Source organism: Dermacentor silvarum, chromosome 5 (genome assembly GCF_013339745.2).
Source record: "Dermacentor silvarum isolate Dsil-2018 chromosome 5, BIME_Dsil_1.4, whole genome shotgun sequence".
Taxonomy (NCBI): Eukaryota; Metazoa; Arthropoda; class Arachnida; order Ixodida; family Ixodidae; genus Dermacentor; species Dermacentor silvarum.
This window is the reverse complement of record NC_051158.1, coordinates 46842623-46970769: the sequence shown is the minus strand read 5'-3', so window position 1 is coordinate 46970769 and position 128147 is coordinate 46842623. Positions and strand designations below refer to the sequence as shown.

The 128147-nt window shown below is 46.9% G+C and overlaps 5 protein-coding genes across 9 annotated transcripts in view; 3 read left to right on the top strand and 2 right to left on the bottom strand.

The window, feature by feature from the left end:
* The window catches only part of LOC119454108 (forkhead box protein K2), a 29839-nt gene extending 5706 nt beyond the window's left edge, over positions 1 to 24133 (top strand). Inside the window, exons 2-3 of the mRNA XM_049667920.1 lie at positions 19105 to 19294; positions 22656 to 24133. Of these exons, the coding sequence (XP_049523877.1) occupies positions 19105 to 19294; positions 22656 to 23639 (1174 nt within the window). The 3' untranslated portion in view covers positions 23640 to 24133. The remainder of the gene's footprint in view (positions 1 to 19104; positions 19295 to 22655) is intronic.
* A 21059-nt stretch (positions 24134 to 45192) lies between these two features.
* LOC119453368 (WD repeat domain phosphoinositide-interacting protein 2-like) lies at positions 45193 to 73945 on the top strand. 5 transcript variants are annotated; one of them, XM_037715406.2, is made up of 12 exons: positions 45193 to 45430; positions 50911 to 50993; positions 51641 to 51864; positions 53753 to 53890; positions 54323 to 54415; positions 54495 to 54565; positions 54917 to 55195; positions 56350 to 56457; positions 59583 to 59704; positions 61808 to 61861; positions 66563 to 66690; positions 73108 to 73945. In XM_037715406.2, exons 1-11 carry the CDS (start codon positions 45294 to 45296, stop codon positions 66658 to 66660), a joined length of 1407 nt encoding a protein of 468 aa, XP_037571334.1. In that variant the 5' UTR covers positions 45193 to 45293; the 3' UTR covers positions 66661 to 66690; positions 73108 to 73945. The 5 variants fall into 5 exon arrangements, with proteins under 5 accessions (XP_037571334.1, XP_037571333.1, XP_037571335.1 ...); XM_037715405.2 differs by having other exon boundaries at positions 53735 to 53890; XM_037715407.2 differs by lacking the exon at positions 61808 to 61861 and having other exon boundaries at positions 53735 to 53890.
* Positions 73946 to 77151: 3206 nt separating this feature from the next.
* Positions 77152 to 100229, top strand: LOC119453366 (nuclear protein localization protein 4 homolog). Its single transcript, XM_037715404.2, has 13 exons — positions 77152 to 77355; positions 77533 to 77613; positions 77756 to 77868; positions 78765 to 78950; positions 80374 to 80422; positions 80563 to 80651; positions 81259 to 81562; positions 82874 to 83032; positions 86588 to 86714; positions 87546 to 87706; positions 93074 to 93382; positions 95890 to 95995; positions 99651 to 100229. The coding sequence occupies exons 1-13, from the start codon at positions 77353 to 77355 to the stop codon at positions 99764 to 99766; spliced, it is 1803 nt and encodes a 600-aa protein (XP_037571332.1). The 5' UTR covers positions 77152 to 77352; the 3' UTR covers positions 99767 to 100229.
* Positions 100230 to 107903: 7674 nt separating this feature from the next.
* On the bottom strand, positions 107904 to 113839 carry LOC119453365 (uncharacterized). Its single transcript, XM_037715403.2, has 2 exons — positions 113486 to 113839; positions 107904 to 108272 (listed from the first exon to the last, which is right to left on the bottom strand). The coding sequence occupies exons 1-2, from the start codon at positions 113837 to 113839 to the stop codon at positions 107904 to 107906; spliced, it is 723 nt and encodes a 240-aa protein (XP_037571331.1).
* On the bottom strand, positions 113836 to 115799 carry LOC119453364 (uncharacterized). Its single transcript, XM_037715402.2, has one exon. It carries the CDS (start codon positions 114739 to 114741, stop codon positions 113836 to 113838), a length of 906 nt encoding a protein of 301 aa, XP_037571330.1. The 5' UTR covers positions 114742 to 115799.
* Between the last annotated feature and the right edge of the window lie 12348 nt (positions 115800 to 128147).

The following is a 128147-nucleotide window of genomic DNA, read 5'->3' as shown; positions in this document are numbered from 1 at the left end:
TCCCCTGGATCAGCTATGACTACGTGACTTTTTGTACCATCTCCGGGAACGCCGTCTGATTTTCCGTTTCATGAGCAGTAAATGCTTTCGCATTAAACCAGAAAGCCACGAGGCTAGCAAGACTTACACATGGCCGTGAGGGTCAGTGACTCGTAGCCGCGGTGAGGTCCAGATCGCCCGCCAAGCTTCCAACACGACCTATGTGCGCCAGCGATAAAAAAAATAAAAACGTCAAACCTGCATACTATCGACAATCGCTATCTTTTCTGAGGGGTACTGCACACTCAGTATCCAAGAAGGGCAATTTGAATAGTCGCACAAGGCAAAACAGAAGTGCTGCACAAAAGAGATAACCTGCCTCGCAGGACAGCCTAACCGTCTATCAATTATGTATTACGTGGAATAATGAAATACGAAACGATGCTCCGGATAACGGACTTCTGACATGAGGTTATTTATTGATGACACCGGATGGTGGTAGAGTAGTGCTCAGTGAACAGCCTTTTTTTACATGAAATTGTCTTTAAAATGAGTCCGAGTTGCTAAAACCACATGGGAGATGGGAACAAGTTATAGCGTTATCGCTAATATCTTACAAACGTAATATCTACACTCCGTACTTTCGTATCGTTGTGTAGAACAAATTACTCGATGATGCATGTGACGACTGCGCAGCTGGCGCCATGTTTGGCCACGCATGACGCAACCGCGACCTGAATTGGCCTCTCAATCAGTGGTATTAGTATCACAGCTCGCTTTACGTTTTGTCGATCCGGGCGGAAGTGCTAGTGTTGAGATTTCTCATTTCAGCGATGACTACCAAACTCTACCCTGTGCTCGTCAGAATTTATGAAGTGTGGAAATGTCAAATTTCTTGCATAAATTTAACGCTAGCTCGGTTACGACACCGCCACGTCGACACGCAGATTTCAGAAATGAAGTGATCAGACTCGGGTATCTTCACAAAGGGATGCCTGTTGGTACCCACCACATTTGACCATGGCTGGTCGACTACACCTACAGAGCGAGCACGAGTGCAAGATTCGACCATGAGACCCCAACTTACTGTAAGATATGGTAAGCATGCAAGGAATCTAATGCGTAAATGTCACGCGCTTTACGGTCACATTGTTATGCAGAGCAACGTACTATTACTCGATCATGCATCTGTAGGTGCCTAGATGGCGCCTTTGTCGTCGTACGCAGACACAAACGGAGCTAAAATGAGCCTCGCGTGGGGCATTCAGAGAGCACAGCTTGGTCGTACTCTTTTTTATGGGAGCAGAATGATCGTACTTGAGATGCTCACTGTGCCATAGTAGGGATAAGTTAAACTAGACACTGGTTTCTCAGCAGGATTGTAAGGCCTGCGAGTGTGCAGTTTGTTGCAGAAATTCCCCAATGAGCAGCTATGCCTCGTGCCTTCGACACGTACGATATGGCGTGAAGAGTCTCGCGCAGCAAGGCAGTCTTGCTTCTCGAGTCTTCTCCAAGCCCCTTGAATACGGCTGAACGTGCCACTACAAACAACGAATGTGGATCGAGAGATGCAGGACGGTCTTGGGCTCTACCTGGGGCTTACTTCTTCATCCAAGTGTCCAGACCCCTCTGAGGAACAAGTGCGTCACTATGAATAAAGAACTAAGTTGAAAACAAATGTAAGAAACGCGTACACTGGAGAGGAGTACAAAAGAGGGTGCTCTACTTGTTTGTTGTGTATGCGTCTTACGCTGTTTTCTCTTACTGACTGTGTATACGAACTCGCCTACGACTTATACTTGTCGCAGTACGTAAAGAAAGGAGCATGGTTGAACAATTAGTCCGCGAGGATAAGTAACATAACCATAGTTTAACCATATGGATAAGTAACCAGTAACAATAAGTTGGGCTCATAAGGTTGTTTAAAGCGTGAATAATGTAACTTGTGTATTCTCTTACGTCATTTTGTACTCAAATCGGCTGCACCACCCACGATGCTTATTACTACCATGCTGCGGCTGCGTTCCTGATGCAGCCTACTCGATTGCTTATTAAAATTCAATTGCCAAGTGCTACAACTACGGATTTATTGCTTGCTACTCCTTGCTACAATCTCTATACTCTTAGTACAACAAATGGAACCATCTTACGCACAGTTGCGTTCAATGTTGCTCGAATGGTATTACAGGAGTGCTTTCTACCATAGTTCGCCTTCAGCGAAGTGTTTAACGCATGACGCAACGCGTCCTTGTAAGACAAGCAACTACGTGTGATTCATTTTTTTTCATGCGCTGAGTACAGTAGGACGCGTGTGACACGAGCGATGGTGTGACCAAGACCACGCACGACGACAATACATGAGTCGCTTATTGTACGCCGGTGAAGAATATCACAAGCAGTTGTGTCGCGACATGAGTCACATCCAAGCTCAGGTACGATATCAGGTACCATCTCAAAGAACTTTCGTCACATAGGAAGGGTGAGGGAGGCTGGCGCCCTCCTGGTGTTAGCAGCGTTACATACGATCTGCAGAACACAAAGGGCATTCTTACGATCGGCAATCATATGTTTCATTTCTGCGTTGTAGCCTTAAAAAGTTTATGTCGCGCACATTGTTTTGCTTTTTTAAGGCTGCTGTTCTTATGCGACGTGAAAGGTACTCTACTGTCTAAAGCGATCCTTGGCTCGAGTGCATACATCTGTGACCTAAAGGGTAAAAAATTGGGCAGTTGGCCGATGGGAGCCCTGTTAAAATTATACCCTTGAAAACAACATGTATTATAATAAAGAGATGACCAACGAGGCCTGACAAGGAAGTGCAGCAAAGTGCCAGGTACGTAGGAAACAATGCTTCGCATTGAAAACAACCTCACTTCGCCTGATTTCGTACCCATGTCTTCCTCGCAGAAAAAGCGCAATCAATACAGTGACAGCATTCCCGCTACTCATCAACTTGTCTCTAATGGTCACGAGGCTTCAATGATTCAGAAATGCATGGAAGGGAAAAACACTGGGGTGTGCTCGAAAACCGGAAAATGTCATGATAATGATAATATGTGGTTTTTGTGGCGCAAGGACCATGCGTGGCCAAAAAGCGCCATGACTGATTAGGTTGTGTTAAGCGCTGATTGGTGAGTTGCGATGATGGGAGGTACATGGCTCTAAAGTGGCCTAATATCAATCGCTGTCGTAGATGCGTAAACAGATATATACTACAAAATTATGACAGTGATACGTGGAGTGGTCTATGGTATAGTACGAATGACAAGTGATCATGAGGATAAAATGCGAGAAAATGGAAAGAGTACGTATGCCACCTTAAGGCATTGAGCCCAAAGGCTGAGAGGCAGGTGCTTTCATTTAATGCAGGTACCACAGCAGAAACGTCTGTTAAGAGGCCGTGCTACGGGTTTGCGGGGGCTATAACATGAAATTATGTACATCTTTTAAAAATTCGAACAAGGATTGATATTTAAAGAGATGTTCTTTACCAATGATCATTAGAGGACGAAGTCGAATCGCCTGCTGTGACACCGCCTCTAGAATTTCTTGAGCGATGAGTGGACGTGTCGCTATGCTGCGCTAATAGTACCGCAAGAACCGCTCTATACCGACTGTACACCGACTCTAGACCGACTCATCGCTCTGCACGTAATTGCGCATGCAAAGAGCAGCAGTTTTCAATGGTTAACCTAACCTAACCTCGAACATCAAGTGACGCGCCTGTGCATGGTCGCTCGATGAAAACATGAAAACACACGTGCCTGAGCAGCGAGAGTAGCGAGGTATGCGAGGGCTTTCCGTTTCCTGAAGTTGCCGCGTGGCGTGTCGTGGCGTGTCAGTCGCGTCCGCCCGTATACACGCTTCCGCCAGGATCCATGACGTCGTGCGTATATAGAGTGCATCTTACCGCAAAACAACGATGTGTGTCGCATCGCTGTGTGGCTCTTGTGGTTGATTCTGCTTATATACTGATATGCTAGTCATTGCCTAGTTTTAGATATAGTGCATCCAGTGGCTTTGCGTACGTAATAACCCGAACGGCAGCCTTTGCGTTTTACGTAAATCCGGCGGTTCGCGTCGCCTTACTTGGAGTGTACTAAATGTAAAACTTGCTACGTATGTAATGAGTGCTCGGAAAATACGTACCTTGCTCGCTTGGTTTGCCAGGGGATCCCAGGTGCCCAGGCTACCGGAGGCCAAAGAGCAAAGGTGATGCTTGGAAACTCGTGGAACCGGCGCGGCAGCAGCTCCTCAAGGGCACGGCAGTGAAAGGATCTGGGGTGAAAGAAGCAAGAGTGACGTCTTCCGGAATGCACGGCACAAAGGAGGACTGAAAAGCGACGGTCTGGCGGGCACACCTCTTCTTCTTCTTCTTGCTCGTGCCACGCGACGGCACCCCGCTGCGCGAGACTTTGCACCTTGTTCTTGTTTCGTAGATATGGCACTGACCCACCACAGAGAACCAGGCGCATCTGAAGTTTTCTTTTTGACTGAAGAGCACCAGCAGAACCGGACTTTACCTGACTTGGCTTCTTTGCGGGATTCCTCTTCCTGTCGTCAAAAGGAAGCAGCGGCAGACGTTAGCGTAAACGAAAAGCAATTAAATTGCAACTTAGGAGTAAGAACCGGGCAGTCGTATATTTCGTGTCCGCGTCCGTCACCAAAAACCTTGAAGGACGCTTACGCTTCCACTTTAAGAGTGGAACGCAACAGTCTTGCGCTGGCAGATTCCAATTTGAGCTGTCAAATTACCTCTTGTCATCAGCGCAGCCAACTTTCTGCCGTCCACGACTGTGCTTCCCTTCCCTTCGCACCGATTTCGTAACTCTAGTGGTCCACCGGTTATCTGCCCCACGCCTTACATTGCCTATCCAGCTCCATTTCGTTTTACAAGGCAGCTGTCTATGGCGAGGATCCCGGGATTTCTTCGTGGCATAACGTTGCCAGAAAACAATGGCGGCAGGTGCGGGTGGCAGTGCCGGGCAGAGCAATGGCTCATACCCCCGTAAGTGGCGAGGCTAGAAGCAGCGACTTATCACAAGCAAAAAGGGGGTTGTGGTTGATTTTCCGCGTAACAGAATTAAGCTGTTTCGCATATTCAAATGACAATCCCACGCTACCATGTCTAGGTTGTGCGCATATAAATTTTCTGCCGCAAATACACTTTCAGAGCTTGAATTAGTTCAGTCACGCTTATGTGCCACGCGGAGAGTCTGAGTGGTTGTGGTTAGGGAGAATTTTATCTGATGGACAATGCCCCCGACGCCGACACCGACGCCGGATTTGCTGCCACGCGGGGCCCTTAGCGTTATCGCGTTAAAATGTGGAAATCTTAAGGTGATCACTTTAAGGGTCCCGTGTTGCAGAAAAGGACCCAGTGTCGTCTCGCACTGCCGGGATCGGCTTTGAGAACCATGGGTGATCCCAGCGGCAGTGCAAAGGAGGAGCAGGGGCTCGTACCCCCGTAAGGCAGAGGCTTCAAGCACTCAGCAAAGTGGCGCGAAAAGTGCAGACAATATTTGGAATCACGCATACAGAACAGCATTCCTTTCAATAAAGAGCACAGCACAAGCATCCGAGCCATATAACTGACGAAAAGGCGCTCGCAAAAATGCTAAGCAAGTAGGGCTCCCCACACATATTTCCCGGTGTTGATAGGTACTAAGCTTCTCATGGATAGCATGACACGAGGGCCAAAGGTATGGACAGGAGGAGATCGTGGCAGTGACCAGGCAAGAGGTAGACAACGAATAATGCTTTTAATTCGTAACGAGGTGGAAGCATGATGACTAAAAAGGCGCTGAATGCCAGAGGCGCCTAGACTTAGAGTATACGAGTATGATCCCTGCGGGAGCCATATATAGTAACTACAGAGGCGCCGGCCTTTTATATCAACCGGAGGAGTCGAGAGAGAGAGATTGTGGTTGTGAAGAGTCGGAGGTTGCAGCTGTGCATGTCCGGGCGCAAGAAGAGTGCCAGCAAGGGAGATAGCACTGCACAGGGCTGCGCTTTCCGACATGCCCACAGCTCGGTGTACTGCGTTCACAAGAATGCGCGGTGCGTTCAGAACAACGAACAGCGCATTCAAAACAACGCACAGCGCGTTCATAACCGCTTCTCCGCCGGGGTTTCAGTGTACTGCGATGGACAAGAGTTTGCGGCCACTGTCCAGAGGCAGTGGCTCGCTCGACCTTGATGTGGTATGGTGGTCTAGCCCTTAGCGTTGGCTGCGGTAGCAACATTGTCCTCCTGGAAACTGAGAACTGCACCACCGGCAAGGTGACACAGCACTGATTTGCAGACACCACTATGTAAGCCCACCTTCACATTTCCTCGGACAGATGTGAGCACTGAAAAGCGGTTCTCTCCTCGTTCTTGGTTTTCAGTTGTAGTCCCGTTGCCTATGCTGCAAGCCATCATCATCAGCCTATATTTATGTCTACTGCAGGACGTAGGCCTCTCCCTGCGATCTCCAATTACCCCGGTAATGCGCTAGATGATTCCAACTTGCGCATACAAATTTCCTAAATTCATCACCCCACCTAGTTTTCTGCCGTCCTGGACTGCGCTTTCCTTCTCTTGGTATCCATTATATAACTCTAATGGTCCACCGGCTAGCCACCTTACGCATTGCATGGCCTACCCAGCTCCATTTCTTTCTCATAATGTCAATTATGTGGCTGTTGCCTGGATTTCCGCGAAATAAGGAAACAATGCTGTGCCGCTTGCGCTTGGGTGTTGCATTCACCAATGCTTAAGGCCGTTTCACATGGTGCGATTTTGCAGTGAGATTTTCGCATCGGAAGTGCGATTTCCGTCGCATGCGACGAAAATCGCAGTCGTAGGGCCAATTCTGTGATTTTCGGCTGCCACCAACCGGTTGGTCGCAGCGTCGCAACGTCGCAGCAATCGCTGCGATTTTCCGTCGAAATTGCTTCGAGAGCTATTTCGCGGTCTGTTTTGGAAAATGGCGGCGGTCGCTCAACGCAACGTTTATAGATACTTTTTTGTCTATAAACATTGGCTCAACAAGCCTCGAACAGGGCAACTAATTGAGTGGAGCCTTGGATTGCGCAATCGGTACGTAACATCAGCGTCGACACGCGAACAGTGCAGATAAAAACTCGTAGGTCAGATTCGGTTCTGTGATTTCTATGCGTTTGTTGACACGCTACGTTGCTAATCTGGCGACGCTGTTCTTTAGGTTGGCTTCGGGTGCTGATAGTACGTACTTTTGCGTGATTTTCCGTTATTCACACGCGCTGCGAGCTGGTAAATACTACGAGGTGTCCCTCACGGGAAGGCATGGCCTTCGGATGTCGTCTAAATTTTCTGGTTCTGGAGACAACTCGCGATATACGAAAACGCCAGTTTTATCGCGGTATGCGTTTACGGACGGAACAACATGAAGAATATGCAACTACGGACAAATGATATGGTCAATAGGTCACGTTATACGCGACCATTTAGTTGCAGTCGGTTGGTTTGGGCTTTCATGCGCATTTTCCCCAATGAATTATCTCATTTCAAGGTTCTGTACCTCTGCGAGACGCGACTGCTTATCAAGCTCGCAAAGCGAAGGTGCAAACTATATATTGTAATGAATGTTCTACAATAGCATATTTAACGCTTTGACTGGGAATAAACAGTATTGCCAATTTGTTTTCGAAGCAATATTTAAAGTTTTTTTTTTTTTCATTTTTCTGTTGTATAATTTTTTACCTGAAAAAAAAAAAAACACAATAAACCTTCAGTGTGTTGCAGACTTTGTATCCTTACTGCATCTGTATTAACCCTCACATTAAAAGGTAATTGCACATTTCGCTTACTTCAGTGCATCGAATTACTTTTGTTTATGCTGGTTGTAACATATCGCAGTACTCTAAGAAACTACTTCACCATAAACATCCTTGCCTTTTCTTGCTTCTCTGTTTCTACTTCCTGTAAAACACATGCAATAATGCAAAAAGCAGGCAAACACCTTGTTTTTATAAGCAGTAGATAACTCATTAAACAAAATCAGATGAAAGTTGTGCAGTGATGTCAGCCGGTTGCATTCCTTTGTGTGAATAATAGTATCTTTGCAAGTGTGGGTGGGTCTTGTATGTCCACAGCTCATAAAGTGTGCAGACTCATCACGAGGCATAGGTATTGCCCATCAAGACGGAGGCAAAGTTGCTAATGAGTCTACACTTACATGTATTACTGCATAAACTAGAATAACCATATCCCATCATTACTCAGTCGAGCTTGCTCAGAGTCATATTCACCAAAATTCTACTTATCCGCGCTTGCTCCGACTCGTATTCACCAAAATTATACTCGGCCGACCTTGATCTGAGTAATATTCACAAAGATTCTACTCAGGCAAGCTTGCACCGAGTCATATTCACCAAATATCTACTTAGCGAAGCTTGCTCTGACTTGTATTCATCAAAATTCTGCTCAGGCGAGCTTGCACCGAGTCATATTCACCAAAAATCTACTTGCCGAGCTTGCTTTGACTCATATTCACCAAAATTATACTCAGATGAGCTTGCTCTGACTTACATTCATCAAAATTCTACTCAGGTGAGCTTGCACGAATCATATTCACCAAAAATCCACTCGCCAAGCTTGCTTTGACTCATATTCACTTTATACTCAGATGAGCTTGCCCTGACTACCACATGACAATATTCACTAAAAGTTTACTCAACCGAGCTTGCTCTTACTCGTATTCACCAAAATTCCACTCAGGCAGGCTCAAACGAACTCAGACTCATGGTTAGTTCGAAGTCTTAGTGAGCCGACGTTTGAGTGAGTTCACCGTGCTATGTATACATTACATTATGTGACCTGTGCGGTGAATAAGCAAACATTGCCTATGAGTACGTGTTGAATCGGGTGAAATAAGGACAACTGTACACACTGCAGTTAGTTTTCTAGAGTTTAACTGACCGTTGCGTGAAAGCTTCGCCTCATGTCGATTCAAGCAAGTGCATTGGATCTGCATCATAATTTTTGCCAATCCTGCTGGCTGTCCTGGCCATTACTGGGTGGCCACATTTTGTACATTTCAATACAAAGTTGAATAAATGACTGTGGTGCAATATATTAAAAAAAGATGCTTGCACCACTGCACATATAACAATCAGAACATGACACGAACACATGCACATAATATACACACAAATGATAAATACATAAACAGATGGAATCAGTTAGCCATTACCTATTGAAAAAAAAGAAAAAGCACAGGCCAATGCTCCCCTGGCACTACGTATAACCATTCCCCTTGCCAGGTACATGGGCTATAGGAGAAACACGTGCAACCTAGCAGTTACCTCGAGGTAGCAGCTATGGACGCTTTTGCATTCGCAGCTGGCCACTCAACCACTCAAGTGTGTTCAGTGTGCACTTGTACTTAGGCACACTTTTTATTGTCTATATCTCAAAAATTTAAACTGGCTCCTCAAAAGTTTGAGAATGTTTGGATTCTGAGGCTTGCAAAGGTAAATATTTTTATTCCATTCTCGTTCAAGGTTAAGGCTCATACAAAAGCTGAGAGATTGTCAGTGCCCCTCACTTTCTCTCAGAACATAAGTAGTTTGTTATTGAGATTCTAGCAGCTTTTCAACAGCAAGAAAAGGAATCAGCTTCCCCTGTTTTCAGCAGTGGGTTAACGCAGGCAATTCAGGGAGGCATAAAGTTTTGCTAATATAATCGGTTCGGCAATAGCAGACTAGATTGTTCCTTGACGCTTTCCTTGCACTTTCTTATTTTGGTCAAATAACCTAGTTTGAAATGGCTCCAATTAGCATGCTCTAACATTGGTCTAATATAGGTTAAGTACATGACAAGCTTAACAGACTGGGATGCTGGCTTTCATTTCCAGGAAAGGAACCATAGTACCTGCTCCAGTTGCATATGTTTTGGTCATCTGGGGTTTTCAGCCTCACTTTTAAGATAATGTGCTCAAGCAGGTAGAAGCATACGTATGCTATTAGCGGATAGTTTCGATAGCTTCTTACTTTACACTTGCCACTATGAATACAAAATTTTAGCCTTCGATTTGTTATTAAACAAACAAACGTACTCCTAACAAGGTATTTTAATGTTAGCCGTGGGGTTATGCGGCTGCGCTACGTACTGCAGCATATTAACTTAAGCTTCTTGATACAGATTCACAGCACACAAACAGCGCAAGAAACAGGACGAGAAAATAGACGACGCCCATGTCTGTCAGAATGATATAGCACTTGTGTGAATATAGCACTTGTGTGAATAATTACAGCACACGCGCCGAGACGGACGAACCAGGCTATCGCTAAGATTAACGTTCACAACACAAATTCCATTGCACGTTCACACACAGATCATTTGCGGCTTCCTTCAGGGGCAGACGTGAGCTTCTGGGTTAGTTCTTGCTGCTAAGTTTGATGCAAGAATATTGCTAGGAGCAGGAACCGGGGGGCTTATGCGCAATCACGAGCAATACCCCCCCCCCCCCCCCCCCCCCCCCACACACACACACCCACATCCGTTTTTCAGAAGCTGACGTTAAGCACGGGTAGCGCGAGGATCTCTGCGTTGACATGACGACTTCGCTGCAGCCGAATTCCGAATACTGCATATGCGATGACAACAGCTATAGGGGCTTGTTGATAGGTCCTCTTATAATTTGTTTAACCGCAGGAAGAACGACACAGGCATAAAACACACGAGACAGCACACAGCGCTGAACGACCACCTGCGAACGGCTGTTTACGTCCGCCATTTCTCCTCGTATTGAACTTCACCAACCGCTGTTGCGCACTCAAAAACAAATTAAACTTTGAAAAGTTTTTAAATTACAAAACGCACGTATTATATGGTCCTAATAAAGAGAGGTCAATTATATCATAACGCGCACGTCTTTTTCATTACAATAAAGGAATTATGTGGTGTGTGCGACAAAACCTGGCAGCAAGCAACTCTGGGCGTCGCACCAGTCGCACTGTTTGAAATCGCAGTCATGAGCCCTCAAAAAATTGCAATGCGACCCGTGCGATCGCACCGATTTTTTTCGCTCCAGTTGCAGCATGTGAAACGGCCTTCACGCACCTTTTATTTGTACGTTGTTCGGGCCCGATACTCCGTTTCATGCATCAGGTGCAACGCTGCATGCGGAGGCTACAGATACTTTTTGCAGTGGCTGCGTTCGCACTTGGAAATAGTTCGATGTTTTTTTTACTGATTTTTCTCAAAATGTTCATTGTCAAGCTCAGAATTCTGAATGGAAAAAGAATTTATCCTTAGAAACAAGCAAACCATGTACTCATACGGCTGCTAAGCTGCTAACATGCTATTTTAGATCAATTTGCTTTTCGTTGTTTTATTGCGATAGTAATTATATGGACACTCAAATCAGATTTCTGCCGTCGCTGTCGCCATGAGGTTCCGTATGACGTCAACCAGGGGCGGATCCAGGTTTTTTCTGAGGGGGGGGGGGGGGGGGGGGTCAGCTTCTGTCATGATGATGATGATGATAGTAGCCTTTCTTATTTATCGAAATTCACCGTTTCTGCTCACGACAAACCCGCGTTTTATACGGCTAGAGCAACAACTGTAGCCCGCCGTGGTGGCTCAGTGGCTGAGCACGAGATCGCGGGATCGAATCCTGGCCGCGGCGGGGGCATTTCGATGGAGGCGAAATGCAAAAACGCCCGTGTGCTTGCGTTGTAGTGCACGTTAAAAGACCCCAGGTGGTCAAAATTAATCCGGAGTCTTCCACTATGGTGTGCCTCATAATCAGAACTGGTTTTGGCACCTGAAAACCCAGAAAGAGGAAGACCTGTAGCGAAGCCACGTATCGGTTTCTCCGAGCTTGTAGGAAAAGGACGTTACCCAATACAGCCATGTGCTTGGCGGCTGTGCCTGATAATACAGGGTGTTCAAAATTAAGCTTTATGGTTTTCTTAAAATTAGGCACTGGGAGGCACGCGAAGACCACCTGTACAAATTAGTTATGTGGCCAGGGGGGCATAAAGTGAGATGATAATTATCGCTGTGAGCAGCCCAATTAACTAAAATTGAACAATTATTTTTGTCGACTGCAGTAAGTGGGTATGTTTGTATTGAAAACTTAGAGGCAGTCGTGTTTCTACACAGTATCAGTCGGAAGAATTCTTCTAGCGCGTCCGTGCTCCGAGATATCCGACTCCATTGTCGTACTGCGCAGAGTTATCGAGTCGACGCGAGAGCGGTTTATGCTTTGTGTTGCTATGGAAGGGAGGCATTTTGAACATTTTTAGGGCATTCACATCTTGATGGGTGAAGTGTTGTCATGAGATTTGTGCATGATAACACCAAACTTAACGCAGCAGTATGAAATATTCGTTAGCATAGCTCAAGAGGTTTCTGCTGTTGATGGTGCAGTTGTTGCTCTTTATTTCAATAAAACTTACAATACTTGGAAATCAGCAGTCACTTTATTTGCGTAGCCCAGGCAAGGACCATGCATGCCCGGTCTTCTAGTCACCATTACGCACGAGCACTGCCCTCCGGCTTCTCCGCTCGCGCCATTATCTCGGCATGGCAGCTGCCGCCATCTTTACAGGCTGCGCGGTCGCGTGTTACGACAGCGGTTACGGGTTCTTCGATTTTTGTTCATTTCACCAGCCGTGAGGGGAAGGGGGACAGTTATTATCTTTGCCAATGCCTCCGCCCCGTTGTCAGACTAAACGCCGCACGCAACAGCCGCGCCACATCAGGGAGCAGCTTTGCGCCGATCCTCACTCTCTTGAAAGTTGCATGCGTAATCGTGCGAACGACCATTAAAATTTGGAGTTGGATATCTCGGAGCACAGACATGCTAGAAGAATTCTTCCAAGTGAAACTGTGTAGAAACACGACTGCCTCTAACTTTTGAATGCAAACATACACACTTACTGCAGTCAATAAAAAGTTAATTATTCAATTTTAGTTAATTCGGCTGCTGACAGCGATAATTATCATCTCACTTTGTGTCCACCTGGCCACATAACTTATTTGCGCAGATGGTCTTCACGTGCCTCCCAGTGCCTAATTTTAAGAAAACCATAAAGCTTAATTTTGAACACCCGGCATATCTAGCCTGTATTGTTTCTTAAAATAAAATTTGGGATGATCTGTTGCAGGTTCGTTATAAATGCGCAAGCACGCGTCCGTTCTTGCAGTTCTGTTGGGACACCTTGATTTCCTTAAGATTCTTTGTGTTCGGCTCCCATCTGCTCCCGTTTCTCAAACCACGCGACGCCATCCTAGGCCCGCGCGCTGGCGTTGGCAGCTGACGTCACGCTCCCCCACTTCGCAGACGCGGCTCGAGGCTTCGCCCCGCTCCGCGAGAACGCCCACTCAGGTAAATGGATCCGGAAGGTTTTAGCCTCCCATGCTTAATGTACGACAATAAAACTGCGAAGTTACAATGAAAAACTTGTAGCGTACGAACGGTACTGTGCTCGTGCTGGATATTGTCAACGCGTAACTGTGATCACAATGAGTGCTACAGTTTAAAAAAAGTTGCCTATGCGTAGTTCTTAGTTTAGCTGTTAGTTGTTATTATTTATATATGAACACTTCAGCGAGAGATCTCTTTCATTAAGTAGGTTGGTCGCGGAACCGATGACAGCCGATGAGGCAACCGATGACACCTCGAGGGGAACTACGTTAATCAGGCGCGAAGGCGCTTGCGCGCACATCGGCGTGCTTGGCAAAAGGGACGTCCCCTCGTTCATTCGACACCACCTACGGGACGAGTAAGGCACGGCCGGCGCCAGGAGGTCCAAGGTGTTCATGAGAAAAAATAACTATGGCAACTTCGCGACACCACACCCCTGCGGAATACAACTAAGCTTGTGAGCGAGCTAGCTTTACTTTTACATGACTCCTACCACTGGTACTCGCGAAAAATACTTTTGAAGAATGCTGGTGGCCATATTTTTTTGCGACAGGGCCATCCCCCTGTCAGCGAGGGGGCGATGCAGAAATCTGAGGGGGGGGGGGGGGGGGTCAGGACATCCGGACATCCCCCCTGGATCCGCGCCTGACGTCAACGGCCGTATGCTGTATGTGCGCGTATAGGGAAGGGAGGCGACGTTTAGCTGCGGCACCAAGTGCCTATTTATATCAGAGGCTCCGGCAACAGTAACCAACGCCGCACGCATTTTGAGCGAACGCGGGCAAAACGCCGACGGCGTCGACAATAGTTCTGCGTGTTGCCGGTGCTGCTGCATGTCCAAGTTTATACAGCTGATAAAGCTAATATCATTACTCCGTATAGCTCTCTACAAATTTGCTATCGCAATTGATGCTTCGCCTTTCAGGTGAAACTGCGACAACTTTTGTTTCATAAAACGCCGGAAGCGTTCTCCGGAAGCTGGCTTCCGGAACCAGAAGCGGAACCGGAAGTGGAACCGGAAGCGGAAGTCGGCTTCCGGTTATACTATACGTATACATATATATGTATATATGGGTATACATACATATACTGACACACAACGCCATCTATTGAGTAATTCATAAAACTAGACGTGGCTACCTACTACGACGGGGACGAACGGGTGCCGCTATAAGGAGCTTCGCCCCTAAAACTAGACGTGGCTACCTACTACGACGGGGACGAACGGGTGCCGCTATAAGGAGCTTCGCCCCTAAAACGTTGCGAGGCGAGAAAGTGGTAAAGACTTCCAACGCTGTTCGACGAGTTTCCCGTTCTGATCTCGTCGAAACCCACCGAGCCGCCCCCAGAGGCACCGGCAACAGCCACCAACGCCGCGCGCGTTCGGTGCGAACGCGGGCAAAACGCCGACGGCGTCGACAACAGTTCTGCGCGTTGCTGGTGTTGCTGCATGTCCAAGTTTATACAGCTGATAAAACTAGTATCCTTACTCCGTATAGCTCTCTACTAATTTGCTATCGCAATTGATGCTTCGCATTTCGGGTGAAACTGCGACATTTTTTCTATTACCGGACGTGACCATCGAAGAGTGAGTCCTTATCAGCTTCGCTGTAAAATTCGACTTGTTTGCAATTAATATACTCAGGGACAACTTATGTTGGCACTGAAGCGAAGGTTAGAGGGGGCGTAGACCGCGGAGCTTCTGCACAACCGTGCTACTCCGCCAAGTAGTGCGGCAGCTAGCAGCTGCTTTCGGTGCCAGTTTCTGTTTTGTTTGCATGCTGTGTACGCCCGTTTCCCGTCTTCACAACCTCCGAAAGAGCCCTGTATGTTTAATAAAATTTCACGAAATATTGATTTTACCGTTGAAAATGCCATATCAAGATCTCGTATGTTTGTGACGACTGCGTTCTGAACAAAAGATTTTTTTTATCAGGTATGTCTACAAACGCGCCCCTCAGCTCGGTTGTCCGTAAGCCTGCACCCTGTTTACTGTACAGAACAGGCACTTAGAAAATGTGGGATCCGAGAAATACAAAAATAAATGTGAGGAATTCTTTTTCAAAGAGCACACAATAACAATAGTGTATCATGTACAGCTTCTGATACCATTGTTGACATAATAAAATCAACCATCCCTTCCCCTGTCGAGAAAATGGGGGTAAGCGAAGCTTGTGGCAAGACGACACTGTCGCAGGCGTTCCGCTTCATTTTCCCTAAACTCGGGGTCGGCGGCTCTTCGCTGACGTTTCGCCTGGGCTTCGGAAGCCCTCACGTTAGAATCGGACGACAGCCTTCCCTTACCCCCCCCCCCCCCCCCCCCATTCTCTCGACAGGGGGTTGGTGATTTTGTCTCTCTGGGTCCCACGTGTGACAAGGGAAGTTCAAGGGCGCGTTACAGGTCCTCAAGCCCACAGGGGTATGTGGCATATGAGCTTGGACCCTTTCTGAACCATCACCAGGATCGGCCCACTTTTCAGCGTGACACCACCACCACCGACACTTGTGAGCCTATAAAGCTTCGCTTAATAAATCAAGTAGAATTTACTTGATCTAGGGAAATGTGGAAATTATTAATGAATATAGGGAACTCTTTCTTGGCGCGTAAGGAGACTGCGCTTCGGTTCCATAGCTTTCCCTGCACTGCCAAGAAAAGTTGTCCCCGAGTATAGGCGGAAACTTGGGGAACGACATTATTTGGTATTATGTATGTATGTATGTATGTATGTATGTATGTATGTATGTATGTATGTATGTATGTATGTATGTATGTATGTATGTATGTATGTATGTATGTATGTATGTATGTATGTATGTATGTATGTATGTATGTATGTATGTATGTATGTATGAAAAGTGTAAAAAGTGAAAAGCGTTGAAAAGAAAAGTGTACAATCATTGCATTGTACCGGTGCTAACATATGGGGCAGAAACTTGGAGAGAGAGAGTAAACTTTAATGGGGAAAGGCAAAAAAAAAGAAGGAAAATGTGGGTGGAGCCCCTAGTCCAGGGCCCCACTGGCTTGAGCGGCTCGCTGGGCTTGGTCCAGGAGAGCCAGCTGACTGTCCTGTTCCTCGTCCGCAAGCCATGCCTCCCACTGCCTTAGAAAGTGTTGTTTAGTAAATTTGTGTGTGTTCGCTTGTGGAGGTCTTCTCGCGCATATGAGTGTGATGTGTGGCAATGTAGGCTTTTCGCCACACCACGGACATTTGTCTGCGTACGCTTCGCCATGTATTTGTCTTAGCTTGTGTAGATTAGGATAAGTGTTCGTTTGGAGTCGGCGCCAGTCCGTCGCTTGCCGTCTGGTCAATTTTGGATGGGGCCTGCCGAACTCCCGTCTTTCCTCTCTTTGTTGTTCCAAGATATCTCTCGCAGTCGTTGGAAAGTTCCTACGTGGCTGGTCCGCCGCTCGGATATTTAGTACTCGAGCTAATCGGTCCACCCTCGTATTTCCCTCCATGCCTTCGTGTGCCGGGCACCACGTGAGGCTGTGAAAATTACATAGCTTATTGCCTATGATCCTAATCACCGCCCGGGGTACCGCCCCTGACAGGAAGAGGCGACACGCCGAGAAACTTGGAGGTTAACAAAAAAGCTCGCGATCAAGTTAAGGTCCGCACAAAGAGCGATGGAACGAAAAATGTGACGCGTAACGTTAAGAGGCAGGAAGAGAGCGGTTTGTATCAGAGAGCAAACGGGGATAGCCGCGGTATTCTAGTAGACATTAAGAGGCAAAAATGAAGCTGAGCAGGCCATGTAATGCGTAGTATGGATAACCGGTGGACCATTAGAGTTACAGAATGAATACCGAGAGAAAGGAAGCGCAGTCTAGGACGGCAGAAAACTAGGTGGTGTGATGAAGTTAGGACATTTGCAGGCGCAAGTTGGAATACGCTAGCGCAAGACAGGGGTAATTGGAGATCGCAGGGAGAGGCCTTCGTCCTGCAGTGGACATAAATATAGGCTGATGATGATGATGATGTATGTTTGTATGTATGTACCCGGGGAGTGTTGTGACCCGGGGAGATCTGACCCGGGGAGTGTTGTGTTCCGTGCGTTGGGGGCACCTCAAAGATCCCCTGGTTGTCAAAATTAATCCGGAGCCCCCACTACAGCATGCCTGATAATCAAATCGTGGTTTTGTCCCCTAAAACCCCAGGATTCAATAACAGGGAGTGTTAGCCGAGAATGTGGAGCTGGGAGTAGCCGCCGCCATAGCTGAATTGGTAGCGCGTCGCACGAGTAATGCCGAAGTTGTGGGTTCGGCTCCTACCGGTGGCAAGTTGCTTTTTTTTTAGATGCGAAGCAGCTTATGGTCGGGGCTATGCCACTCCCCAGCTCCCTCCATCCATCCATCCGCCGTGCGGCGTCCACACCCCTACTGCGCATGAGCATCATCCTCCTCTCGTCTCCTTGTCTCCTCTCCTCTCGGCATTCCTCCTCTCCGACGCTCCTCTCCGGATTGCGCAACGAATGGCAACACCTGCGGCTCCACGCGCGATAATGCGAAGCAGCTTAGGTTAGAGGCGCGACGGTTGGCGCCCCAGAGGCACCGGCAACAGTCACCAACGCCGCGCGCGTTCGGTGCGAACGCGGGCAAAACGCCGACGGCGTCGACAACTGTTCTGCGCGTTGCTGGTGCTGCTGCATGTCTAAGTTTATACAGCTGATAAAACTACCTTGAGTCGACCCCATGGCTGCTTCGCATACTACTCAGGGTTTCCCTACGGGAAGATGGTGTAATTTTTCGTCTGCTTTCTTTTTACCTTTAGCTTATCATACTCTACTTATAAATTAAAACAATTAAATCCCCCTATGTTTTCCTTCGCTTCATTATTTGTTGGCTTCATATCATGTTCAGAGAAATGTTAGATTCCAGGGGGTGGTGTACTGTATGTGTTGCTACCCACCTAGTTGCATATAATCAAACTGCCACCTAACACATGGTGGCTGCTGTACCCAAAAAGATCATTGCTGCTGCTATTATATACACTATTTGTACAACCTCCGTCGCTGCTCGCGCAAATCTGACACTTTTTTCCCTCAATATTTAAATCACATTGCGGTTGGGCATAATATGCAGAGCTAAAGATAATCTGCTTCGAAGATCGTTCTCATATATATATATGCTGAAACCTATGTCGTCGAATATTTTCTATGCGTACCGAAAAGAAGGTCATGTGATGTCGACATTGGGACCCATGGTTGGGACCGACTTACGCTTATTAAAAAAAAAACTATTCTTAACAAAATTTGCGTATTGACACACATACACGCACTTTTGTCTTTGAAAAACTCAAGTGACAATGACTATAGTCGGGTACAACTTAAGAAGACAGGAGAGGCCCCGCCCAGGTGGCCGAAGTGCAGCAGCCGATTGCCTCCGCGACAAAAACAATAGTCCCGCTGACGCGATTCGGCCCAGCTCGAAGCGCGGGCTACCATTGTCTCCGTCGGTGGGGTCACCAGCCGTCCGGCTCATGACGTCAGTCTAGAGTGCGCGCCCATTGGTGGAGGCTCGTGTGCATCCACCTTTGATGGGCAAATGCCACTGCCTTCTAAAGTTGTACCCGACTATGCATTTGTACAGCCTAATTGGCAGCTGTCCAGCGAGCAGACACCTATGTTTGACCATTCTGTGTCCCTGACATGTGTTTTTTTCGGCACGTGACCTTCCCACTCGGCTGACGTCATAAGCCTCTCTTGCTCTAACGCATGCGCAGGTGCGCGGCGGCTGTGGCGGCCGAAGAGCCCGACTACAAGAACCAGGGCTCGAGCAAGCCTCCGTACTCGTACGCGACGCTCATTTGCATGGCCATGAAGGCCAACAAGAACAAGATGACGCTCAGCGCCATCTACAAGTGGATACGCGAGAACTTCCTGTACTACCGGAACGCAGACCCCAGCTGGCAGGTAAGTGCCGGAGAGGGCTGATTATGAAATCTAAGACGAGGGAGCACGGACAATGACGAGGCAAAATTGCGCGAAACTGGAACTGAACTACATAAAAGTAAACTGCTAAACAAAGGATGGTGACGGAAAAAACAAATGATTCCTGCACTTAAAGGGACACTAAAGAGAAACAGGAAGTTCAGCTGGAATAAAAGAGGGACCTTCAGGAATGCATGCAGTTTTTCTTGGGTGCAAAAATATGAGTTATTAGCGGAGAAATTCGTAAACAAAGACCAAATATCTCTTCCTCAATTTCTCTCACCCCAGATTTGGCGCTGAAGCAGTGTCGTCACAGATTTCATTGCTCTCAGCGAATCAGAATGCGCCGTGATACGTCACCGCTTGCGTAAACGACCGAGGCGCTGGATGCATCATGGCTGCATGCGTGGTCGCTTCGTTTGCGTTCGCCGCGATGGATACCGTTGCTGCCGCTGAAGCTTGCAACGAAGAGCTTGCCAGGGAAGCAGGACTGCATTTCAGCGATATTCAGTGAAACGGAGCGCGAAATGATCCTCCGTGCTCGAGCGGTAGGTGTTTCCGTGTGCGATGGCGGTGAGCCGCCGGCCGCGCCGGCGGAAAGCAGAGCTTCGTTTTCGTCGACGGAAGGCGAAGCGTGCTGTCCGCCAGGCGACAATGTTCCCGACAGAACAAGCGTAGAAAGTTGCGCACGTACTCGGTATGGTTATTTCGCGGCTTTATTTAATGACATTCAGCACTCACCGAGCCGCCAGTTTGCTGCTGCAGGGGCACCGGTAGGGGGTTTGATGAAGGCCGCATTGAGGGAACAGCTGCTCGAGAAAGGACTGGCCTCTGGGGCACGCCAAGGTATACTTTCCGAGGGCAAGATTTTACACATAATCCGAGGGCGAGAAATGCAGAGAGCACACCATCGGTTTCTCTGGCTCTTTTGCCGTTTTATCATCGGCAGAGCACTGAGCCATTGCGAACGCCTGGGAGCCGGGGCTCTCCGCGCGACACCACATGAAAGCACACAATCGAGTCAACACTGCCGCTGCCTTGAGCCATTTACATAGCCCTCAACACTACACACACGAGGCATTTTCTGGCTGTTTCCCGCGAAGTCAACGTTTTTCGAGCCACGCAACACGCAACCAAACACCGTAGAGCGGAACAGGCGCGCGCGACGATGCCATAGAATAAAGACCAACTGACGATGCATTGACCAAAAACGAAACTACGAAACTATCACGGCCGCATGTATCGCCATGCCATTTTTTCTTATTTATTTAATTTCGTGCTAAACTTGTACTTCCTCGCTTGAAATGGTTTAAAAAGTTGGCAAATGCTGTTTATGTACGTTTACGGTGTATTTCATTTTGCGTTTTATTAACAGCGAACTAACCGCTCATTTCTCTTCTTTCCTTCCCTCCTCTCTCTCCCTGTCATCTTTGTGTTCCCTCTTCCTATTCCCCCGGTGTAGGGTAGCCAACCGGACGTTATCCTGGTTAACCTCCCTGCCTTCTGCCTTTCTCTTATTTCCTCCCTTAACAGCGATAAATCGCTCTTGACCAATCGCGACCGGCCTGCATTTGTAATCTCCGACGTCACGAACGTGTAGTGCGGGAATTTCGAAGGAGCGTCATCACCTATCCTTCAGTTGTTCGCTATTTTCTCGCTTATTAAACATCTGTTTGCAGTAAGAATGGTATGGCTGTGATGGTGAAAGGATAATCTACCATTTAATCTCAACTTCCGGTTTCTCTTTAGTGTCCCTTTAAGAAAAGTTTGCACCCTTTTGGGGCTTATCACCAAAGAATATTGGTTATCTATCTTGCGTGTCTTTCCATACTTTAACACAGTCCTCCCAGTGCCCGCAGGTCACGAATTGCATGCGTGTCATAAGGGTGACATATAGACTTATTGACAGAAAAGTCGCGAGTGCAGAGTTTTCAACAAAGGAAACGCGAGCAAGCCAGATGACTATTATCGTTTGGGGACAAGATAAACCCCAAAGAGTGTAAACTTCTTTTGGAGTGTAGCTGAGCTACTGCTTATATGTGTTTCTTTTTATTGTTATTATACTGATAAGCTCCCGTCATCACAATCACCAGGCTATTAACCTTGTCTTAGCTGTGCCAGACGAACACATCATACATGCCTGTAAAATACTCTTTTTTTTTCCCCACTTCAACTTTCTACCACACTCGACCACATACACCGTTCCCTTTAGAACCATGCTCGGGCACCTCCATAGTGCAGCCTCCAGCTATCAACTCTTCGCCATAACATGGCCTGCTGAAACCGACTTCTTCATTTCTACTAGAACATCGTCTGCCCTCGTTTTCGCTCTAATCCATAATATCATAAGTCCTGATGCACGGTTCAGCACAGTCGCTGCAAGGCTATAGATGTCGGCGATGTCGGCGCCAGACAGGTAAACGCATATATATATATATATATATATATATATATATATATATATATATATATATATATTGATGATTTCAACGTGACAGTGCTATGTTTAGTCCGTGAGTTACTTCGGTCATCGAACAAATGTTCGGTTCAGTCCCACCAAGTACAGACGTAACACGGATTTATCGAACCCACATATAACGAATTATTGTGTATATCGAACAACTGTAAAATCTCCTTGAAAATCTCATGCAAATGTATAGGGCTAGTGCAGGCGTATATAGAACGCCCGTTCACCAGCACATTCGATATATCGAACGCGGCGCCACGCCGAAGACTTCAAAGCGCACTTCTTTGTGCATTTGAGGTCTACTGGCACCTGGAGGTGGAGAAGAGAATGTGCGGTCAGTTGAGCCCCGTCGAGCAGTTCGGCTAGCCCGCGTGCTACTTCGAACGTCAACTTTCTTCTTTCCGATTTTCGTGGCGTCGTCGCGTGGGTTGAGTGCTTATTCGTGAGTTCATTTTCCGCAAGTGATGGCCTCTGCAAGTGTAAAGAAAAGAATCAACTTGGACTTTGCAATGAGGTTGAAAGTGATCCAGCAATTTTTTGCAGGTAAATAAAGTGTGCTTGCTTTTTTTAGTTGCGTGCAGCAACTTAGCGGTCCTCCGACGCACCAATCGGTTAGCCACCGTTTGCCTCAGGGCGTGATATGTTATATATCAAATTACCTATATATCGAACTTCCTTGTGATCCCCTTCAGATTCCATATATTCGGGTTCGACTGTAGTGACAAGGTTCGGCTAAACCAAAAATCAACCTGCAGTGCTTCGTTTTGTTACGTAGGTTTAATTTGTCGATGCTTGCATTTATAATGCATCGTATACTATGCGCCGCGATTGTTGCTAAAAAAAAGCACTCGCTCGTTTGTCCCGAACACTGCGCAGAACTCCATCCGCCACAACCTGTCTCTCAACAAGTGCTTCATCAAGGTTCCGCGAAGCAAAGACGAACCGGGCAAGGGCGGCTTCTGGAGGCTGGACCCCGTCTACGCCGACTCCCTGGTCGACGGCGTCTTCAAGAAGCGACGACCCGCACAGAGACACCCCGGAGCGCCTGGCACCGCCACAGCGCCGGCGACGGGGGGTGGCAGCAGCGGCAGCAGCTCCAAGCGGAACCGGAGGGACCGCGGAGGCGGAGCCAAGAACAAGCAGGCGACGTCGACGCAAGCCCTGAGCGTCGTGTCAGCGCTCCAAGCGCACAACGGGCCTGCCGTCATCGTGGAACGCATCGATCCGGCCGCCGTCGTGGTCATGGACTCGACGGGCGTCGCGGGCGCGACCACGTCTACCTCGCAGCACCACCTGGACGACGTGTGCGGCGACCTGGGCGACTCGCTCAAGAACGACCTGTCCTGGATCCTCAGCGAGAGCGACCTGGACTTGGAGCAGCAGCTGGACCGGTACCGAAGCTCCGAGGACGCCGCCGCCGCGGCTGCCCTGCAACTGGAGGAAGACCTCTTCGGAAGCAGTGGAGGAGTCACCGATGGCGGAGTCACCGTCAACGGCTCCGTGCCGTCCGCGTCCAGTCCCGACTGGTGGACGTGCTTCGGTCCGGGCAGCGGCGGTGCCGAGTCGGCGTCGCTGTGTCTTCCGGTGGCGGCGGCGGCGACTCCAGCGGCCGGCTGCTCTTCGTCGAGCGCGGTGCAGACGTTCGAGCTGCTGTACGGCGGCGCGGGCGCCGAGACCGACGACGCCTGCGTCGTCGACCACCACGTGACTGTTCCGGGCGAGCTGGTCTTCTGCGACCCGACGTCGTCGGTGACCGTCGCCCAGCAGCAGCAGCCGTGGGCGGACTGCAAGGCGGCGCTCGAGGCGGCAGCGCTCGAGCTGGAGACGTACGCCGAGATGGACGTGGTGCCCGGATACTAGTCGGTGTATCTCGCCTTAAGTGTGTATCAGGCGATTGTGCGCGACTCTCTATGCCGCAGTGGTGGGTGTGCTTGCGTTGCTGTGTGGATCCTGTAGCAACGTCTTTGTAACTGATGTTTATGACTGCCGATATGTGTGTTTCTGTGAAAACAGCGCGCAAGACATTCAAGTACCAGTGGTGTACTACGTCGGAAGCGCGACGGTTACGACCTCAGTGAGAAGGAGCCGCGGAGCGTGAAATTGATTGTCCCACACGTGTTGTGTCGTGTCGCTGTCGTCTGTTTTGTTCGGAGAGCGCACAGGTGGACAGCGGTGACTGCTGCTCCCTCTTTTCAACAGCCAAACATGTCCCAGCACTTCTTGTCGGGTTCAATCCCCCTTGTTGTTCGCTTTCTTTCCGTGTTCGTGTAAGGCCGGCTTGTGGAAAGAAACAAGGCCGTATAGTTGTGTGATATCCGAGAGCATGAGACAAAGACAAGCTTAGTTACACTCAACGAAAGGACCTGTGTCCTCATTTTCACTCCTATTCGAACTCGCGCAGTGCAGAATGCCAGCAAGCCTAATTATTCGCAGGAGTGCTTCTTGTTGGGCTAGTTGGTGAGAGATAGCTATTATAGGAGGGGCACAAGTTAACACATACACAGACGAAGTACACAGGACAAGCGCCATCACCAACTGCTTTATTAGGCCTTCGAGATTCGCCTCTTCACTGCACGGTATAATCTGAAGACATACACAGAACCGCAAGGCAACAGATGAAAACAAGAAGGAAACAGATATTGGCTTACTAGGTTGAGCGCCTCAAGTTCTAACAAGGCACCTTCTGACCGGTACAAGGCCACAGACGGGTCACTGAAACATCTATCTCCGTTTTTCCTAATGTGGTACATTTCTAAAATGTTTCCTCGCGATCGCGTTCTTTCGTTTCCCAATAATCTTCTACGTTCGAGAAGCATGGCTTACATTTGCAGGAACCACAATGCATGGGCAAACTGGTAGGGGCAATCCTCCTGTCTACTTCATCTGTGTGTGCGTTAATTTTCGTCCCTCTTCTAAAACCCGAATGAATTCGTGCCACAGCATTCAATGTAATATGGGCTCGTACGACTTCCAGAAACTCGCACGTGGTCCTTCGATTCCTTCAAACACTGGCACAGCACTCGCCTGTAATCTGGTCTATATTGTAACCTTCGTGACAGCACTGTATAATTTCCATGAAGAGCTGGCAGATATACAATGTTTTTTTTTTTTAGCATATTTAAACTCCACCACTCGATTCAGGTTCCCCACAATATGTATATACTGACTGCCCTCGCGCAACTGAAAACTAAACTCCCGGCAACGAATTATATCTTGTCACCCCTTTTTTTAACGCACTGGGCAATCGTGCGATCGCTATTTGCTGATTGACAGATTATGCAGGACGTTAAGTTCAGGTAACTCTCTGAAGCGTGACACTGTTCTTGACTTCTTTCCATAAGCCGGTCCTAGTCTTCCGTGTGGATGGTTTAGTTGAAAAAAGAGTACATTTTTGTTTTCAGCCTCCTTAAGTGTAAGCTCGCTTCAGGTTAAGCAGTAGCTGCTGCGCGGCAATTTATTTATCGATCTTTCCATGTTGTCCACAACTTATCAACTAACCTCCGCGTTTAGAGTTGCTTGATTCCACACAACATGGTTGGTGTATGTGTATCTAATGTGCATGTAATTACGGTGTAGCTGAATCATCGTGTTTCATTCTTGTGTGTTTGAGCGTCCCAGCACTTGTGCAATCCTCGCAGTCAGAGAACATGCGATGTGCGCGTCATTCTGCATCTGTTAGCTTAGCAATTTCAACAGCGTTTACCGAATGGCCACAGCCTCCTGGAATAGGTCGCCGCATTCCATCCCGTTATCTGACAGAATCAAACATGCAATGCCGTTTCGTGTGGATTGAATGCGCGTCCTACAGTATGATACCACATCTATAGCTCGTGCTTTGCTTACCGCTTCACGAAACTAAGCCTCCGAGAGAAAAAAAAATAAAGGCAGGCCCACTATAATAAGCCAAACTTCACCTCAACAAACGATGGCTGCTATCTTTCAGCAGGGGGCTGCTCCAAACAAGTTCTGGAAAACATTTTTTTTTTCAATGCAGCTAGGCAGCGTTGCCGATATGTCAGATGTAATGGAGGAAATATCACAATTCCTGGAATCAATGAGCAGCCCGGTAGCGCAGAAACGTTCTGCTATCTTTGTGTACTTAGGATACAATATCAGTGGGCGGAATGATTGAGACTCCGCCCTCGCCTTACATGTCCTGTATGATCCTTCGACTTCCATGTCTATTGCTCACACTACCCGTCGTCTGACGCATGCGCGCGTACAGTGGTCCCACAGTATATGAACTGCCAAACCTGCTCCGCTACAGGTAGATGGCGCTCCACGTCCAGCCACGTACCTCGTGGCAGGCCTTCGAGTTACATGACGTGACGTCACCTGCAGGAAGTCCCCGCCGTGCCACCATCCCAACTCCATATACCTTTGCAAAGAAGAGGGGGAAGCGATCCCACTTTGAATGTGCTGGCTCTGGGTCTTCCTACAGATGACGTCACATGAGGTATCACGTGACGCGCCGTGAATGCTGTTTGGGGCAGCGTCCGCCGTGCGTCGTCGCTGCACAGGTTATTGCGTCACGTCCGGTGGCGGCTCCTCTCCGGAGACCGAAGTCCCGGCGACTGCTGCATTTAACTGCATCAGAACACGAGTTGCATCTATATTAGCTGTGCACAGTGTACAGTGCGGGCACCTGTCCTTCGCCGGTGCGATCGATATATAGATGGCATGCGCACAACCATGGCGATTCATTCTCTAGAGCGGCGTCATGCTTAAACCGTTTCTCTTCTAATGGCTCACAAGAGGACGTAACTGAATGTCGTAGAAGTTAGATATTGCTATCGATAGCTATAGTTACAGCGACACGTAAGAACTCGGGATTCCCGAGTATGCGCCCTGCGCTTGCGCAATGGCGACGAATGTCTGCCTGTCGCGGCACCGGGACCCAATATTTATACAAAGCGAATTCGACATTTCATGAATTGTCCATAGAGGCCTTTGTAGACAGCAGCTTCGCTAATCGGGAGATCGCGAGAGGCAGCGCGTGGGTGACGCGTGGGCGCGATTCACAGCAGCTGCGGCAGACAGACCTCCGCTCATGCAACGCTTTGTTTCCATATATGGTATAGTTGGACGCGCTCGCCGCATGCCATCGGCGACATCTCATAGCGGTCGTCACCCGTCTTGCGCGGCACTACGCGTTTCTTGTCACGCTTTCCCCATACTTTCCTCCTCCGCTTTGCTCCTCGTGCTCTCTTCGCTATCGCCGTTGTTCGCTCCGCGTTCGCTCTTTCATTCTTCGCTTTGCTCGTTCACTCGGTTGTGCCGAGGGACAACGCCAATGCTCAATGCAGGAACGGGCAAATAAGAGCGGCGCTCTAAAAAAAACGTGAACTAAGTTAATGCACCAACCGGATCAAATTCATATTCGTAATATATGCCAATACTGGGTCGTGCAGATTTGCCCGCTTATTGCTTTGCGACCGAACAAAACACGTCTCCCGCGAGACCGCTTTCTGCCTACGTTGTCGCAGTGATCGCAGAAGCGACCAGTTTGTATACACAACATAGCTTGGCAAACCCAACTTCTGCCCCTAGTGCAATGTCTGTACATATTATGCATATTATGTAACTAATTACGTCTACAAATAACGTGTACCACGGGAATAGCATGTGTCGGAATAGGAGTTGTACATTGGAGTGCGCATACATTTGTAGGGCATTTAACGTAACGTACATTTAATATATACAGTGTATACACGCATAAGTGATTGCATACTGCTTTACCTCGTCGTACAGCTGTCCCCGTTCTTCGAATGTGCTAAGCGCAAGTTTCTATAGGTTGCTGTAAGTTTGCTTCGTTTTCTTCGAAGGAGGCTCAGTTCGGACCAACTGTATACATGGTGCTGCTTATCTCAACCGCCTTTTCAGGAGAACTGCCGACTCGCTCGTGTTCAAAATTCATGCACGTTAGGCATATGGTGTTGGGCTTCGTTTACTTCCACATTTGGGTGTCATACAAAGTAATATTTTTAGACTCCTAAAGGTAAGTGTGTTAGCCACGGAACAAACCAAAAGCGCCCTTCAGCACGAAAAGCACCAGAAAAATTGGCGCTATTTTACACTCTTAAGAATGTTTTTGGTTTGTCCCATGACTAGCACCCTTATCCTTAAGAATGCCAAAAATGTTTACGCTGCATATGCTTATTTTGTCCAGGATGCTGGCCAACAAAAAAGAAATATTTTTTTTCTCGGTCAAAAGAACGCTGGCGCCACCTGCCGCCAGGAGGACAGAACTCCTCCGCACTCCGTAATTTCTGCTGTGAGCGTTCCGCGCTCGTAGCAACAGATAGCGCCACCACTGCGTCTAGTTCTACATTTTACAAGTCACAAGTCACAGCTGTCTGTGCCGAACTTCTCGACGCCGATCTTCTCGTAAGCTAGAAGCCAGGTGAATGAAGTTCAACGGTGCTAGCAGCTGTAACGGTGTTATTAAGATCGCATTTGAGGGTCCGGATCGCTCAGTGTAACTATTTGCAATGTCACTTACCTAGTTTTTAAGAAAGAAATGCGAAATTGTATTCTTTTACGCCCCTGTGATGTTCGCATCCGGTCTCCCCCTCAGCGACTTGAATCTTGAAGGCCATGCTTTGCCCCTCATCAAGCGACCGAAACGACCTCGTGACGTCATAGCCGCCGTGTTTTGGCCTAAATGAAGGCAACATTACATTTTTTTCTTCGTGAAAGCCAGGTGAGGAACAGTGCGGAGTGTTATATTGAAAGATCCGGACCATAAAATCCAATCTTGCTGCGAAATTTGAGCAAGAAAACAGCGGTAAGCGCAAAATATTTTTACGTATATTTTGTTATGATGTGGAGGGTAAAACGTGCGCCTTCGTACTTGGTCAACCAATCAATCGTGTTGTCAAGCTGTTGAAATTTGTGAAAATCTTGACGATACGCTTATATTGAGAAAAAATGCCATGTACTCAATTCCCGTGCATTCTAGACGACATAGGAGAGTGCTACAGCAAGGCTTCATAATATTAGAGAGATCTTAACCGCCACACTGGACACACGTCGACGGTAGTAGCAGCAGCGCTGGTGTCGCCATCTCGTGGGGCTTTCTTCAACTGCAAAGCATTAGAAACGTTCGTGTGCCGCGTAATTGTTCTCAAAGAAAGAAAGAAAGAAGAAAGAAAGAAAGAAAGAAAGAAAGAAAGAAAGAAAGAAAGAAAGAAAGAAAGAAAGAAAGAAAGAAAGAAAGAAAGTCAATTCCGAAAAACAGCAAGACAAGAAACGCAAGCATCTCTTGTCTACTGCTTGTCAGGCTCTCAAGCGAAAGTATCTCTCCTTGCCCCCGTGAGAGCTCGAACGATAGCGACACTCGGAGGAAACAAAGCTTATCGGACATACGATCACCGTTCCAGGGCGCGATAAGACAGTCGCTGACCGCGCATCTTGACCAGCGGCTCACTGATAGGCGACGTTAACCGCAACCAACACGCGTGTATAGGGTGACAGATAAATACGTATGTGTACACGCGATAAGTCGAGCGCATATGTCAACGCACAGTTTATTTTCGTTTCCTCAGTTCGGACCGGTGGGTTTGACGACAAGGAATTCACGTTCCATCGCCTATGACGTGCGCGATCATTGCATAAGACAGATTCCATTCGCACTAAGCTCTCTAAAACATGACCACCCTCTAACGGGTGGGGTTTTGAACATCACCAAGTATGTTTCATCCAGGTGTACGGAAAGGTATACTGAATAAGCGTAGTTCATTTTTATTTAATTCTTTCATGAGTTGATGATTGAGGAGAACCCATACTTGGGGCGTCGTGTCATGACAGATCTGAGCTGGCACGGTGTCAAAATGGCGTCATGCCACTAACTGCCCAGTGTACGTCTTCTAAGCCGTCATTGCTTGCAATGCTTTCGTTTACTATACTCTTTATTAATGAAAGGAAAGGTTGGCACTATTACTGGTGCCGGCTACTAATTTTTGCAGGGCAAACAAAACAAAAACACAAAGAATGGACACGCACTGGCGAAACTCAAATAGTACTAACATTTGCAAAGGTCTACCCACAGAAAAAAGTAAAATGGCACTAACAGACGTACACAGTTCCGTAAACGATTGAAGGTGCATGCACAAAAGAGTCTGAAAACATGCGCATAAGGTCAATTCATATCTACACAACAACGTCGTCATAGACCACCTGTTCAACTTGAACAACACGTACGCCGTATGAGCTGTCTCCAATCAACTATAGGACAGGGACATATTTACAGAACATAAGACAATAAGGAAGACCGATGAAGACAGAAACAAAAGCCAGCTGCTTGCTTCCAAGTTACTCAACAGTGCCAAAAGAGAAGTTCGAATCGTCAATACGGCATTGCACTCAGGCTGGGAAAGGACGGTCGACCCCAAGCATAGGCGACAACAACACGCCGCGTCGGGTGCTTTGAAAAAGGTGGCATTCGGATAGCACGCCGCATGTAAGCGCTAAAGCGTTGGGAAGCCTTGCTGGAGTCTCCCTAATCGCGCCGATTAGGAAAAAAGCAGACGTGGACGACGAAATATTCAGATATAGGAAGACAATTCTCCCTGCACGAATTCGCGATTGCTTTGTTTTAATCTTTTTTTTTTTTCAGATTTACCATTCAGAGAATTGCAGCTTAATTGAAGAAGAGCGATCTCATAGCGGAGTCGCTTGCGCATGCGCAGTCCTCCGACCGATCGTGGGTGCACGTCACTTCCTAAGTCCCAAGTTTATAGCGCATAAACATTCGAATTCTTCTGACGACGCGCCTTAATGGAAGTTTAAGTAATGACTTTAAACTGGCTTTTTAATACTGTAGATTCTTGATTCGTGCTGCCAGCGTAATATAAATGGAACACACGGAGAAAACACAGGCACCACGAAAGCTCGACCACCCCTCGCGTTTGCTGTGTCTTGCTCTCCGTTTTGTGTCCCGTTTACATTGCGCTCGTAGCATAAATCAAGGACGGCCCTTTGATTCTTCTTGTAAGCCTGGCTGCAACTGATGAACAGATGCTTCATTTACTACCTCGTACGCTTTAGGAATTAAGGCTTGCAAACTCCCTTGATTGGGAAGTCATTGACGAAGCTGTATTTGTTCCGTACGCATTATAGCGCTTTTGGTCGTTTTATGTTGGTCTTAATTGCCAAAAACCCTAGCATCTTGTTTTGTTGTTATCCTTGGGTGGTTATTCTGGACATTGACAAACGCCGACATATTGTCGAATTCGCCATCTTGACAGCTCTGATTGGCCCAGAAGGCTGCTACGGCTTCTCTGATTGGCTCAAGACACCGCCATTGCCAAATTTGATAATACGGCGGGAATTTGACAACGTCCAGATTAGTAGCATCGGGCAAATAATGTGCGACTAATTTATTCTTCGCGCATGTATCATACACGGAGTTTATGCTGGAGTGCGTATATATAATACATACAGTTGTATACACTTATTACTGAAACAATGTTACCAAATACACCGGCATTTCAAAACCGAAAAAAAAAAGGAACCTCGAACTTCTTCCATCGTATGTATTGAAACCTTATACTCTTGTCCGTGTTGGCTTTACTGGAAACGTGGAAATAAACGATGCTCTTGCAGAGTCAAGTGAATATGTCCATGTGCTTTACTTCCGGGATCCTTTTGGCGGAATTGAAGGAAAAGGAGCATGTGCCGCAGCGGCGTATTTCTTTGCCATCACTCTTAAAAAGGTGATTGTCCTTAGTACTTGCGGTTGTCACTCTACTTACTACCTTTGTATAATTGCTGTTGGTAACGGCGTAGTTTGTAACGTTACTGACTAAACAAGGTGCTCATTTTTACTGATGAGTTTCAGCTACCAATTCTGAACGCAGTTACCACCGTATATGCACAGTTTGAAACTTAAGACGCGTATATATCGGACCAGCTCTGGTGTACTCGAGAGCTGGTCTGATAGATGTGTTATAGGCTAGAATATTTGTATCTGGTGGTGCTAACTGCGTTCAGAATTGGTAGCTGAAACCCATTATACTCGTATAACAGTGGCAAGCTTCTTTAGCCAGTCATCTTACTTAACTCTACCGTTAACCAACTGCAGTTGTATCAAGGTAGTAAATAGGGATACTGCTGGGTAGTAAGGACAACAACCCTCTATTTTTAATAGTGTAAGCTTTCATATTTCGCGCGTTCTTGTTGTGTTGCATCCCTGAATACGCGACGCGTACTTCTGAAATATCTTATGCGAAACAGCCAAGTAATCCGCCTACACGTGATATCAAAATGAATCTTCCGCGAAATGCAAACTTAGTGCGAGATTCGAGCGTTAACGAACCATATAGCGGTTGGGCCGGGAAAAAAATCAAGCTTGCCATGGCCCCACCATTTGCGCGACCATCTACAGTTCAGCTTAATGCGAAACGTTCAGATATTCGTGCTTGATCGCAGCTCGAACGCCCGTTTTATAAAAATTGTGATTCTGGCACGCGAAACGCTCCGTCACATAATTCACTTCAAACGTCTGTAACCGCCGTGACAACCAAGTTGGTGACAACCACTCTGCCATCGACAAGCGTGCGCGCTGCCCCCGTCATGTCAGTAAGTACGCCACACCATATATACTGTCACGATGCATGACCTCCGAAAAGAGACAGCGCTATAGGGTTGGCACCTCTCTAGTGGACGAAGTGGAACGGGGTCGTGGCAAGAGGGACGGGCAGGAGCCACCAGATGTACCTTCAACAATGTTGCACAAATGTTTTTAGTCCTACCAGGTCGCGATTGACAACAAGAAAAGCGCAGTAGTTGCCTGGTTAACACGGTTACCAATACAGATAGATGTTTACTGTAAACTGTTTAAGACCTACAACAGAACTAGAACCACGACAAAAAGGAAACCGCCTTAATGTTTATGACAGTGCAACAGAAAATAAACAAAAAAGAATGTGCAACCGACCGGTCAGGCTTGTTATAAGAAGAAAATGGGGTTTATTGTCCATTGTGTCACACAAGAAAAAAAATCAAAAGTCAGGACATTTGGCCGTCCTGAGTTGGTCAAGTCGGGCCTGTCGCGTTAAATACGGGCCGTATTTCCTAGAGATTGCTCCGTCATATGGCACCATACAGCACGAGTTACTATGGACGATCTGAAGTATTATGGTGGTGGCGTGTAGCAGAGGTAGAACACCGGGCTTCTAATCTGAAGGTCGTAAGTTCGAATCCTCCTCCAGTCCACTACACTTTCAGGCATGAAGTGGCACCTGACACCGGCCAAAAAAAAAATATATCGCTCAGACTTAGTGGGGCTATACTAGTACAGGTGCAACCAAATACGAAGGCTCACTAAGCTTCAACAAAGTCACTCCCTCACCAGAACAGGAATTAGCCTCCCTAGTGCAGTATTCGGCCACCACCTTCCTCATGACTCCTACAATTTACCCATGGCCCTCAGTCCCCAGCGGCTGCGGAGCACCTGACCAAGGAGGCGGTCAGACCTGCGACGCGGCAGAGGGTGCTAAGAATCTCTGGGTTCGGACAGGCCGCCACTGGAAACTGAACCTGGAAACGTTCAACAAGCGCACCCTATCGAGTGAGGCTAGCTTAGCAGGACTATTTGAGGAATTATCAGGCATTGCCTGGGATATTATTGGCTTTAGTGAGGTTAGAAGAACTGGTGAGGCTTACACAGTGCTTACTAACCACCACGTCCTCTGCTACAGAGGTCTTCCAAAATCCAGGGTATGAGATCTACTTCATAAGGACTAGAAATAGAAAAGGAGGTATAGAATGAAGGTAGTACAAGCCTACGCCCCAACCTCTCGTAACGATGATGAAGAAATAGAACAGCTTTATGAAGATGTTTAATTATGGATGATAAAGGTGAAAACTCAGTATACTGTAGTCATGGGCGACTTAAATGCAAAAGTGGGGAAAAGGCAGGCTGGTGAGCAAGCAATTGGTATCTACGGCATCGATTCTGGGAACACTAGAGGAGAGATGTTGGTAGAATTCGCGGAAAGGAATAGGCTCCGAATAATGAATACCTTCTTCAAGAAGCGCATCAACAGGAAGTGTACCTGGAAAAGCCATAATGGAGAAACAAGGAATGGAACAGATCTCATACTCTCTGCCGATCCTAGCATAGTGCAGGATGTAGAAGTGTTAGAAAGGGTAAAGTGCAGTGACCATAGGTTAGTGAGGTCTAGGATTTCTCTCAATTTGAAAAGAGAAAGAATAAAATTGGTCAAGAAGAAACAGGCTAACCTAGACGCAGTAAGGGTAAAAGCAGACCAATTCAGTCTGGTGCTCGCAAACAAATATGCAGCCTTAGAACAGGAGGATGAAGATAACATAGAGGTAATGAATGAAACTATAACTAGGCTGATCTCAGAAGCAGCAATTGAAGTGGGAGATAAGGCACCAAGGCAACCAGTAGGTAAGCTCTCCCAAGTAACAAAGGACCTAATAAAGAAGCGACAAAGCATGAAAATGGCAAACTGAAGAGATCAGATAGAATTCGCTGAACTGTCAAAACTGATCAACAAGAAGAAAGTAAGGGCCATTCGAAATTATAGCGAGGAAAACATTTAGGGAGCAGTAAAATATGGACGCAGCATGAAATCAGTGAGAAGAAAACTTGGCATAGGACAAGGCAAGATGTATGCACTGAAAGATAATCAGGGTAATATCATTAACAATTTCAATGACATAGTATAAGCAGCAGAAGAATTCTATACTGACCCAGAGCAGCCAAGCTACTTTCTTTCGAAGAAGTGATAAACAGGTTACAGAGGCGCCTTCTATAACTAGCGATTAAGTTAGAAGGGCCTTGCAAGATATGACCAGGGGAAAAGCTGCTGGAGAAGATAGAGTAACAGTCGATTGAATCAAATATGGAGGAGATATCATGCTTGAAAAGCTTGCAGCCCTTTATACGTAATGCCTCGCGACTTCATGAGTACCAGAAAGCTGGAAGAACGCCAACATTAGTTGCAATATTTGACCGAGGTGTCACGCAAGAAACTGTACAAAGACCTCGTTGATGTGTTATTTCCTGCGCCATTGTAGTGTGAATCATACTGTGCAGGCCCAGGAAAAGATGTTTTGAAACGAGTTAAAAGAATGCTCGTCGCGCCAGGGGCTAAAACCGTTTCCTTTTTTTTTTAAGCTGCACACAGGAGCGTTACCCGTTAAAACATGGTTAGAAGATGGTGTTTATTTGTTCCGTGGGGTACTCATTGTTTATTAGGCAAAAACCAGAGACAATTGAACATATGTTTTCAGATTGCTGGAGTGGGTTGTTCTTCTGGGACATCTTACAGAGAACTCTGAAAAAAGAGTTGCCATCAAATCCGCGTGGAATCCGTTATCTCATGGTTGAAAACGACGATGGCGTGCCTTTTGATCTTGTCATGCTCCTGGGCCTGCAAAGCATTTGGCGAACTCATACGGCTGCACACAATGCAAATATTGATGTTATAGACCCGTTCGCGAACCTTCTTGCGAATCTGCCCCATTTCGTCGAAGTGCAGAAGGTGCACACGTATGCACCGGAGTGGGTTCCAAGATTAGAAGTTTTGTTGCACATGCCGAAATACTGATTACATGTATAGTCAGCAAACAGCTGACGGGTCACCGATATATGATCTTGTAATTCTGTTCCTCTGAGCTCGTAAGCTCTGTGACATGCGAGGCAATAAAGAAGGAAATTAAAAAATAAAAGCGCTCATGGCCCAATGGTTAGAACACTCGGCTGCTGTGCTCGACGGCAGAATTTCGATTCCCACATTGGTCACAAATCACTTCAGTTTTCTTAAAGCGAGCCGAGACAGCTGGAATCTACCCGCCAGCAAAGTGCCAAGAATATGCCAAAGAAAATGCTTCGCATTAAAAGGCTATATATGCTCCTGATGTCACAGGTATCGACGACGGCTAGATGGGGATTGGACACTTTGCAAAAATGTTACTGTGCATGCACAGCGTTGCAGCATAGCTGCCAAGCAGGGAGACCATCCATGCCGGTGAACACAAACTCGAAACAGCTAGGTGACGCAGGAAGGCCCTTGGACAGGCGCGAAAATTCCACGCCGGTCACCGGCCGTCATTGATGGTTTGTCCTGCCCAAAGTGTGGCCGACCGCACTCCGCAGACCTTTCCCTAATTTCTCGCTCACCCAGATGCACAAAGCGACAGGGTCCTTGCGCGTGTCGTGTTGTGTTGTTCGTAGAGCGAAAGTGACATTACACAATCCGAAGCCAATAGGTATGGCTGGGGGGGGGGGGGGGGGGGGGGCTTTCGCCTCCATTGCTCCCTCCCTTCACCGCCCTTGGGATCGCCAGCACCGTCTGCAGTGCTCATACCGCAGCTTTGCTAGTGTCACAGGTCCTCTTTGCTGCCAGGTCGTCTGGACCATGCGCAACGTTCAAGCTCGGTCGACAATCGTTCCATTGTTCCGTGGAAGAAGAAAAGCTGCAGAAGGGCACTGACCTCATCGCTCATCGCCTCACAGTATATGTGTGTGCTGCAAATGCAACGCGCCGCAGCGTCTGGAACGGGCTAGACCGGTGCGAATGACTCAACAACAAACATCCATTGCGCGTTTTCTAGGAAGTCCAGGAGCGTTACCCCCCTGACTTTCTTGCCTTTTTTGCTGACACATGCTCAACCGTAGCCACCTGGAGGCCATTGTGAATAGCTCTTGCGTGTTGCTTGTTTTTCTCAGCTCCTTTTATGTATTGGATCGTTTTTGAAACTCGCATTGTCCTTTGGTATAGTGACCTTCTTTTCATAAAGCTAATACGAAGGACATGTCGTCTTTTTTTATTCATACAAGCATTTCGAAAAATCTTGAGCGGTCCGTTGACGCTCGCAAAAAAAAAAAAAAAATGTCGCGTACGTGTGGGCACTAGGGCACAGAAATGGTGTAACCAAATGCATGAGTTACATTCATTCACGCTTTAGAAAGCCTACATGCTTAACTTACGATGCAGCTAGTGGAGGTCGTATACGGTGTTATATTGCGACCTTATTCGCTCGTAGTTGGCCCGCCGTGGCGAAAGGCGGTGTGTGCGAATCGGCATCCCTCTGCCTGGCTGTCTGAAGTCTTCTCTCCACGTCATTTATGGACCTTGCGTGTCGAACGCGGGGGCTCCATAGCCGAACAAGCCGTAAAACTTCTGCAAATTTTTTTTTTACGCTTGTAGGATGAGCAACTGGTTTCAGTTTAATGGATTATACCGATTATTTCCTAGGAATACTCGATTGTGGCACGAAAAACATTTCGTGAAAAAAGGGGACCGATTAGAGAAGACAGCGAAGCGCCACTCTTCTCTACTCTGTCCCTTTTTCGCGAAACGCGTTTCGCTCCACAATCAAGTATTCCTAGGAAAACTAAGCACCAACTTGCCCAAGAAGAAGTTCTTTTGGAATACCTATTATGGCGGAGGTAAGTTCTCTCAAAGGCGACCGCTCGTGCTCGGATCGACAAACCGTTTACTACCGAGCTATACGCCCCCTCAGAAAGCAAGAGCGAGAGGCTAAATTTAGCTCCAATTTCGTCTTGCGTAGCGCGACAGCGCCGCCATCTGTGCGCGTGGCACATAATTGATCGAGTAATATATTTTTTTTTCTCTACACAACGATACCAAATTAAGACGCGTGGATAGTACGGTTGCAAATATATATATATATATATATATATATATATATATATATATATATATATATATATATATATATATATATATATGAGCGATAATGGCATAACGCGTTTTCGTTGCATGTGGTTTTAGCCAATGACCCCCTCCGTGACCGATTTTAAAAAGACGTTTTACATAAAGAAAGAAGGCGCCATGTTGCTCTTAGGCGTAAGAGACTATACAACATGTCTTAAATCTCTTGAAATTAAACTTGAAAGAATGCGATAGATTTAAAAAAAAACAAATCCTTGGAAAAAAAAGAATTCTTTTTTTTTTCTTTCGGAAAGCATCAAGAGAGACAGAAAGGCAAAGGAAAGGCAGGGAGGGAGGAAAGAATCATTTATCAGTTTAACTAGTCTAGAGGTTCTTTTTGGTGAGTCTTTAGCGAAAGATTCGCAATGCAGATTAGTGCGGCTGTAACGCAGCCAACCGCGAAGTAGTCATCTTTTTTTGGATGAAATGTGCAGCTATGGTTGCAAAAGACAGTCGCCTAATTTAGGAGTGTAATTATATTCTCAATTACTTAGATTCATAATTACTAATTGCAGAATTAGTCTTAATGAATTAGTCGATTTCTCAAGTATTATAATTAGATGAAAAGTGCCAATGAGAAAGTTGCAGGGCAAGATGAAAACACTTTTCGACACGCTTCATCTAATTATAATATTTGAGAAGTTCACTGATTCATTAAGACTAATTCTGCAATTAGGCGGAATTAATCCGAGTATCTCCAAGCGACTGCTAAAAACATTACCTTGGTTCTGTCCAGCAGATACGTGGCAGTTGCACATTTTTAAATCTTGGTGCATGATATTCGGGACACCCTGTACTTCCTCTACTCTGTTCACTAATTTACCCCACCAAACCCCTTTCCCCCACCCACCCAGCCCTGCGTGGTGCCGCGCCAGCAGAACTCTCTTCTCCCTACTTTTTTTTTTCTTCTATAAAGCACAAATGAAAAGAAAAGGCTGTGAGAAAATAGGTGATGTCTTTCCTTTTCCGTCTATCAGCAAGCCAAACTGTCAAAGCAGAAGCGTCAAGTTCACGGTTTCCCGTGAGCTTATGGGTTGACCCTTTACGGCAAAAGGTGAGCACATAAAACGAACATAAAAGTACGTAAGAAACGGCACTGCGCATAATAGGGAAGTCTCGCCCGAAAGCACGTCCCCGCGTACCTTTGTTCAAACGGGTCGGCGAATGGCAACAACAACATAAGGGAATCCGACTCCGAGCGCCTTGAATTTGCGTGCGTGCGTGCGCGTGTGTGTGTGAGGGGGGGGGGGGGTGCCTCTGTGTATGCCTGGTTGTGCTTTGCGCCACCAGGTGGTGTAGTGCTGCACTCTCCCGGGAAGAGGGACATTCCCGGGAATGGGAAAAAATAAATTACCGGGGGAAAATCTGTGCCATAGCACAAAGGGCAGTGCCTTGCTATTCGAGGGCTCGAGCTGATTGCCTGAGGGCAAAAGAAAAAAAAAACATACCGGGGCAAATATTCGCAACGAGATGAGGCATGTGTATGCTGCAGCAAAGATCCGGAGACCACTCATCACATCCTAATGGAATGCGAAGGCATTCTCCCATCGGGACCCGTAGGAGACGAACACCTTCCAGAAGCGCTTGGATTTAAAGTGAACGGAAGCGTCAACCGGTCAGCAGTCGAGATAAGCAGGATACGTTCCGAGTATTGGTGGGGGAAAAAAAAAAAAAGCAGGGAAGAGATTGATACGACCGGATCCGTTACAGGCATAGGTTGCTGTATAAGGTAGATAGTCGAAGTTTTGAAGAGAAAAAATAATTAAGGAAATTTATGGGAAAATGCTAGATCGAAAAGTATATTTAGCATACCTGATTAACTAAAGCAGGCTAGGTGACTTTTGTCACCGCCCCGTTTCAAGGGGGGTTCTCACCTCCGCACCCCCGGTGACCCGCCCAAGCCTGCTAAAATTCCATTTTTTGTGTGTGTGTGGTGTGTGTGTGTGTGTGTGTGTGTGTGGTGTGTGTGTGCGTGCGTGCGTGCTGCGTGCGTGCGTGCGTGCGTGCGTGCGTGCGTGCGTGCGTGCGTGTGTGTGTGTTGTTGCGGTGTTGCGTGTGCGTGTGCGTGTGTTAGCGTGTGTGTGTGTGTGTGTTGTGTGTGTGTGTGTGTTTGTGTGTGTGTGTGTGTGTGTGTGTGTGTGTGTGTGTGTGGTGTGTGTGGTGTGTGCGTGTGTGTGTGTGTGTGTGTGTGTGTGTGTGTGTGTGTGTGTGTGTGTGTGTGTGTGTGTGTGTGTGTGTGTGTGTGTGTGTGTGTGTGTGTGTGTGTGTGTGTGTGTGTGTGTGTGTGTGTGTGTGTGTGTGTGTGTGTGTGTGTGTGTTGTTCAAGATAATCCCTGAGTGTGCAGTGCGACTGAAGGCCACAGGAACCAAGCATTGTTCGGAATATAGGATGTACGGTCAGCCGCACTTCATGGGGCTCGGGAAGGATTAGGAAAGAAAAGGCGAAGCAATTTCAACGTGAATTTCACGCATGACTATGTACCGCAGTAGTTGTCGTCCAAGGCAAGGGGCACTGCCTCCCCTCTGTCCTTGTCTGGAAGCAACAACCCCGCAAATCCTGTTCGCGTTTGTCTTTGCACGTGTTCGTGGCTGCGTGCATGGTGAGGTAGAACGCTGTGGAAGGTGTCGGGTTCGATTGGTACAAGGAGTCAATCAGGTTTGGCGCTGGGAGAGAGTCACTGCGCTTGGGAAAGAAGCCTGCTTCGCTGCGCCGTCAAAAAAGGAAAAAAGATACGGATCTTACACTGGTCGACTCAGACCGCTCGGGCAGTCGTCTTGAGAGTTTCAGTATGGCCGCGAAGATGTCAGTTACAACGGACGTCTTCGAAAGTCTTCGTGGCTGCGCCTGGATAATCGTGGACACGGCGTCCGTTAGGGGCTTCATCAGGCACGAGGATCCTTCTAGCCTGCGCAGGCCAATGCACTTGGGCATAATAGAGGACTACCTCACAGGACCACAGGAAGGTCGCCACGTTACGGAGTTGTTGTCGACGTGCAAGTGCGTACACCGAACAGCGTTTCTCTCTCTCTCTCTCTCTATTTTGGTTTTATTTTACTTCTACTAGACATTTTTGGTGTAACTATGCTTGATCCGGCTTCTCATCTTATTACTCATTCTAGTTCAGTGAGCGTATGTTCATGTATTTATTCGGCTATCTTTCAGTGAGCCGTCTTTTCATGCATCTATAGTTATTCAGTTTTTCTTATATATATTCTTACGGCTAGGACTCTGGAATAGAGCCCGCCCGTTCTAAAGGCCGAAGTCACACACAGCACATCCTCATTTTTCTGTCCTTCGAGAAAGTTCATTCTGTCGTAATCACGTTTTCGTGCTCGCCATGTTTTTGTTCTTGAGGTCGCGATTACATCATTGGCTTGGACGTGGTGTCGCAGTGTTAACCGGAGTTCCCGGCGTAACTGCAGCGCAAAGCACTGAAGTGCGCGGGGTCAGCCGAAGTATACGAACACAAGCGATGCGCTTGTTTCTTCCGCTGACAACGCAGCCATTTTCTTACCACTCTTCGCCTCGTGACGTGCCTACATCATGCTACGTCACGAACTTCGACCAACTCGCCAGAATCGCTATCCTGATGTCGCCTGAATCCTGAATCGCCAGATCCTGATCCATCCAGAGATCTTCCAGTTGTCCGAGGCATTCAAACGAAAGGCTTAATGAAAGGCGACTGCCGAATATTTAAGGCAATGCCGTTTTTTTTTTTTTCTTTGTTTTGGTTTTTTTCTTCTTTTTTTTTTCTCTCCACGAACAATGATTGGGAATGAACTTGGGTCTGATGCATGGCATCCGCCACAACACCGTATCAAAGGGCATTCTCATATATCTATCGATGATTTTTTTTTTTTTTTTTTGTATTCTTAGTGCGTGCTATCTGGTTCAACGGTTACTGTGTCTATGGCGTGCTTGGTGTAAGCTCATGGAAATTACTCTTGAGCATTACTCACACCTCATGAACATTACTCTTTGGGCCAGTAAAGTGCTTCTAAGATTCGGCACTTTGTTAGCACTAAGGGGCCCAGAATAAAAGCAGCGGGAACGGAACGAATAACGAGCTTGATGACACAAGTCATCAACCCGTTTTAAAGAAGCGGAAATGAAATCTCTACATGCGATGACTAGGGCGACGAGCAGTACGTGAAGAAGACAACAGCGTAGTATGAATATATATATATATATATATATATATATATATATATATATATATATATAAGGATGAGAAGCACAACTTCGCGGTCGTCTTCGGTTTATATGCCCAACAGCGTCGTTCGGGGCTACAATCTTTTCATTTAAGTACTCGCCCCCCCCCCCCCCCCCCCCCCCCCCAAAAAAAAAAAAAAAAAAAAAAAAAAAGAGGCGACGAGATAGAGCAGGGGGCTAAAAAGATTACTCGTTGGTTCCAGGGATATTCACCGCTCATTCGCACCCCTCAGGATTGTCAGTGTTTGGGTCGTTGACACGTTCCCCATGCCGAGTGCCATGGTGTCAGGAATTGAGTGGCGTAAGAAAAGGAATGCGGTGCGTGTGCTACTAAATGGTAGACGAACACGCAAGCCATTTTGTGGCGTTCTGATCAAACAAAGGCGTTGCAAGATAAGAAGAATGTTTTGTCAAAAAAGGAAAAACGAATGGGCGAGGCAGGGAGTGCTACTACGTCGTAGTGTACGTAGTACCACTCCCTACGTAGTGCAGACAAAGAAAAGAGAAAAAAAAATGTAGAAGGATAGAAAACAATATATGTATATACAGGGTGTTTCACTTATCTTGGGCAAAACTTTTAAAATATGCTATGTAGGTGGACAGAACCAAGGTAATGTTGCTTGCCGTCGCTTTGAGATACTCAGATTAATTTGTTGCATTCCGCCCAATTAGATAATTGGTCTGAATTAATTAATCAACGTCTCAAATATTATAATTAGATGAAGAGTGTCAATGAGAAAATTGTAGGGCAACACGAAAAACTCCCGATGCAGCTTTCTTTTGCTCAATACGTGCTACATAAAAGCGTTGTTTAGAGCGGGAAAGAAGCCCGCGAATGCACGCGAAATTGCCGCGCGACTGGCCGCTCGAGACAATTTGTTGATACTGAGGTCCGTGACCAGAATGGTCAGAGCTGTCTAGTAAATTCTATGAAGTCTTCCGCTCTTTCACACAGCTCTTTCAATATATGGAGAAGTCTTTGTAGTACAATAGGTTAACTGTCGAAGCGCAATCTGAAGTGCAATAAACTACGATTAATTAGCATACACTTTCGGTACTCAGGGCTATACATCGTATGCGCATGCCTAGCGCATCTCACGTGACTTATGACTGGTTCGGTTGTTCACTGTCTTTCTAATTCAGGTTTGCGCGTACGTGAACTTTGTGAGATACTAAATGTCCTGCAAAAAAAAAAAAAAAAAAGATTGAGCACATTTGGGTAGCTATAGCCAATCGGATGGTTCTGTCCCGATCTGCACCAGAGCGACCATTTAGCGGAGAGTTTCCTTTCTAAAATAAGTTACATATAAAATATTCGTTTGATAGAAAAGGTTATCAGGCACTAATGCGACTCGAGGAGCGGTTCGAAAAGCATCAGAGTACAAGGGAAAATTGAACCCGTCGCATTTTCGGTATGCAAGATGCAATCGGAACTACTGCGTATCATTAGCAGTTTCATTGCAGTTCTAAAATATTGAATGAATGATTCTTTCGAAAGTACAGTCAAACCCGGATATAACGAATTATCGTGTACAGTCGAAGCCGGATATATCGAACCCGAAGGGAATCGCGAAACAGTTCCATGTATAAAATTAAAATTTTATACAAAGCGTTTCAAGAGAATTTTACAGCTTTTCGCTATGCAGTCGAACCCGCATATATAGATCCCGAATATGACGAATTATCTTGTATAACGAACAGCTGTAAAATCTTTTTGAAAAGTTTTGTATAACATTTTTATTTTATATATCGAATTACTCATATATCGAACTATTTCGTGATCCCCTTCAAGTTCGATATATCCTGGTTCGACTGTAATTAGCAACTTTCTTTGTCACCATAAAGCTCCCTAGTACTTCTGTGTGCAGTATACAGAATTATTTTTTAAAATATATGGCCACTCAAACTGCACTGCGTATTTAATCATCTCATCGTCCATCGTGTCCATTGATGGACAAAGGCAATTTCTCAGCGATCTCCAATTATTTCGGTTTTGCGCCATCTGAACCCATTTTTTGCCTGCGAATTATTTCTCTGCCGTCCTCCTCAGCGCTTTCCTACTCTTGGTTTCTATTCTGTAACACTAAAAAGGCCACCGGTTATCCATCCTACGCATTACATGGCCTGCCCCGCAGCTCCATTTTTGGTCTCTTAATGTCAACCATAGAAAACCGGCTATCCCCGTTTGCTCTCTGATCCACACTGCTGTCTTCCAGTCTCTTAATTTACGTTACGCTTTACATTTTTTTTTTCGTTCCATCGCTATGTGCGCCGCACTTTTTTGTAGTTCGCGGCATCTTACAGGTTTGTAAAAAGAAAGAGAAAAAAAAAAAAAAAAACTTCCATGTAGCACGTATCGAGCAACAAAAAGCTGGATCGGTAATTTTTCAGGATGATCTACAATTTTCTGGTCGACTATTTAGTACTGAATATAGAATATTTGGACAGTTTATTAATTAGTAATAACTAATTATGCAATTAGGCGAAGTACAAAGAAAAAGAAAAAGCCTCCAAGTGATAGCAAACAAAATTCCCTTGGTTCTGTCCAACTACGTGTCACTTTGCATATTTTTAAATTCTGGCACAAGTTTCGTACGCCGGACACATATGGCACGGCCGCGCTGCATATGGTATGAGTAGGCGGGGACGAAAAGCTCGTCGGGCCCCAGCCTCCCTTTCCAGGAAAATAAAAACTCGAAGAGCCGACTAGAAGGGGATGCTATGCAGAACGCTCGCAAGCCACACACAATGACCGTGTTGCTTGAAAGCTTGACGAGTCCCATACAGCCACCGCCCATTCTTTCCCTCTTTCGTTTGGTGCTTTTCGACCTTTGACAAGCTTGGTCCTCCGCTGTCGCTTTTCTCAGAACGCGCAGCGCCCCTTCTAACCTTCTCTCCCACGCCGATCCCCTTCGTCCATGGAGGACGTTCACAATGCGGCTTCGATCACAGACAGCACTGACTGCTTACGTTGTTTTCACAGCAGTCACTAATTCCCCATACCAATCGCTACCGATAAGCCTGTGTATTAAGAGTGGACGCCATGTGTTGAATGATAAACCACAATCGCGAACTGTGGACGCCCAGCTGTACGTTAAAAAAAGTAAGGATCTAAACAGGCGTGACATCTCGCTTCATCGTCATATTACTTGACACGAGGTTACGAATCTGACATCCTGGCGTTTTGTCACGCATGTGTCGCCCACAGTAGGCAGGGTGGCGTTCTTTCTTGTCATATTAAAACAATTTTTAATCGAGACGATGCTGCTTCCATCTGTGCAGAAAGCACAAAGGAAGCTAGTGTTTAGCGTGGCCTCGGAGATTAAAACGGCGCCGTTGCCATCTCAAAGGCCAGGCGCCTACATTTTTTCGCCGACGAGTGTCGCTACCATCGGAACGACTGACGTTCAACGCGATCAGTGACATCAGCGCCGCGCGAGCCAATGAGCGGCTGCGTCTCGGACTGGCGTTTTGTATCGTAGCCATTAGCCATCAGCCATACACAACTCTCAGCTGACGGAGGCTACTGTGGTGGTGCTTGCTGCACAGCGCGCACCTTTGTTGTGGGGGGACGATGTTTGTGCGTCCATGCAAAGTTTAGCCACTAACCTCAACATTATCGGCAAGGGAGTGAAGCACGGCGTCGGCGGACTCATGAATCTAGCCGCGGAAGGGGGTGAACACACCCCATACATCGCGTACGTGAATTTCAACCAAGACGGCACGTAAGTTTTTTGGGCGTCTCTTTTCGTCTTGTTTTCTTCTCGGCTCGCCTGGCCTTCCGCGACTTGTGCAACCGCTGGCGGTGACAAGACGTGCGTGACTTATTGCTGCTTTTTGGTGGCCTAGTCGCTTCTTCCGTTCACGCGAAGATTTGCCAAGCCTGCTACGACCCGTCTTCGCGTCTCCGTATTTGGACTCCTTCCCGCGACCGACGAGCCGCGCTCCGTGTAGCTTGCGCGTCCGCCACCCAAAAGATGTTTTCGCTCGGCGCTTTGCTTTTGCGGTTCGCGCCCCCCTCCTTGTCGAAAGCTCGGATGAGTGGAGGCAAACACTGCTGCGGGATCGATTAACTCCGCTGCGCGTTATCAGCAAAGCAAGTCACCCCCCCCCCCCTCCCTTTTTTTTTTTTTTTTTATTTAATGTTGACTGCCAAGGGAGAGCGTTGTAACGTTTTGCAGCGCGCATTTTCCATAGCCGCGCACTCTCGCTCGGCATTGTGAATCGTTGGGGCTCGCTTTGGCTTGTCGCCCCGCGCTTTCCCTTCCCCCGCAACTTCCATCCGTTGCTTGCAACAACCCGAACAGCTGAATCGCTCGGGCGAAGGGCAATCCCAGCCGCAGGCATTGGCCAAGGTAACTAGGACAGCGCCAGCAGAGCGGTCGGTCCTTTTTTCTCTCGTCCAAGTCTCCGGTCGTCTCAGTTGCACCTGCGCCCAAGGTCTCGGTGCGGTTCGCACCAGCCAGAAAGCAGTTCCCTCCCCGCTCCCTTCCACCGCCGTCGGAAGCCCTTAGCCTTGAAACGAGCCAGCCAGCACTGCTCGATAGCCTGGCGTTATTAATCTGTCATATGTCAGCGCCCTTGCGCGATTTGCGGGCTGATGTAAGAGACGGCACGCGACTTTTTTTTTTTTTTTTCCACGTATTGTTTGTTTTGTTTCTTTCCGCTGCGCGCAGACGCGTCGTCGCAAGTCCGTTTCCCGTTCCGATGCGTCAGCGACGGTCAGCTGTTATCGCACTCTCTCCTGTACCCAACTCCGCGAACGCGCCCTTTCTGCTGCTGCTGCTTTGTGCGACGTGTGGTTTGTTGTGTGTGCGCTCGCGCACTTGCCCACCGAAAAAACAAAAAAACCTGCAGCTCTGTATATCGCGTGACTTAACGCGTCAGTTTCGTAAAAAAGCGAGAGCCTTACGACGGAGCTCGCTCGAAGTTGCATTGCCTGCTTGTCCTTCGTGCAAAAGTTTGCAAGAGCCGTTCTCCCTCTATAAGCCATTGGCTAAGCTTCTGGCACCAGAAGGGGCTTCGTTTCGCACTGCGTCTTTGGTCGCGTCATCGTCAGACGACGACGGAGCGAAGCTGTTCCGTTGAAGCACTGGTTGAAGTCCTTGACTGAAAGAAAGGCACGGCGCGCTGTCAGCGGGTGACTGTTCTCACGAGAAAACGGCCCGGGCGCCGCATTTTCTCTCCCGTTCCTGACGGCGGTCCATTGTCAGCGATTTTCGACTGCACGAGAACCTTGCAAGAGGCGTACGCCCCGGTTACGTAATTCGGTTTCGCAAACCCCCCTGTACACACAAAGCATGTGCCTACCTTTCTGTCTACTAGTAACGAGTGGTTGATTGTTTAAATATGGTAAGTTACAGTGCGTTCAGCGGTAATTTCGTTTATTGTCTTGCGCAGTCTGCTGACACCTGAACAGTGGTCATCAGTGGGGGGGAGGGCCTGGGAGTAAAATCACAGGATAGTGTAAATAGAACTTTTTACATACACAGAAACAGTGATAGGTTAGTTATCCATATAGTTAATTTGTGCAGCGATTTTCTCAAGGAAGTTTGTCACCGGGCCCCACACTCTGGCAATGTTGTTCTTTTCACTGCCACCTGTTGTCGTGCCTTCCCAGGGACAAGTGGCCAGCTGGTCTGACTGGATTATTGCTCAATTCACGGCTTGTAACCAGTTTAAACCATTCATAGAATGTCGGTACAAGCCGGGGATGAAGCAATAAAGCAGTTCAACTGGTCCTTTTTTTCCTCCCAGGTTAGCACACAAGAATGCTGCTTGCCAAAGTCAATAAACTGCGTTTGGGACTTGCGTGCAGCTGTGGAGAGGCTGCAACTGAAGTTGAGCTTTAACTAAAGTTGGCATGCCCCTTTTAACTAGGCTACTGAAGTAGTATTAATCACAGTAATTGGCAAAAGGCTTCATTAGTGCCAAAAGCAACATGCAAACACACACCGGGTTGGCATGTTGCTTTAACGCAAATCGTCATTCACTAGACCACCAAGTGCTATTAAACCTCAATGTTAATGAGTCGTGATCATTAACATCCATATTTTCCCCAAATCTAGCACCATTTTCTTGCATTACCCCCACCGCATTCTCCGCTATCACTAGATAAAACCTGCTTACAGCAGCCATGTTTTTCACTCAAATTCCGCAAAAAGATAAGATTTCTCTGATCAGCATCATTCAGACAAACATCATAGCTCGCCTGTTTTGTCCCAACCTTTAGATGGCAAGAGGCAGCGGAACCTGTTCACATCGAACTTGCTTGTCTGCTGGTGAGATGTTCGTATGATGGTTTTATCTAGACGAAGCAGGCAATCAAATATTTCAATTGCTTTATTGGGCAATTTTCAGTGCGAACAAGGCATAGGCGAGTGCAAAATTGTTTCATTAGAAATGTCAGAATAAAAATGCTGGGTGCCCATTGTACTTATGTCGGTGTCTGTTTCTACTTTTACACTGAAACTGACGGCAGTACTTATGGTGTAATATGGTGCAAGACAATGCACACGCGGTAAGAACAGGATATTGTGCAAGCAGGCCGATGCGTTAATGACAGCGCAAGGGTGCATGAGCATTCTGTCAAGAATAAAAGAACTGCACATTTGCTTATGCACTACGGTTCCTGCACTTGAGGCAAGTACATCCACATACTCTGTGAAGGCAAAGATGCCTTGGCATACGAATTAATGGAGGCATTGATCAATAAGACGCATTTGGTATCAGCGATACATCTATGGCTCTGCACAGCACTTCAATTCCTCGACTGTTTGTTAGAACAAGTATGCACTTTTACAATTTCATTTCCTTAGACTGACTGCAGTGCTGAAATGTGCTTGCACACTGCAGTCAGGCCACGGAAATGCCTTATGTTTGTGCACACTCTCATTTTTCCTATAAAAAGCGAACTTGTCTGCTCTAAAAGCTTACTTGCAAGTGACGCTGTGTCCTGTCCTGTTATTCCTTCATACTGTTTCACATCCTATTGCACCTCATTAACAAATAGTAGCAGCATTGCTACAGTGTCTTTTAAATGTTATACTCAGCCACTTATCGAACAAAGGGTGTGTAAGAGTCCAGTTGTTCCAGTGAAGGCGTTTGCACTCTGCATTTAATTGCAGCAGCCCACACGGCTTGTCACCGACAAACTTTCAGCTGCGCTTTCAACTGCAGCTTATGGCAGGCCACTGCTGTGTCGAAATATTGAATCTGAACACCGACACATGTCGTGCATATAGAGTCCAACCTTGTGCCCAAGTGAGTCAACATATGCCATGTCCATCTCCCATCAGCTGTGTCCCGTGCTATCTGGAGGTCGCTGTTTTTGAAGCTATCCATTCCTTCCACAGCATCCTTGGTGTTAAGATTTTGCCCGCAAGAAACATCTTGCCAACTCTTCCTAGGCTGGCTTCACTTGCTTTTGCCATCCGGCTGAATCTTTCAGTTCTTGAAATTGGAATTGGGCAAGCTCAACTGCCCTAGAGAGCTAACAGCTACTCCTCGTTTTGGTGTACAAAGGCTGTGAAATCTTGAAAAGGAAAAAAAAAAAAAATGTAGCATGTATGCAACACACAAGATGAATAACACAAGCTAGCTTGATGAAATCAGCACAGTATGTGCTGATGTCTGAAATGTTTGTCTGTTGAATATAATATGAATGACACATTAAATGCCTAATTGATCAGGAGAAGACCTTTAAAAGCTATTGACAAAACGACTGGAAAGGTTAAGCCACATTGCCCTATTACAGATGTTCTAAAGTATGCCCATCAGTGATGATACTTTGGCTCTTACTGATGCACGCCTAGCACGTCACTGTACTGTAAGAAAAATTCAAACAAGTTGGCAGCTGTTCACTTTGCTGATTTTGATGCGAGAGACAGAACCTTCACTGCCTTTTTGCAAGTGTTGCTTTCCTGCAGTGCCTGTTCGAAAAAAGAAAACTAAGAATGGGGGGGCCTGTTATGGAAGATCTATAAATGTCTAGCACTGGGCGCACAACTGGTCATTGTCAGCCTTCTTTGAGTCGTTGCTTGAATGCCTTGCTAGGCTAGTTAGTGCATATTTTGTAAAGGAATTTGCTTTGCTAAATACTGCTACACACAGGCAAATGAACAAGATTTGCTCATGCTGTACATATGTCTGTGTAGCAAATTGTCGCAAAGGCTATCTGCAGGACAAAGATCTCTCCCACTGATTTCCACTTACCCCTGTCAGTCAAGCCCTCATTATGCCTGCAAGTTTCCTCATCTTGTCAGCTCCTAGCAGTGTAAGGAACTGGGCTAGTTATCTGCGACAGTCTGCAGTGGACTGACACCGAAGGGCGTCAGTTTTGCCCTTCTTCATCCTTGTCTGCATGTGCTGTATTCTTCGTTCTGCTGTCGTTATCCTGGCGGCCATAGTAGATACGTAGTAGTGGAGCTCAGGGAACCAGGATGTACCAGGCTGAACCACCATCATTGGCACTCTGTTACAAGTCCAGAGTACACACAGTTTGTTTGTCCCTAATGCTCCCAGTTTTGTTTGTTATAAATGCTTCGTAATGTAATTACATAAGCTTGCTAATGCTGTTGACGTACTAAGATGTGAACAGTGCTTTATAATGGTGAAAATGGCTGCTCACTATTGAAACATTTTTGATATTCGATTCCCTTGTGGCACAATTCGATTTAGTCTCCATGTACTATTTGCACGCCCCTGTAAAATATACTAAAAATAGTATTCAGAGATTTCTGGTTGGTCAGTGGAGTACGGCACGCTACTGATGCAGGATGCTGGTAGTTGAAGCTCCTTTGTCATACCGTTAATGCTGTGTGGTACTGCTGGTGATCAGTTGCAACCTGTGCTCCTACCAACCATTGGCATGGCTTGAACGGGGCGGCACGAGTTGCAAGTGCTGTTGAGGCATTGCAGTCTTTGTGCCTTTGTTTTCTATTTCTATTGTCATGCATTTATATTCAGGCGCACTCGTTGTAATATGCGTGTTCTGTTGAATACAAATGCTGTGGGCCGGCTTATGCAAGTTGCTATAAGAAACTGGCCTCATGCATTCGAAGGTTTCTGCAAGGTTTACAATTCAAGAAAAGGGTAAATGTTATGTGCAATCATTCTTGTGTCTTATCTCGCTTGTCTAAAAACAACTTTGAGGTTTTGTTTGGTTTGACCGGCAACTTAAAGGGAACCTACTTGTTCTTTCAAGGTCACTCTCGGTTGGGACACAGTCCGGGTACAAGTTTTTTTCTCTGGCAAATGTGGACAAGCTCGACCAGATATACGAAAATGGTGAGTGCTTGTTCTTTTTACTTTCTGCATGTACCAAGAAGAAATGGGAGTCCTTCTGCCTTTAATTAAATCAAGTACATATTGCCACAGCTCTGGCCTTGCCACCTGTATCCATGATGAGTATTACATAATGGGGGAGCAAAGGATGTTATAAAGTGAGATTAGTCGCAGGAGTGTCAAACAAATTACAGGCACATGAAAGTTAATTAATCTAGTGCATGATGCTAACATGAAATAGCTGACAATACTGTCGGCTAGTCTATTCATCCATCACCTGTGGCAACAGGCAAGAAGGCTGAATAATTAGATTTCCAGCTTGGTAATGAACATTTTAAATAGGTGAGTGCACATCTTAAGGCAGGTAAAGCGCACATGAAACACTGAACAGCAAAAAGAACGAGGACATACAGAGCACTCTGTATGCACTCTGCATGTCCTTGTTCTTTTTGCTGTTCAGTGTTTTATTTGACCTTTACCTGCCTTAAGATGTTGCCCTACCAACCAGCCCGGATACAGACCCTAGTTCAGTAAGGCCAGATGTTTGTCTTCGGCTGGCGCCACTGATGCAACGGTGCCTTCTGAAGGAATCTATACTTCATTCCGACAAGGGCGTCAACTGTTTCTGCCGGCACGCGCGCTCTACGCAGACGAGGAAGGCATGGCCCTGGTCGAGCGGCTCTTTCTGTCCAGCTTGGTGTCTCTCGTCAGTACCGGGTCTCTGCGCAAGCTCAAGATGTGCCACTTCAAGAAGGAGTCGGAGATCTGCAACTACTCCTACAGCAACAGCATCCTGGCCGTGCGGCTCAACCGGGCGCGCCTCGTCGTGTGCCTCGAGGAGAGCCTCTACATACACAACATTCGGGACATGAAGGTATGTGCGCACGTGTCTGCACATTAGTTTAATTTTGACATCTTAAAATGTGGCAGCAGTGACGTATTTCTGGCTTCTACAATCACTTTCGGTGCCTGCAGTATGCGAAGGCATGGCCTCCTAGATTTGTTTCCGTTGCTCTGATGGGGAGCCATTGCTGAGGGGCACAGTGGGGACGTCGTCTAATGGGGATTGTTAACCCCCTTTATTGTCCAGTACTTTAATTTTTCAGTAGTACCGCTGCTGTTAGCCAGATGTCGCCAGAGCTACACCTTGACTCTTAATGTGTGTAGTTGTCTGCTACTTTGCTATTGCTATCAACGATTCACCTTTGGGGCGAAGCCGACTTTTTTCATTATTGTCCCTGCTTAAACTGCATAAACAAAGAGGGCACTAGGACACAAAAACATTACAGTATAGTTATGAGGTGGGAACCAAGAGAATACAAGCTGACTCTTCATGATGCTGCTTCTTGCTGCTTTGAATCAATGTTGTGTCCCTAGTCCTCAGCTTCTGTCGCATGTAGGCACACCCAGATGCATTTTTTTCGTGGCACATGCTCCATTTGGCACATGCTAGCACCAATTTATCCTGCTGTGCAGCTAGTCTGCTCGCATTGCATCCTTAGTTGTCTTCATGCACTTACAGCGTGCCATGCATAAGGGGATGTTCATAAAGTTCATATTATTAGTACCATAAATTCATAACATATGTAGACGACAGGCACCACAATGAGCACGCATCTCTCTAGCATTAGATCAATGTAAAAATTGTTTCATAAAGTACCACCACTGAACACTGCTAGGGCATCAAAAAAAAAAAAAAATTGCAGCGTCCATCTTGAAGGTTAGTTTCTGCGTTTCAAGACAGTGCCAGCGATTCATGCCAAGCTGATGGCATTGTATGGTGACCGTCACCGTACATCCCTAACTATTTTGTAATCATTGATAATGACGTTTCAAAGTGAAAATTGGGCACTCCGACGCAGTTTCAGTTGCTGATTGATATTGAGCACGCCACCACACGCTGCGCTTCGTCGTGCAATAATGGCTGCGAAACTCCTCTTACTGTAAAAAAAATTATAGGATTGGTTAAACTTATCTCTTGCATCACGTCCATAAAGAGTCCTTGCAAATCAAGCACTCTGTGAAAACACTAACTGTTAAAAGTGGCTCCCTAGTAGCAACTGACTCTTGTGCTCAGTGGCCTCTGGATTTTGCTCATCCACGTTCACTGACACGTCCTGCATGTCGCTGCCGCTCTGGCAGTCTCCACCGCCAGCCTGCAACAGCGCATGCGTCCTTGTTCTGCAACGCACGGGCTTACCACTAAGCATACATTGTGCCAGTGAGGATGCTCGAAGATGCTGCAGCGCTGAGCATGCCGAGATTCAAGTTGTTCCCCGTGTAAAGCTGCAATAACTGTCGCGAAACTTATTGTGTAACTTGAGGTGCATTACACAGCATTAGATGGAAAAGGCCTCCCGCATCCCAAGCAGCACTCCATAGCCGTGAGCTCTCGGCTGACTTGCCTGTCCAGGGCCACACTACTCGTTTGCAATGAGTGTGCACTTCTCATTCTCTTCCCAATAGTGGTCGTCAGCGAATGCACGCCTCCGTTGGCACAACTGAACAATGCATGTGCAGTATGTCTAGCAAAATGCCCTGCTTCCGATCCCAGGCAAAACAAGCGGCATGGCTTGCTCAATGTTGCTGGCTTCGCTGTTACGTGCCATCTTGGAGATCATCCCCCCTTCTCCCAGGATGTTTGCCCAGCCAGCAACTAACCGCTGCACCATTTTAACCTGCGGCATTTCTGTGTGGTGGAGGTGTCGTTCATGTCGCCGTGGATTTTCTTCCTTGCAAATCAGGACGGGAAATGGTCGCAGGTCCTGCACACGATCCGGGAGACGCCGCCCAACACAAAAGGCCTGTGCGCCCTGTCGCCCTCGAGTGACAACTGCTACCTGGCCTACCCGGGCTCGGACAACTTCGGCGAGGTCCAGATCTTCGACGCACTCAACCTGGTTGGTTCTTCGTTATTGTTCAACTCCAATCTTCTGGTTGTGGCTGCACACAATGGTTCAACACGAACCTGAGCCATGTTCAAGCGAGGAATACTGCATAATTGAGTGTAAACTTCATTTTCGCGTGGCTGTTGTGTAGTTTTGCTCCTGAAAAATCTGTTCTGTGGTCATTTTTTCAACTGTAGCTTGGTGATAAGCAGCGTGCGACGTGCATTTCTACCAACTTTTATTTGTGACAGCAGTAACTTAGCCATTGCCCCACAATGCGTAATGTTTATTTCCATGTCATGGCCCATACATTTGATAAATAATTTCAACATGCACATCTTTAACTTACTTTTCACGCTATCCAGCTTTTGTGGTCCACTCTGCATAAACTGTTACATTGCAGTTCACTGCCATGAGCAATACCAACCCGTGCTTTCTTTTCAGCAAGCGAAGGTGATGATCCCAGCCCACAACAGCGCACTGGCCGCCCTCGCGTTCAACTCTACGGGAACGCTGATTGCAACAGCTTCCACGAAGGTTTGTGTGCACCGTCATTTCAAATCAATCATTGTCTTAGAGAGCCAAATCTAAATAAGAAATTGTCCGACTCTTTCAGGGCACGGTCATAAGAGTATTCTGTGTCGCTGATGGACAGAAGCTGTACGAATTCAGGAGAGGCATGAAGCGGTGAGTTGCTTGCGACTTCTCAGTAGCGAGAAATTTGTGCACCAGCGCGCAGTGGTGTGCTCTGGTGTGTATATATATCGACACTGACTTTTTAAAATAACACGGTAGTTGCAAGTGCAGTTGTTGGCTTGTCAATTTATTCTAATTCTTAATTGCGGGTGCCTTACACGGCGTCACAAGTTAAGAATCTGCTGATGCTGTCCACAGTTTCAGCTACCCGTTAGCTTTTAAACAGTACTGAGTTTATGGACAAGCTACTCTTTCCCGTTTGGGTCAGTGGTAACTTGAGATATCCGGGTGAGAGCCCTTCATCGTGCATTGCGGAGCTGACAAATGTTGGACGATGTGCAGGTGCGCCGACATCTATTCACTGGCGTTCAGTGCCGACTCTCTATTCCTGTGTGCGTCGAGCAACTTTGAGACGGTGCACATTTTCAAGCTCGAGGACCCGAAGGAGGCCAACAAGGTGGCCGAAGAGCCTGGCACCTGGATGGGTTACCTGGGCAAGGCCCTCATGCAGAGCGCCTCGTACCTGCCCACGCAGGTGACCGACGTGTTCAACCAGGGCCGGTCGTTCGCCACGGTCCACCTTCCCTTCAGCGGAGTGCGCACGGTGTGCTGCCTCAGCACGTAAGCATCTGTGCCCTTGCTCCCCCGTTAAAGAGCCCCTAAACTGCACGACATATTGTTTTACATATTTTAAACGTTACGTCATGTGCAGTATACAGCGACGCCCACCTTTCGTGTATGTGGGCAGCACTGTGCGTTGCAGGGACGCCACAAATTAAAAAAGAAACCATGCTCCTCTCCCAGCGTTTCCCTGTCCGAGGGGGGGCAGGTTGACGTGCATCTCCTTTCATAGCGCGGCCGTGGCTGAGCACGTACGCAGACCGCGTGCCCTGCATGAGAGGTAATCTGCCGTGCGTGCAAAGAGTGGGCGGGCTGAGATTGCGTGGCATCATGTGCATTGTCTTCCCGTGTGTTAGTACTCGAGGCTGCGTAATCTCGAATTTCGGAGACTCGTTGAAGCGAGAGGCAGACAAAGCATTTGCTACCAGCTGTCGGCAAATTTCATGGTAGCGTCATTGCAGTGCGGGCGACGCTATCAGCCTCACATGGGGTGTGGATGTGAAAGCGTTGCTGACTTTGCTTAATTCATATCGCAGTTGTGGAGATATTGTCGACACAGTCGACACAGCATGAAACCATATATGTTGTCGCCGACTCTCGAATTCAACAATTTTTTTCTCAATCGAGTGTGCTTTTTTAGATTGCCCGATTCGGAAAGTCTCGCGGCCCCTTCCGGGTAAAAGGAAACATTGATTGGCGGCTGTACTTTGCATAAAAGTTTGAATTTCAGATAACGAAACAAATTGCCTATTTCACTGACTTTGTTATATCGAGGATTAACAAGTTATTTTGATAATTCATATCGTATTGAACATGAGAAAATTTTAAACTGCATTGTTTTCAAACCAAACAAATATTAAAATGTGGTATTTGACTGGCATTCCAAGTTTTTGAATATTCACACACCCCTAATAATAAACTCATTTTAGAAATTCATCTTTATTGGGAAACTTCGAACGAAGACTTCTCTAATCGAATATGCATCAAATACATTCAAACCTCCGACACAAATACTTGTTACATGTGATTTTCAATGAGGATGTACTTCTGTTTGGCTGATGTCGGTAATAAAGTTTTAACCTCTCATATAGGTGTTTGTTATGCCGAGGTTCAACTGTATTGAATGCAAAAGCTTTGTTTGGCTTTGCTTGCAGAATTCAGAAAATACCCAGGGTACTGGTGGCTACCAAGGACGGCTACTTGTACGTCTACAACTTGGATCCCGTCGAGGGTGGCGACTGTACCCTGTACAAACAGCACAGGTAGTCTACAACTGACCGCTACCTTATTCGTTGGGAGTACCTAAAGCTTCATCTGTTACACTCCTTCATTGTTGATGTTAGCGCTATAGAAAATGATTAAAACACTGCATGGTTAGGATTGGCCAGCGTTCATAGCATTCTTTGAAGACTCGCAATATTTAATGTGCCATACCCCGTCTAACTCGTTTATAACGAACTTGATAATTCTGCAATAAGTGGTCATTATATCAGTAGTTCGTTATATATGGACTTGCCCTTAAGAACATTTAAAAAATTACCCAGCCTGAAGCTGGCGTCAGCAGTTACATTTCGGCAGCACTTTGGTCCTAAAACCAGGTTTTCAATGTCATTCCTATTCCCACACCTAGCTCCAAACTTCCATTAAAAACGTCCATCTAAAGAACGAAATGCGGCGTCGTGTAGCTCGTATGAAACTGCACCCGGTTCCATCACTTGTCACTCCGAAATTGCAAGTGCAGCCGGCTTTTTTAATTCGGGAGCTTGTCCTACATTTTACTGCCAGCGGGACATCGCCGTATTCTGCACACGTCAGCGAAGCGTTCTAGTTGGCCGGAAGCGTAAACTTTGAAAACTACTGGTCGCATGCCACCATTCTGCAAAGGTCTCGTTATTACTGCTGCACGTCAGCCATACAGCCATAAAAATGTTATTTATGATACTTCGGGTGAAAATGAATGTGATGTTCGAAAGGTGAAACGTCGCTGCAAGACATTATCAGCATTCGGCAATGCACAATCGCAGCGACGCCGAACCGCAATCTCCTGATAACGGCATGGTATCCGCCGACCGTTTGCAACATTGCGTGGCGGCAGTGCATGGTGCAGCGTTCTCGCTGCCTCGGGCCGCGTATGGCCACGTCAACAGGAACGCTTGAGCGGCCGTTGTTCCCATGATGGAAAGACAGATGGTCTGTGCAAATCGTTGAAACAAAATCGTTGAATTTACCGTCATGGCCGTTTGGTCTCTGCAATGCGCCTGCCACTTCCGAGCACCTGATGGACAATATCCTTCGTGTACTAAAGTGGAACGTCTGCTTATGCTATCTGGATGACATCATCATATTTTCTTCTAATTTTTTTGGACTCATCTCGCCTGTCTCCACTAGGTTGTGACGTGCCTCCAGACTGCTGGCCTCCAGCTGAACAAGTGTCGTTTTGCTGCCCGTAAATTGACTATCTTGGGCCCTGACCCCGCAAAACTCCATGCTGTCGCCGACTTCCTGAAACTGGCGTCACTGAAACACCCTTCAGTTTCATCGGGCTCTGTTCCTACTTCCGTAGCTTTGTGTGCAATTTTGCCACCATCATTGCACATCTGATGCGGCTTCTAAGCCCTGGCATCAACATCTCCAGTTGGTTCCCTGAATGTGATGTCTGCCACTCTCCGCCACCTGTTAGCCTGGGGGATCGTCAGTACGATCCCCCAGGCTCCTACGGAAGTACTTAACAGATGCCAGCGATGCCGGCATCGGTGCAATACTCGCTCAATGTAAACCTGGCTATGCAGAATATGTTGTCTACGCGAGTCACACACTCACAAAGGCAGAGACCAAGTATTCTGTCACTGCAAAAGAGTGTCTGGCCATACTGTGGGTTATCCAACTTCCAACCCTACCTCTATGGCTGTCCTTTCTACCTCATCACGGACCATCACGCTATGGGCTGGTTGTCATTCCTCAAGGATCCTTCTGGAATTGTATGCCCTGCTTTCGTTTTAAATAAAAATGAGTCTTGAAGAATATTTTTTCAAGCTACCACACAAAACCTTGCTTGAAGTCCTTGAAGTTAATGTCAAACGTCCTTGAAAAATCCTTGGAATATTTTGTCGTTCCAAGACTGCCCTGAATCTTGTTGCTTCTGTGCAGTGTTTAAGAGCACTTTTTTCCGCATTGAGAGTGGTCTCAAATACTAACCTTTTCCAGTAAAAGCATAGTTTTAAAGATAAATTTGGCATCGGTTTGCTGGGAACCACGTGCATTTATTGAAAATGCTGAACTGTTCTGTCTAGCCAACTTACGTACACTGCAGTGAAGGCTAGGGTGTTGTCAGCCAATTGGTAGTGGGAACAGATTGCGAATTTTGGAATTAGGCAAGACTGTTCACAGGAAGTTTAGTGTCGCAGGATTTGTTGCAGTACTGTTCGATACGTAGCAGGCAACACTACGAAGACTAGACTTCTCACCGCTTGCATTTGCAACCATGAAATAGTGCATCCAATAAATATGTAGGTGCGAGTCATGCAATGTTGAATTAGCTCTCTAATGAAGTGTTTACTACCTAGGTGTGTTGGACGCGAACTTATTCTTCGCCAAATGAGCAGAGGGACACGTTTCTGCAACCTGCGGACACAGCACACCGATCACGCTCTCAACGAGAATAGTTGTATACTGGAAGCACGAAGTTGCACAAACACTAAATTTGACACAGTTGCAATACAGATTGCATTGACGTCGTTCTGGGTGCCATCTTGGGGGTACTAGCATGTCAAGAACAAATCCGCATTTCGATGGAGGCGAAATGCGAAAACGCCCGTGTGCTTACATTGTACTGCACGAAAGAACCCCAGGTGGTCAAAATTAATCCGCAGCCCTCCACTACGGCGTGCCTCATATTCAGAACTGGTTTTGGCACGTAAAACCCCAAAAAGAACAAATCGATAAGTGATAATCCAGTTAAAAACGGTCCTTGTCGGAAACCAAAACGATGTGCGCGTGTTAGCATGGTGCACTGACTTCATCGTGGCCACCATGTTCGGGTACTAGCACGGTGAGACGCTGCTTCGAGACGATCACGTGAAAGCTATGTGTACAAAGTAGTTATTCTGTGGAAAGCATCGCAAATGTAAAATAACTGCCCTCAAAATGCACAGAGTGAGACTTATATGACCACACTACTTTGGTAGATTTCGCAGCATTGCCGTCTGTGTACCAAACACATTATAGAGTATGCCACAAGGCAGTCGGATGCAGTGCTGCTAGTTCATTAGGAAGGTTATTCAGGTGTGCCACTCTCATCTGTCTGTAGTAGATAGAACCCAACATGTTGCTGTTCTTTCGTAGCCCAAGTTAGAGGGCTGCTGTAATGGAATGCATGTCTGGCTTGTAGGCTGGATGGTCGCGAAGCCACGACAGCACCACCGTCGCAGTCTGGCGATGCGACCCCGGACCAAGCAACCGCGCAGGGAGCGTCTCAACCAACTCCGGCTGCACGCAAGCCGGACTCGCAGGGTAAAAGACACAGCATTGTGTTTGTCCTGGTCTTTCAGTCTCTCTTTCAATCGACAAATGTATCGCGTTGGTATGGTGTGGTGTAAGAAGCGGGTAGAAGAAACGTCCTTGGTGCCAAGCAGAGGAGTGGCTGATGCGTTTTGCATGAGCACAAACTAAATCTGCTGCTTGCATGCAGGTCAACTCGTCTTGCTCATGTGGTCACTACTGCATTGAACTGAAGTTGAGCAACGTTTAAGGAACGTCTGCAACTTGGCCAGCAAGTTAATAACGTGCAGCGTGTCTGTGAATGCACTTGATGTACAAAAACAAGGTATTGCTTCAAAAACTGAGAACCGATGCCCTGAATGCGAGAAATACTTTGCCAGGGTATGTGTCAGTAGCAGAGCTTTATTTGCATTTGCTTCAATAGCGGTAGCAACAGGCTTTCAGTTCCAGAAAAATATTAGTACTGTGCACAGGAATAAGACCATAAAGGAGTTTGCGTAATGCAGTTGGAAAAGATTTTGCATACTTTACTGATTTTTAACAAATTTTCTCTTCAGTATTTTTTGTGTGCCTCTTATGAAGCAAGATGCTGTGAAAAGAATGGCTTATACTGACAGTTAGTTTGGCAACAGTCTGAGTATAGTTGATGCACTAATTAAACATTAATTGAATTCAATTTTACGGGGTTAAGCATATTATTTTCTGTGCACCTTGATCTTTCATGCTTTTTGATTTCTATTGTTTGTGTTGCTCGGTGGAGGGCACTTTCCAAGTGTTGACCATTAGTTGTGAGCTTTGCGTGTGTGCGTTGAGTGTGATGGTTCCTTATTCTGTGTGGCTCGGTGGTGGGGTTTTTCTCGTCTGTCGGTTCAGTTGGCTGTTGGGTTTATGTGCATGTCCAAGTTAACTAGGCAGGGGCAAGAGGTTGAATAACGTAATGTAAATCTCGAGAAATGTTACTGCACACTACACATGCAAGTTCATATATCTAGTTAAGAAAGCTGAGTTTAGCTATTGCAGTTTGTCTTTTGGTTTCATTGAAGGTACTGCTTCAGTAAATCTTCAAACGCTTGCCATAAGCACTATGCGTGTATCAGGCTTGGAAATTAAGTTGTTTCCCAATCAAGTGATGTCTGCTTGTCCTTAAAACGGTTTTATAGAACTGTTACCAACCAATACACGAGGACAGCCTGCAGTTCAGTGCCTTTTTTGCTTTAGTTGATCAAACTGCATAGTTGACCTCTGTAATTGTTGTTCACTCTATTGCAAAATTTTAATGTTTGGTTGCCTGTGCCACTAGCACTTTAGCTGACAGGTGATCATATTTATGTCGCCAGTGAATTACACAATTTATGGCATTTGATTGGATTCAACTGGTGTGCTGTCCTATCTCTCAATGTATGATTATCAAGGTAATCAATGTTGAGCACGAGAAATTCTCAGTGCACAGGTTCCAGTTCACATGGTTCTGAGACTGCTAGATGTTGCTCTCCCTAAATTTTAAGTATCTACAATTCCCTACAAGGGCTGTCATGTGACTAAGTAATCATGTCAGCTATTTACTGGACAATTTGTCAGCCGTTACGATTGAGTTTAGTCTTGATTTACAAGAAAGGCACTCGAGAGTGTATCTAATGAGGCAAGGAAGTTACTGAGGTAGCTATCACTGGGATAATTAAGCCAAGCCATAAGGACCCAAATTGTTTGGAAACTAAATGAAAACCAACTGTTCTCAATGCATTAGAGCTATTCTTTTGAAAACAAGTATCTATTTCTCCGTTCATTGTGACATGCTGATAAGACAATTCTTTGCCCGTTTGAAAACACTAGCATAAGAGGACTTGTTGCTGCAGCTAAGCCTCTTCTATTCTTTGTTTGTGTTCCTTTTGGATGTATGCTCCGTGATAAAGAATGATGGATGGGCACACACATGGAGTGACGATATGGTGGGGAAAGAGAAAAAAAAGAGGGCGACGGGAAGGGTGTGTTGGATGACGGGGTGCGCAGTCTGGAAGCAGTGCTGTGTGCCTTCTGCTGCTGTTTGTGTCTTCGTTGCGAGAACGGCGTGCCCTAATCGCCAGGCCCCATGTGTGTGTGTGTGTCTCTGGCGCGCAGGGTTGTCGAGCTACGCCGCTGTAGTGCGAGGTTATCAGGACCATACTCCGGCAGGTCTGTAGGCTTTCCCCTCCTTTTTACTGCTGCTGTGCTCTGCCGCTGGCTACCCTGCCCTAATCCTGGTTTGGCTCGTCTTGCCTTGGCTTGGTCTGTGGGGTTGCTAGCATTGCTTGCTGCTTGCTTGCTGCTTGCTTGCTCAGGCTTGCCTCTGTTCCTGCACCCATTCCCCTGCTGCTTCACTTTCTAGGCACCTTCTTTCTTTCAGCATCTCACCATTGCCTCCCCTGCCTTACGTTCCTTTTTCGTACAGGTTTCAGTTTATGGTCTTAATCTTTATTTTCTTCTGTGCCTAGTTTCCTTCATTTGAGGTCTATTAGATGCAAGCATTTCCCTTTGCGTGTGCCCCTGGCTTCCTTGCGTGCTGCATTTAGGAGTTTACTTTGTTTAATAGACTTGGCTAAAGTACCCGAGCCAGATGTGTCATGAACAAGGTGGTTGAAGATGACCTTCACAATGAGTCGGAAATTAGCTGAAAGTGACTAAAAACAATGTTAGAGGAACTTTTTGCCAAACATGCCAATCCTTGTAGGCCATGCCTCATAAATTAGTCAAAGAACAGCTTTCTGGCCTGTTAATTGTTCAGCCAGCTGAGTTTTGCATGTGAGCAAGATAATTCATTTGCTTGCAAGGTCACCGAATATGACTATTTACAAAGTTGATATGTTTGTACTTCCATAAAGTTTTCCTACTTTAAGCTGCTTTTTTTTTTTTTCACTCTTGAAACATTATTTGCTAGTCATTTAGCTTGTTAGCTTGACTCTGCTTGTCATCCTAGACAGACGTTCTAGACCCACGGCTCTCGTTCTGCACGTTCGGGGTGTCTTGCACTCCCATCTGACTTTCTTGCACGTTAGAGGAACTAGGGCACCACTTTTCTTCTTGTCTCTCCGTAGATGTTTTCACTTCACGTTAGACTACGTCAAGAACCTGCACTGTACACCGTAGCAGTGCTGGTGGAGCTTAGATCGCACTGAAGGTTTCATGTTTTGGCCTGCCAAACAATTTCCATCGTCATTCTCTCGCAGAGAGCCAAGGTTCTTGAGGGGGATGTAATTTATGTGCTGGCACGCTTCTCGGTCTGCAAGAGAATTGCGTCGAGCAGGAGCAATGAGGCAGGAGAACATTGGAAGGGCCCAGAGCATGCCGCAATCCTGCTGCAAAGTTGGGCTGAGGACGAGCTTCAGCAGCATATCCTCCCATGTGCACACCTGTGTATGGAAATGCATGTGCACTTTCACCACTATTAGAGTCATGGCACCTGTTCTCAGCACTTTGTAGTGGGGAAACCTGTGCTGCATCATTGACTTTTTTTTCTTACTGCACCATGAGTACCACCGCGATATGTACCCCATTCACTGTGTAACTCATTAGGACCGAGGTAAAGGTGAACTCTTGGCCAAGCAGAGCATTGGTTTTGGGTTGCACATAGATAGTCTGGATCACATCTTGCTTTGGTACATGTGTGCAATTTCTAAAGCAGGCTCAACTAGTTCTTGGTACTTTGACAAGATTCCTGTCAAATGACACATTACAGCCACTGCAACATTTGCAGATGGTCCTGCGTTTGCTCGGCACAGAATGTGTCGCATCAGGCCTTAGTGTTCTGAAATTGCACACTTGTAACATTGTAACTTCATGCCACTGTAGGTTCTCATTACCATTTGGCATCATCGAGTTTTCCACAGTAATGTGCATCAGGCTTCCCAATTTTACTGCAGTCAAAGTGCTTCCTTGCACTCTTTTGGCACATGGCAGTCCCTGCTTGCTGCTAAGCTAAGGCTGTTTAAATGAACGAACGAGAACTGAGCACTTGGTGAGCTTCCTTTTAAGAGACTTCTGTTCTCATCAGCACCTTAAAGAAAAGCGCTGAAGCTATGATTAGAGAAAAAAAAATCCCAAGCATTGAAAAGATGGTTGTGAAAGATGGCAGCTGCATCCTTCCTAATTTTTTCATGCTTGTCAGAGATGCTCTAACCACCAAGCCAAAATTTGTACAACCCTGCATACCTATCCAAACAAGACAATACTCGCAGGAAGGAGACAGTGCTTGAACAAGGTATGCTTCTGGCTGGAGCTAACAGTTGAAACATTGGCTCCAGCCCAAAACATCCCTTGTTTGATTGCTGTTTATCCCTGCATACCTGCTTGTTGGCTGTGTCACTTGCCTGCATGTCAGTTTATGACAATGCAGTAATGCGCTTAGGGCTCACCATTTTTTTTTTTGCCTTTTATTGTGTGCACAAAATGCTCGCTTGCGCAAGTTTTGTTGGCCACCCTCTGCTTGCCTATGAGCTGCCTTTCCCCCCAGAACATGCCCTGCGCCACCCTCCCTCTCCCCCTTTCCTTGTCTCTCTCCCCCTGCCGGGAAAGTGGCCCTGCCCTCGTTAACAGCAGCACAGCAAGCTTGGCCCCAGGGTGACGGCAGAGATTCCGAGGCCTTCCCTCCTCCTCCGTGGAACCTTCTGCCTTCCCCAGGGGGCGACACCAGGTGGCGCCTCTCTCCTGGCAGCGTCTTTGCGGCGGATGCGGCAGCGCCTAACACAGCAGCGTGTCAAATTTTGTTAAATTGAAAGCAAAAAAAATTTCTGAAGCATGCAAGACACTGAGCAACTTGTCCTTGTAGGTAAAAAAAGGGACTTTGGGGTTAAAATAGTTGTTTCTTAAATCACCATTTAGGGTGCAAGTTTCGCACTTCTCTTCGATAGGTATATTAGAGGTGCTAAAAGGGAGTTGTGTGTCATTATTTAGGGCGCAGGGTTCCCACACCTTTGTTCGGCATATAGACCTTTTACAGCATCAAATCCATGGGCACCGCCATATTTGCTCACTTGACATCGCCCGCCATTGAGCACCTTCTGACCGGTGTTTGCTCACTTGTTTACATTGGCCACGGCGGCCACAGGCACAACTTGGACAGCTGCTGTTTTGGCCACCACGGTGAGCAGCGAGTGGGTTGGCAACACTTTGGTCAAAACTGCAGAGGCAGTGCAAACCTTTCATTTATCCGTTCTGCCTGTACTGCAACATTAATAGATGTGCAAGCTTACTGGCTGAAGGCAACAAATACAGCAGCTTGCGTTTGTGACCTGCTCTGACCACCGTGGTTGGTTCTCGCCATGTAAATCTCGTCGCCAGTGCTGATCAGATAACTTGGGAAGGGTTTTATTACTTATAGTAGTACAGATTAAAATGTGTGTGGGTACTTGTGGACAAAAAATATTTCAAGTGGCCGAGCGATCGCTCGCCTGCTGTTTGATTCCCGGCGTAAAAAGAAAACTCTCGTTGCCTGTCTGTTCTTCCACGTTTGACATCATTGCTAAGGAAAGTGAAGTTTCAGGAGTATGTCTGTCACCCTGGTGTGGGAAGGACAAAGTGCAGACTTTCATGCTTATCGAAGTTCAAAATTTCGAGATATGGTGTGCCAGCGATGGCGATAACGTTGCGTTGTTGCTGGCAGTTATTCCTGACAATCATTTGCCAGTCATTGCCGGCATTTGGCTATCCAGAGCTGGGGGTAGAGCTTGTTGCGCTCACCTTGTGGAAAGGTGTGCATGACGAATGGTCATGATCACAGGCACTCCTTATGCAGCTGAAGCAGATGAAGCTCGCACACAGTATCATTGCACACACTCGTGTGTGCCTCAGTTCTTGCACTTCACAGCAGAGCACATCTTCCCTCTGCTCTTCCACATTTTAAACAGTTTAATTTTGCTGGAGCAGTAGGTGGTAGCTGATGTCTGCTTACTCTTGATTCAGAAGGCGTTCGATGGCTCTGGGTCTGTGGCGGCCCTTAGTGCGCGGTGCGCACACTGCTCACTGTAAAAGGTCTATACAGTCGGGATAATAGGGAGTCTCATGTTTTAGTTCATAAACTTGTACGTAGGGTTCCCAAGATGGGACAGGCACTAAGCAGATGTGAAGATAAATATGCTTGAGCAGATTCATTCTTATAGACTAATTAATAGTAAAATTTTTAGAGATGCCTTTCTGAGTGCTTTAGCATTAAAGCAGCATGGACGAGTAGCAATCAGCCTAGCAGGATGGCAGTAAAATTTGTTTACTTCAACACAAGATAAATATAGTAATTATTACTAGGTTACGCAGAGCACTGGATAAGTGGCCATGGAATTCCTTAGAATGTGGTTGTGATCCCCGACTGCCATGGCTGCATTACAAGGGAACAAATACAAAAATGATTGTGCACTTAGATTTAGGTGCATGAAAAAAAACTACAGCTCTCTGCAAATCTTCGTGCCACTGCAGCAAAATATGTGATCTCCAAGTTTCCATATTCAAACAAGGTACTTTACTCGTTGAAATACCAAGTAGATGGCTTTGTTTGCCTGTATTAGCAGGAATGCACTGTTGCTAGTCCTGGGGTAGTAGTTGTGGATTGAAAACTGTTGCGGCCGTGTCCTGATGGAGGCGGCATTCAAAAATGTGTATGTACAGATAGATATTTCTGTGCATTCTGAAAAGGAAACTAGGTGTTTAGTATTCAAGAGTCTTTAGGCTATAACATTAGAAAATGCATCGTGATGCATCCGTCGTTTTGCAAGACGCGTTTGGGGCATAGACATAGTTGGGACAGTTGCTCAGAGCCTTGCAGGCATTAGCACATGTGCGACTACTGCATAGCAGTTGCATAACCTCTTGTGGTACCTGTGACTTTTTCCTTTTAAACATTGAGCACAGATGCTGCTGGAATGGTGTCTTTGTCGCCTCCGACCAACACCGCGTTGCGCCTCACCGATGACTCGGAGTTTCCGCCAGTGTCGCAGAAGTGCGATTGAGGTGCCCTCTGCTGCTCCCCTTGCGCCAAGGTGCGTTTCATGGTGGCTCCGAGTTCAGTTCTTAGTAGCGAAGGTGATTTGAAGTAAACTTTACCGTACTTGGCGCCATTAACTTTTTTTTTAATGGGACTGAACTGTGCTAACTAAAAAACCCTCAAAATACATGCACGAGGAGATATGCAGAGCAGTAGAATAGTGTGCTCCTGGAGCGAATATGGCAGGCCTAATTGGAAAAGAAATCAAATGAAAGCTTGCGACTGCATTATGCAGTAACTGCTGCAGTATGTTTGCAAAATTGTCAGTCACCCAACGGGTGTATTCTTCAGGCAGGCAATTTTGACTTGATAGTCGGGTTCGAATCTGTGCATCAGTTGCCAAAGTGCAAAGAAAAAGGATTGTTTCAAAGGTAACATTTGTTGGGCTTAGTAGTTATTGATAAGATTCTGTAGAGGCCACACTCCTTGGAAATTTTGTCACATTTCCCTTAAGTAGACAATATATTTAGCTGCGTGTGTGTCATGAGAGAAACATATACAAGGTCTGTTAGAAAAGTATCCGACCTTATTTTTTCTTCCGAACACCTGATGGACATGCAACAAGCGCGCTTGCATCAGCCGACCTTGAAACATCGTGCGCATGCGCGAATTTTTTCCCGCGTGCCGATAGCGTTAGTTGCTGGGACGCAGCGTTTAAGTGAGGTCGTGCACAGTGTTCTCGGCGGTTTTTTTATTGCAAGGAAAATGACGGAGTGACTGGAGCAGCGCTACTGCATCAAATTTTGCCAGAAACTGGGCGACAGCCAAGTGGAAACCATTCAGAAGATTCAGACTGCTTTCGGTGATGATGCTATGAGCAGCACACGGATTGAGGAGTGGTCCAACCGGTTTAAAGACGGCCGCACATTGGTGGAGAGCGAGCCACGCTCCAGGTCTGCCATCAACATGCCGAAATGACCAGGTCATTGCCGAAGTGAACGCTGTGGTGATGCAGGACCGTCGTCTGACTGTCCGAGAAATTGCGGAAAAGGTGGGCATCAGCACTTTTTCTGCACATTCCATTATGACCGAAGATTTGGCCATGAAGAGAGTTGCAGTGAAATTCGTGCCGAAGCTGCTCACGGTGTTGAAGTCTCACAGGACATGCTGGATTCCACAAACAGTGACCCCGACTTCATGAACACCATTATCACTGATGACGAGTCTTGGGTCTACGGGTACGACCCGGAAACCAAATCCCAGTCACAGTGGAAGCATTCCACACCAAGACCAAAGAAGGCGGCCCGCCGAGTGCGCAGCAATGTCAGTGATGCTGACTGCTTTCTTTGACTCCCGCGGTGTGGTACACCATGAGTACGCACCACAGGGTCAAACAATTACCGAAGAGTACTACAGGGATGTCCTCTGTCGCCTACGTGATGCTGTGCAGCGCAAGAGACCCGAGTTGTGGTCAACAGGAAATTGGCGCATCCATCACGACAGTGCTCCTGCACATTCCTCGCTATTGATTCAGACTTTTTTGGCGAAAAACCAGACTCCTGTAGTTCAACAGGCTCCTTACTCTCCTGATATGGCCCCCTGCGACTTCTGGCTGTTTCCCAAAATTAAGAGGCCATTCAAAGGAGCACGATTTCAGACAAAAGAGGACATTATGGCTGAAACGACAGCTGAGCTAAACTCCATTCCGAAAAAGGCCTTCTTGGAATGCTTCCAACAATGGCAGCACTGCTGGGAGAAGTGTGTGGAGTCCCAAGGAGACCACTTTGAGGGTGATTAGGTTTCCAACACTCCAGTTATGCCAGTTTTTTTCTTCTGCTAAAGGTCGGATACTTTTCTAACAGACCTCGTATGTTCATATGCAGCAACGTAAAGAACCTTTTTTTTCAGTCTTAATATTGCAGTTGTCATTGCTGATGGTGTGCCTGATGGAAGCACATCCTTCAGTAATTAGGTCGTCCTCAAATCTAGGCAGAAATAGCATTTGCCTCAATCACTCTGCTTGTAAAGGGATAGAAGAAAAATTGCCTGCTCACCAGTACAGAAGTAATACGATAAGAAAGCAGCTGCCGTGCACTTCATTGACAAAACATTGCGGGCAATGGTCAGAAAAAAGGTAGCTCGCTGCAAAAATGCATGCATGAAGTTGGCATAGGGGGGAGGGCAGTCGATGGAATACACATGAAATGCAGTATGAACATGTTGAAGTTAGCACAGAGTGCAGGCAATTACACATGGACTGTTGGTACCACGATAGGCCATGCAGGGAACAAGTGGTCAGGGTAGTTGTGCAGTAGCAAGCTGCACTAACACACTCAAGGAAAATGCAATGAGATGAGCTGCAAAGGGTTATCGATAGGAGTTTGCGAGTAGCAAATTTTCACTTGTGTACTAGTCTGTTGCCAATAAAAGCAACAAGGAAACCAGAGAGTAGCTTCTATCTAGTAACGCTAAATGTCATGCCAGTCGGTGCAGCAATTGCGAGACGCTTCTTGAGTGGCAATTTGGAAACTTTATACTTTATTCTGTGGTAAGCATTACTGCAGACTAGGCACAAAGACGGGACATGTGCATAGATTGCGCTAATTTCTCATTTGTGACTAACGGACTACTTTATATATACTATTATCTGCTTGGCGAAGCGTCCTCAAACCATTTCGAACTTGCAGGGGTTGGCACTGCCCCCTGGTCAGTGGGTTTAGGGAATGACTTCAAATTAAGGTCTTTTTGGTGAAGCCAGAGACAAGCTTGTCGGTTAGCTTTCTAACCTGTTAGTAACGTTGGCACTAACCATTTGGTGCCAGCTTCAAAACTTTCGTCCAAGCAATTGTTTGCTCTAGCAACACCTAATCTGGTGTTCCCCATCCTGTCGATGGTTTCATGCAATCCCTTGCATGCACGCAAAACATGCCCAGCTGAAGTGTCCTGCATGTAAAGCTGTCATTCCTGCTTCTACCGCTGAACTTGCTGTCTATTCCAGCCACTTCCAGCACATAACTGCAGCATGCTCGCACTGATTCTTTTCTTTCTTTGATGTCGCATTGACTATGTATACAGTGGAACCACTGCATTGGGATCTGTACTCTGGAGTAATTGTTTTCGAGGATCTATCATATTCACAGGCCCTGGTTTTAGGAATTTGGCACAGATACTTTTCTACGTTGAGATGGTCTAACGATGCACTAAAGAGTTACTGTAAAGAAGTTCACCAACAAGAAACTTGTTGGGGAATACATTTCCCAACGGGAAAGATCCTTCGCTGTGCGGAAATAACATGCTGGATTTTTCAGCGCAATTATGTATTGCTGAAACGGATTATTCCAGAATACAACTCCAGTGTTCCTCGTGTCCGTTGTTACGTTTCACATAATGCAATGATGGTTGAAAACCATGCAACTCATTTTTGTTGTCCATATGAATGAACATGAACTTGTCAAGGTGCATCATTCTGATTACGTCATAGCCTGGCATAGTGCAGCTGGTGATTGAAATTTTCTGCTGACTTCAACCTGCTGTTTAACTCGCCTTGCATATCGCCGTTTTTCTTAGGCTTATTTTATGGTATCCCAGCTAACATTAGCCAAGCTGTTCAATAAAAAAAAATTAAAAAGTACGGAGCGAGATACAATCATAAGGCCTACTGTGTGTGGTCGTCAGTCCTGTGACAACCGAGGGCCGTAGGTTTTATCATTTTATCTTGCACTGCGTTTTTAAAATCATTTCTTTTTCAGTTGAGACGCTTGGCTAACATTAGCTGGGACAATCAACTGTGATGCATTTTTCTTAGTACTGCATTTTACAGTGACACTCGGACTGATCCATTGCCGCTTTGGCTTCATTCTTGAGCATAATGACAGATCAACAATGAAGGGTTGATCGTATTGTAGGATAGATTGTGTTGATCATGAACTGCCCATAACATTTGACGAATATTAAAAGTACATTTGTTGCTCATTGTAGTGTATCGAGCTCTCTACAAAAGGCTCGTTTTAATTTCAAATGATACACTTACCAACCGGAAATTGCAGGGCCAATAAAAAAGGGCCATGACACTGAATTTCTGGCCTTGAATCGTGTGTGACATGTTAACTGTACTCGTCTAACAGCAAGCTGGCAAAATTTGAGCACATTCGGTGTGGTAGGAAATGTGTATTTGAACTTTTTATGTCGCAATTGAACCGTACATTAGTCTGGCAACACTGACAGGGGATGAAGCGAAGGCCGTATTGAGTGGTCAGTGTGCTTGGTTTCATTTTTGTTTGTGTGTTTTGGCAGCCTGCCAGATATAGTTTTCGTGGACATTCTCTGGTTCGTTCTGCTTTTGGCGCACGAGTGAAAAAATTGCTGTGCACCATTGGATGCCAGAGCGTGCAAAGCAAAAGATTTCAGTGCAGTGCACATGTAATTTCAGAATATTTCGGAGCAGACGACGCAGCGATGACTCCACACTTATTGTAGTCACAGCAGTGCCAAAATGTTCAGTCAGTGGGAAAGGCTTAGAGGCAGCAATTTGGAATCGATATTTCGGGTTAAAATGTGTGCCGAGAGCTCAATTTTTTTCTCTGTATAACCATGTTGGCTGCTGTACTCTCGGTTACTACAGTGATAAACTGAGAATAGTTAAATGAGCATGGTCACGGCCCCTTTGTAAGACATTCTTCCGTATGATGCGCTATCTTACATCTTGCAAGCCAGTCTTAACTGCATGTTGGTGGTACAGTCTCACTACACCCATATCCAATGTGAAGCTTTAATTCTATTGAATTAGTGAGTGTTGTAAAAGGAAACTGAGTAATAATTTTAATCTTTTCCCAATAGTCTCCAGAACCTTTTCTTATATATGCAACAAATTTTATTAGTAGATTGAGCGATTACCTAATGAGAATATGTGTACTAAAAAAAAAATGTAAGCACATCCCAAGCTGCGGCTTTCTCTCGAGTGCAAGTGCAGCTGCTTGCTTACGCAGCATCATCCACTCTTAGAACACCCCACTAGGGTATTTTAGTGGGCCAATTGGTGCATTTCTGTTAGCACGATCCAACTGTGCAAACATGAACACAAATCGCACGAGAAAATGTGAAACGGGAAGGGCTGTGTTTTCTTGTGTGTGTGGTGTTCATTTGTGGAGTCGTGCTAACAGAAAAAGCACCTCATTTGTGCTCAAGGTCTCATAGTAACTTCAATTCAATATGAGGGCCTATAGAGCAGTATTAATAATAATGTGGGTAAGTAATAATAGTAGTAGTAGTAATAGTAGTGGTAATAAGTAAAGGTCAAAAGACTGAGCTTTGGAAGTTTCAATAACTTTTGCTGCACCATGACAATCCTAAATACAAAGTATATGCTTCGAAATCATATAACGTCACACTGATGTACCAGTGCATGGGTGTTGGTGTAAAATTTTTTTTTTTACATTGGAAGTTCGACCTTCATTTTCTCTTCTAATAATCAACCCAATAAGAGAAACGCAACTAATAAATAATAATACTTAAATAATACATTATCAGCTGAAACTGATTGTGCCCTTGTCCCTATTGAAGCCTTTCAGTAGGGGCTAGTTGATATTTCATCATTACTTTGTTTGCTTTTGATTTCGGCAACAGAATAACGAGACAAACATGTACACACAAAAAAAACTGGATGTCGAAGTGCCATTTTCAGGGCCTTGAAAAACCATTAGGTTTTTCGAAAGTGTTAGAAATATTCGAATTCATTTTCTGGCAAAACTTACTAGATTCTTCTTGGACATCTGGCCTGCAACATCAGTGCGATCCATTGGTCAAGCTAATCCAACCTGGGGTGCAGTCTTATCACTGTTCAGAAAGCACCTGGTTCACTTGCTCTCACGGGATTGGTCAGGATCTCATTTTTCGTCAGCAAAGGTGCAATTCTGACCAATCACGCGAGGGCAGTCGATTGGTTCACTTACCAAACCTTCACAAGAGCGCGTCTCTGGAGGTTGACAAATTCCACCATATTGTCAAATTCTGCAATGGCAGCATTTTGAGCCAATCGGAACTAACAAGATTCGACAACATGGTGTAATTTGATAATGTTTAGAAACCTCCTATGGGGGGGGGGGGGGGGGGGGGGGCGTCATGGTGGCTTGCTCGCTAAGCCTTTTTCTTTAGTACCATTGATTTGATTTGTATGCAGTAAAATGACTTCGCTTGTCCAGAACAGTTTTGTTTTCAAGTTGTCCAGCATAGGGCTGCTGTAGTCCTTGGAAAATTTTGTCAACCTTCGTAGTCCTTGGGAACATTCTTTTTTTCCAATTAATGACTGGTATTAACCCTGTCAATGTTTGAGCACATAAACAAACATTCCTTTTTGTATGCGTCAAGATGTACGTACATCTTGTCAGGTTTTGTTCCCTTCTTCACTTCATTGACCTTGAGTAACTTGATTGACTGTTTCGACTTTTTTTTTTCCCCCTGGACTCCTGCAACGCAGATCCATCCGGTGACAAGTGAAGGTGACAGAAGTGAAGGCAGTTGCAGGGATGGTCACCAGTGGCATCAGTTCGACTCAACCGCAAAGCACAGCGCTTGGCTCGCCCACACCTCGTGCCATTGCTTTCGTCGCTTCTGCTTCTGTATCAAAGACGTGCACACATGTGGGCCTCCGGTACTTTCTGGCCGGTGCGGCGACTCCGTCGAGAGATTTGTGCGGTCTCCTTTCGCAGAAGCATGTTGGAACTCGCCAACTTCTCTTCTGGAACACGAAGAGAAGGCGTCATCTGTCGAAAGCCATCTGCAGATGCACGTTCCATGTGACGGCAAAAGGACGAAACGTCTTTGTTCAGAGTATTTTATCTTATTTGGCTCCAGCTGACAGGGATCAAGTTTTGCTGGAAGGTTTTATTTTTTTTTTTTTGGTATGAAGTGAGTGTGTGTGTGTATGTAAATCTGTGTGTTTGTGTATGAAAGCTTGAGGACTCGGATGCAACGTTTGAGACAGTGTGTCTGTAGCACCTTTTAGCCTTTGTGTGTGAAATGTGCGTGCATCCACAAAGTGGAGTGAAAAAAACAGAAAAAAAAAAGTGAAGCTGCACGGGGACATTTTACCTGTGGTTAGGTTATGTGTAATGTTATATAAGTATGTGTGTTTTATGTATGTGCAAGTACAGTTTTTTTTTTAGATTTACACTCCTCAGCGCTGCTTTGCTCGATTCGAAAGCTGTACATACGATGGGCCAGCACATTTTTTGTATCTTGTTAACCCTGTAAGTACATCTTCGGTCAGTGTTGGCAGACGAAAAAAAATCAATAAAACTGTCGAAAATTTGTAATCCTCTTTTTTTTTCTGAGGTCATTATTGCCAAGTAGGGCAAGGAGCGCATCAAAGCATGAGCCATTCGGTAATTCCGCATGCCTCAAAGGAATATGCAGGTTGCAATGAAACTTTTTACCAGGCCCCATTGCAAATTTTGATTATACAGTGGAAGATGTAGGGTGTTGGCTAGGGATCTTTCTATCGCAATAATTTTTCAAATAGTAGCTTCATTATTAGGAGATACGAAAAATTGAAATGTCTTGTTGCCATGCTGGCCTGGAGGTGAGCTTTGCCAGCGATGTAGACACCTTCTCTTTCTGCCGCGACTAGCATCTGCAAGTGTCATTTCTTCCCTGCGGTCTCTGAGGGTGGCAGCGGTTATCAAAATATACGGCGTAAAACTTGTGCTAAAAATGCACTGTTTTTAAGAAAATGCAGTTTCATGTATTGAAGCACAAAAGTAACAAATGCCAATCAATTTCTTCGGACACTTTCAAAATTACTACCTCAGCAACTGGTGTAGTCCTGGGAATACGTTCCAAGTGGATATGCCTTGCGAACTCGCTGGCTACAATTTGTAAATTGAAATATGTGCCATAATGTAAAGAACTAAAATGTTAATTTAATTTTATGTTAATCATTCAACGCATTTTGATTTTTCATAGAAGTAATGGCTGCCTCCGTGTAATTTAGATTGACGGTTAGGACTGTGCTATCTACCATAGGCAATTCTTGAAAATTAGGTGCAGCTAAAACAAAGCGCCCTGTATAAATGCAAACATCGGGGTGCATGGTTTTTGTGCAACCTAGCAGAGCGCAACGCATGCGAAGCTCTGCCAAATTCTCATGTCGTGAAGAACACTCGTGGCCCATCACAGTTGGTCATATGTTCGCAGCCATTGGTTGTTGCTTCGCTATGTTGCACAAAAATTTTGCAATCTGTAGTTCCTATTTGAACTGCAGATACATATCTGCAGAACTGCATCATCTGTCATGTGCCAAGTGATGAGGATTGCACTTTAGAATGGCGCAAGTTGTGTTAAAGATGCTACCGATCGAGTTTGCTGGTACAGCCGACTCCCGTTAATTCGACCCTTGCTGGATTGCAGTATTTGCTAGAATTTAAAAAAAAAGTGCCAACATGAATTAATCATTTTTTTTTTATTGCTTGAAGTAGTCTGTAATGATTGCCCTCTTCGAGCGCGTATCAGCCCAGCACGTTAGGATGGATAGTTGGGCGTGTTGTTGGGCGCTGACTTGTTTACACGCTGTCTCGGCTTTGGACTGTCACCTTACCGACAATGCAAGTGGTGAGTGGCCCACAAAGCGGCACACTGTCGTCGGCGCTGACAAGATTCTGAAGATAAAATAAGTAGCGCCGTTTGCTGAATTTATTTCGTTTTCAAGCTCTTAGTAACCGCTGCGTATGATGGGGGCGCGAGTGGGAGCCGAAATTACCGATGCAGCAGTGCTTTTGCATTCGAACTAAACGAGTTGTCCTTCTGAAGCAATGTGTGCGCGTGGTTTAATCTTGCCGGGACTTATCAGTACGCTCAAATTAAACGAGAAGTCGTATTAACCGAGGTTGTATTAACGGGAGTCGACGTACTGCTACCACGCGAGTGCTGTTTGAATGTACAAAAAGTCCATTTTTGTTCACGGGGGCAACTACTTATGAACTGCTTGATCCAGGAACTTTGAGGGAAAGCCTACAGGGCATTTACAAATGCAATGCTATCATATGAGCAGAAAAATAGAGCGAGTTGGAATTTTTCATGCTAGCCACCATAGCGGGGCATTGATGACAACGGGTGACTTGGGTTGCAGAGAAAATCGATGCTGAAGGGGGGTGCATAATTCCGCAGCGGGCCGATCTTGCCGTATCGTTGCACTTCGCCACCGCTGCTGCAACGGATGCCCGCAATCTTGTGGATTGAAGGGTTTACAGCGGTTGCCAAGAGGCCAGAAAGAAAGTCATAAGAAATTGTAATGAATGGCAGAGGGACCGCCACACTCGGGGACAGATGGCGCCATCAGAGCCAAAGGTCAGGGTCTAGGACACGTTAACACACCCGTACTACCACTGAGTTCATTAAGTAAATCCAATGAAATTGACTGAGCTACGTTTTCTTGCAGATGAAATGCAGCTTTTCACATATCTAAAATTGCCAAATGTCGACAATTCGTCATTTTTTTACGATATAGGTGTTATATAACATCCGCACTGTTACACCGTATTTTCACTGTGGCAGCGCCAATGCATGCTGCCCTACGTTCGTCATTTGTTTCATAATCATCATTATCATCATCAGCCTGTAGATTCATGGAGGAAGGTCAGGATTTGGTAATGCCTACCGTATGCACTCTAGCCCAATTTTATTCTTCTATAAATTTCTTTCTCATGATCAGGGTCTCCTGTGAGTAATTGACCTAGGTAAACGTACTCCTTTACAGACTCTAGAGGCTGACTGGCGATCCTGAATTCTTGTTCCCTTGCCAGGCAGCTCTGATGCTCTGGCCTGGGCGAAAGTTTGCGAATTCTGGAGCACTGTCTTTCACTTTTTTTTTTTTTTGGCATTGCTGTGAACGAAAAGAACTGACAGCCGGATTCTTGTTCGTAACCTTGCTTATATAATTAACGCATTTTATTTTACTGTGTAATTAAGGAACAGCTAGTACACGCGCTTAATTTTTAATGTTTGTCGGCAAAGTCGGCGAATTGTAACGGAGGTCGCATATATGCAATTTTCTGGGATTGTTTAGGAATTTTCTCTGCTTTGTAAGGGCAAAAATTATTATTATTGTTTAAATCTCGCTAAGCTCAACCTTTACATAGCTGGATATGTGGCTTCCGTGAAAATGTAGAAACCAAGCTTCCTCATATATCCTAGCAAAAATGGTAGGTTCAGGAATAAATAACACCGGGAGACGTATATGATGCACAAATTGTAGATATTTTATGTACATTCAATTATGCTAGTGGTAAAACACCATTCAGAAGGGTAAGTTATGGAAGCATTAGTGAGAAATATGCATGTGACTTCGCACGCTGCACCGACAAGCAGCGGATTGATCGCCGTCGGCATGATAGCGAAAACACAATAAAACGCAATCGCTTCTGTCGTCATATTATGCAACCAAAAGAGCGATTACCGAATTTTGTTTTAGGTGAAACGGCATTCACGCAACTCCGTTTGATAGGACACAGTTTCGGTTCTGTTCTTGCCTAGGTGGCAGCACCGTTCGTCAAACATCTGAGCATCTGCGTCCGAGAGCAACAATATGGCCGCAATGGCAACCGGAGGCAAAAGATGAAATTCATCGTCCTTACGTCGCCGTGTCGCGTCTGATTCCTCTTCGCCTCCTGCGGGGAAACCGCCGTTCGCAGCCACAGGACTCGTGCCTGACAACCCTTCACCAAAAATGGTCAGTACTTAGATCTACCGCGTCGCACGAAGGACGTACAACGTCGGAACGATAGTCGGACCTGCTCGGCTAATTCATTACAAGCGTAAAGCGTCAGCCGTGTATTGTTTTGGTGGCGTTGTGTCTGTTAACAGTTAAGCCGGTGGCTTCATCTGCCAACGTGTCCGGTTTTTGCAGATACTCCGTGTCCAATCTCCCGAAGGGACGAAGAGAGTCGAATGCGAAGCAGGGGAGACGGCGGCTGTGCTCTACAACAAGGTACTTTTTATTTACTACAACACTCGGTGTGGCGAGGCTCAATCTTTCGGATGTCACCGGCGAAACCTGGCGCAACATTTTAGTGCAGCACAGAAAAAAAAAGAACACAAAATAATCCGATCGCCCTTTCTATTTTTCACAGATACAGAGTGCCTTTAACTTGCCCGATCTGACGTGTTTCACCGTCTATAAAAACAGAGAAAAATCGACTCCCATTCCTCTGCAAAATACCCGGCTGTCCACGCATGGTTTCAAGTAAGTCACTCCATTCTTGTCCGCTTTGTCCGACATTTAACGTAGCGCCGATGTTGCGTTGTTTGTATGCGCTCAGTCAGCCAAACCAAGGCGATCGTGGCGTTTTTTCGAGCGAGCATGCTGTACCGCGAAATGCTTCTCGACCTCAACTCGGGTTTTCCGTTCGTAAGGATCTTCGCGGAAGTAAATATCGAACGTACAAGTCATTTCTTTACTGCATGTCATCTTTGTTTTTGTGTGCACTACCCACGTATGGATGCCCGAATCTCTAACGCATTTATCATTTGGGCACCTATTGAACCACCGATTTTAGACCTCTATTAAATGTTAGAGGAAGACGCGACCACTTCGCAAGCGGCTATCGCTGATTCGTTGGAACTATGGTCTGGGCCATAATATCCTTTCCGCCCACTCTACAGCGATGACTCCTTTGTTTTCTTAACCTCTTTATCAACCTGTTATGTGTATTTTTCATACTTTTTCACATCACTGATGGTACTTTTTCACGTCCTTGTGCTGCGTGGTCGCATCTAACCCTTGTGCCAGAAAACATCCGTGTGCTTGTTCTGTCGAACAGTGGAATTTTTCTGTTGAACAGACATTTCAATGGTTAACGTGGTTCAGTTCAACTACAGTTGAAGCGTTCTCCGTGACAGGCATTAGCAACATCAGTAACTGTCATTCAGTTGCACTCGAGAGAGCAAACGGTGACTGCTTGCCTGAAAATAATATGCGCACTGGTTGGGCTTTTCTTCTCAGCCCCGTTTTCGACTCGTAGATATTTGGCATTTAGGTGGCTTTGTACTTGTTCCGTGTTCATTCATATTGCAACTGCAGTAACAATACTGATTTCCTTTACTGCTTGTTGAGCTGTGCTGTTTCGCTTTTGGCACCAGACATGGCGACATGCTGTATCTGGTACCCACAAACCAGGCTGCACAGGGTGGCATTGTCAATGTTGGCAATGGCACCATAGAAAGGCGCGCCAGTCCTGCTCCAGCTGCTCCTGTCACCGAAGACGAGGTGGATGTCTTTCTGGCGAAACAGTCCGGCCTGATCGACCGGCCCCGTGATGACAAGCTGTGAGTATTCCACTTCGCCTCGATGACCTTTGCATGGCTCCTGGACTAGTAGGTGTTCATATACAAGTGGCAGACAAAAAAAAGATATTGTATTTTGCTTTTTCCACATTCTGAGCTAAACTGCTCAGAAAGCTCACATTGTGTCATCCCTGACCCCTAGCCTTGGACAGTAGCTTTGTGAACGCTCACCGCAATGTTACCCACATCACTGTCTACAAAACTTGCATATTTCAAATATGTATCACAAGGAAACTACATACAGTGGAACCTCAGTTAGTACATACCTGACGGGAACACGGCTTAACTGCACACCGAATGGTAGCACACACTAACCAGCGACTACAAATTTGTGTCTCATTGTGTAACCTATCCATTGTCTACAAAACTTGCATATTCCAAGGATGTGTCACATGGAAACTGTACATATTACATTGACTAGTATGCCATAAAAGGTTCATGCTCAAGAGAAAGATGGAAAGTTTAATGATAGCAGGAAAGGTTAGGCTAGCAACAGGCTTCCCATTCCACTCCATGGGAAATACACGAGTTGCAAAACGTACAACACCGCTTTGCTGTACTGCAAATTTTATTCATAATGTCAGCGTGGCCAGTTCAACTTTCAATTGGGAAGTGCAATGAAGCACCTCGCATGTACAGCTTCTGCAAGTGCCTCTGACGCTGCTCACGAGATTGTCAAATAATGGATTCTAAAGTGCATGAAAGCGTCAATGGAAGGTCTACAAACCGATGTCAGGGGATTCGAGGAAGCCGAGCATCCCCACAACACTTTTTTGCCTGCATTTGCAAATCTACATTACTGGTACCTGCATGAATTTTAGCCTGTGTGCAGCTAGTGATCTGGATGCTGGCCAACAATTTTACTCGATGTTCTTACTTTTCTTCAATAAATTCAAGTCAAATGCACTTCATGTGATCGTGCATATATTCTAGCTTGGAGAACTGGTAAATCATTATCCTCGCAGGCATTTCAGTTTCAAAGTACTGGCATCAAAAATTTTATTTCATTTAAATATGAGCTCCATCTGTAAAATTATCTTCTCATGAACGAACTTCTTCAGTAGGTACGTCTAGAACATTTCTAATTGTACCTTGACGTGGAGTCATCTGTTTCTTTGCTTTTGATAAAGCAAGAATTCGCCACGAATGTTGCTTGCATTTTAAACAGCAGTCGTGCTGCCACAAATAGGCGTTTCTTTTTCCTCCTTTCTGTTAACTTGCAATGCATCTACAGATAATGAGTTTATGATGAATGAGTATTCATTACAGTGGCTCATACATATCAAAATGCTGGATTTATCAAGCAGAGTTCTGTGTATCCTGCAGTTAATTGTAAATGAGCTTGACTGTGTGCATTGCCATTGGCCATATATGTCTCTCTCTTTTTCTTCTTCTTTCTTTAAAGCTGTCATCATGGTGCCAATGCCAAATGCGTCCACTGCACTCCCTTGGAGGTGAGGTGTCCTCCTTGCTTGACCGCATGCTTTTCAGAAAAGTTCAACCGCATGCATTAGTAGTCGCCTACTGTGCCTTCTTCTATTTATTCTACTTGTTGATTTGTTTGCTTGTTTAGTGATTTATTCATTCATTTCAGCCCTATGACGAGAACTACATGCGGGAACACAGCATCAAGCACCTGTCCTTTCATTCCTACCTCCGCAAGATGACCGGTGGCCTTGACAAGTCAGTGCTGCACAGTATAGACTTTATCTGTTGTAATCTGTTTTCTTTCATTCAAACGAACTTAAAAGAGTCCTTCTGGTCTAGTTCCTAGTTATGACTTATTTCACTGCTCCCAAACTCCTTTCACTGTGTTCACTGGTCCTTATTTTTTGTTATGCTGTCATCAATGTTTTCAGGCTACCTCCTCATTCTCAGCTTCACTCTTGCTGTGTAGCAGAGCTAAATGCAAAAAAAAAAAAAAAAAAGACACATTGCCCACCATTACTACTACTGGGGGTTGAACTCTTTTGCCTTTGCAGCAATGGGCACGTTGGGAGCTGGACACATTAACTGCTGAACTATTGCACAACTTTCTTGTTTGGTTTGTGCAGGATTTTGGGTACCACACTGACGAAGGTTGTTTTTTGAAGTAATCATATTCAATTCGGAAATTTCGGTATTCGAGCACCACTAATAAAAACACGCGCTGTGTTCTTGTACAGGGCCCTGTCTGTCATGTTCTGCAGCCCGAAGGTTGCTCGTCCGATTGGCGCGCTAAGTCATGCTAACGTTATGGTCACTGCGCAGGGATTAAACCTGGCTCGTTGCGTCCTTTGCCCTCTTGCAGGGGGAAGTTTGCGGGACTGGAGAACATCAGCTGCAAGTTGCGCGCGGGCTGCCGCGACCATGCGCCCTGGCCACGGGGCATCTGCACCAAGTGCCAGCCCAATGCGCTGACGCTGAACCGGCAGGTGTACCGGCACGTGGACATGGTCATGTTTGAGAACCCGACCATCGTCGAGCACTTCCTGGACTTCTGGCGCGAGACCATGCACCAGCGGATAGGCTTCCTGTACGGCCGCTACGAGCCTCACAAGGACGTGCCTTTGGGCATCCGCGCCACCGTCGCCGCCATCTACGAGCCCCCGCAGGTGAGTGTGCAATCATGGCCGCTTTAATGCATGTACCGAAACAGCGAGCACAAAACGTGGATTAGAAAAAAAAGGACAGGTATTGGGTGCTGTTATCATAGAAAGCAAAAAATAAAGTGCCGCGGCAGATGATATGAACAATCGAGCCGCCGCCCGATCCCTGGCGGAGCCGGCAAAGAGGCGCGGGGCAGCACCCGACACTGGCCACCGGTCGCATTCCTGTTGCCAGGGCAACCTTTGTCCCTATGCCACCACTTCACCGCCATGCGTTGGGCCCACTTCCCTCCCCGAAGAGCTTTTGCTTTGTGCAGTATCGTGCAACTTGTTGGCCGTTTCAAACACCTTGTAACTTTATCAGGAGCCAGCAATCACACGCGAACCAGCCTTGCCTTGATAGGTGGCATTTGCTTCCATAGGTAGCCTTATCTCTATTTCACAGCTTCCGTCGTCTTCGGCGCTCGGTGACGATTAAAAAGTTTTCTACCTTTACACCCATCAGATCGCACAATACGAAGTAGCTTCGCCGCCGCAAAGAAAAGAAAACAGATTCCCTTATCTCGCACAAATAATGTCCATATCACCATCAGGCAGCAGCTAGGGTGCAGCAACAAAATAAACGTGAGATAACCAGGCAGATCTTGAAACACAAAGCGCGCAGCTCACTGCTGCCCAAATGTGCGTGAAACAAGCGCGCACTCGCTGTTGTTGCTCTTATTATTGCCCAGAGAAGCACAACGCTGCGTCTATCTGAATCTCCGATATCTCGTGTTTACAGAGATGCCAATATGGTGCTGCTGCTGCGTCAACAAAAATCCGCACCGACGTGATCAGTAGTGTGATAGCACTTCCAGAAGCCGATTTTCTTCCCCGATTTCGAAGACAGCACACTAAAAAAGTGAAATTTTTTTACAAATTCTGTGGCATATTTCTCCCAAATATAGATAAAGGGATTGCAGAAAGAAAATAAACTTTAAAAAATCAAATTTTAAGCAAGTCTGCCATTTTGTTGCGGTGCCTCCCCTTAACTATTGGATTGTTTTTACGTTTTTGGGTAATCCGAGTTTTTGCGCTGTCCCGAGGGACACATGTATATCATCGAGATCCTACTGTACCCTCTACTGTGCTAGACAGCAGCAGGCAGCACCCGTAAAGGAAGGGGGTGGGGAAGGTGGGGGGGGGGGGGGGGCAAAGCAAGCTTCAGCAAACTTCAGCGGCTATCGCAGAAGACACCACCTTCGTCTGAAGAGTAATTTCTCTTTTCTGATGCGCACAGCATCGTTTTATTGGCTGAACTGCGTGTTCACCTTACAGGAGAGCACGCCAGATGCAATCAAACTCCTGCCAGACGAGAAGGAGCAGCTGGTGGATGAGCTGGCATCTCGGCTCGGATTGGTTCGCGTTGGCTGGATCTTCACTGACCTTGTGCCTGAAGACCTCCAAAAGGGAACTGTCAAGCACCTCCGAAACATTGTGAGTCTGATTTCACTCCCTGCGAGTCTCTTGTATACGGTAGGCTGCGTTTAACCCTTTATGGCCCGAATTTGTGTTTGACATCCGCAGATGTATATTCTGTGCACCTGAACGAGAAAAAAAAGCAAAAAGAAAATAAAGATAAAAAAGTTACGTCGTAGTCTTTTGAGTACTGGCACAAAATATTTTGTGCTCTGTTTATTGTGCTTAATCAGTAGCTATTGACCCAGCAGTCATGCAAAAGAAACTTTTCTGCTCCAGCGCGCGACGATTGTTTAGCTATATGCTCGTATCTCACTACCCGGGGGGTCGTGGTTTCGACTTCGAGGAGCACTTCGTGCCCCGTGACGTAAAAGGCGTGCCCGTAAGCGGCAATGATCACGTGAGCGCACGGACCTGAGTCATCTGTGCTCTTGCCTTGTCTGCTAGTTTGTTGGGAAGCCTGTGCATTGCTACACCGTTGTAATGCTTCGTCGAACAGAAGTCCACTACGCAGCATTATCCTGTCATTAAAGAGCTTTAACCATATTTTAGCGTGTCTGCAAGCTTTGTAATTCGTTCGTGATTTGCTGGGTAACCGTAGAGATGTACGGCCGAAACAATGCTGGTAGCAACATCTTGTGACGCAGTGTCTAACCACAGAACACGCAAAACTAACACTACAAGTTACATATTCTACCTAACTGCTATGTAAAGCGTTAGTAGCGATATGATCATAAGGTACATACTTCCATTATAATTTATCCATTGACAATAACGCTGACGCGAAAAAAAAAAATCCGAATGCATTGCAGTCAATAAAATTGTCACAGGAGGTCGCCACCAGCTTTGCTACTGCCAGCCACGGCACCGGTAACCTGGCAATCCGTAAACGGTAAGAAGCTTGCGTTTACGCTTCGTGCGGGCACGTACGTACGCTTCACGTGCGGTCAGTGAAAGACGCTCAATGCAAACAGTCCTGAAACGTTTTACGAATGGTGAGACAAAAGCCAATGACGTCGCACATCACCGAAATCAATTGGCAAAACGTATGACGTAACATTGTTTACAAATGGGGGTCTGCGCTGATGTTTACACATTGATAGATGCTGCACTTTCTAATGTGCGACTCGCACGAAATTCAAAATTAATATAAAATGCGTTCTGAACTGCATTTGGCTATTGATGCATTACAGATCATACCTATGAGTTCGCAGCAATGTAAATTGCCAGTTATCTTGAGTTACAATTTTTGTGACATTACCCTTTAAACTTGTAATGCGCAACGCATCATTTTTGCTACGGTGAGTTTGATGCCTCAAAATTAAGATTTCGTTGAGGAAGCAATGCATAGACTGTAGTAGTCTCTCTGATATGCTAGAGTAAGTACTTGATTGGGGATATTTACACATATTAATTAATAAGAAGTACCTTACTAATTACGTTTTCTATTAAAATAAAATTTATTGTTTTATTTTTGTGCAATTGTACTTTCATGGCCAGGAATTGGGGGTGGGCGAATATTCAAAGTTTCGAATACGAATCGAACATTCAGACTAACTATTCGTGTTCTAAGAGTAATTATTCGATATCTTTGAATATTAGAAAGTTACCAAATATTTCGCAGCAACCTAGTGTTAAACTCTTGCTGCTGATTTCTGTCTGCTAAATAAGGTATCCCAAATTACCAGGGGCCGAATTCACAAAGCTTTTCATTTGGTAGTGATGTTTGCTAATTATATGCTCAGCATTAGGATTGGTTGGAATTCGGTCTTACGAAAAATTCTGGAGTAAGAGCTTTTTGTAAATACGGGCCCAGAAGTGAAACGAAGACCAAAAGTTTTTGAAGCAATGCAGAAACAAAATGAGTAATGTAAGGCTGGTTTTATGTTTTGTGGTGGAAACCTATATGACAACCTGTAATTTTTACTTGGATTCTGTCATTTAGTGTTTTGGGCAGTCTGGTTGCATAGCAGTTTTACTTTTTACGCTAGAGCCGCTGATGTTTTCCTTGCAACGGGCCCATTTACACGTGTTTACGTGTAAAGTTTTTGAAAATAGCTTTTATTTATTTTTCTGTCAACTTCTGCTGTGTTTTCAGCAACCATTTATTTGTCATTTTTGGAGGACTATTCATACAGCAGCCATTAATTTTTGGGGAGCTTGTTTGCAACCACGCTGTAAAAGTGGTTGAGGGGATATTTGTGCAGTTTTTTATTAACAAATGGGTGATCTTGTGTTTAAAACTGATCTTTTGTACCTGTATAGTTAGCTGTCTTCTTTGCACTAGTCAGTACAGGCACGGTATCTAATTATATCGAAATAAGTATTCCTGCTCTAAAGATATGTGACCGCGTTCGACTATTCTATATTCGATACTTACCTAATCGTATTCAATTCGTATTATAAGAATTTGGTATTTGCCCACCTCTACCAGAAATCATGTGAAAAAGTTGTCCTAATTTTCCGTGACATGGAACCGTGTTTGGGCTTTAGAGCGTCAATGTATCGAAACCTTCCTGTCAGGAAATTTGCAACTTATAGGCAGCTTGTGACATTTAAGATTCTTAAATTTGAATCTTGAATGCATAACTCATTGTCACAAATTATTTGAAGGCTCTTTGCGTGCCCCCTAAGTCACGTAGCCAGCCTTAAGTGTTACGATCCATAGGTGCGGAACAGAGTCCCAATTTCAGCATGTGAACATTTTCGAAATGTCTGATAGAAATGCAGTGGTCTGCGGCAAGACATATAGATAAAGTATTCAATCAGAGTTACAGCAACTGTGATTTCTCACATTTAGCTTTCAGTTAGGCTTTTCTCACAGTCAGGCATTAACTCGTGAGAACTTGTGATTCCTCTAATTATGGGTAGGGGTGTGTGAATATTCGAACTTTCGAATATTTTTCAAATAGTGCTTGCTATTCGATTTGCACCGGACGTTTACTATTCGAAGTTCCGGAAAAAATCGCGGCGCTTTTAAATTTCGCGCGCAAACCCAATTCTCCTCGCGAACTTTGACCTGTTGGAAAGGTTAATGGCGAGCGCCTGTGCTCAGTGTCTGGTGCAGTTGTTACTAGCAGGAGAGCATGTCTACTTCCGGGACATGTTGAGCAGCTTGCTTTCCTCCATGACAACATTCAGTAACTTGTAGCCATCCATTCTGTTGAACAGCTGTATTGCACTGTTCTTTTTTTAGGGCCCGTGTATTCCGAATGATCGATCAGCGACTGTAGTTGTATATAATAAATATATGCTTATAATGAAGCTATTTTTGTGTCGTATGTGACTCCCTTAAAGTGAGGTTCGACTGTGTAAGTGCTGTAATAAGTAACATGTTTATTTTCTGTTCCCCAGCCAAACACACGCGAATGAGACTGTTAAACTATTTTCAGGCATCTCGCGTGCGCATTGCCTGTTTAGCTTTCCCTTCACTTCTGCCGAAAGTTGTTCACGACTATATGCTGCGGTTACACCCACACTCGCTGTCACCGACAAATATTTACGACAGTCACGCCTTCAGTAATGAGCCAGACTTTAACACATAGTGGTTGGACATTTTCTTCCACCCCGCAGGAGTCGTGCTTCCTGAGCGCGCAGGAGTGCATCATGGCCGGCCACTTTCAGAACAGCCACCCGAATCCCTGCCGGCTCTCTCCCGACAGCTACTTTGGCTCCAAGTTTGTCACAGTCTGCGTCACAGGTCGGTGTGCATTGCCAACTGCTCCCTTCTCCTCACTCTTTGTGTTGGGCAGCCACACGTGGCCATTCAACCGAGCGGTTGGCTAAGGTGACATCAGAGTTCCTCTATTATAAGCTTTTTTGCTTTTTCTTTGTCTAGTCATGAAATGTCTGTGGGAAATTGTAGTATGATGGCCGAAGCAAATCCAGTAGAGCGTCGTTAAGAGCACGCTAGCATTGTCAGGAGGAGGTTCATTTGTACATGTATTCATGCAGAGCTGTGTAAGGTAACTTGCTGTGCCATGGAACAATGCCAACTGCAACAATGTCTCGCACTTTGCAAAGAGCCTAGGTTGCAGGTAAAGTGGATATAGAGCAGTCTCCATGCAAAATGTTATGCTTGAAATATGAGCGGTTGCATGATGAAAGCCCAAGAAAAGAGCCATTTTTGGATACTAAAACTAAAAGAAACGTCGCCATTGTCTCAGAGGAACATCGTGAAGCAGTGCAGCACCTAGGCATGATCGCCTAGTTTTGGGATTTGTGTCATATCTGCTAACCAGGACTACGTCATCTGCTTAGGTGCTCTTTAGAGGCTATTATTAAGACAATTTAGATAATTACCTGCTCTGCAGCCTTGCCAAGATTGCTTCCAATAGCACATACTACTTATTTGTAGCCAAAGTCAAATTTCATTGCAGTTGTGCTTTAATACAAAATGACCTGTGCAAAGCGCAAGCCAGATCCAAATTGACCAGTGGAAAACAGTTTCTCCACCATGGGGCCAGAAGAGTGCAAACCAGATCAACCAGTGGAAGTTGTCCTTAGTGTTCCTTCTGTCACATGCATACAGGTGACTCTGAGCACCGAGTGCACATGGAGGGCTACCAGGTGTCCAACCAGTGCATGGCGCTGGTGCGGGACAACTGCCTCGTGCCCACGCACGATGCCCCCGAGCTCGGCTACGTCCGCGAATCTTCCAACGCCCAGTACGTGCCTGACGTCTTCTACAAGGTGTGTGTGTGTGTGTGTGTGTGTGTGCGCGTACGTTGCTCCAGCTCGACGGTGTGCGAATGTATGCAGTGGCAGCACATTAGTATGGGCTGAGTGGTAATCCATAATGTTTCATACTCTGCAGGCAACATTGTAGAAACTGCGCAATTAGTTCAGGTGTGTGGTTGTTGTGCAGTCGTTCTCACATGTGGTTCTATATACAGAATATCTATGTATTGCAACAAAAACTTGTGAACGCAAGGTTACGTCAAATGACATATACCATATTTACTTGCATAATGAACGCACTTTTTGTCCCGAAAAATATGCGCATAGTTGGGGAGGGGGTTGCGTTCATTATGCAAGGCAAAATTTTGAGCAATTTTTTTTCCGTGGCCACCACTAAAAAAATCACTGTTTTGCCCGAAACGCGAACCATCGATTGCTAAAGAAAATGCATAGACAGCTATACAAAGTGAGGATAGTAGTTTTATTGGCCGTATAAACGGTGCAAACATTCGCTAACTATGTAAATTAACAAGCATGGTGTCAGCGCGTACAGGCAAACATGAACGTATCACACTCGATGACTGTGGACACTCGCTGTCAAAACGCTGGCGTGAGCAAGTGCGGCAGCAACAGCGAGCGAAGTGACCTTGGTGCCGTGTATTGCTTCAACGCAAACTGAGCGGCGACAACGGAGCACGCACAAAGGTATAAGCCGCCGTCGCACGTAGACTCAGCCCCGACACAGATCACTTTCAGGATAGGGGGCGCACGGCCCTGCAATGCGCAGTTGCTGCGCCGCCTCCCTTCCCCCCGGTGCCATGCGTGTGACGGAATTTAGCGTGTTTCGTCCCCGCTTTCCTCCCTCGAGCGTGGGAGATCAGGCCGCAGTCGTCGGCACCGATGGCGAAAATGCGCCCGGATTGTCGATATGATTGCTACAGTTAAACCTGCTTATAACGAACCTCCATATAACAAATTCCTGGATATAACGAAGGTTTTCTATTCCCCGCCGTTACTCCACAGAAGCACATGTATTTGAGACCTCTACGTAACGAAGTGGCAGCGGGAGACCCCCTCGAAATAACGAATTTTCCACGCCGACAACCTAGAAATTTTGCCCCAAATTTTGTCATTTATGCGCCAGCAGCCATCGGAAGCACCTTCTCCCCCGCGACGGAATGCGAAGCGGCGGTGGCGCGCTTGGTGCACTCGAATTTACGGCGACTGCGAGGCGAGAGCAAGCGCACGTGTGCGTGCGTGCGAGCGTGCGCGAGGCTGGCCTGCATCCCCCGACCCGGCGATCTTGCCACCGCGGGCGTCACCTTTCCCCCTTCCTTCATTCAAACCTGATCCCGCCGCTTGCTGCAGCTGGCCTAGCCCGCCAAGCCGGCAATCTTTTCCTGTTGATGTTGCCGGAGGAAAAAAAATGTTTTTTTTTTTTCAACGCGCTGGCAGCGCCACTCCTTGGCTACTGCGCAAGTCTCTGCGCGTCACTTCACTAACCTGACACTAGGTGACACTATACGACGCTACGATGCCATCGTGTCACTCGTTCGTTTGCGATGCCTCGTGCTTGTGTGAAACGAAACGCGTCCACGCATCCAGTACCTGGTGTGAAATTCCAAGGATGAGTGCTTCGACGAAGAAACGCAAGATATTGACCTTGTATGCAGTCCGCTTTGAAGATTAGCCCACGCGGGCGCACACTACTTCCACATCGCAGATCGCGTTCAAGATACGGCGGCGGCCGCCGAAATAAACGCCTCCCCCGCGGTGCCCAGCTCGGAAGCGCGCTTACGCCCCCCCCCCCTTCTCCCTCGTGTACGCGAGATTGAGTCGGCTGACCCCCGCAAGCTTGCACTCGCGCACACAGCGTACGGCACGCGGCGACGATCTTGCCATGTTTGGACTCTACACGGAACCTCAAAGCGATGTCCACGGTGACGGTACAAATGCGCTTCACAATAAAATGTGCTTCTGCGCGGTTACTACTCCGATGGCGACAGCGACTTCGCACCCCCTACCGGTAGCTTCTTCCCGTTACCGGGAACTTATCTCGAAGGCCATGCTTTTGTGCGCGGCAATTGGCAATCGGCTGTACGAGCAGGAAATACGTCATGGTGGCCATGTTGTAAGTTAACTATCGCTGGCGACTGTTGTCCGCGCGTCGCAACTCGAGAATCGAACGATTGCGCACATGATATTTTGCCGATTTTGTGCCTGTGCGCATAGAACAAGAAAAATAGTACGCACTAACCGTTACGTGGGCAATGAGCGACTACGGCCTAAGCGGTCAGCCAATACGTGGGGTTCAATGGGGGCTGGGTGGGGGATTCTTCGCGACTAAGTTTACGCTGCAATTATGCATTAAGTGGGTACATATTAACGAGGTTTGATTGTACTATCCTTACTACGTATATTAATTGATGCTTCGCATTTCGGGCGAAACTGGGATTTTTTTGTTCATCGCAACTTTAGTGTATTGGGAGTAAATGTTGAGAGATAGTACATACGGTAAGCGTTTCTTTTTCGAATTTTCGTGCCGAACCTGCATATGACGAAATCCTCTTTATAACAAAGTTTTTCGGGAATTTGTCAATTTCATTATATCCAGGTTGAACTGTATCACAGTAAAAGTAGGAGACACACGGTACGGTACTGCGTCTGATACAATCGTACCCGCCGGACGCCATATCGGACGCCGAATCGTACCGTGTCTCTCCTACTTCATGGCAGCAAGTTCGGGGTGCATTCATTATGCAAGGAAAAGAAAAAAACACGCTTCTTGATTGGAAAAGTGGGGGGTACATTCATTATGCGAGTAAATACGGTAATTTGGGCACCTTTGTGATTCCAATATGGAATGCACTATGTTTTGCTTGCAGGCAATGTAATGCTTGCAAGCAATGTTTCTCCTGATTGTGAGAATTAGAGGCATGCTAATTTTTTTCATGTTATAAAATCATATACACATTATTTTGTTACTTTGAGCCAATAAGAACTGGGTGCACATTAGATTCAGGGCAGATTAGAATCAGGTAAATGCGGTATTAAACGCACAGTATTAAAGGGTCCCGGAACCACTGGTCGGGCTTGGTGAAAAAAACACATCCTGCAGATAGCATACGCTGTTGTGAGTATCTCAGCCAAATTTTGCACTCAAGCGCAACGTGTGGGGCTCACAAGCACAGCACGAAGCCCCTTTTTTCTCAAACACGCTTTTTAACAGAAGCCTTCTCACTCTTTTCGAGGCAGCCATATTTCGTCATAAACAGTCGACTTCCATTAATTTGAGCCCCACGAGACCTCCAAAATTGATTGATTTATCAGGCGGGGTGAATAAGCGAATAAAACAAGATGCAGCAAAAAAAAAACATCAAAACAAACCACTGATTCATTTGGTAGTTTTTTCCTGATTCTAACATGCCCCCAATTCGAACGTACGCCCGCTTTCTATGTGTCCAAAGTAGAAAATCAATGTGGAAATTAAATTAAAGCTCCTAAACAAAGTTGAAATCTAACGCACACCCAAGTGTTGGCAAGAAAAATCGGAGAGGGTCTAATGTGTGTTGCACAATGGCGGCCAGTTTCGTAACGTCAGCTTCGCTGCACAGTTTTAAAGTCAGCTTTTCCGCAACACAGCCCTTTTATGCCGCAAAGCACACGAACGCCGTAAATGCGGCTTTCGGCCAAATTTTCTAGGGGAACACATTAGAATCGGGTAAATACCACAATCAGACATTGTGAGCTACCGTTATTGCTTGAAAATCTTTCTAAGGCAAGCCAAAAATAATCGTTTTCAGCGGGAGATGACGTATGTTCAACACGTTCGCTGTCGCCTAAACTCTGCCGAAATGGATGCTGCCACTAAAGGGGTCACTATTGGGGTCACCATAGGGGTCAGGCGTGTGCATGCCAACTGGTCAGTTTAAGTTATCTGGCAAAGGCCAATGTTAGGCTTGAAATAACGGAAGTTTGGGCCCATAGAAATGCATGGGCGTTGGCCGGGACCTTCAGTCGGGATCGAATTAACTGAAAAATCAAATTAACCGGAGTCGAATTCACAGATGCCTACCATAGCAGACTCCCATACGCGGCTGCTGTTGGCCAATAGCTGACATCATCAAGAAGGGCGTTTAGTCAGTGCACTTCCTACTGTTACTGTGCATATTTAAAGACGCAGTTTAATAAACAGGCTTAAGTAAGCGAAAAATCTGCGCTTCAAATTTCGATAAGAATTACGTGCTTCTAGAAGAAGCCCAATCTCATCTGCTCACGCTTGGCCGTGGCTGCCTGCCAGTAACTAAACATTAGCCGCACTGCTTATCGGTGCTGCAGCCATCAGGTTTCATTAATTTTGATTAGTTTTGAACACTCAACTAGCCCCGAGCCACACGAAACTTGAGGACAGACCACACGTATGCTTGCCAACGCACGCTCACTTCTGGCAGCTCCTGGCTGTGCACCTTGACAGACATCGCTTCGTATTGAGCTATTGACAGCACTTCTAAATGGGCAATTTGGATGTGGGCAACTGCGTGGTCTCTGTGGGTGGTGTGGCTCCAGGCGTGTGGCAAGCCTACCCGAGCGCCAACACCCGGTTAGAACAGGTAGTTTGCTTCTCGAGTTGCACACATTAAAGGTGTGTCACCATCTTGTTCAAAGCTCGTTAACGAGTGAACATAAAGACGACACTTCGTTCGACGCTCGAAAATTGTGTGATTGCCGTAGAGATAAGTGCGAAGGGAAATGTGCTACTTGCCATTCGGTGTGGGAATAGCCGCATGTACTAGCTATTTAGTACACTGTAGTACAGCAAAGGGATGAGACACCGTGAACTCCAATGTAAGTTGAGAGATAGCCTCCGAGTTTTGGCGCGTCGTATGCGCCAAAATCGGAAGTAGTGCCGTCTCTGTGAACAGCCAAAATCAAGTTTGAACTGCACGCTGCAGTGACATTCAGTAGGCGGAGAATTGTGGGCACACCCCGCTCCGCTGTAGCCTTCGCAGTGCAAGGCATTGAAGAATTAATGGGAGCACCGCAAAGGGGATCGTAAGTGATCTTTGATTTCCAATAACTCCAAACTCCACTTCCTTCTGCTGAATGCATTGAAGTTTGTCTTGCGGCAAAATATGTGTCAGAGTATTTTAACTTCAAATGCATTTCTCGACTTCAATGAAAAGTGGTTCAGGGCCCCTTTGAAATGCATCCATCAGCAATTGTGACCGCTGCACAAAATTAAGAGCTCTAATAAAGTCAGCGGCTTAGCCCATGTTCCTGCTGACACAACATTTTGGCATTCCAACTTTCCAAGTACTCCGTTGTTGTTGTTGTTCAGCATTGCGCGAACAATCATTGCGACGCTTTGTGGCTTTGCAGTACACAGACTCGTACGGCAACGAGGTGACGCAGCTAGCACGGCCGCTACCCATCGAGTACCTACTGGTGGACGTGCCCGTGTCGACACCCAAAGACCCCAAGGAGCCGACCTTCTGCGCGGCGCCGGGCAAACGGCGCTTCCCCGTCGAGAACCGGCTCCTCGAGGGACACATCCAGGACCTGGGGGCCGTGGCCACGCACCTGTCGCAGTTCACTGCTAACAACGCCGGCGCTGACAATGCCCTTGAGGCCTTCTCTGACTTCCACCTGCTGCTGTATCTGGCCTCGCAGGACATGGTGCCGCTCAGGGTATGACACTGTGGACGCAGTGTTCCTTAGGGGGGGGGGGGGGGGGGACGGCAGTGAAGACTACTTTTTTATTTATGTAAAAAAATTTCATGACATTTGCTATGTGAATGTAATGTATTATGCTGAGATCAGATTTGGAATTAGTTGTGAGGTATCTGCTATAGGTTCTTGATACATAACAATTTGCATCCTCTAATTGTCATCCCCAACTAATTAATTAACATGACTGAAATTGCTCTTGATTTTATGCATGAAACAGAACGATTCTACCTTCATTATTTGCGAAATTGCAAAGGAATGAGTGACAGCAACTGGCTAAAAATTAAAAGCTTTGAAAACGTTGCCTTAAGTTTTGTTTGTCAGAATATTGCAAGAAAGCCTTAGAGCACCTAAAACCTGCCAGGACAGCAGTTCTTTACCAGTGAGGTCACGTTTTCTTTATATTTCAATGCAATCCTTGGCATTTTTTAGCAGTATCATGCAACTTGACGGTGGTTTTCAAATGCCTTGCCATCTTATGTGCAGCCAGCAATCACGTGAGGGTGTATCACAATTGGCTGTGTTCACTTCAGTGCGTAGTCTTATTTCTGCAATGCAGGCTTTCCTTAATCTATAGCATCCCTTGACAAACTCATCTACCTTTGGGCCCGTCAGAAATAGCTTCGCTGCTCCAAATAAAAGTAAACAGATCTTCTTATCTTGCCACATCCCGATCATGATCGGGCAGCAGCTAGGACAAAGCAACTAAGCAAAGGCTAGATAACCAGGCAGTTCTTGAAATGTCAGTTTCGGAAACACTTGGAAATGCGCAGCTTGCCACTGCTGAAACGTGCGCCAAACTGGTGCGCCAGTGATTCAAATCTGCAGTAGGAGCACTCCACGTGACTGCAGTGACGAATTGCGACGCTACTTTTTTTCTTTTCACAATCGCTTTTCTTGGTCTTATTTTTGCGTGCAGAAATACGGCACTGCAGCTATCTTAAGCTCCAATCCCTGCTCTGTTTAGGGTGATACAAAGGTGGCGACGCTGCGTCACTGGAAAGCCGCGTGATCCGCGGTGCGATGCACGATTTTCTCACAGTTGTTGATGACAGCACACTAGGAAAGTGCTGTTTCTCAGTTATAATATTTCGTCACGGGGTAAAAAAAGGTCCGAGGATCTCGGGGCGGAAAAAAAATAAGACAACAAAAATTTTTGACCATTTCAATTTCATTTCAAAAACTTTCTTTGTGGAGTCAGATGGGTTTTGACATTGGGTTCGGTGGTTGGACTATGGATAGGATGAATGCATCGAAGACTCCAGGAAGGGGGATGTGTTGAGGGAGGGTGTTGCAAGAGCCGTCATCCACTGCAGCCTCAGGGTGGACACCTGGGCTTTCCCAGTGGCGCGAAGGAAATGCCTGGCATTGCCTGTTATGTAACTTACAGCCACCTGTGCACTCCAGCTTGGCCGTACGCTACAAGACAAATGCTTTCAGAGTACAGACTGCCATTTGACCATTGAAGAGTGATGCAGCACATAAAGCTGCTTTGGCCAAGAAGACAAGAAGCATACCTTCACTTACATTGACAGTCGTCTTCGGTGGTTTCGGCACAGTTGTTTCTTGTAGCTGAGTCAGCAGTTGATACACGAGTTTCACGTCATATTTGCCGTCTCTGTTCCATGTTAGTGTCTCAGACCCGCCGTGGTTCCATAGTGGATTTGGTGTTGCGCTGCTAAGCCCCAGGTTGCAGGATCGAATTCCGGCCATGGCGGCCGCATTTTGGTGGGGGCGAAATGCAAAAACACCCATGTACCGTGCGTTTTGTGCACATTAAAGAACCCCAGGTGGTCAAAATTAACCTGGAGTCCCCCACTATGGCATGCGTCATAATGATATCGTGATTTTGGCACATAAAACCTCAGAATTTAATTTTTTTGAACTTTAGTGTTAACAATGATTTCACAACTTGCTCAACAATCTGAAGTGATTTTTTCAGATGTCTATAAGGCTTGTGAGCTGAAATATTGCACAAAGATAGGGCGTAGTGTAGGAAGACTAAGGCTGTTGTTCAGAAACGTCCCAGAATAATTGGAATGACCACATATATTTAACCAAAGTTAAGTGGACTGTCTGGTAGGCAGCCTTGCATAGTGAAGTTTGTTTGCAATTTCTAAATGTTCACATCAGTTATTGCCACTGGTTCTAAGCAGGTAGTCTATGCAAGATGAGGTGCTCTTCAGCTCGTTGTAGGAAGTTGTCCACGTCGTATGGGTTGTTGTTGCCAGCATCTACTGGTAACATAGCATCCAGTGTGGTTTCAACTGTGCGGCCATAGACCAGTTGAAATGGAGTGACCTGTGGACCTAAAGAGCCTTTGTTTTGCTCGCAGACTGAAGAAACTGGCAGTCTGTGCCTTGTCTTGTTGTCTGATCTTGTATTGTGTACTCCTTCATCTGCTATCATAGACATTAGACATTACATTTTTCCTTTTGTGTGTTTTCTTGCATCTGTGTTGTTGCCAGGAGACCATGGTGCCCCTTCTAGAGGCAGTTCGCACAAAGAACCAGGACATGGCCCGACAGTGGACAACAAATGACCAGTGGCAGACGTTTGAGCAGATCTTACAAGGTAAGTGCCACACCATAAACTAGATAGTTAGGAAAGCTTCGCGTCACTGTACTCCATTTAATACATAGCAGGCAACACTGTGAAGGCTAGAACAACTAAGATGAGCGGGCACTTTTCCACTAAGTTTCTTGGAAAAAAAAAGACTGGGCCTATATTCTTGTTTTATGGTAATGATGTGTAATGCAATCATACAGCCTTAACCTTTTTCACACTTTGCGCTGCTCACTCAATAGTGCATCACACCAAGGGCTGCACAATGTGCTACACCAAGTAGGCACGAGGTATTGCTTTCATAGATCACTATACATGGCCATAGCATATGCATATTGCACAGAAACCATAGAGCACATTTTGATAGTTTGTCACAGTATCTGTCCAGAGGTAAATGAGGATGTAGCAACCCTGCCCGAGGCCTTGGGCTTGTGGGAGAGTTGACTGACTAATGCTGGGTTTTAAACACAAATTACTCTAAACACATCCAGACGTGAGGATAATAGAGAGGAGGCTAATGAATCTACTATGGAGAATACAGTAAAACCTCGATAATTCGAACTCGGTAAATTCGAAATTTCGGTTAATTCGAAGAATTTGAGCGGTCCCATCATTCTCAATGCAAATTCTACCGGATAATTTGAATGGCCCGCGCGGCTCTATTCGGATAATTCGAAGTTTCCGGCTAGTAGCAATGTGCGGCGGTTAGGTTAGGGCGCTCCGTACAGTCGCCAACCGATTTTCCGAGCTCGTGGGGACTGAAAAATAGTCCGGAAAACTCGTTCGGCCGAAAAAAAAAGTCATTAGTGCGGCTTTAAAAATAATCTTTAATAATGCCCTGCCTCATACTACGCTTGGAGAGGACCGACTTGCTTGGATTTGCGCAGCAATGACGTCGTCTCCGTGTACAGTCGACACGAACGCCACCGCATTGGCGATCTCCGCCAACGGAGTTCGCCATGGAGATCCAAGAAACGAGCTTCGCACCGCTTAGCTCTCGCGAAGGTACAGGAAGTAGCGCCGATCACTGAGACATGGGTCTCCGAGACACCTGCTCGGTGTACACGCCACGTTCAAAATAGCAACCGAAACTTGAGAGAAAACAAAAACAAAAAAAAACTCACTGAAATAACACGCGTGGTGTCAGCGCGCACGAGCGAGCGAAGGTTCGTGCGGTCTATCGCTGTGAGCGGCGAGGGCACAGCCCATACGAAAGGTCAGAGCCGTCTGGAGATCGCTTTCAAGATACGCTGCGCGCGAGAAACCGCTCCGGTGCTAAGTACGCAGTTGTTAGAAGAGTAGAAGTCGCCCCCCCCCCCCCCCCTCCTCCACGGCCTTTCGCACGAGGGAGGAAGTCGCCTCCGCCGTGCGTTCGCTCTCCATGAAAGCGCGCGTCCCCCGCGGTTGTCACTCGCACATACGGCGGGCGCGCGGCGATGATTTTATCGCCCTTGGACTTTGTATGGATCCTCAGGGCGGCGACGCCGACGGCGAAAATCCGCTTGAAGTGTCCATATAATTGCTGTCGTAATAAAAAAAAAAAAAAAAATCCCACAATAAATGGTTACAACGATGGCATGGCCTCCGTGACTGGAGGATTGCGCGAGCTCTCTATTGATAGCGCGCATTCTAATCTTGGAGGCTATACAGCGAGTCACTGGAATTCAAGCCAGTGCAAAATCCAACATGGCGGCCTCCAAGATTGGGTAGCCCGGCTAGGAAAGAGCGATTTAGTCCGCAAAATCGAACTTTGGGGTCTCAATTCGTCCGAAAAATTGGGTGCGAAAATGCATGAACTCAATGGGAACCCTGATGGTGCATTTTTGAAGTCCGGAATATCCAGCAAGTCCAAATTTTTGGAGTCAAGCACCACCACGCCCGCTTTCGCGGCAGTTATCGATTCCGTGAACATCGTCCGCAACTTTGTTGAGTGCAGTGCGGGTGATATTTGTATGCTACGTTTTTTGAGCCAGCTGGAGACCAGCATGGCACTAGGGGCGGCGAACCAGCGCGCCAAGTAATCCCGCATCGGTGATTACTTTGAGTAATTTTTCTCGGACATGGAAAATAAAGGTGATTTCTTTTTGCGGCAAGTTCTTGCTTGTTTTCTTTCTTTTAAATTCATTTCGGTTAATTCGAAAATCCGCTTAATTCGAAGAATTGTCGCGGTCCGGCGACCTTCGAATTATCGAGGTTTTACTGTAGTAAGGTATGCCTGGCGTATTGGTGGCGTAAAAAGACAAGCACACTTAGAATGAAAAGACATTGGTTTTTTAAGGCTGTACAATTTTTCAGGTTTGGTGGTGGTTAACATGAACCATGTATCTTAAGGGCCAAGCAAAAAGCACGGAGGAAAATAAAAACGCGCGTGGTGTCATTAGCCACCACCCTGTTTCAGAGGGGGGGCTCATAATATTCCATCCGTCCGTCCTTGTGCAAGCAGGTGAGTTGAGGTAGCAGACGGAGCCATCGTATTTCTTTGGGCACCATGATCCAGTACCTTTCCTTTGGCCCTGCCAGTTGTGCTGGTTTCTAGCACACTGTAGTTGTACTTCGCTTCCTTGGGGCGAACCTGAGCGTCGCCTCACACATGCGCGCCTGCATTCTGTTGTGGGCATTGAGAGATTGGCTTTCACGCACAGCACACTCGTCTGGTGGCTGAGCTCTCTGAATTTTGAAGGGTAAGAGAAAAAAAAAACTAAATATTTGGAGCATGGTTCTGGATTCAATGTGAGGAGCTCTCTGTAACTCTGGTATTAATTCAGAGCATTAATTCATAGCGTGGTTCTGTACATAGCGGGAGGCACCTTGATATCAGCAGAGGGGAAAAGCTCATATGATATGTTCTATTGAATGTAGTCATTTCTCAGTGTCAGGTGTGTCAGTTTGACTGGCGCTCTGGTTGTTGGAATTTGTTGATATTTGATACCACTGTCATCACTTGAGCTTGTTATAAAATTTAAGAGAACCCAGTAGGGATAAGTTGATGTGGGCCTCGGTGTACATGCTGTGTTTTAAACGGATGCTAAAGGGAAATGAGTTTAACTGTATTAGTAAATTACCCTTCTTTAACACCGAAATAGTCGCTCTTATCAGGAGAGGAGGTATGATAAGCCAGAGAAGACACAATAACGAAAGATTAGTGGTAATGCTGCCTTGAACTCTGTGGATATAAAAAATGTATTTTCGTGTCGGATTCAACTTCATTATAAGGAGCCTCGACGGTTACTCAAAAACTGCAAAGAAATGCACTACTGTTCGAGTTAATGTGTCTCTGCTTTGTGTAGCAGTGCAGTGCAATAAACTGTTAACTATAACAGCAATGCAGTTCATGACACATTTTGAATCCGTATTTCAACAGATTTAGAGAAGTTTAATCAAGATCCACTCAACGTTAGAGGAAATTGCAATAGATGTGCAGGCAGTGAACGCAATTAGCAAAACTTTGGGCGTAGTAGCATTGGAGATACTTTATTACCGTCTTTGCTGCCATTGCTGTTAGTGAGTCTTAAGAACCTGTTGTTTCTCGTAGTCTGTGTTTGGTGAATGCTGCTTCGATACAACTCCTAAGGACTAGTTTGGATCTATGTATGTGTCCTTTTTTTCTTCATCTATGCTTGCGCTATTCACTTATCACACTAAGCAAGATGTTACCACATTGCAGGCACGACCGCCGAGAACAGAGAAGGCCAGTCGGCTGTGTCATGGACGTGTCAACACTGCACTTTCCAGAACACCAAGAGTGGCAACACGTGCGAGATGTGTGGCCTGCCACAATAGGAAACAACTTTGTCAGCTGCATTGCATTGGCTTCGATTTATTTTTCTTTTATTCTCTTTAATTCTTCATCTTTTTCAATTGTGCTCTCCCTTTCCTGCCCCAAATTTCACTGCTGCAGCCCCTTTTCTCTTTTGTTTTAAACCGGTTGTTTCCAAGAAACAAGAACTTCTGCTCCGAAAATTCGACAGATGATGTGCTGGTGGACAGCTTGATTCATACGGCTGCGTTTTGCAACGCAACCCCGCAGCTGAACAATGACCGATAATTTATTTAAAACCTGTTCAACGACTTTGTTTTTGCTTGTGCCTTTTCCCTACGTCTTATTTTCTTTTCTGGTTTGTGGCCTCGAGGCGGTGGTACCTTTTGAAGCTACCTGTGCCTTCTTGGCTCACCCAATGCTGACGCAGATACTTGCTATTCGAAATATCAAATAAAGGATGCAGTCATGTGGCTGGAACTCTAAGGAGGGTCAGTTCATCACCCGCATTGCGCAGATGCACTGGTCGACAATGATCACGCCTGATTTTAACGATTTTACAGCAAAGCTGTCAATGGGAGTTTCGAAGCCGTCTTTGTGCAGCAAAGGCCGGTGTGAAGCAGCATGGTCGATACAGTCATCAGCACAACCTGCATCGAAGCCTCTTATTTTTTTTTTTCACTTTGAAACGTAATTATGAATGATTATGAAATAAAAGTTGCCTTGTGTACATGTCACATAAATAGAGGACACCTTCCTTCAGCAGTCTTAGCCAGTAATGCAAATTTTTGTTTTGCACATCGTGTTTTACCGGCTGCACGTTGGTGGTCAGCTATGAGTATGTATGGCTGCGGTGGTAAAGAGCAGCCAGCAAACGCAACCCTGCATGGGAGCCCCGCAGTAGCCGTGTGACGAGGGCATCGGAATGCGCAGGCATCGGCAGTGATAAATCATCGCTAAGAACAGCCAGCAAATAGACCCTTGGCACTTGCAGAATGTTTGAGAACTCGCAGTCTTTGAGGTTTATAGGTTTGAGCTTCGCAGTCTTTGGTGTAGCAGTTGCTAGGATTGGCATACATTCGCGAAGGATTTTTTTGGAATAACATCTAAATATCATGCGTGTCTTTTGAGTAGCCCTTTAACTGCATTGACTGATTTCACATTTCTTGGCCACCAATTTGCAGTTCGCCAGTAAAATAATGCACAATTGTTTTTGAACATATCTGTCAGCTTTCAGCAATAAGTCTGCATTGTTAAAAAAAAAGCTTTTCGAAAAAAGACATTGAAAACTGAAATACTAGCAGCTCTTTGATTTGCAAACTGAAATGAACAGAAGTGCACATCTGTTTGCTATTTATTTTTCAATAACGTAATTTTTAATAATGTTTAAAAGCATGTATGCTATTAAATGTAGCAAGGGGCATCTTTTGTTAATGCAACAGATAACTCATTGCTATACGGACCATAATTTTATGCAAGACTTTTCACAACCAGTATTGGTGGCACAGCTACGTACTGTTATGAAGCCCTTCGCAGACGCCTTGTACTGTGACAAGCGTAGAGGCTCGGCCTTGCTAGCAGCACATATTGAATAAAGTTGAAGCGCAGTAGAGGACACAGACAAAGCAGGTGTGTGCCAGTCTGCTTCACTGATGTTCTATATCGCATTAAAATTTTCAGAATGTTTTGTACCGCATGCTTTAAATGCAAAGAGCCGTAATTGCAAATGCAAAGAGCCGTAATGTGGCATTCTTCTCTTTTTTTTTCTTTTTTCTTAGTGACACATTGCTAGAAGCTATAAACGTTGGTAAAGGTTTAATAATCGGGGACTAACCAATTGTAACTTTTAAATAATTGTTGTTACTTTGTTAGAACTCCTCCGCCCCCTTTTTTTTTTGTTTTGTTACCTATCAAAACTATAAGGTATGTCTACGAACAAGGCCAGTTTTACACCTTCTGAATTCCATTTCAAGTTAACTTCTTCATTTAGAGCACTAGTAGTTGAAGTTATGGAAGTAAAGTAAGTCAGTGCTTAAGGCACGCCCACCTTCTATCTCTGCCTCCACACTCTAAAACATAGTTCCGAAAGGATGCTGGTATTGAATATTGAAAGAAGTTCGCCCCCACCGTTATGTCACCGTAATGAGGGAATGTGATTGGCTAGTGCATATATATATATACATATATATATACATACACACATACATACACACACACACACTATACACAAATTCTCCGAGTTGGAAAACTATGTATTTACCGTTGCATTACTTGTGAGCGAAAATGGCAGGGATGAAGAGACGAGCCCCGATTTTGTGGTATTCCTCAAGCTCTTGTCAAAAAATAGGTTGTCATTTTACTGAAATTTCTCCTCTACTCCATGAGAAGTTAATTTTTTCAGTAAACTTAAATTCCAGTTTTATTTCTTCGCAAGGTTGGGGAGGGATATGGTATTAAAACTGGTGCTTGTCTGATGATTCTTGCCGAGTTCACAAACCTTGGGCACTGACCAAGTTCAATTCTGTAATCAAAATGTCTACCCTAAAGGACTGAACTGAAAATCAGTAAGTGTTGGTTAATCCCTTAACTGCCGATGACTAATAAACTCATCATGAACTTTTCGCAATTTTCGCGCTTGTTTATATGTGCAGTTTCTTCTAATTTTGAGGAATTGATAATGTACAGTGACTTTTGTAATTTCTTAACTACAGCTATAAAAATGCAATAGGCATGCAGGCCTTAAAAAGACTCCACACTTAACATTTTTTTGAAATTTGTCTGCAGTTAATTAAGGGTTAATTATCCAATTGTACACTATCACACATATAGTAATGACTGCCACCACTATAATTGCATTTGTAAAAAAAAATAGCTCTGTTCTCTTAAAAAATTTTTGGTGTCCCTAGTGAAGTAGGTAGTACATGGGCTAAAGGAACTCGACATCTGCCTCTTGTTGCAGCAGCTGCTCGTTGGAGAATGGGCAGTTTTCAAGGCGCTTTGTATATTCAGTCAAAAAAGAATACATTCAATAAAGAATATTCTTGTGAAGCGTGTCCATTTTGCAAAAAACAAAAACTTTGTAGGAGTTTCATTAGCTGTTGGATAATACTCTACGGAGCCATTACTTGTGCAAGTGCACAGGATGTAGCAGTTCTTGTGGCTTTTTTTTTTATTTATAGGAAAGAAATCGCACTTATCACATAAAGCAGTTTCCGGGCGACATGTAAAGTACCATAGACGGTGGGATTTTCCCCACTGGGTCTACTTGGCAAGTGTCCACACAGTGCACTTTTCAAGACTGGGTCAGAGGAAGATGGAGGCTTGGAAGTGATAACAGTGGTTGAACAAGCGTTGTCGCTGGAGCCAACATCTCGTAAAGGTGACTTTCCTTCATCAAGGCCTGACCATGATAAATCCCCCTGTCTAAACGTAGACTCCAGCAACAGCCCCTGTCCGAAGTAGTTGATTATTACAGCTATATTCACGAGAGCACTGCTGTTCATAATAGTTTATTATCCAGGCATCTGACGAAAGCTGAAAGTTTAATGCTGCAACACTTGTAAACAGGTGACACAAAAAGAAATAGCTGACAGACATGTCAGCAGGAGATTAGCGGTAAAAGAAACGAGGTGATGAGTGAAATTTGATGGCGGTGGAAGTCGCATTAACTCTGCAAGACGGCTTGAAAGTGCCACGAAGACCTCGTTCGCAGTATGCGCCCCTGGAAACTTCGACGACCTCGCGACTCTAACCAGGGGGTGTTATTCTGGATGCTGTCAAATTCCGACATAATGACGAATTCAGCACCTTTTCAGCCATAGAAGAAGGAGTAGGAGGGAGCATGACGCCAGGCGGCTGACATTCGCACGCCAGCCTCCTCCGAATGCGCCCCCCTCTCCTTCGGAGGCCCATCTGCGCGCTGACACTTAGGAAATAGGCCCTCTCGGTCGCTGGACCTTTCAAGGCATTGTTGGGCTCGTGGTAGCTTTTAGTGACCCCCTTCGTCACCTTCTCTACCCTCTCTCCTTCCATACCCTCCGCGCGCTCGTCGGCTAGAAATTGCCGCTTGCCTATTTCCAACGAGTTCTTTTTTTTTAAGCTTTTATGACAAGTGCTTCAAGGTTGTCACGTGACGCTCCCTCCTCAGCGTCGGCTCCGATAGGGTCTCGGAGCTTTCCGATTGGCTGAAAACGCTAACATGGTTCGGAATTGCAGTGTCCAGAATAGCACCCCAGTATAGGCCAGGCCATCATCGAAGACACCGTTTTGACAGCTCCGAAACCACTTCGAAACGCAAGGACGCTTCACTGAGAGCTTGTTTTACGTTCGCGCGCATGACGTCACTGCCATGGTCCGCCGGCCAGGGACTGCGTGTTCGCTGACTCGGCGTCGCGACAGACGTGCACCTTTCGGGATGAGTATATAACGTTTTTTCTGGCGTCGGGCTCTGGAGTTGCGCTTGAACGCTCGCGAGCTTCGCCGAAACCTTCGTTTTATTTTTGGTGAGGGCGGCGGAGCGCGCCGCCAGCACACATTTTCTGACTGATGGCTTCGCGTTCGTCGACGCCGGGGAGGGGAGAAAAAAAAAAAGGAAAAAAAAAAACAACAAAAAACTACCGGGTGTGTATTTCTGAACCGCTCTAGAGATCCTCTCCTTTTGGTTTTAGAAAACGTGTCGTGGGTGTGTGTGTGTGTGTGCGTTGCACGCATGTTTGCCTACAGGACGCTCGCAGATTTACTCGGGTTTTTCCCTTTCCCCGAAACCTTGCAGTTCTCCTTCCCTCGGCGTGTGTGTCCCGCTTTTCGTGACGGCTGGTATAGATTCCTCGCAGGTTTGTGGCAAGAGAATATGCGTTTCTATAGCCGTCGTGTGATTTGCGATGCGACGCGGTGCACTGACAGCTAGCACGCAGGTTTGGGACAGGGTCACGTGCGCACTCCGCCATGATGACGTATGGTAGTTTTGCGCGCCTGAGTTGGAACGGCGGTGACGTACTGTTTCTCATCTGGTGATCTGCCGAGGCAGTCGGTGGCGCCGCATTCCTGTCTGGGTCTCTTGGACAGCGATGTTATCTCTGTTAATGGGACGCTATAAATAAAAGTCACGTGGATCCAGAGATAACGGATCCAGCAGCCAAGGCTCCTAATGAGCGGTCGTAAGATATAGCGCTCACTCAAGTTTGTCGAATGGAGGGCTCCTTGTTTCTCAAAGACGAAATGGGAGACAACTACTGGGCGACGCCTCCATCGCGAACTCGCCAAGTGACTGCCTGTGACGTCACAGACTGCGACCGCTACCAACCGGGCATCGATAATTGTGGACCAATAAGAAACGAATTCGAACATCAAAGCGGCGGGTTTTTCAGATATTTCCTGAAATATAATAAAGGGCCGAAATCGATCGGCAATGAGAGGCAGACCGTGAAGTTTGCGGCGTTAACCAGTGAGGTACGTATATGTTCAATTTCGTTGTTTGGTGAATTGCGATTTTCTCTGCTACCGGGTTGAACCTTCCTGCCGGCTGCGCAAACGCCGCAGGACGAATTGTGCAGCGAAAGAAACCCAAGAGGAGTCACGCGGGGGTGATGGTCTGGACGGGAGTCACAGGGGAGTAATTTTCCACGCGAGCATCCACGCGCCACCGCCGCTTTTACCTAGTCGGCGAAACTGTGTATATGGAAGGGCTTTAGCGCTTTCGCGAAGGGTTGTCGCAAGCAAATTTCCCGAAGAACAAACACTGTGGGTGTTGAAAAGATTAATTCCACAGCAGGACAAGCGCGAAGTGTCATAGAAGAATGAACTTGCAACTTACACCTTGCTTAACTGTTCAGTGGCTCTCAAAGCCTACACCACGTGTATTGCGGCGTTTCGCGTTACTGCGTCACGCCCGGTCTGTGCGGTTTGCCGGCACACTTGCCGGCCTGTGTCTGCACATATCAATCGTGCAACGCCATACTAGCACCATCGACGCTTACCGAAGGGTTTGCCGACGCCTCGGACGAGTTCGGGATATTCAGCGAGAATTCACCTCGTGGTGTACAAAAATGAATATAAGAGAATGGGCGTTGAAAGTGAACCCGCGAAAGCGAAATCATAAAGAAAAAAAGCAGATTAGTCTTAGCTTCACTGCCACAGTAGCGCATATGTAACACATTTTGCATTGGTCCATTACACACCAGGCATTCGTGTATGACGAAGGCGCACACTTGACGAAGGCGAACAGCATCCGCGCATAGCTGTGCATAAGGCACGCAAACTTGTAATGGCGAAGGTGGCTGTGCAGTTCGATGTCGAAGCTCGAAGTATTTGAACACGGCAAAACTGGCTTGAGCCGAATCACGTTTGAGGCGTGGGTCCTTGCACTTCGTCGCACAGGATGCCGGGTCACATTTTATTAGTTCTTCGCGATTGGAATCGATGCATCCATACTTGATTGAGCTTCTCACTTCGTTTACGAAGTCGTTTTACGTGACCTTTTGTATAAGCAACATTGCATAGATGGCGTAAACTTGCAAATAACATTCTCATCTCTTACTGACACGGTCAACCATCGAGGGCTTCGGACAAAATGTACGTATGAGGTGGCTGACCAGCATCTACTTACACTAATCCATTTAGGCGACCATGAAACAACGCACATGCGATGCTCAGTTTCTCGCAAATTACATGGCCGTCATGAATACGGTCATGTTGTAGCAGGTTTACATCCCACTTGCTTGGCACATGAAGTAGATTGCCACTGTTTTCCTTCCTCGTTGCCTTTCTTTCGTCTCTCCCCACTACACCTGCATTATTAGCATATGCCAAGCCTATCGGCCCCACCCCCAGACTATATAATCTGTCCAGATACCCCTAAACTGTCTCTCTTGATCACAGAGAACGTAGAGGGTGCCGCGGTGTTCCACTATTTATAGATGCTGAAATAGTGGCGCTGTACCTCTGTAGCAAGTACGTATGACTAGGTCGAACCACTTTTCAAGTGTATTAGGAAGCGAAAATACCTGTCCTTAAATCATTACAAAACACGTCAAAGGAAGCTTGCAACACATGTTCTTTTCACACGCTTTCCAGCGAGCGGTCGAAGCACTCCAACGCTAGCTGCGGCTTAACGCGCAACATTTTTTTTTCTTTTTCCGAAAAGGCTGCACCGCCTAAGGCGAACCTAAGAAAGAACCTAAAACCTGCATTGCCTAAGAAAGACACTTCGGTATCGACGTTGACGCGGGGCCCGCCTGTCAGGACGACTGCCGGTGTTCTGTGGGAGCTCTTCCGCGAGATTTGTATATTACACGCTGGTCGTTTAGCACACTGAGCGCATGTTTTACGCCGGCGCGATCGACATGACCTAGAATAAGCGTCCACCGCGATGAACCGCGCATTCACACCTCCTAAAGTCAAGCCTTGCCGTTGGTATCCAACTCGTCCTCAATGACCAGCGGCCTCTTGTTGCTGAATCGGCGCTCGAGGTTAGGCTTGCACGACGAACGCCTGGTGGGTGAACTCTGTTGCTGCGCTGCTGCCGCCACCACCGCCGCCTGCGACGGCATATGCTTCCGGTATGGCACTGGTCCGGCGTCAACTGGCACAGTAGTGGCGGCCAGGGGCGGGACCTGCTGCGGGTCGGACAGGTGTCCCACCGACGTACTCGCGACGAGCACCCCCGCCGAACGGGTGCCACGCAGCCGCGCCGCCAGGCGGCCGAGCGGGGCGAACGCCACGAGCGCCACCATGCCCTGGGCGGCGAGGCAGCCGAAGAACGCGTACCACAGCTCGTGCATCCTCAGCGCCACGGCCAGCGGCGGGGACGCCCACGTGACCACCGCGAGCAGCACGATCGCCGCGAGCCGGAAGAAGCGCACGCGGTCGGCCCGGAACTCGGCCTTGGCCGGCTTCGTCTGCGGCGGCGGCCCCCCGCAGAGCCTCGGTGCGACGAGGCTTAGCAGAGTGGCCGCCGTCAGCAGCATGGCGGCGATGGGTACGCCCAGAAACACCGCAGAGCCCAGGGAATCGTTGAGCAAGCACAGTGGCTCGCCGTATAGCGGTCTCAGCGGCCAGTCCGGTTGCAGTCTGTCGATGGCCAATGCGGCGGCGACTATGGCCGCCGGACTGAACCAGCAGAGTAGGCCTAGCTGGCGTATGGAGCGCCCGTCCGGACGCATGTTACGCAACGCGTGCAGGGCCCTGTACGCGTCGCCGGCCAGCGCCACGGTCCAGGCGACGCAGGCGAGGTTCCAGTAGTGCCAGGCCACGGCGAGAGCCGCGCAGCCCCGGCTGAACGGCTCGACGTGAGGCTCGAGCAGGAGGGTGAAACTGCGACAAGATGGCGCTCGCCGCGAGGCAGGCGGCCATCTTGTGGCGGCGCACGTGCAGTTCGAGCAGCCTAGTGACCAGAAGGACGGCGAGGCAGAGGATGGACACGCCCATTGCCAGCCTCGCCACAAACAGCAGGGCGGGCGTCCACATGAAGCTGATGCGGTGGCAGGCGCAGACCAGGGCGTACCAGCCGATAGTTCGGTTCTGGTCGTTCACCTGCAAGTCAGAGTTGGTGAGAGAACACGTTTTATGGATGATATAGGGAGAAGCGCTTCGTCATCTTTACTTTTTAGTACGAAAGTACTCCAACCGCAACGTCAACATTAACTTTAAAGTGAATTCTGAAGCTACTATATAGAATGCAAAATACGCGCGAAGATGCGTGCGGCGCGGACGTTGCATTAGTGCGTTATCCTGCAGGCACCGCGCGTTAATACCGAGCCATTGATCGACGGTAAAATGGCCGATATTTCCTAATTTTCGGCGTGCACTCTTGATTTTACACCATTTCGGGTGTACTTCTTTGTCACTGTGATAATCGTTACCATTCTAAACGGCATTTACTTCCTATAATGCTCCATATGTTGTGTCCCCTTACCAGGAACACTATATGCACGTCCTCTGCGTTCTTGGAAAGAAAGTACCAGGCGCCCTGCCTCGTCTGCAGCAGATTTCTTTGGCCATAATATGCCATACGTATAACAAACCGCGCAGAGAGAGAGAGAGAGAAAAAAAGTGTCATCGTTGTGCCGAAGTGCTACCAAAAAGTGACAGCGATGGATGCGAGGATGACGCCTACACAGGGTGTCCCAACTATCCTGCACCAAGATTTAAAGCGTGACTCGAAGAAAACGTAGCGCATATTGTTTCCAGTACAGTGGAGTAGCCGCCAGTAATTTTTTCGTTACTGAGATTTAATTAGGTGACTGTAATTACCTAACTTGAGAAGTAGTCCTAATTATCAAAGTGTCAATGAGAAAACTTTAGAGCAACATGAAAAATTTCCGATACAGCTTTCTGTTGCTTGATCAATACGTGCTACATAAAAGTGTTTTTCCGAGCGTGAAAGATGCCCCCGAATACACGCAAAGTGCCTCGAGCGGCCAGTCGCGTGGCAATTTTGTTTCTGTCCTTGGCACTACCCGAATAATGCACATGGCCCAAGATTTTATATTACTGTGTGCAGTGTATTTATTTCGGGGCGAAAATGCTGCTTGATGCATTGTAACACCGATGCTCATGTGCTACCAATCTTATGTTATTATCATACTGACACGCGCACTTTGTTTATCTTTCTTTTTTCGGGTGACCGGCTATCTACGGTTACAAAGTTATCACTCGCCAGCGCAAGATGCGCCTACATGTATCGGAAATGGAAGTCCATCAGGCCCATAGCCAGAAGGGGGGGGGGGGGGGATTCATCTCAAAACTAAAAATATAAAACTATTAATGAAATAGTATTGAAAAAGTCACGTAATTGACATACAGCGATCTTACCGAAAATAATTACTGAAAAATGCTGCTGTCCTCAAATTGTCAAGGCCTTCAGCAAGTGCCACCCACCCTCCCGAAAAAAAAAAAAATTCCCGGCTACGGGCCTGAAGTTAATACAACGTACAAATATGAATATGTAGGGGCTTGGTTTGTCTATATATCGCATTCTACTGTGGAGATTTGTGGTAGCATTTTCTCGGAGGTACTCTGCACGTTCGCTACGCTGTCATTTCGTTAAACACTGTGTTCAATTTTAATACCTGACTTTTATTTAGGAGATAGTGACGAACAGCAACTTGAATACTAATACCTACACTATACTGTGTATGACCTTATTACAGTTCATAGCATTATGATAATATTTTGTTGCCGGTTGACGTTTATAAATGCTTCAAGTAAAGCTTTGCAGAACTCGGACACTGTGTTGAAAGAAGTTGTCTCATTCGAAAAGGTATTATTATCGTTCTCACACCGCTACATTTGCTTGTCTCCCAAATGAATAGCCGGTCCCAGGAACCCGATTTGCTCATTAAAAATATTTTCGACAGTAGCCCGCGTCTCTCATTGCGTGACGCAAGCTGCATTTTACCCTCGAGCACCAAAGGTTCGTGGCCACCACGTAAAAGCCACGCGACTCGTGCTGGCTCGCTTCAGAGTCAACGCTGACAACACAACTATATCGTGCACCGTTAACGCCATTGCGACGGCGTTGCAGTTTGGGCGAGTTGGTATGTCATGACTTTTAAGCTTGCAGCGCGGCTCAGAACGAGCAAAAAGGTCCTATCATAGGTATTGGCCATTTATGTGTAAGCTCACCTTCATTAACGCTATCAAGCAATGAATTGGCGTATCTCGGACTGCCACCACATGCTGTCTGAATATGTTTTTACATAGTTGTTGTTTTTGTTTAGTTTTTTTTTTGTCTTTTCATGTCACATGGTTCACTGAGTGTATAAGTATACCCTTCTGAGTCACAAAATAGACCATCAGATGGAAGTTGGCGCTCACCCTGTTCTCTGGTCCTTTTCATTACCCCTTCTACCTTCCTTCTTGGTCGTTCTGAGCTGCGCTACAAGCTTGAAAGCCATTGCAACCATGACAGCGAATTAAAGGAGCCGTGAAATGAGCATTTATTTTAAGCTCCCGAAAGAGGCTTCGGAACGAGAGGCCAGATTTAGCGAACCTGTAGCCAGAAAAGCTAACAAAAAAATGTCACAGTTTCGCCCTACGGGCGAAGCAATGAATGCGATAGCAACACAGCAATGTCATACGAAGTAAAGTGAGCGGCTTTGGTAGCTATATGAATTGTAGTAAACATGAGCTGATTAAGTAAGCAGGTGTGCTACGGCGTAAGTAGACCGACATGAAGAGAGACTCGATGACCACGAGAAGGCGCGTGTGAAACGGTGGTGTTGATGAGAAGCGCTTCCCGTGGGCAGCGCGTGCGAAGGGACACACCTGTAGCGCTGCACTGCCGATTCGGGCAGCATTACATGTGTAGCGTGCGTTGGAAAATGTGGCCCGACTATTACTAACTGAATGAACAAGCGTGGTGTGAACGCGCACAAACAAACATGAATAGATCACACTGAATGACTGCAGACAGCGACTATCAAAACGCTGGCAGCAAGCCCATACGCTGAAGCGGGCTTGCTTCACGTGCGGTCTATCGCTTCAACAGAAACTGAGCGGCGAATGCACAGTGCATAAAGGTCAGAGCCGTGTGGAGATCAGAGACGGTGCGGGCGAGCGAAGCGCGGTTGTTGGCAGAGTAGAAGTGCCCCCCCCCCCCCCCCCCCCCGCTCCCTCCGGCGCTGGCTTCCCGCTTCCTTGCTTGCGCGTGGGAGAGATAAGAGACTGTGCGGGCGAGCGACGAGCGCGGTTGTTGGCAGAGTAAATGTGCCCCCCCCCTCCCCCCCGCTGGCTTCCCGCTTCCTTGCTTGCGCGTGGGAGAGGTAAGAGACTGTGCGGGCGAGCGACGAACGCGGTTGTTGGCAGGGTAGAAGTGCCCCCCCCCCCCCCCCCCCCGCCGCTCCCTCCGGCGCTGGCTTCCCGCTTCCTTGCTTGCGCGTGGGAGATTGAGTGCGTTCGCTCTCCGTGATAGCGCGCGCCCCCACATGCTTCCGCTCGGGCATACGGCGCGCGGCGAAGATTTTATCTATACGGAACCTCACGGCGACGGCGACGGCAGAAATCCGGTTGAAGTGTCCATATAATTGCTATCGCAATAAAACAAGATGTCAAAGTAGTAGGGAGCTTTTTTTTTTCAGCTTGACCATAAACATCAATACTTCTTTTTGGGCGAGTTGGTACATCTTGAAAGTTTGGGTGACAGCGCAAACAGACGACCACAAGAAGGGAGACACGGACACACGCAGCGCCTGTGTGTCCGTGTCTCCCTTCTTGTGGTCGTACGTCTGTTCGCGCTGTCACCCAAACTTTCAAGATTGACCATAAACGTTTGCCGTTTCCGGAATGCTGTGTTACCGAAGCCGTGGCCAGCAGTAGCAACGCCGGTAGCGACATCTTGCGATGTTTTATCCAACCACAACGTGTTAGAAAGTGTTAGACATTTTGAAGAGAAGGTCTTCTTAGCTGACTGCACACGGCTTGGCGTATCTGGGATCTGGTTATCTTATAATCACATAAAAAGTCCTTTTCGCGCCCCCGGAGCGTCTTGGCGAGTCGCAACAGGTATCAAAATGTAGGTCCCAACGAGACAATAGGCGATAATTAGTCGTCAAGTAATAAGATTAACGGTGTATGGGCGTAATTAGCGCCAATATAGTCGAAAATTGACCACATTGCACTATACTTCTGTAAAGGGTGCATCGCCGTAGACATAGGTTTGTTGAGGCAAAGCCGCCGTACGGCACTCCTTTGGGAAATGGAGCGAGTACGCATGGACTGAGCAGGGCTCGCGCGAGGCGAAGTTGTCTGGACGGTGGCTTCGGCGGCGCCCGCAATAAGCGAGAATTATTCGCAGAGTTGCAGAGTTGGTAAAATTAACGGCGCGGGCGTAATTAGCGCCAATGTAGACGAAAATAGCCCGCATTGCACCATAGAATGCACAACCTCCGGGAACGCTTACCCAGCCTCTTTGTCAAAAAGGGAAAGGCTCATCAAGTGCCGATGCTAAAGAAGACAAGGTCGACGTAACTGCGCGTGAAATACGAAACGAATAAGATACGAAATGAGTTACACAGATGCTTTAGTCGAAGAAAAACAAGAAAAACGAACTGCGTGTTAACGTTTATGCTAATGCCAACTCTAGATTAGCAGTCAAGCAAAATATGGTTGATCACTGAAATAATAGCTGTCCTTCATGATTAGACTCTGCGTCACCAACGCGGCTGCTAACGCAAACTTCTACGTATAACCTGGTTAAAGCATTGCACGTGCCCGGGCTTACCCGATAGGCCGGGCCCCGGTAAAACACCTCGGGTGGTCAGAATTATTTGAAGACCTTGGTAAGACGCCGAAAGGTAATGACACGAGTGACGCCAACCCCTTTTTGAACTTCCTGCACAACTTCGCCGTGACTTGATGGATTCTGACAGCCTCTTCACGCGTCTGGTTAATTGTTCACCGAAAAAGAAAGTCCCCGTTGCATTTATAAAAGAAGCAAAGACTGAACCTTGAATGTATTGAGTATATTGCTTGCGCTAAGCCGCTCAAATACGAGAGAGGTTAATATTAAATAAAGTTCGTGACGTCGTGCACAGACCAGTGCTGCAGTTCCGGCGCGGAATTCAAAAACTGAGTTTAGCCTTCAATCTGTTCTTTAGAAATCAATCTTTTCGCAGGGAAAAAGAACGCACATTGAGTTTTAACGCGAATATTGAACTGTTTAAAAATAGTTTAGACTTGCCCTTCAGTGCTTCTTCTATAAACAAATAAAAACAAAGCCTTGTTTAGCGGCGAAATGTTCTCACCTCGGCCACCAAGAGAAACTGGTCGGGAGCGAACACCTGCCCCCGGCTCACGTTGAGCAGCAGCGATCCGTTGCGCAGCAGCCCCACGTGCTTGGACCCCAGATGGATGACGGGGCAGGCGGGCGGCGGCTTGTCGAACGGGTCCGGCTGCGCCACGTCTTCGGGCACGCACATGCCTTCGGGCCCGGCCACCAGACCCGGCGCGCATCCCACGGGCACGCAGGCGCCCGTCAGGTCGTCCTTCATGCGCCGGTCGTCGGGACACTCGAGCGGGGAGTCCTCGGGGATTCCTCCAGACCCGGAACTCGATCTGCCACTGGTACGACACCACGTTGCCCTCCGGCTCCAGGTCATCGGCGTACGCGCCGCACGCGAGCCGCTGCTTCAGCGTCACGTCGCACAGCGCGCAGTGGTAGTTGCGGTAGTTCCTCCGCGACACCCGGTCGTGCACGTACGCCGTGTAGGCCCCGCATCGGGACACCGAGCTCGGCGCTGCCGTTGCGGCAGCGCGGAGCCGCTTCGGCGCCCGACGCGCACGAGCGAAGAAGGTGCGCCTGAGAGAAGTACTTCCATCCGGACCTCTGAACCCGCAGCATGCAGCGGTGCTTCTCGTTGCGGTCGGTCACCAGGAACCGGTTGTCGCCCACGTAGCTCAGGTTGCCGACGGTCACGAGCTGCCGCAGAGACCTCTCGTCGAAGATGACCACGGGACCGGGACCGCGACCTCCGAGCGGAGCGCTGTCGCAGTCCAAGCTCGCGGGCCACGTGGCCAGCCGGACGGCGTCGCCGTGGCACGCGGCGCAGAAGACGTTCCAGTACATGCGCTCCGAGTCGCTCGAAAAGGCCGGCACGTCCTCCAGGTAGTGCTTGACGGGAGGAACGCCCTCGTCGTCTCCGTTCTCAACGCCGCCCCTGTCTTCCCATCCCTCGCAGAGTCGCCGCACGGCGTCGTCGGGGGGCCAACGGGCGGGACACGCCCTGAGGGAGAAGAATCCGCTCGGGTGGCAGCGCCAGGCGTGCGTCGACTCGCGGCTCGGACTCCGCGGAGCATCCACGCAGCAGTCGCCGAACTTGGCGCATGCGTAGTCGCACTTGCAAGCCAGCCGCGTGCTGTCAGGTCGCCCGTTCGAGCAGAGGTCGTCGTCCGAGTCCGGACAGAGGCCAGCCTTGAGCCGGTCGCTTCGAATGGTGCGCCAGTTGGAGGCCAGCGCCTGGGTCAGGCCGGCAACCAGAACAAGGTGCGCCGCTAGCCACATTTCCGGAGCTTTTGCCGAGCGATGGCGCCGTCGATGAAGCTGGACGAGGCAGTGGACATCCACTGACGTCGGGGAAGAGATCGTCAACCGACCGGCTCTTCGCCTTCACGCAGAGCGCGTTGCACGTAGAACATCAATCACTACAAGTATATCAAGCAAGTAGCGTGGTACTGCCAGCAGATGACACCGTCTGTCGCCAGAGGCGCCGGCGTCGTGATGTTGCCACGTGGTCGGATCATCACATACATCTGTCGACACTCAGTGCGGGACCAGTCTGTCCCGGTCACGGACGCACACACATACACATGCGAAGTACCGAAACGATGCTGCAAAAGGCCGCGTGCATTCCTTACAGCTACCGAACCGGTACCGGCATTCAAGAACACGTGGCCTCTTCGACCACGCCCGGCCACACAATTCGCACCACAAAACTGCACCACTTTCCCGGTTCTCGCTTACGTTTCACCACCGACAATCTTGAAAAGCCCGCTTGAAAAGCCCAGGCGGCATCGTCGGCGGTGCACTATGTCAACTGTGGTGGCGCAGCGCCGTCTAATCCGGGTCGATCGGCAACTAGGTTTCACAGTCCTGGACTCACAGACGTACGACACAGACGGACAGCCAGGAGCAGGAAAGGAACAGGCCGTTCCTGTCGCCGAGCTGTAGTCAGGCTTGCCGGGGTCGGCGATGGCTAACGCTGATGGGCACCGGCGCGCGCGCTCTCAGTCTAGGGCAGCAGCGAGCTGCGCCGCCGCCTTGTCGGCGACCGGGATCGTGAGGCCCACTATTTTGGGTTCTCCCGCGGCGGCGGGCGCGAGCTGCGACGAACTCTCGCGGCGCTGTTGTGCTTGCTCTTCAGGGAAATCGAGGCCAAACTGTCGGTGTGCGTTCGCCCCTCCTTTGTGCGGTTCTGAGGAGGGGGAGCACCCCGCGGCGTGGCTCAGTGGCGGGTGCGGCTCAGTGGCTGCTCTTTTCGCGGGAGTTCACGAGCGTCTATCCGCGCGTCGTCGCTGTCGACGCCGGAGAGGCTCGGCCTCCGGCCTCGCGAAACACTTGCTTTTTGCTGCTGTCGCCTCGCAATGCCGCGCTCCAGTTTTTTTCCCCCTTCTTTCTCTCTCTCTCTCTCTCTCTCCGTTTCGTTGCCTCTTCGAGCTTTTGCATTTGTTTCCTCTTTCTTTTGTATGGAGGAGTAGGTTACGAAGGGGTAGAAGAGAGTCCCGGGCGTCAACTTATTTCACCTTCCTTCCTTCCTTCCTTCCTTCCTTCCTTCCTTCCCTTCCTTCCTTCCTCCTTCCTTTCCTTCCTTCCTTCCTTCCTTCCTTCCTTCCTTCCTTCCTTCCTTCCTTCCTTCCTTCCTTCCTTCCTTCCTTCCTTCCTTCCTTCCTTCCTTCCTTCCTTCCTTCCTTCCTTCCTTCCTTCCTTCCTTCCTTCCTTCCTTCCTTCCTTCCTTCCTTCCTTCCTTCCTTCCTTCCTTCCTTCCTTCCTTCCTTCCTTCCTCCTTCCTTCCTTCCTTCCTTCCTTCCTTCCTTCCTTCCTTCCTTCCTTCCTTCCTTCCCTTCCTTCCTTCCTTCCTTCCTTCCTTCCTTCCTTCCTTCCTTCCTTCCTTCCTTCCTTCCTTCTTCCTTCCTTCCTTCCTTCCTTCCTTCCTTCCTTCCTTCCTTCCTTCCTTCCTCCTTCCTTCCTTCCTTCCGTCTTCCTTCCTTCCTTCCTTCCTTCCTTCCTTCCTTCCTTCCTTCCTTCCTTCCTTCCTCCTTCCTTCCTTCCTTCCTTCCTTCCTTCCTTCCTTTCCTTCCTTCCTTCCTTCCTTCCTTCCTTCCTTCCTTCCTTCCTTCCTTCTTTCCTTCCTTCCCTTCCTCCTTCCTTCCTTCCTTCCTTCCTTCCTTCCTTCCTTCCTTCCTTCCTTCCTTCCTTCCTTCCTCCTTCCTTCCTTCCTTCCTTCCTTCCTTCCTTCCTTCCTTCCTTCCTTCCTTCCTTCCTTCCTTCCTTCCTTCCTTCCTTCCTTCCTTCCTTCCTTCCTTCCTTCCTTCCTCCTTCCTTCCTTCCTTCCTTCCTTCCTTCCTTCCTTCCTTCCTTCCTTCCTTCCTTCCTTCCTTCCTTCCTTCCTTCCTTCCTTCCTTCCTTCCTTCTTTCTTTCTTTCTTTGCGGCATTCGCTAGTTTTCGGCGCGGCTAGAAGTACGTGTGAGTGTGCGTGTTTTGAGGTGATCCGCAGTCCTCGCCGCGCGAAGAGGTGGGAGGAAGGTATCTACTGGTAGAAAGGGAAAGTTAGAACAACATTTGGGCGCCGAGCGCCGCCGCCAGCCTGCGGGTTTACACACTGCACTTGAGCAGCGGGGGAGCGTCTCGAAATAGCGAAGCGGCAAACGCCGATTTCTCCGTTTTAATGAACAAGATTAGAATGTCGGGGTGCTACAGATTATATCTTCCTTGCCCGCCGCGTGGATTTCCGTGCCAAGCGCGGACGGGCTGTTTGTTGAGGAGTTGGTGGTGGGAAACGGTTATTCTTTGCTTCGTATATGTCATCGTAAACTGTCTTCCTCCTTGGACAAAAAAGAAAGTGCGACAAGTCATCGCAGTTTTGTTGTACTCTACCGTATCATTTATTTTTTGTTGTTTAGACCGGTCATATCTCTAAAATAAGAAAAACTCGCAGGTTCTCGTTCTCCACTTCAGCGACTGTAATGCGTCAGCATCGGCACCTCTCTAGGGGACAGTGATCGAATAGTAAGAATTGTACAAAGTGCGACGATTGCCCGCAGTACTCTGTATGAAACTCATCTTCCTATCTGTGACTTCACTGTCACGTAATCGCCACTCCCTGTTCACGTGATCAAGCTGGTACAAACCGGCGCCAGTATTGCAAAAACCTACATAACCAGTGTGGCGAGATGGACTTGTTGGTTCCCAGCGCTCCCAGGAACAAAGCCACATGGAGACACAAAACGACAGACAGCGCGATGCTTTCAACAACGTCCTTTACTTTTCAGGAGTGTCGCACTTATACCATGCCAATGGATGCACGTAGATGAAAGTAGCGCGTTTGTCGTTTCGTATATCCATGTGTACATGCTCATGTGTGCGCTACACACATATAGATCAATAATAGACCCGTACAGAGTGTCCCATCTAACTTTATTCAACAACAAAAAATATATACATATATAAAGCCTGCAGATCCCGTACCCTGTGGGAATCGATGTTATGCCAAGCAGTGGGCGGTGAGCCTACCAAGTTAACGAAACGACCATGAGAGCACCAAGACGTAGGCGGATATTTCATGACCTACATGAAATGCATGTCATGACATTCATTTCATGAGTTTTCAGGAGTCCCTTTAGCTACACCTATAAAGCTTAAGGCCAAAGCATTAGTCATGCGCATGACTATGACTTCGACCATCAACCTTTAGCCTTTTCCTTCACTTAGTAAGTACCCACGTCCGAACCCATTTCAATGTTTTTTGAGTGTTAATCTTTTTCGCTGAGTCATCATCATTTTTGCTGAGTCATGCTCATGACTATGACTTCTACCATCATCCTTTAGTGTTTCCTTCACTTAGTCCCCACGTCAGAACCCATTTCAGTGGTTTTTGAGTTTTAATTTTCTTTCACGGAGTTATTGTCATTTTTCCTGAGTCATACTCATGGCTATGACTTCTACCATAATCCTTTAGTGTTCCCTTCACTATAGTACCCACGTCCGAATCCATTTCAGTGGTTTTTGAGTGTTAATGTCTTTTCGCTAGGTCATTGTCATTTTAGGCAGCTGTTTCATGACCTACATGACACGCATGTCATGACATTTATGTCATGACCTATCAGTTATGTTCGTCATACACTCTTGTCGTACTGTGCCAATTTCGGTACATACCAAGTTAACGAAACGACCATGAGAGCACCAAGGCGTAGGCGGCTACATAGATAGATACTGTCAAAGTGGCAAATGTTCGCCAAGAAATGCTTCGCATTTAAAACACGGTGCTAGACACGATTTTAAGACGTATGGTGTTCGCTCGTCAGATGTCTAATTTTAGACATTTAGTTTAGATTTTTAGCTTAGATTTAGGTGCACGTTAAGGAACCCCGGGTGGTCAAAATTACTCCGGAGTCCCCCACTACTGCGTGCCTCATAATCAGAGCGTGGTTTTGGCACGTAAAACCCCATAATTTTTTTTTTTGAAGCCCGGCAAGGACCGAATGGTTAAGGCAGGCCTCGGAGGCCTGCAGTGGAGCTGAGGAGCCTTACGGCTATCCATGTGTCCTGGAGATGCTATAGCCTCGTCGAGAGCCCCCGGTGAGCGACGAACGTCTAGACACATATTAGGTGGTATGTATAGGACATGTACTGGTTTACAATCGGAACGTTCGCGTCTCCTACTGCAAGCCGGCCTCCGCTACAGTGTGACAACCAGCTATGACCGCTGGATACATAACAGATTCCACAAAACACTGCTTCAATTCATACACAACACATGCCTCACAGCAGACATATAATACACATATACACATCAAGAATTATGCCTTCACGGCAAGTCTTTATCGCAATAATAAAAAAAAAAACGTCCAGACACCGGCGCCGGCGTAATATGCAAATACATTTGCAGGATATAATGCAGACTATAGAAGTACGCAGCTCGGATATAGTGAAACATCTGAAAGAGCTTGGGTATAGCGGAGAAATTGCACCGGACTATATATAATGAAGCATTTGCATTTTGGCTGCAGTGGCAAAACAGACCACTAGGACTTCCGATGAATGTGAGATCCCCCTCTTAGACACCACTAGGACTTCCGGAGGATACAGACCACTAGGACTTCCGAGGGGTGCGAGAGAGAGGAGGAGGAGAGATAATTTATTAGAAAGGCAGAGAGGTCGGCCTGAGCTAGCATGCTCTGGCCTGCACAGGGGAAAAAGGAAAGAGGACAAAAAAGATTGATGGAAGATGATGAGAACAGGAAGAAGGGATACATATACGTATACACTGACACAGTGGTTTCCTTAAAGCCTTGCGTCTAGTCCAGTGATACTCAAGTAGTGTAGAGCAGCCCTTGTAGCTAAGGATGCTACTGTACGGTCACACATTGCGGAATAAAATAGTGCTTTCGGACAATGTTTGCCTGCCAATGCCTGCTAGCGTCGAAGCCAGCGTCTTCCGCTGTGATGCCTAGAGAGGGCAGTCACAAAACAGATGTTGAAGAGCCTCAGACACTTGGCAGCGTTCACAGTTCGGGCTGTCCGCACAGCCGATAAGATGTGCACAGCGTCGAGTAAAGGTGCCCAACGCATAGGTGAATCCTGTGAAACATGCTTGCTTGGCATCGCTTCACTTTAGCCGGAAGCCGAAAAGTCCTGCCAGAGTTTATTTCCCGCAGGCGCCTGTACCGATGGTCTGGTTGAGCCCAGTAATGTGCTGCGCAATCTCGCATGAGTGTAGTCAACAAAGAGTTTACATCGCTTCGCGAGTAAGGAATGTTTACGTCGATGGCTGTAGGAATATCGGTTCTTGCTTCCGCATCAGCTAGCCCTTTGCCAGGTACCCATTGTGACCAGGTACCCATTGGAAGGTCACTGAGTGACCGTTCCTCTGAGCTAGATCAAATGTTTGTAGGATGTCTAATGCTACCATGTAATACTGGCCTCTCCTCGAGAGAGAATCGATGGCTTGCAGCGCTGATCTTCCGTCAGAAAGAGTAGTCGAACCCCTCATACAGACCACTAGGATTTCCGAAGGGTGCGAGAACTACTAGGATTCTACTAGGAGAGACCACTAGGATTCCGAAGGGTGTGAGAGAGAACCCCCTCACACAGCTTCGCTGTCCTTGATGTCCTAGTTGCTCGGTTTGGCATACATCTTTGAAGGGATTCTGTAACGTGCACTCAGATTACGGCACACGACCCCATCGAGATGCAGCCGCCGTGGCCGTGTTCGAACCCGCAACCTCGTGCGCAGCGCAAGAAAAGCAACCGCGGCTGGTCGGAAGTAAAGGGGTGGCGTAAAGTAATTACTTAAAACCTAATTAGTCAATCTTTGTTATTGGTCAATTATGCATTTCGATTTCTTCGCGCAAATAATGTCGGCCTCTTCGAGCAATCCAGTTCAAGAGTTATAGCTGTGCTATCTTTCACAGGCAATTTTTTTTAAAGTTACGTATGGTTGAAAAAGTTATAGCCGCGTTCTTTTGGAGCCTCGAAATTTCAACGCCCAGCATTTCGTAGCCTTTATGATACACTGGAGAGAGTTTTCAGTTGCGGATAGTATCCGCCGCGGTGGCTCAGTGGCGAAGGCTTTGCGCTGCTGAGCACGAGGTCGCGGGATCGAATCCCGGCTGCGGCGGCCGCATTTCGATGGGGTTTCCCAAACCCCGTTTGGGGTTTCCCAAACCCAGTTTCACATCAAGGAACACTTTTAAAATTACACGATGGGGTTTTACGTGCCAGAACCACGATCTGATTATGAGACACGCCGTAGTGAGGGACTCCGGAATAATTTGGACCACCTGGGGTTCTTTAACTGCACCTAAATTTAAGTACACGGGTCTTTTCGCATTTCGCCCCCATCGAAATGCGGCCGCCGTGGTCGGGATTCGATCCCGAGACCTCGTGCTTAGCAGCCCACCACCATAGCCACTAAGCAACCGCGGTATCAAGGGCATTTACAACACCTCGTTCACCTTCAATTCTGCCCAGGGAGAGTACATTAAATTTGCACAAAGGAAAAGAGTGAAATGCTCTTTGAGTAAAAACTTAATCAGGAAGGTATATATTGCATTAGTAGTAATTGGTCTTCTAACCTATCCACAACTGAAACTTCGTTCCAGCATATCGAAAACATGGTATACTGTGGGCTACGAGTTAAGCTTCGCGCGTGCTCAAATCAGAATTTCGAAGTATCAAATAGCGTAGCGTAAGTGACACATAGAGCATTACGAGTTATTTGTACGAGTTATATACACATCTCCAGGCATCCCTACAAAATTATGTAAAGTGCCTCTGTCACTTTATCATTTCACATAACACGTTGTATATAATCATCATCATCAGCCTATATTTATGTCCACTACAGGACGAAGGCCTCTCCCTGCGATCTCCAATTAACCCTGTCTTGTACTAGCTGATTCCAACTTGCGCGTGCAAATTTCCTAACTTCATCCCCCCATCTGGTTTTCAGCCCTCCTCGACTGCGCTTCCCTTCTCTTGGTATCCATTCTGTAAGTATAATGGTCCACCGGTTATCCAGCCTAAGCATCACATGGTCTGCCCAGCTCCATTTTCCCCCCTTAATGTCAACAAGAATATCTGCTATTCCCGTTTGCTCTCTGATCCACACCGCAATCTTCCTGTCTCTTAACGCGTATACGCCTAACATTTTTCATTCCATCGCTCTTTGCGCTGTCCATAACTTGTTCTCGAGCTTCTTATCGTCCTGATGTTATCGTCCTGGTGCAACTGTGCCCTCAATGTGACTCAAAGTGTTCGTATCATGTTTTGTTGAAATTAACGAAAAAACATAATATTCCTCTTCAGGTTCCTCTAAAAGCAAATATTACCGGCCCGGAGAGACGAAGAGAAAGAAAAAGCGAAGAAGGCTCGCAACTACACCAATAAAAACAAATAACCGGGGAAGCTCATTCGGCGAATCTCCCGCCTTTGCGGTTCCCTCGGTCCTTTGCGAACTTTCCGTGAATACCAAAAAAGAAAAAAAAAAAAGAAATAGACTTGCTCATAGGAGGGAACCGCGTATTTATTTTTTCACGGGCCCTGCGGGCAAGCAGGCTGCTGGCTATTGCAAAAGTATACATATATCTCCCTTAACTTCGGGTACTTGCTATATGGCACTAATAAAAAAAATAGCAAAAGAAAAGCGAGAAATGCTGGTTCCGAAAGGAGGTGTTTTTGGTCTGCTTTCGCGGTATACGGCCATTCGCTAACACCTCACCTCAGCAGGAGCGCCCGAATTTGCTTGTTTTGCTCCTCTTCGTCGAGCGTAGAACGACGACGTCATCTGGCACCGTCTTGCAGAGCAAGGTGCGGGAAAGTTTACGCCACGTGCCGGTTCCACAAAAGTCCTTCGAGATCGGCAATGGGCAGCGCGGAGAAAGCAGGAATTCACGGGGGCCCGCGGCTCGAAAAGTTAGGTGGCCGTGCCAGGCTTAAAAAAAAAGAAAGAAAAGAGAAAAAGAAACAGCCTCTTAGAAATAGCACTGCATGCCGCACGGTATATGCCACGTCTTTAACAGCGTTATAGATGACATCAGCAAGTTCGAGATGTATAATGGGAGCCTATTTTTCTCGAGAAAAGGCGGACGTTCAGGGAGGCGTGAAGGTTTCAACTTTCAGGTCTGAAAAGTCGCGCAGTGCAGAGAGAGAGAGAGAGAGAGAGAGAGAAATTGCGAAAATGAAAGATTTTTCGATGGTAACAGCTGCTCCTAATTGCCGCCTGGTCGCCTTCGCTGACATGTTCGCCGTCACTAGTGACAGATACTTGATCATGGGAATTTATCTCGCATAAGAACTGCTTACTTAGTGAGTATACTCCTTTTATAGCGAAAGCTCTACTACGCCATGTCTCGCAAGGTCATTCATCGCGTCGCAATGACCTTGACCCGCTGGAGCACGAGTGGCCGGAGCGCAATGTGGCAGGTGTGACGTCACGCCACGTGATGCACTGTGGAGAGGCGTCGCAGCTTCGCTCGCTCGGAGCCTCGCCGCTGCGGTAACACGTGACTAGGCGAGGGTCTAACGGCTGCATTCGGCGGCGCTTGGTCGCTCAGTCTCGCCATAGATGGTGCGCCGGCTGGGCCGTCTGTGAGTGCGCTTCAGCGCAAGCGACAGGCTGAATCCAATCATCCAATCTTGGTCGCTCAGTCTCGCCATAGATGGTGCGCCGGCTGGGCCGTCTGTGAGTGCGCTTCAGCGAAAGCGCAGGCTGAATCCAATCATCCAATCGATGTAGCTAGACGGCAGGCTGCGAAATCTAAAGCAAATGCAACTTTGGCTGCCGAGACGCCGGAGCAAATGGAGGCCAGATTAGCACGTTATAGAGAAGCTTACCAAGCGCGAAAGCGTGCATTTATGAAATTATGGCTGGATTAAACAATCCAGCCATAATTTGTGGTGCATAGCAAGAAACTACTAAGAAAGAAAATAATTAAACTTTCTTGTTGAGGCGGGATTCGAGCCCGCGTACCCCCGGTCCCGAAGCGAGCATCGTAACTACTATAGGCTATAGAGTCCACGCCTGCAGAGCATGCATTTATGCGAACCATATCATTGCGTTCGAGCGTCGTCGTCTTCGTCCACAGCTGACGCGTTCGTACGCTCGTGCTCTGCGAGGTGAAGAGGTTTTGCGCACTATGAGAGCGAGAGAGAGACGCATTCACGGAGCGGGTCTCCAGCTGGAGCGCGGTGTTGGCATTGGAACGCGGCGTCGGTGTTGCAAGCTGAGCTATGCAACGCGCAGTGAAGGCCGTAAGTCCGAGACGCGCGAAAAGAAATTATCATCACCATGAGTAATAAGCTGATAAGTTCGCGCGCACTTCCGGAAAATGCTAGGCTACGAACGCCCAGCTTCGCTGTTTCAAGTGTTGCGTGGCCGAGTGCAAGGAATGCATTCTACAAACAATGCAGTTGCAAACTGCTGGGACATTTGGGCGACATTTCACTGCCTTCGGAGCCGAGTTCTCTAGTGGGGTCTACTACATACCACCTTACACACTGCCCCCAAATTTCTCAGGTTATCTTGGAGGGTTTGTCAAAGAGTTAATACTTCAAATGTTTCGCTGCAAATTTTTGTCAGGCATTTGTGAGACATTTCGACCAAAGCGCACGCCTTTTATCCAAGTCTCTCTGTTTTGCAGATAAATGGTAAGGAAACCAGTTTTTGTTTGCGATTATAGGCATGCGCCGTGGCGAAGGTACTATACTCAACGCAACCCGCCATACTACATTTCGGACGCATTTCCATCGATACACTGGAATTTTCTCAGCAAAAAAAAAGCACTTAACTTTGCACGCGGCCGCGCAACGCTTGAAGCAGCGAAGTTGGGCGATCGTAGCCCAGCATTTTCCGGAAGTGCGCGCCAACTTTTCATCTTATTACTCATGATGATAACAATTTCCTTGCGTCTCGGACTTACGGCCGTCACTGCGCGTTGCATAGCGCAGCTTGCAACAGCGACACCGTGTTCCACCGCGTTGCAATGCCGACAACGCGTTCCAGCAGACCCGCTCCGTGAATGCGTCTCTCTCTTGCTCTCATTTTCTTCACGTCTCTCCCGAGCAAAGCGCGCAAAACCTCTTCTTCACCTCGCAGAGCACGAGCGCGCGAACGCGCCAGCTGTGCACAAAGACAACGACGCTCGAACGCAATCATATGGTTCGCATAAATGCATATGTTTAATTTATTTTCCTTTAATTCTTATTACTTATTTATTTCTAAACTAATTTATTTTAAATTCCGATCATAATACCACCCGGTTCGTGGCCTATCCCCCACAGTGGGTTGTGCCATTGATTGAGGCATCATCATCATCATCATCATCATCATCATAAATGCATGTTCTGCAAGCGTGGCTGTACAGCCAAGGTGGTTACGACGCTCGCCTTTGGAACGTGGGTACGCGGGTTCGAATCCCGCCTCGGCAAGAAAGTTTGTTTCTTGATACAAACCACAAATTAGTGCTGTCTTAAACAGCTTCACTGTTAAAAATGACTCGCCACCCGGGCCCTGCGAAACTGGATGTCCAGCGAGGCTGCGGAAAACTGCCACTACAACTGCTGAAGGGGGCATTCTTTAAAAATGCGAATCATAATATGTCCCTTGAGGCGAGAAATCCGCCGTTAACATTCAGCAGTACAAAAACCCATGTGACCAAGTGGTGACGTCCCGTTTGACATGATGACAACACGTGATTACGTCATCACCTCAAACGTCGCGTGATGACGTCATCACACACCAAAGGTTGCGTGATGATCAGTGGCTCCGGAACCGGGAGGGGGCAGTGGGCCACACAGGTTCTACACCAGCGGGGTATGCATGCCCCCACACTCAAAGCTGTTTCGCCCGACCCCCTCTTCTTCCCTTCCACCACTCCTAAGACTAGCGACTTCTTTGACTAGTTAAAGGGTGCTCCCTTCCTTCAACAAAGGAAACAAAATGTTCTGGAAGCTTGTGACTTCTCAGAGTCTCTTTGTCGGTGCTTTTTCTGCGTTGAGAGCGCTGCCTGTTTTCGTCTGTTTCAACGTATCTTCCCCCCTGAAGTGGTTCGCGAGGAGGGGAGTGCTGGCCCTCGATTCTGCAGCGCTTGCGGGTGCACGTCTCAGCGCCACGACTTTAGGATGCATCTCGTTCTCTCCATTTTCCCTTGTCCCTATCCAAGCCCATGAAAGGCAAGAAGATAACAAAGGGCGGTGCAAGCCTGTTCCTAGAAAAGCACGATTTAAGTCAAACTGCAGCCTTCATTTCTCTGCACTGTGCTTCGTCAGTGGTCGTCGTTGAAATATATATATATATATATATATATATATATATATACGGAAAGATAAGCAGAGTGATATCATCAGCAATTTCGATGATATAATAAATACAGTGGAAGAATTCTATACTGATCTCTACAGTACCCAGAGCAGTCAAGCTACTTTCGTTAGAAGTGGTGATGAACAGGATACAGAGGCTCCTTCTATAACTAGCGATGGAGTTAGAAGGGCCTTGCAAGACATGACCAGGGGAAAAGCTGCTGGAGAAGATGGAATAGCAGTCGATTTAATCAAAGATGGAGGAGATATCATGCTTGAAAAGCTTGCGGCCCTTTATACGCAGTGCCACACGACTTCAAGTGTACCAGAGAGCTGGAAGAATGCCAACATTATACTAATCCATAAGAAGGGAGACATTAAAGAATTGAAGAATTATAGACCCATTAGCTTGCTTTCAGTATTGTATAAAATATTCACCAAGATAATTTCCAATAGAATCAGGACAACACTTGACTTCTGCCAACCAAGAGAACAGGCTGGCTTCAGGAAGGGATATTCTACGATGGATCAAATCCATGTCATCAACCAGGTAATAGAGAAATCTGTGGAGTACAATTAACTTCTCTATATGGGTTTCATAGATTATGAAAAAAGCATTTGATTCAGTAGAGATACCAGCAGTCATAGAGGCATTGCGTGATCAAGGAGTACAGGAGGCATACGTGAATATCTTGGCAAATATCTACAAGGATTCCACAGCTACCTTGGTTCTCCACAAGAAAGGTAGAAAGTTACCTATCAAGAAAGGGGTCAGGCAAGGATACATAATCTCTCCAATGCTATTCACTGCATGCTTAGAAGTATTCAAGCTCTTAGACTGGGAAAGCTTAGGAGTGAGGATCGACGGCGAATATCTCAGCAAACTTCGGTTTGCAGATGACATTGTTCTATTCAGCAACAATGGGAACGAATTGCAACAAATGATTGAGGACCTTAACCGAGAAAGTGTAAGAGTGGGGTTGAAGATTAATATGCCGAAGACAAAGATAATGTTCAATAACCTGGCAAGGGAACAAGAATTCAGAATCGCCAGTCAGCCTCTAGAGTCTGTAAAGGAGTACGTTTATCTAGGTCAATTACTCAGAGGGGACCCTGATCATGAGAAGGAAATTTACAGAAGAATAAAATTGGGTTGGAATGCATACGGCAGACATTGCCAAATCCGGACTGGGAGCTTACCACCGTCGTTGAAAAGAAAAGTGTACGATCATTGCATTCTACCGGTGCTAAAATATGGGGCAGAGACTTGGAGGTTAACAAAGAAGCTCGAGAACAAGTTAAGGACCGCACAAAAAGCGATGGAATGAAAAAACAAATGTCGCAGTTTCGCCCGAAAGGCGAAGCATCCATTACGATAGCAAATTAGTAGAGATCTATAAGGAGTAGGGATAGTAGTTTTATCGACTGCATAAACTTCACACATTCGCTTACTAACTGAATTAACAAGCGTGGTGCCAGCGCGCACAAGCAAACATGAATAGATCCCACTCGAGGACCACAGGCAACCACTGTCAAAACGGTGGCGTGGGGAAGCGCGGCCGCCGCAGCGAGCGAAGGTTCGTGCGGTCTATCGCTTCAACGGAAACTGAGCGGCGAAAGCACAGCGCATACAAAGGTCAGAGACGTGTGGAGGTCGCTTTCAAGGTACGGCCCGTACCGGCGCGAAGTACAAGAACGCCTTTGTATGCAGAGTAGAAGCCGCCCACTCCTCCCTCCCGTGCTGCCTTCCCGCTTTCCTCCTTTCGCGTGGGAGATTGTGTCGCCAGTTCCCGGGACATGCGCCCGTTGTGTGCATACCATTTGCGGGGCCTGGCATCGCCTGTCATTTCCCGCCCTGCTGGCCTGCGTCCCGGCGCCTCCCATCAGCCACATA

Excerpts from the sequence above, each read along its gene's own strand:
- LOC119453366 (XM_037715404.2), top strand. Across the intron at positions 81,563-82,873 it reads CCATCTACGAGCCCCCGCAG|GAGAGCACGCCAGATGCAAT; the intron begins GTGAGTGTGCAA and ends TTCACCTTACAG. Across the intron at positions 86,715-87,545 it reads TGTCACAGTCTGCGTCACAG|GTGACTCTGAGCACCGAGTG; the intron begins GTCGGTGTGCAT and ends ACATGCATACAG.
- LOC119453365 (XM_037715403.2), bottom strand. The coding sequence starts at position 113,839 with ATGACCTGGAGCCGGAGGGCAACGTGGTGTCGTACCAGTGGCAGATCG. Across the intron at positions 108,273-113,485 it reads AGTTTCTCTTGGTGGCCGAG|GTGAACGACCAGAACCGAAC; the intron begins GTGAGAACATTT and ends TCTGACTTGCAG.
- LOC119453368 (XM_037715405.2), top strand. The coding sequence starts at position 45,294 with ATGCAAAGTTTAGCCACTAACCTCAACATTATCGGCAAGGGAGTGAAG. Across the intron at positions 56,458-59,582 it reads ACCCTGTACAAACAGCACAG|GCTGGATGGTCGCGAAGCCA; the intron begins GTAGTCTACAAC and ends TCTGGCTTGTAG. Across the intron at positions 59,705-61,807 it reads ACGCAAGCCGGACTCGCAGG|GGTTGTCGAGCTACGCCGCT; the intron begins GTAAAAGACACA and ends TCTGGCGCGCAG.
- LOC119453364 (XM_037715402.2), bottom strand. The coding sequence starts at position 114,741 with ATGTGGCTAGCGGCGCACCTTGTTCTGGTTGCCGGCCTGACCCAGGCG.